The sequence below is a fragment of the Ciconia boyciana genome, chromosome 3 (assembly GCF_034638445.1).
Source record: "Ciconia boyciana chromosome 3, ASM3463844v1, whole genome shotgun sequence".
Lineage (NCBI taxonomy): Eukaryota > Metazoa > Chordata > Aves > Ciconiiformes > Ciconiidae > Ciconia > Ciconia boyciana.
In genome coordinates this window covers 97,527,713-97,671,891 of record NC_132936.1, presented here as the reverse complement: position 1 = coordinate 97,671,891, position 144,179 = coordinate 97,527,713, and the positions used below count along the sequence as shown (strand labels likewise).

The window sequence follows — 144,179 nt, the reverse complement described above, 5'->3', positions numbered from 1 at the left end:
ACTAATCTTACAAAACTGCTCTGAATAGTGGAAAAATATTTGTTTTACCATAATCATCCTTTATTGGAGGATGTTTGGGGGGAAAAAACCTCAGGATAAAAATTAAATACTTAAGTCTTGAAGCAAAAATGGAAGAATTATAAATGGCAGAATGCAAAAACCTCTTCAGTAAGTTAATTTAAGTTGAGCTGAGAACGTCAGACTCTGCTGCAGGGTAGCTTGACTGAATGGCTCAAAATTCATATGCCACTTTTGTTTTCAACCCCACATTACTGAGATTGCTGTGCTGTGCTAAAGACAAAGCAAGTCTGGAAAAGGATTTCCTAGCTAGGATCTGCTTTGAGGCTGTAAGTTAGCAGAGAAGACAGGCCCTCCGCATGATGAGTGACTTAGAATATACATGTATCATGAGCAATATTAAGGATCTGAACTGGGGCTTGTTTTCTGCCTGGCCACAGGTTTACATAGGCTGTATTCAACAGTCCTCTGTAGGTGCCCTGAACAGCCTTCTAAGCTTCACTGAAGAGGTAAAAACCCTGTCCAAGAGGCGAAGAGCTTTGTTGCTGGGTACCTATCACACTAGACATAGGATAGGGAACAGGAGACTCTCTCAAGCACAGAGACTCAGGACAAAAGTACTGCCCAAGAGGATACAGAGAAGACAACTTTTGAGCAGTGGAGTTAAGAGCAGCTCTGTTTGTTGGCAAGATGAAGTTGTCACAAGAATGACTGTGGACCAGAAAAGTTCAGAATTGCTGGAGTTCAAACAATTAAGCCCACCTGCTCTATATTTTGAACAGAAAAATAAGAATGAGAAAGGAGCAGCAGAGGCTGTGCTTTTCACAGAAAAACACTCAAGAGTTGAATATGCAGGTTTATTTTAGGATTGCTTGCATCCCCAAAGGGGAGACTGGTGGTAAGAACTGAAGAAGTAGGACAAGTATGCAAAAATGTGGACCTTTGACTACACCACTCAAATCTCTACCTGGGGGGAATAAAAAACTTCTTCTTGTCCATGAAAATTGTGAAAACACAAAAGCAAAATATTCTGAGGAACATATTTTAAAGCTCAGGTGAAGTAGACAATACAGGTCATGTATTATCTACAGAATAGTGATCCCTAGAGCCTTCACCCACTTACACTCTGAAAGTGAGCCACAGCTTGTGTTTCTCTGATATGTACGTATATACATAAATGCTTACCTTGTCTTTAAAACATAAGGTGCTGGGATTTCTTCCTGGTGTTCTTAAGTGAGTATGTTGCTAGCGTTTTCCCTGTCAAATCTACAAAAGTAGGAAGAAAGTATGCAGAAGCACTTAGTAGTGAGATACTAGCTTTTTGTTTACAGAGAGATAGATAGATACTCTCCCTCTGCCTTTTCCTTTAGAACTGTGTGGGGGCTTCACTCAGTTGAGCTGGGCTTCTTGAAGAAAATCTCATACTGCATACCTACCTAGGTATTAGCATTGGCTGATTAAGCAGGTAAGTTGAGTTTCTTGTGCGGTTTATTCTCTGAAGGCATAATGTAACCTCTCATTTCAATTTGTCTTTATATTAATTAAAAGTTAGTCAAAGACTGATGAAAGCACAAACCAATATTGGAACCTAATTGTTTCATCAGTGAAATAATTAAAAATGGAGGAGAGTGGATTCTTATGAAAATTATTGAAATAGCTAATCAATCCAGAGCTATGGACACGTTTACAGGCTAAGAGAAGCCTCTTGTCTGGAAAGGCTCGAGAGTGTTCCCCAGAAGTATACTAGGTCAGCAGTGAAATTTTGCCCTTTGGCATGATTGGCAAGGTAGGGTCTGCCTCTTCCCTTTGAGGAAACAAAGTGCAACTGAAGTGGAGGATACCATTTGTATGACTCCTTTCATCCTACTGTGCTAACAGTGAATGGATATAACTATCAGCATTTTTGGTAAAAACATCCTACTTTGGATAGGTTCAGAAGAGAAGGCTGGGTGAGGGCTGAAGAAAGAAACAACACACATACATTTGAATATTGGATGCATTTTCCCCATGCTTCCGATATAAAGTGTAATTGCATCAAGATGTTCTCTGAAAACTGCCAGTTTGCTTAAGCCTATTCAGCAAATTACCTCAATAGCTGCTTGCCACAGGCAGATTGCAAGGAGGTACTTTTCTCTCAGATGCAGATGAGGAATAAGGTCTTGGGATTGATATAGATGCTTCCAATCTGCTTCAGTAGCAAACGACTGCTGTTTTTTTTTAACTGCTAACATGGCAGGCAAACTTATCTTTAGATATAGGCAGCCAAGAAAGTAAGGACCATGGATATGAAACCTTCCCCTCCCAACTATTTTCCCCAATTTCACTGTTTTTGTAGTGAAGATTACTCTTTAATAAGAGCAAAACAGCAAAGCATTTTATACCTCTCTTCAGTAGCCAAAGATAATTTATCAGAACCTTGGCAATAAAACCCATCCTCAAGTGTAGTTTATGCCAGATAAATGATGAATCTACAGCACAGCAATTTGGGCCATTCTGTGAGGGACTTCCAGCTTGGATCACGTGGAGATTTCTTCAGGGTATGTGGAGATGTGTCTCTCTAGCTAATGCTTCCTTAGGGAAGGGTAGAACATGGGCAAATTCAAGGGAAAGAAAAAGCTGCCAGAAGTAAAGGAGATTTTTTGTAGCATTTTTTCCAAAGCCCAGTAAAGAACCACAAAAGGATTTTAAAAGGTTTTAGTGGAAGCCACTGCCTGCAGAAACACCCACAGCATCAATCCAGTTATGATGCTATAATGTAAGGGTGGAAGAGGATGGAAGAGTTAGCGGAGGGGCATAACTTCCCTGCATGTTTAGCCTGGGCATCACAGCCCATTTAAAAAATGAAGAAAACTTGTCCTACTGGTAGAATAACAAATAAAACAGGGAGAATTGCTGAAAGTGCTCATTTGCCCTTGCTTTCAGATGATCTTGCAAACTGGCCTGTTAATCTGGGTGGTAGGTATGGCTTCCTTATAGTGAAAGTCAACAGAAGACAATCCTCTAATACTTTTTATCTTGGCAGCCTTTTAAAATGTAATATATATATAAATAAATGCCAATATTAATTCCATGGAAAAATGCCTAGCATTCTGAGTTGAAACTGCAAATCAATTATGCAGTCTGCATTAATTCTACCATCCTAAAAAAAGGAAAAAATTCTACTGACATATTACACTGTTTTGTGAATCAATTCCAAATTATTGGAAATTTTCACACATCCTAATCCATTAAGCAGCTTTGTTTTTTAAGCATATTCAAGGCCTTTTGAATCAATGTAAAGACTACACTTACCATAGAGCTTTAGCATAGACCTTGAATTATGATCTTCCTATTCTGTGTGAATGATTTGGCAGCAAAGGACTCTGTATTTCCACTTTGGACACAGGGAGCTTCAAAGCTCTCTTTCAAAGGCTTAAAGTTTAGTTAAAATTAGAAAAACAGAAAAAGAGAAGATTTTCTGATTTTTGAAGTTTTTGAAGTTTTCTGTTTTTTTGAAATTTTTAAAATTTAAAATATTAAATAAAAATATTTGAAAAAAAAGGTGTTTATAGTACTCAGGCTTCAACACCTTAGAAATAGAGGGAACTGAGAAACCCCCCAGTGTTCCTGGGGTTGCTAATCGTCTGGTGCCCCACAATTAATAACAGATTGGGAGGAGGGGGAAGACCCGAACCTCTTTTTTTTGCCTTTTTTTCCAATAGCAGTGTATTGTAGCTGTGTGAAAAAAACTTTAAATTTAGTTTTTTAAAAAATAGCTCTCACTCCAGAAACAGACAATTCTTCCACAATCCTACCAACATAGAAAGCTACCAGAAATTCCTTCCCTCAGGGGCCATTAGTTGCATTTTCCTGACTGCCAAAAAGCACATGCCTTTTAAGAAGGTGCCACAGGACAGGGATGTATTACTGTAAGGATACAGTAGGCAACTAATCTGAATCCAGAGCTTGTCAGACCTGGAAGGAAGGAAGAATACCTGTCTGACCTCTGTAAGGTTGCCTTGTCATGAAAGGAACCAGCCAGCACCAAAAGATGACTACCTAAATGACTAAGGGAGGGATGCTGAATGGAGAGCTAGTATTATTTGCTGATCAAGGTGTCAGTTACTACTGATAAAAGTACTGGTTTACTAACAGGGAAGTTTAACTTCTGAGCAAGTACATGCCTACCCAAAGGTCTTATCTGCCAGATGAGGATTATGCAATTGGAACAATCTAAATACTCTATTCCAGCTGTGGGGGCCACTAGAAATGTATCAACAACCTCAACTACCACCCTTGCCATTTGAGAACAAACTGCAGAAGCAAACCAGGGGCTCCAGCCCTAGGGTCTCGGTATTATTCAGAGAATAGTGTTGGCCTTTTGTCTTGCACCAATTAGATGTTTGCATCAAATTTATTTTGGTTTCCTCCCACACTATTCTCCTAATTTTATATTCTTTCATCCTTTCTTTTCCCTGTCCCCTTTCTTTCTCTTCTTTCCAGTTCAGTTCCTCCTAAAAAAAAAAAACCAAACAGGCCAACCTGCAGTGTGCTGTCGTTACATGACACTACACAATATCCTGTTTGTACAGCAAGATCTTAGAGCAGGAACTAACTGCTACTCTGCATACATGAAGTACCCAGTAAAATGCAGACCCATTCTTCAGTAGCCTACTGAAACTCTGAATAATGTTATAGTTAGTAAGAATTACTGTATCATACTGGCCAACCAGAGTTTTGCAGGGAATATGCCTCATCTTTAGGCTACTACTGTTAAAGTAATCTTTACCAAATCTTTCACATCTTTTGAAAATCTCATCTTAAGGTATTCCATTGGGACTAGATCTTTGTGCAATTTCTTGAACAGTATCTCAGGACTCTCAAGTTTAAGACACTGAAATAAATTCCTTCTCCATAGTTCATATTAAAAAAAAGCCATAGGAAGTATTTTTCTAAGGAGCAGCTAGAAAGGAGTAAGCAATTTCAAATAAACCTGCCATTTACATCATCTGAAGATGACACTATGACATCAGACTTGCACTTATGGAAAACTGGAAAATTAAGGTCCCCATCCCCACTCCCAATATTTTCTTCTGATTTTTTCTTTCCAAGCTTCCTGTAAGTCCTTAAAAATCCATTTTTTTAGTGCATACACAGCTATCAAAGACTCAATTTTTCAAAAGCAGAGTAAATAGATAACCTGACAAACTGACTATTCTTGTAGGAGAGCAAGAACATTTTTCAAAACCAGCAATTGGAGTAGATGCAGTACGGTTGTTCTCACTCCAGTCACAAATTTGTGCTAATGATAAAGGTAGGTATAACTAGAAAAAAAAAGCTGAGGAGATACTATGATATGAAAATACACCTACTCTAACAAACTCTCCATCATCTCTCTCTCTCTCTGTCCTGATGATTCTATCTCCTTTTCAAAGTTCTGTTAAGCATGGATTTATTATGCAGTACCCAAGTTTTCAGCTTCATCCCTTCTGGCTGAAGATGACAGATTTTTTTTTTTTATACTTAGACTGCACATCCCAGTGTATTCATATACATTGTCATCTCAAATACCTACTATTCTCACTTGGAAAAAAGATTGCTTTTCAAGATTCAGTTTTACAGACATTCTTTGCCAAACTGAACATTTTAAACTGAAAAGTATCATTTGACAGACTAACTGAATTAGAATTAAACTTAAGGCCTTAAGTATCCATTACAACATGAAGACTTAAATGGAAAAGCCATTTATAAATGCAGTATTTCAAGAATTTTTAAAGTCTCTCTAGTATTTCCCACCCCTCCCACTGGAAACAGCCAATGATGATTCATCCCGAACTACAGAAACTCCCCTTACTTACACAACAAACTGTTAGTAAACCAGTTTAACACAGCTTTTCTCTTAATTGGACTGAGTTACTGTCCAAAAACATGGCATAGTCATACAATAGAAGTGATATATGTAAATATAAGAAAGCAGTTATTTTGCTACTCATTTTGTCCAGGTTGTTATCCAACAATTCCTGAAAGGGACCACTCTGATGCAGCAGATTTAGCTACCTTACTGCTGCAGAGTTGTCTTTAGAGACCAATGCCCCATTTGAAAGACTGAATACCCAGTCTGCGTTACCTCCAGTGGGTCCATCAGCTGCACTCCTGCATTATACACTCATCTACCTTCTGAGCTATAGTCTCCCTCAAATAATTAGACTGATCTTATTAGCAGGCTCCTAATCCTGTCTCCTTTACCCATTAGCTGTCCCTAATTTATTAGCTGTATCTTAACAGGCTGCAAGCTTACCAGCTATTATTCCTCATATATTCCCCCACCAAAAATCCACAGCTATAAGTCTGTATTTATTTTCAAGGAGGTATTTATTTTCAGGACAGCTCACAGCCTTGAAGTACATAGTGTCCTAGCATCTTCTACAGCCCTGCTTGGTGGCTCCTAACACCACTAGAATGAGTTAGAGACATAGTCTAAAATTTATCAGGCTGTAGCAAGCAATTGCGTTGTCTTCCTTCACTGGGAAAGACCACCATATGAAGATAGGGTTGCACACCATAGTAAGCCTACAAAGCAGCAGGGGCACTTTCACTTCACAGAATCATTTAGACTGGAAGGGACCTCTTGAGATCACCTAGTCCAACTCCCTGCTCACGCAGGGTCAGCTAGAGCCACTTGCCCAGCACCGTGTCAGCTGCGTTTTGAATCTGCACGGACTTCACAACCTCTGTTTGACCACCTGCACAGTAAAAAAAGTGTTTCTCCTGTTCAGACAGAATTTAATCTTTTTAAATTTGTGCCCACTGTCTCTTGTCCTGCCAGCGGATGCTACAGAGATGAATCTGGCTCTGTCTTCATTCCCTCCCACCAGGTTTTTATACACATTGACAGGATCTCGCCCCCTAAGCCTATACATCAAGGGAACAGCAGTCTTTAGGCATAAGATCTCTCACCTTGGCCCCCAGTTTAAAATAAAACAGCACCACCAGGTGCTTTACTGCAGTGTTGTACCATACAAGTTCTTGTTCTTGCTATTATAGTATAGAATGTTAAGAAACTCCACCATATTTAACAGATGAGATGAAGGATTGTATCTTAGCAAGCTACCAGAACATGAATTTGAGATTTCAGAGTATTCCTATGTACACATCCAGAAATCTGCCTAGTGACCTAAGGACTACCTGTTTCACAATAGCAAAAGCACCTGCAAATGCACCTCAGCCAAAAGGTTCTGCTTCCACCACACTCCTCTGCTGACTGTACTTCAGAAGACATTCTTCCATTAGCAGAAAGTACCAAGAAGCATTACCCCCATTAACTGCAGTTAAAGTATGATGTAAACAGGGCTACAAGACTTCAATATTGACCTAGAAATCAGGCATTTCATTTAGGCAACAGCAACATGGACACTTACACTAAACAATACCAGTAGCTTTGATTCCTGTGACTAAACACTCCGAACAGGGAGCAGCTAGAATGACAGTAAATAAAGGTGGCCTTATCACACATTCTTCACCCATTCATTTTATGAAAGGCAATTATCTTGGCCAAGGCAGTCTTTCATAGAGAGAGGACCCTCTCCTTTTTACCTTCGCCAGTCAGATGCTTCCAAATGCAGGCCAAGTTGTAGAAGACTGTGGGTCAAAGTGTGATTCCCAGCCTACTGAAAGTCAAGACACCAGATTGGCAAATACCACTTCCTATCAGATCCTTGTTTGCATGACTTACCTCTAGAAGTGACACTTTCAATACTGCAATTCAGAATCTCAAGCTGTTTTTCTGATGGTTCTGTGAAATTCTCCTCAACCTGTGGCAGTTTAAGCACCTATGTCTCATCCCCAGGCTCCTACGCCACAGGATGAAGACTGGATAGGAAGGTGTTTGGTCACTTGCTTTGTAGAAGGGAAAACCCTAACTGTTAGACTACTTAGACTGCATAAGCTTCCCGAATCAGATTGCCAGTGCACAAGCAACAATTCTAAGGAATTCTGATGCTGGCCATTTAAACACTTTTGACAAGCCTCCCTTGGAAAACCAATAGAGATCCTTATAGTCCTTAGGGAGCAGGGCTTTAAGATCAGTGACCATAAACTTTTGATCAAGTGTTTCTGAAATCAGGTTGATCAGCTGTCCTAATTTTACATTTTCATTGTAATCATAAATACCTCCAAGATTATTAAAGCAGTTTTACAACATTAGGTAATTGCTCTGCTGGGACCAGTGAGGGTAACCAGATGCAGAGGCCAATGCTTTGTTTAAAGGCAACCAGAATCCCCAAACAAGATAACCACATAGCATATGTAAGATCAGTCGGGATCTTACATTCTTGTCGGGAGAGTACAGAGGTGAGGGGCACAAACAGCCTCTGGCATTCTTTTGAGATCTTGGATTTGTCCTTGGTCAAAACCAGGTTTGTTTTCTGCTTTAAAAAAAATTTAAGCCTTGACAAAGAACTAGTGCTAGAAGCACAGTCATGCTCATTAGCAGATGAGTAAGAGAATGTTTTCCTTCTGTACTTTGAGCTGACTGCATCCTGAATGGCAATTCAGACATGGCAGTTTCAGAAGAGTCCAGGTGTGAGACTAGGTTACCCCGATGTAGCAGCTGACAGGGAATAAACTCCAAAATAATTAAAAGAAAGCAAACAGGTTTAGTTGTCTGAACAAGGCATTTTAATTTTAGGTCAACTATTGAACTAGGTCAACATCCAGTTCACAATGTCTACAGATAGTGGGCATAGCCAGTCACTACGTTAAGTTTATTGAAGCACCAAGCTCCACACAAGACTGTAAAATACATTTTAAACTACTAGTAAGAAAGCTTCTTCAAGTCAACAATACTATTAAGGGCCAGAGTTTAAGGACTAAGTTTTCACCTTCCAAGCTATTTTAAGACAGCCAATCCATTGCATAAGCAAACCAAACTGCTACATACTGAAACACATAGAGCAGCAACTGTATTGAACAATTCCTGTAAATAATTCAAGGATACATTGAAACAGTATGGGTAAATTGTAATTTTTTTATTGGAAAACAAATATACAACTTGGAATGGATTTGAGGCAAATCGTGCCATAAGCAGATATTTTTGAAAATAAGTGGCTAAACAAAGTTTAAAAAGCATAGTAACAAGAGGAGAAAATGTTTTCTGGTACAGGACCAGCAGTACAAAAAAAACCTTGTGTACGAGTACCTGGATAAATCACCCGTTTTGCATTAGTGCAACTTAAGTTTCATATTGTTGACTGTCAATCGTCCACAACGTTAAGACTCCACATTTCAACAACATGTTACAGGTATGACCACAAACAAGTTACTGTGAAGTAAGCTAGGAGAATGATTTTTACAGTGCATTAGCCACATGTATATATACTATTCACATGGTTTTATCCTGCAGTTAGCTGCAAGAGTCCTTATCCTCCATCACAGAACACAGAATAAACTCCTTTATGTACTGGAGAACTAGAGCCAGCATGTCGCTTTAACTAAGGAATTGCTAATGCATGGTAAACCCTAGCTTACTTTATGTAACTTGTTACACTAGTCATACCTACATCTCCTAAAGAAAGCTACTTTTTTTGAACAGACAACCCAGATGTTCCCTCAGTTAACCAACTCCATCTAACTTTAGATGTGCAGAAGGGCTTAAATATCCAGAGTAAGCCACATGCAACATTTGTTACTTAGATCAATTTTCCAAAAATCAGAACAGTGACAGTAAGATAAAGGAGAAAAACATGGAGGAATGGCCTTCTAATTACTATACATGCATATTCTTTTGACAGTAAGGGAAAAACCTTTTACAGATAAGTTACAAACAGAGAAAAGGCAAATAAACAATTTTGTACAAGAAATTTAACACATTCTGTACAACGTCTTCACTTCGCTGTCATCATTTGTACAAACTCTGTAAAAGGAAAGAGTTGCATAAGAGTTACTCAGAGAAAAATCTGAATTGCATGATCTGAGAAATGACCTGTCTTACTAGTGCTGAATACTGTTTCAAAACTATGTTTCCAGTTACATTCAAAAAAGCAACTTCAAGACAGTCCCCTTTTCCACCAATCACACCTAAAAACCTTTTATTTTTAATGGCAAAAGGCCCCTACTTTTATCCAAAAAGTTGGTCCCTCAGTGAATTGGGGAACAGCCTTACTTCCAAAATAAAACATTACAGGGTCCTCATGCCCACTGACTTACAGATAGGAAGATATCCAAGAATGACCAAGAGATCAGTAGAAATTGTGCTGAAGTGGCAATCACAGTTAAGTTGGTGTACAAGCAAGACATAAGGTTGGTCTGAACTTTTTTCAAAGCAGAATAGCTCAAGTCTTACTGTTTTGTCTGACCAGCTTTAAGCAACTAAATCATTGCTTATTCACAGCACATTGGAAGTTAGATCGCACAAACTAGGATTCTTCCCTTATCTTGCTGAACCATAGTTTCAGGTACAATAACAAAAAGAAACCAGGAACCTAAAAGGAGTTAACTGGTTGCTCAAGTTTCAAAAGAGCAACTGGAAACAAGAAGGATGCCTACCCTCTCTAGTGCCAGTCTCTAAACAGTCTATTTGTAAGTACAGTTACAGAGCAGCAGCCTTGTTCATAAAAACGCCTTTTCACTCAGATGAGTGCTCATCCTGAGGCCACAACCAAGGTGGCCTGAAAGGGAAGCCACACCTACACCTCAGAAACAGTAAGGGTATTATCTGAAAATACCCTAGCTCTTTTCATAAGATGTTCAGAAAGTTAAAATGAAAACAAGCTTAGTGCTTCTGAGCTGCAAGCAATTGTCTAACAGAACTCCTCCTGCTTGCATGACTTCATTTAAGTTTCAACGCCAGGAAGAAAGAAGGAAAAAAGCTACTGCTGCACCTGATTTGTGTGAAATTATTTAAGAGGTCTTGTAAAGGTCTTGAAATTTCTGAGTGTTTTAGAGGCTTTCCCCCTTTAATTAGTAATTTTAAGAGCATTAATAAAAAAATGAGTGACTTGCTACAGTCAGATCAACATTCATTAGTGAAAAGAACAGTATGAACAGTATGTGAACATCTCTGCTAGCTTCCTTATTCTAATGGTCATTAGACAACATTAGAAAGTTACTTCTTACACTGCACATTTGAATAGTCATTTTTTTGCCTTTGGCACAAAGGTAGCAATAACCCACTCAAACCTATTCAGGGGTACATGATGTACATACTAAAAGACATTAGCTTAAAGGAACACTAACAGTTGAGAAGACCTCATCTGAACATTGCCCTGTTTAAACTTGGTGTGGCTATCAGTATCTATACAGTCACCAGCAGGAAAAGTGCTACACAAGAAGAATCAGTTAACAACTCCTTACCTTCATAGTTTACTTGACCATCACCATCAATGTCTGCTTCCCTAATCATTTCATCAACTTCTTCATCTGTTAGCTTCTCCCCAAGATTTGTCATCACATGACGGAGTTCTGCAGCACTAATGTAACCGTTACCATCCTGGGAGGGGAAAAAAGGAAGACTGGAATAGACTTGTCTAAGGCCTAGTGACTTAACTGTAACTTATGAATATCACAGAGCAAGTTGAACATGAAGAAGTTAGCATAGCTTTAACCACTAGCATTTGTGTAAGGCACATGAGAGCTGTAAGCATATCTTCAGTATTGTTCAGGATCTTAGTCTTAAAAAGATATTTTAAAAACAATTTATCCAATACAGTCTACTTTGATTAAAAAATGTCTTGGGACAGGACAGCCACTGACAAAGCAACCAGCACCTTTTGCAACCTTTTTAGGTGACAGATGCCTATTCAATCATGTGACTGTCTGGTTCAAGTGTCTATTTCTTCGACCAGAAGCTACTTATCTCATTCACCCATTTCGTGGGAGTCCAGCACAAAGCCACAAGGCCTTCAGAGAACGCTTTTACATATTCCGTCCTAGTTGGGACACTGGATATCAAAGTACTAGTGTATACAAACTCTGGACTGACTTTTTCCTCCCCACACCAAGGTACTTATCATATATTTTCTGTTTAAAAGTGCATCTTGCTTAAGAAGCTGAGTAACTTTAGACTCATTCAGCAGTTTACTTAGTAAAGACTAAGTGAAAGATTTAAAAGATCACCATGTTAAATATTTAAGCAATTTCCCTGCCAGCCTTGTACAAGTATTTTAGTATCACAGCAAGTGGTAGCTTAATAGTATCACCCACTACCATCACGATGACTCATCTGACTTTCAGGTACAGCACCACAGTAGACTGAACTTTAGGGTGACTAGTTAACCTAGAAATTCTAGATGACAGGACTGCAGATACCCCTCCATTCAGTGAGGAAGCTCTTTACAAGTCAGACTGAGTTTTCATAACAGAAATATTTAAGATAAACATTTTAGTACCTTGTCAAACACACGGAACGCTTCTCTAATTTCCTCTTCACTATCTGTATCTTTCATTTTTCTTGCCATCATTGTCAGAAACTCTGGAAAGTCAATTGTGCCATTGCCTGCAAGACAGTTACTTTGTTAGAAAAAACCAAAACAAAAACATTTTAGGCACTTTATTAAATTACTTATTAGTAAAATCTTACCATCAGCATCTACTTCATTGATCATATCCTGTAGCTCTGCTTCTGTGGGGTTTTGACCAAGCGATCTCATCACTGTCCCCAACTCCTTTGTAGTTATAGTACCATCACCATCCTTGTCAAATAGTGAAAAAGCTTCTTTGAATTCTGTACAACAACGAAAAAGGAGTTAATCCCTTCAGCTTTGAAATGTTGAGTTTACTTAATCATATAAGAATCCACTGCTGCTTATTGTTGTAAATTACAAAACTTGATTTCATTCTCTCAAGAAAATTTCAGTATACTGCTCAGTCTGCTATAATTGTAATGGCAATACAGAAGCACCAGCATCTGGAAAACAAGCCACCAGTCTACCAGTCAGCCACATTCCAACCTAAATAAGATGGAAGGTCATCCATTTCAGAAATACTCGGATGTCTGTTACTCTATCTTGAGCTATCTATCTACTCCTAATACAGAGCTGAAAGGAATAGCTATCTGCAACTAAAATGATCCACATCCTCGGTAGAAACTGTTTCTTTCATGAGAAAATAATATGAAATTACTTAGAGAAAACTGAAAATTGGTACTCCAAATACAAATGCTACAGCTTAATAGCATTTCTATTACTAATAGAGGAGACAAGTCAATGGAAAAAGGTATAATCAGACCAAACTAAAAATAAGTTTCTCATTATAACTCACTTCCACTGGACATGCAAGTCTGAACAGTATATGCTACATGAAGCTGCAGTACCTAGCACCATAGGTCTTAACATTTGGCCATACCTAGCTATAAAAAGGAACTTCTCCCAGCTCTCTTCCCACTGGACTTCTGCAGTTCTTCAGTCTATGTATATACACAACTCCAGTCAGTTGTTCAAGGAGGAAAGTCACTGGAGTCTTAATTTCTGAAAAGCTGCTTAGAAAATTGCTTCAGCCCTACTGTATCCTGAAACAGCCTTCACAGAACTCAAAACCAGCTGTAAGACTGCTTAACTGCGTTTCAATGCTACCTCTTAACCCCCTACAATGGCTGTATTGTAGCCAGCAATATTAATACAAGCACAACATGTTTAATTGTCCAGTACAAAAATGGAGTTGGTTTTAATCCATGCCATCTGTTTGTCTTTGGCCACAGACCTCAAACTAGCTCACTGGACTGTAGTAGCTCATATACAAATTACAGTTAAACATGAAAAACTATCTATTCCCTTGTATAGCGCAGATCCTTTTACAGCTTTCAAGGCACCCAAGATCATGCCTTTGGAGAACTCGTTAAGCTCAAGGGTACTCCTACATCAGAAATACTTCCAAGAATTAATTTTTCAACATTTCCAAGCAGACAGCTTTCCAGATGGTGGGTTTCCCAGACCAGAATTAGTCACAGTAAAAGTTGTGTTTTCACATGAACTGCATAAAGTCTTACTTCATCCATTTCATACTCTGAAACACTTGAGGTGAGTACAAGCTGGCAAGTGTTAAAAACACAACTACAAAAAGAGGCTTTTTATAGTTCATGAATGCAGCTATAATACCAGAGCCACAGTTGAGTCCCATCCAGGAAAAAAACACTCTTCTACATCTAACAGTTTGAAGTGTTCCAAAAGCCAACTCCCTGTGCTGTTTAGCACATAAGAATCAGAGCAAGGCTACCACAGGACCAGACAAAACAGTTTCAAGCTAGTACTGTATAATCACAAAGCAGAAACAGGCCTACCCAGGCAGGCAGCTATAACCTGTACCTACAGTAGCTTCCAAACAGTCTTTGGGGCTAGTTTCAGTTAGCTTGGAGGCAACAACTAGGTTTACTAGGAATAAAGTTTTACACCAGGGAAGAAAAGGCTTTTGGGTCAAGCCTAGTAAAGAACTTCATAGTCTATCATGGAAGGACCTCAAAAGGAAAACATTGAGTCTTCATCAAGAGTCAGGTACTCAAGTGTTATTCAGAATGTTTAGCTGTTAAGCACTTCATCCTTAGCTTGAAGGTCAACTGTCACTAACCCCAACCTGAAGCAGACTTCACAGTACTGCAATGACCCTGCTTAGAAAAAAGTAATAATTTAAGCAAAATTTAAAGACTTGCTTTCTACAACATGGGCCATTCAGTGGTATATTCTGAACACTTGAAATTAACCTCTCAAAGGACAACTCTTTACCTTTCTTTTACTCAAAGATGCTGTAGGCTAGGAAACAACCAGCTCTAAATCATAACCATAAAGAAAGTAAAGTGAGTCAAAGATCAGCAGCATGTTCCTGTTTGAAATGCTGAATCAAGTTAGGAACACTATTAAAATACCTCTTTAACCACCTCTAGGAACCACCTCCAGTAATTAGAACAAAGGAATAACAACCTGTGCAGATACATTTGGACTAGAACAACCTAGCATAGCTTTGGAGGATTTGCAGCATTGGCCAAAGGCAGCTATGAAATACTGAAGTTCAGCGAGCAACTCAATTCTGGCTTCCTGCAACATAAGATTACAACACACACCTCCCACACATAAGAAACACTTTGACTCCATGTAGGATGTAAAGCAAATCCTCCCTCTATTCAATACTCCTCCCTATCAAACTGCAAATGAAAACTCTCTTGTATCCTAGATAAGGCTAATCTGTCAGAAATCTGACGACAGTGCCAGCAGAACCACTCATCTACAAGGTTTCAGCCATTCCTCCCTTCTGGAAAGCACACTGCATCAAGAGAAAAGACTAACTCCAGACCCCACGAAAGAAAGGCTAGTCCAACAGAATGTGAACTCTAAGACCCTAGCTCAAAATGTTCTATTTAACAATAGCTTCTGAGGCACCTCTGCACCACATCACCTTTCCAGATGAAGTGGCAGTCTTCAGTGACCTAATACGTTCAGTGAACCAGAACTACCATTCCCACTCTCACACAGTTTAGCCAGCTATGTCTGGAACTTTTATAGGAGAATGTCAATTGTTCTCTTCACAGCTACCAGGAGCTCAACACTTAAACATTATTTCTACGATGAAATAAATTCTAAATAACTCTTGTGGTCAGATCCCCAACAGAGAACCACAGCACACTAAAGGAACAAGGCATAACAAACACCATACACAGGCCTACTTGTTCAGAGAGCCCATTTAGACCTCTTTGAGGTCTAGTGGAAGGAAGTATAGCTCACTAGACCAGTTGCTTTGGGACAAAAGCATCTTTAGATTCCCCACCACCACTACCCACATCAAACGGTCCTGACCTATATACCTTTTTTAATACAACGCTTAACCAAAGAGATACCCATTTGACCCCGCAACTTCAATTTTTACTGAATGAAGCTGCAACTAGCATTCACATTCTGGACCTACTCAGCTTTCAAAAACCTCAGTCTTTCATACGGACAAAACCTGGGAAGTCTTTCACCCCTACCTACAATGACAAAAAGCTTCAGTCCTATATGACCAATGAGTTCCATAGGAAATAATAGCATCTGGAATCTTTAACAACTGTATTCTGGTGCTTCACAGCAGAGGTGGAAGATTTAAGCCCAGAGGTGGCTGCTTTAACTACTCTGGCCTTCTATTTAAGAAAGGGAATGTTTTGTCTCTACCTTGTAGTACCATTTTCTTAAGCCTGCCTTCAAATCAAAAGCTAGGTATCTTCAGATAAGCTGAAATGGAATTGTAGGGGGCTCAAGCCTTTAAAACCACACAGTCTCTGTAAAACATGCAAACTGTACCTGTAACAGTTTTCCCATGCAAGACAGTGGCTTTCAAAAGCAAAACTAAGCAGACTGCTTAGTCAGCTGCAACCCTTCCTAAGCAGTACTAGGGATGGTTCCCTAACAGACCAGCAGTGGGCTTATGCCTTCACATCAGAGGTTTACAGTTTACTTGCAAAACACATTTGCTTCACGAAATACCATAGCTGAACTGAAAGTGAAGGCCATTTTACACTGGATACTAAGTTACACTTTTATTCTTTCCACACAGATGAAAACTCTCTATTCCAGTATGACAAGCTTATTAATACTCACGTTTGGCTCTGAGAACTATACTATCATTACTGAATAGCTAACATTTGCACTAATCCTGAGGTAGTGCTAATAAGCTTCCTGCTTACATTCCATAATCAGCTACATCAACTAATAAAGCTTCTACAGTTAAGAGCTGGAACAATGAACCACTATGAAAAGACAGCAGTGACAACTGATAAAGCCTGCTCCAACTAAACTGATCACAAAGCCCTTAAGATATGTAGGCCACTTCCAGAAAAAAAAAAATCTTGAGTTGAACTAGATTTGGCTCCTGTTTACTCATAAGACAGTACCATGGCAACAAGTAAATAGACTAAGGACTTTCCACAAAACCATAATTAGTCTCCTATGAGTTAAAGCAAGCTTCTGAAGTCTAAAAGCTACAGAAGAATGTTCTTACACTTCAAATTTGGCAATTATGGTAAAAACAAACTCGCTCATTATGACACTTCTGTTTAATACAGTGTCTTCAAGAGCTACACAATAGTTAAATAGCAATACCTCTTAGAGGCTGTTATTTGTATGCTTGACCTGGCACTATTAGATTAGCAGAACCCTAATACCCTCTAAAATCATTTCACATGACAGTTATGCACACTGAGACATTCTAGTATTAACACTACGCACTTGTCAGATCAAAAGCCCTGAAGTTTTTGAATGTCCATGGCAAGGCTGAATTCTGCATTACCAGCTTTAAGTCACATCAATTATTGAAGTTGAAATCAGTCTTCAGAGAAGAGTGACAGATACTAGTTTGTGCAGCCTGCATGAGTAGGAGACATGATAACCAGAAGTTTTAGCCACTAGCAGACGGTTGTCAGTGCATAGAAACCATTGTTAGGGGGCCAATATTAAGATGTAAAAGATGCATATTTATTTGAGAGCAAGCACCAGACTATTGGAACAGTGCACAGAACACTTGCGTCCAACTACACAATGCAGTTCCAAATATGGAATATCAAGAGTTGTCATCAGGAAGCCAGTCTTTGCTGTCATCAAAAACAGCCACTCTGAAACACTGCTGACAGGAGACAAAGTATTTTTTTGCCTTCTGTTAGAAGAGCACTCCAGATTCCAAGTCTTCACCAGAGATTTGCCCCCCCCCCGCCGCCTTTCAGTTTGCACTTGGGACAATTCTGTAGTCATGAGAGGGAAAAAAAAAAAGACAGAGTCCCAAGTCTACTAGCTAGTAAAGCTGTGAGGATTGTCTACCTATTCTAGAGGACAAAAATTCAGATTCATTGTACCCATGGTGCTTTTACAGTAGATAAGCTTTTAAAACTTAGGTGACAAATTAAAACATTCCACAATACTGCTTTAGTATCTAAGAAAGCTAAATATCTTGTGTAACACAGACTGTCACTGGATTAAGAGATGTGCCAGGTCAAGTAGGAGTAGCAACGCAGCATTTAAAAACCTCACCTGCAATCTGCTCTTCTGTCAGTTGATCAGCCTGCAATAAAAGAAAATATCATTATAGTTGTAGCAAAAGTTCAAGGCAAAATAAGACAGACTTGTACAAACCTCTCAGTATGGTAGCTGCTCTTCAGAACTTATCTGTAGCATCTGAGATAGTTCCAACTAACAGAGTTCAAAAGTCATCAGGACTGCTTGCTAAGAACTGGCAGCCTGTCCTCATTTCCTGACCCTGCAATATCTGGTACACCCAAATAATGGATTACCATGTGTATCCGTCAATTACCCAAGCAACACAGGTCCCTCTGGACTGGTTTTAAAAACCTCATTAATACAGCAGACTACTGGTAGTAATACTTTGGTAAACTTAGCCTCAGCTTTAACACTAAACACTTCAGGTCTAAGTAATGCAGCAGTAACCCCCAAATTTAAGGCAGACTAATAACTTCTGCTAAGTTACAATGCTATAATTAGAAAAATACACTCTTCTCTACAATTAAATCATCCCTTGATTAACATGAAGCTTCATGTCCAAGACCTGGCTGTAAAAAACAGAGCCCACATAATCAGCACTAGCAGCTTCAGCCCAAACTGGTAATTTCAAGGTATTTGTCATATGGCTGTCTAGACTTTTTTCAGACCATTGTCTACAGACTCAAGTAGCAAAACTTAGTTTACAGGGACACTAGAGAAAGGTTCAGTGGTGCAAGACAATCTCTCTTATCAGTTGGGTAAGCCCATTTATACCTCATTTTGCTCTGTCACTGAGCAGTTGAATCAACTGGATTTGACAGCAATAAAAAAACACCTCAGCCTTTGAGGCCAAACACAAAACAGACTTCACTCTTGAAAGAACACAAGGACTGTTTGAGGACTGTATAAATACCTTCCCTAGGTTTTCAAGTCAGCTGATTCTTCAAACAAATTCTGGATAGCTTCAGTTGAGTTGCAGTAACAAGGCCATACATTTCATTCAAGGAAGCTCCTTGAGCTCTTTACCCCATAAGTACTCCACCAGAGTCAAAACACCCCACTTTAAAATACAGAAAAGACAGACTCACTGTCTAAGTTCAACACTGCTTTTTTAGTTTTGTTCCTATTGTGACCATTTCAGCAACAACCTTTTTATAATTGCTGCAACATTGACAGTTAGAAACATTTTCAGTCATTAGCTGTGCCCACAAAGGTATCTAACACATTAGCCATCTGACAATGAAATACTTAGAAAAAGGTATATACACCACCTGTCAATTTCTACTTTACTAATTTCAATTTGAATTACATTTCTACATTGCATACAAAGTTAGAAGTTACCAGCTTCTGGTTATTCTTCCCGTAACAGAAGCGAAGCTAGCTGCTCAAAGAATCATACAAGAGCTAAACTGCCTACAAAAAATATGCATACAGTACAGCAACAGCCCAAGATAAAGGCCACAATCAGCGATTTCTCAGACTGCCTGTGGCTCACCTACTCTAAGAATCAAGACCACATTACTGAGCAACTTCTAAGAGAGCAGCCAATGAGCATTTGCAGCTATAAACTCCACTTGTTCCAATTTCAGCAGCTGTAGAAAGTATTGCCATGCAGGTTCAACTTTTTGGTTTTTTTTTTTTTTAAAAAAAAGATAGTCCGGGGTGGCAGCAACACTGCCAAGAACATCACCAATTCAACATGAGGCTTTGAGATTGAAACATTCTGCAGTCACTTAACAGAAGCCTAACAGATTTTTTGCTTGTCTGGAGTGTATCATTAACACAGACAGATTCATACCTTCGCATGCTATTTACATTTTTATTGCTTGAGTGAAGAGAATGATGTGCTACATTTCTGTAGGATATTTATATCCACAGAAAGCTGTAGATCAGATTTAAGTAGCAAGAACCTAGTTTATTTAGGTCAATACTTATGGGTTACCAAGTTGAGTCACATACTGTTTTATATAAACAGTTTATATAAAAGACGTGACATTAAGCAGTGTTTAAGTTGTTAAGTGTTCCCAAACTCTTCCTCTCTAACTCTTCCAGCAACTTAAAACAACCTATAGCCACTAACCATAAATTTGAATAAGCTTTGTGAGTACCTGCAAGAGGTACAGTGTTTGAGAAGAGCACAAGGCTTATTAGAAGCCACAGGTATACGGCAGTTGAAAGATAAGCTAGGAGATGGGGCAAGGTTGAACAAATACCATCTGTACCCTGCAGTGCTAGGCTCTGCAGGGCGTGCTGCGCAACAGCAGTAAAAGGCGGAGCCAGCAAGTCTGCCAGATCACTCCCTCCATGCCACTCAGGTGGAGGGCTATCAGCCCGGATCCATGCGTGCCAGCTACAGGCCCTCCTGGAAGGGCCTTCGGGGCTTCTTTGTCCTGAATTCAAGCTAGATACTCATGCACCATACATGTGACAGTATGCACACCTTCAGTAACGTAACCCAACTTCAGAAACAAACAGTTAAATTACAACTGTAACATGCCTATGCTGAAGTTTTGACATGCCCCTTCCTATGGCCGAGATCCACCTGAAAACCTCCTTCGATGAAGTCAGGGAACCCATGGCAGCTTTGACACGGCATTCTGATCCATGCTGCAGCACTTTCATTTTCACAGCAATAGCTCCCATCCCCCTGCCCCCAGATTACATTGAGGGCCTGACAAAATCTAAGCCTCCTAGGAAAGAAGGGGAGCTGTTGTGTGGGCAGCAGTTTCAGTGGCACATGCAGCCTCTAGAGGTAGTGTTTCATTACAGTCGTAGCTGCTATGCAGTAATCAGTTTGGAAGATCCTCAACAGAGCTAACTGCCTGATAGAGAGCTATCAGCAAATCACAGAACAGATGACACTGTTCCTCTCCAAAACCTGGCATTTTGGTATACTTCACAGGTGTCATATCTGGATGGACAGTTCTGTTCCAGCAAGATTAAGTGAAGAACAAGAACTAGACAGACTAGCATGTAAGGACTAAAATTACACTTGTAGTAGCTTATCTTATTTTGGGAGCAAAGCATCCTGCTTTAGCTAGCATGTGCAGTACTGGACAACATATATTCACGGGTTTAGCCAGTCTGGTCTGTCAGGATGAACTATAACCACATTCAAAGTGTCACTGTGCCTCCTGGACACACCCATTTTTATATAGACCTTGCTTGAAGATACTCCATTTTTGGTTCTGTACAGATGATGGCTAAAAGGAATAAGAGTCTTTTGCTGCTAGATTCACGGCTTTTTTCCTTTATAGATGGTTTGCTGTATAGGCTCACAATTCAAGCAAAAGAACAAATTCAGGCTTCTGTTCACCTAATTTCTTTGCCCAGAGACAGCACTTCAAAAAAACCTTAAGTACCCATCGTTCACATTAGACATGGCAAGTTGATAGCGATCTGATTCCTTAAAAGCACGTAATGAATGAAAAGGCAATTCCACTATACTGCATCTTCTCTTAATGCAGAGACAGTACTAAGTGGTCATTGGTGTTGCTTTTGCGACACAATTGTTCCTTTTTGTACGTGTTTCAGTATCCGCTTGTTTTAATTAAAAAAGCTAAACTCATATCCTTTAGACCGAATTTGAAACAATTCTCCAATTCCACAAAATGTGTTCTATTTCGACAGTTGATTAAAATCCTAAACAAACGTACTGCTAGGAAAAATAAATTATGCTTGACCAAGAAAATGCAGGACTGTCCACCGCAATGACCAAAACGGGAAGCCAAAACTGTTAAAAAGAAAAATCCCTTGTTCAATAGAGCCACCGACAGCAAGGCGTTATCATGAAATCGGCAGGGGAGAGCGGCTCCAACGTGACCTGACAACAGGTCTAGCAAGGAGGGAGATGGTGCAGTGAGGCAGCCTGCCCCTCATCATCATGCTGCTCAAAAGCTGCAGGGCTCCGCATTGCATTATTACCAGGCGCAACACACCTCGCTAGCGAGCCAGACATCTTAAGCGCTTGCAGCAGCCGTTGCCGCGCCGCTAGCTCCCCAACCCCATTCAGCCGCACACGCCGGCTTGCCGGGGGGGGGGGGGGGGGGGGAGGAAGCGATAAGAAAGTGGAGCTGGTGCCATCGTGGCAGGCTCCTTCCCCCCTCCCGGCACCCCCCACGCGGGTCTCCTCCCAGGAGGAACCGTTATCTGCCGCTCTCCCCCCCCACCCGACACACGCCCCGACAAAGCGTCATGGCGCTCGAACCGAGTGGCAGTTTGAATTTTGAATCCGCACCAACGCCCCAGGGCGGGAAAGGGACCCGGGCGGGATTCGTCCACCACCACTTCCTCCTACGCACACACGGCGCCTCCGAACGGGACCCTCCGCCCCAGCCTGCCGGCGCTGAGGCCACCGGCCACAGCAGCGGACGCCTCCACCCTACCCCCACCCTTCTGCAGGCGACCTCGCCCCGCACCAGCCAAACCACCTGCCCCTCTCCCTCCCGCCCACCACCCATCCGCACCCGACCGCAGGCACCCCCACCCCCCCCCCCCCGCCCCACACACCGAGCACCGGACCAGCAACCTGCAGAGCCCTGTCGCTACCCCATGCCCAGAGACTCACCATGGTGGCTCGGCCTGGGTGTGGTGGAAGCTAACGGCTGCACGGGGCACACGAGCAACCTGCCCGCTCTACGGCTCGCCTCACACTGAGCCCTGCCCGGCCGCCAGCAGTGCCTCATAAACCTCCTCACAGCCCGCCCGGATCGCTCCGCGCCGCTCCCTCCCCCCTCCCCTTTTCCCGTCAGGGAACGGAGCTGCAAAAGAAGTCCCGGCTCTTCGCGCTCTTCTCGGCAGCCCCCCCCCCGCACCCCGAGCGCGTCCCCTTTCTGCCCCCGGGCCCCCAAGCCCCAGCGCAGGAAGGGGTGAGGTGCGGGAAAGAGGGGAGCTGCGCTTGTGAAACGGCGGGAGGGGGCGCCGGAGGGGGCAGCCTGAGGGACTATTTCTCTGGGCGGAAGAGGATTCTAGAAAAAATGCCGAGGAGTGCCGCGACTCCAGAAGGAGGGCGCTGATTGGTGGATTCGTACCTGCAATGCGTCACTTGGACATGCACAGTCTGGGCTGGGAAGCGGTTACCCCTCCCCCCGCCTGCAGTGCGCGAGGCCCGGCCCGGCGCGGCGCGGCCCAGTGCGGCGGGGCCCGACCCGGCCTGGCCTGGCCTGGCCCGGCCCGGCCCGGGAGGCGCCGCTGCCGCCGGCGGTGTCGGCCTGCCCCACTCCCTGCGCCTGCAGAAGGTGGGCGGCCGGCCTGGGGTCCGGCTGGCGCTGCGGCAGGGTGTGCCGGGCGGGCAGAGCCCCAGCGCCCTGCTGCCGCTGCGGGCACGCGCCTGAGCGGCGGCGGCCGCCGCAGAGGGCCCGGGGGAAGCGGGGCGGCGGGGCGGGCTCCGGAGCGGGCCCTCCGCGGCCAAGGCGGCTTCCTTCCGCCGACAAACCGTGCAGGCCGCGGCGGGCGGTGTCGCTCGGCCGCTGGGGGGACGGGGAGGGAGGCCCGGCTGGAGCAGACCCCGGGCCGCAGGCCTCGAAGCGGGGCCGTGGCCCAGCTTGGGCTGCAGTCTCTGGTGGTGCGTTAGCCTGAGACTTAAGCAAAGTGCACCTGGGAAGCGTATCCCCGAGAGCGCGTTGCCAGAACATTTCAAGCCTTATCTCGCTGTGCTCCGGAAAGCCTCACCCACAGAGTTACTAAATGAGACTCCCTCTGCATCCAGCACAGTCCAGAAAAATTCCCACCTCGCTCTGCAAGCCAGAGATGCTTCATCGCTGGTAGCATTGTTTCAAAGAACAGATTCCCCTGTTGCAAACTGTGTGCACCCTGGTCCTGTGCCTGTGAAGGGCAGCTGGCCAGCAATTCCGAGCTAAAATCTCAAGTCTTACCAAGGATTTCTGTAAGATGCATTTGGGCAAATTACTTCAGACAAAATTCCCACACTTGCAAATATCTTTGCAAAGGCATATGGTGTACTTAAAACCACCTGATAATTCAACAAATAGCTGCAATGTTGGCTGAGTTCAGTGAAAGCAGGCCTACCTGTCATCTCTGAAAACCACAACGCTTATTTTGGGACCATAAATGTTATTAAAGTTTGGGGGCCCAAGTCCAAGTTTTCTGACCTAAGTTTGAGTACACATCACCAGCCACATTACAATCAAAATTACCTACTTCCATATCTATTGCAAGAATTACTTAGTATATATTTATACAGTACCTATAAATTAATAGTATTTTATACCTATCATTACTGTTACACAAACCAGAGCAATGGCTCTCACTTTAGACACTAAAGAGGTTTCACTCATCTCTGCTCTTCACAGTCATTTTGTTTTATAGGCCATACAAATAGGATGTACTTGGGAGGGGACTGGCGTGAACAAACTCTTAACAAAAATTCTGTGAGTTTTTCCCTCAGAATATTAATTTAAATTCTCAGGCTGGCTCTCTTTTCAGAGGTACTCGTATGTCTGCCAAATTCAGGAGCAAAGGGGAAAAACCAGAACAAGGCCTGGTTTCTTAAAATAGTCAGAGACCCCTTCATCAAGCCCAGTGCCTCTCGTCCTCTCTACCTCACTTTGTGACCACAGGGAATACGGAAAACGCCACCGTATACTTAAATTTGGCCTTCAGCCTTGAAATCTGAAGTTACTATTTTGTGATAAGTTAGCTTTTTAAGCCTCCTTTCCACTTAGATGTATTTATAGTCAACAAATCAAACACATCTAAACTATTGTCTCCTCAAACTCTGATAATGTTTTTTTCAATGGGTAATATATATCTAGATGAATAAAATACTTTTCAGGAAAGCAATAAAAGCCAAGGTTGGTGTTATGCACGCCTCCTCGTACCTCTGCGATATGAAATAGGAGCAAATCCCCACCTATGGTCAGGCTATGCTCGATGCAGATAGATAAGGCTTCAAGCAGTTTTACTCCTCCCCAGGCCCCCTTTGGTTAAGTTTTAAGGATTGCTGTGACGTTCCCAACTTCTTTACAGTCCCAGAGGCGTGAATCACTGCAGACAAGTTCTTGACCAAAAAAATTCATCACCCGCTCTAGATTTGGGATAAAAGTGGCATAGCACCGCTCAGGGTGCATGTGTGTCGCACCCTCAAATCTGGAGCAGAGCAGAGTGCTGGTGTGTCTGTGTGGAGCAAAACCATCTTCTGTGGAGACACTAGCTTGGGTCCTGGCAACAAAACGCCCACGTGTGCGTGGTGCTGGGCCTGATTTACCAAGCCCTTTCCTTGGTGTCTGTCCTTTATCCTCACAGTATCTCGGAGAGGCAAAACATCGTGACACCCAGCTTCACGGGCGGGTTACTCAGGTGCCAAGGCTCAAGGAATCGATTGAGATGAGGTATCTAAACATTTCTGTGAAGCAGGTCCTGAGAGATTTGATGAAAAGTATATGGAAGGGCTGTACTGAGACAGCGTGTTCTGCCCAAGTCCTGTTCCTGGAGTTTGCTACTGGCTGCCTCAGGAGCACGGAGGCTGTAGGAAACACAAGGCCCACAGCGTAAATAAAACATAGGCTCTTTAATTATGACCTAAGGGTCTGCCATGGAGCAGGGATTTGCATGCAAGAATTTCAGGTCCCAGAGAACGTGACCACCATACCGTTTATTTCTGTATATGCCCATTAAAGTGTTGGGTATCTGTAATTTATTAAATTCTTCGTACTCTTTTTAGTTACGTTCAGTATTCTCTAAAGGTAGAAGAGGTGGTCACTCAGAGCATCCTCTCTCTACCGTATGTTTCCTCTGCCCCCTGGTTCCTTGATCTCTTTCTCTCCCCTTTCTCTGTTCTTATGTGTCTCCTTTTTTCCATCTGCATTTTCCTCCAGCAGCACCCATTTCCTGTGGGTTTCATCACCACCCCCACCCTGCTTCCATCTGTTGAAGAGATCAGCCACGAAGTTAACTTGCAATTACACTACCAGTGAAATTACACCAACAATTACAGTGGCATTACTAGGCATTAACGCGAACACCCCAGTGAAATTAATGGGAGAGGGGGGAAGTCACCCCTCTCACAAACAGGTTGTCAGCAATCTCAGGTAGGTAAAACAGCAGCTTCTCAGGTATGTTGAGGCCAGGGTCCTCTCTCGGTAGCCTAGAGAGGCAGAATTGCTTTCCAGCAGCCTAGCTGACGCTCTCCGCAGCGTGCATGTGCCAGGCAGGGAAATACATCAAATGACCGGCCGCAGCTGCGGGCTACGACTCTGACACCTCTGACAGAGCAATAATGGGAATTGACTGTAATTTCTCTGTCGCAGTGGTCCAGTATAGCTCTACCGACTCGGACTTTTTAACATGCTTATTTCTCTCTCTGGTATGTAATTTAATAGATTTGTCAATGTTTGTGCGCTGTGCTTTTTTTTTTTCTCCCCACACAGAAATATAGTCTTACAAAAGTCCAGTTTCAGGATTGGGGCAACAAATTAGAAAAGCAATTTGAGTTACAAAGTTAGATGAGCTGTATATGCCAGCAATTTTCACAGTTACTTTATGTGGTATATTTAATATGGTGTAAATTTAATTTATTCTATAATTTTAATAATAATTTAATGGATCATATGGACTGATGTATAGAGAGCGCTGTGCAATGGTATAAAATGCTATAGCTGCCTCCTCAAGTTTTGCTATGTAATTTCTGTGTAGATTATAGTAATAATTTGAACAACCTAATTAGAAATTAATTGTGAATTTTATAAGTGAATTTCTCAGGTAAGAAGAAAAAAGTTCTCTACTTACAGAGAGTACTAAAACTTAGCATTTAACTAACTGCTACATATAGAAGGAAAATAGCTTGTGGCTGATTTTGCATAACGGGTCTAATTTTTTCCAGCTTTGTCTGTACTAAAGAACCTGCCACCATGAAGAAGGCCTTTGTCTCCAGTGCCCACTTTAAATCATGCAGCCAATGCCATGGGGATAAAACTAAGGTGTAAATCAGTATTTTGCCACCCAGATGTACTTGGAAGGCCCATTCAGCCCTCAGCAAGGAAAAAACTTTGCTGTGTGCAAAATCCTAAGGTGCTGAATGAGATGTCCCTATTTCTGATATCCTGAGAGCACCTATTGATCAAACAACCCAGAACGCTGAGAACTGGGGCAATCGCTCATCCAGCTACCCTCACCTCACCTGGATGGCAGCAGCAGTTAGGAAAAAAGAAAGGTTTGTTGACTGTATTGGATGGAAGACACCACCTCTAATATAAACACGGTTGTGGGAATAGCTGCGCTCTTTCCTTACGTGTTTGGAAAGCCTTGCCCTGTCCTTTGTGCCTGATCCTTGAAGCAGTCGCACCCGGACTGCATAGCGCCTGCGAGCCACTGGGATGGCACTCCTTCCCGCTTAGGTTTCGCTGTGTCAATGCTGAAGGTGATGCAGGCATTTCCAAATTAGCATTTCAGTAACGCTGGTATGGCTGGCAAGGCAGCTCTAGCAGTGTGGTGCTTAACCTGAACTGTCGGGCCCACTCAAGAAGCCATTCAGGTTTGCAGTTAGTGGATACAGAGCTCTATTGTGGGGATTTCGGGGCTCCCCGACTCAAGGCTAGATGTTGTAAAGCTGAGTCTTTAACTATATTGTGACCGTTCACTAAAATGAAACATGACGGGAGAGTCCAAAAAAGTAGATAGGTGAATGCACATAAAACTGAGAGAGGCTGGAGGAAGATGCGAGATCTAATCATAGGCTCTAGACTAGGATTAAGAGTAGAAAGCCACAATCTTTTCTTTGGTTTGTTGTTTGTTTTTTTTTTAAGAGATAAACAACTCCTTCCATTTTATGAGGATTTCTGATGGAACATTGTCCATAAACCTGCAGTATTTTCTGGACTCCTATGAGGAAAACATAGCTCTAGGTTTTCGTCTCACCAGCGCATCGTTCTGGAAGATAAGAATGCTGCCTGGGCAGAGGCAGTAGGAGATCCCCTTTTTAAACCATGTTCTTGGAGTACAAGAATAGATGGCCCTCCACACTAATTATGAGCAAGATCTTGCTTTTGCTGTGTTTCATTTTCTAAAATACCTTAATAGGAAGGAAAGCATAAAAACCATATTTGCTCCGAGATAACAGAAATCCCACAGCCATCATCTGTAGTACAGTCCTGTTTTCCAGGGACGGTAAATAATAACATAACACTTACAAGAGGTAGCATAAAGTCCAGGAAATTGCACAACGTATTCCAATGTCTTCAGATTTGGCAAAGGCTTCTTTTTCTTTCCTTTGACAAGCTGTAAGAGAAAGAGAAAGTCTTCATGAGTCACCCGCACTTCCACCATGGGCCAGAAGCCTTCGTCTATGAGAACTACCACATGATTATTATCGTCACAGCGCTTACAGCTGCACTGCGTGAGTCGCAAGCCGTTTGAATTGCGTGCTGCATGTCTGCGGACGTGGTAGCGAACCTCAGTCTCGAATGGAGACTCTTCGGTTTGACGAACACGACTGAGAAAGTACTTGCAAATGCGCAGCGGCTAGGATTTTGCCATTTTCAGTGGGAAAACACATATAAAATATGCTTATTCACCAACCAGACTATGCCATTGTTACGGGTTGGTTTCAGTTTGCCCGAAGCTGAGCCCACAAAATAAGGAGTGAAGAAGGAGTATAATGGAATTAATAAACTTGACAAAATGCATCCAAGCAACTGTTTAAACTTCCCCTCGGAGATCTAGGAAGACAGTGGTCAAGGAAGAACTTGGTAATTCTCCATTTTGATGGGAAGAGATGGTTAGAGGAAAAATATGCTTTTCCAGATCTGAAGACAGTTAGTTTTGGTGACTTTCTGCATGGGAGGTTCTCATCCTAACATTTTTTCTTTATTAGCAAACAAAAATAACAGAATAATAGCTAACTCCTATTAAAAAATTACCGGGGGAGGCAAAGCAGTGCTTATAATAGAGTTATTGCTGCAACCTTGCTTAGGGCATAGATGCTAAATACCTCTGTGATGAAAAAGAAATCAGTGTAATGATGCTTTCCCCGTTACCTTTTTATGGGGGAATGAAATGTCACAAAATAGTTTGCACACTTCCTATTGGGGACCAGGACATACAAGACTGATTTACAGCAGAAGGCAAAAGGATTTTGTTTAAAGTCAATGCAGGTAGACAGACAGCTGCTGGAACTGAAGGTTAAAATATGTTTTAATTTTCTAATTACAGCAAAGGATGAAGCACTTATCGACTATAAAATTTCAGATATAGTATAGACTCTGACTAGACTAAATATAGTATATCTACTTCCCTTTTTTACCCAAATAGACATTGTTTCACCTAAACTGAAACTGCTCTGGAAATTCAAACCATGTCATTTAGTCTTGTGCTCTAAGGTCCTGCACTTTTAAAGTGATTTTTGTCCACATACTGACAGTTGAAGAACCCCACCTCTGTTGAAGTCGGTAGGCGTTTCACAGGCTTTCTTTCAGCAGGTCACATCCTGAGCATCTTATTCACTTGTTCCTCTATCTCTACTCAGGCATGCTTTCAGAGGAGTTTATCCACATAAGGGCTGACTAAATACTGAGCAAACAGTTCAGAATTTGGCTGTCTTTTATAAATAATGATTCAAAGGTTTGATTTAGCTACAGATGAGCCCGAGCCACAAAAATTGCATCTGGCTCCTAACTGTGTCAACTCCCATGGCAGAGATTTTTTTTCCCAGCCAAAGCTTGGCCTGAAAGTTCATGCAGAAAGACAAACTGTGAATCAGAAGCCCGTATCAGTGCTCCGGGAGAAGTGCGTACCAAGATAGCCTGCAGCCACATGCCAGCTTGCCATTGACCTTTTATCTGCATAAATAGTCGTGACCTTTGGGCTGCTCAAATTAGTGCTAGCTGCTCGAGCAGTCAAGTATCACAATCCTATTCTGCTCAGGCCGCATCTCTGCCTCTAACCGCTCGTGCCCTCTCCTTCGCTGGGCGATGGAGGTAGGCAAGGGCACGGGGCAGCTTGCTTACCTCTGTGGACATCCTCTGCCTCGGAGGAAATCCACCACTGGCTGGGTAAGACCATACTAAAGCCTCGCTACATCGACTGAGCGACACAGAGAAGACCGAGTGAAGGAGCTGACAATTCGCCTTTAGATTGACTCTTTCCTATAGGGCACAATAAACCTTCACCTTCGCTCTTGCTTTCATTTATCGTCCCCTCTCATTATCTTTCATTACATTTAAAATAAGTCCTAAAAGAGTTTTAAACTCAAAAGAAATAAATCATTACCAAAATATTACCAAAGTATTCTTTTGCTAAGCTTCAAAGTGAGTTGTTTTCCTCAAAAACTGTAGTAGATCACTAAACCACAGATATCTTTTTAAAACATAATCTACGTTTTATTCAGTGGACTGTATGCTGTAGAGGGTTTAATGCCCATTATTTTCTCAGTAGACCAGAGCTAGGATGCTCTCTCATGTAAATAAACATTTAGTCCTATTTCAAAATGCATCATTTGTGTCCCTGAAACCACAGCAGGTTTAGTTATTTTTGGAAATAGGTATTTGCACAGTTTTATAAGCACATTTTTTCCAATTGTTTAGAAGAGATCCTTTGGTTGCTTAAATGACAATATTGACTAGGCCTGGGGAAAAAAAAAGAGTGGGATACTTTTAAAGATATAAAGCAGGAAAAAAATACAAACATTTTTGAGGTTCTCCAAGACGACAACTGCACAGACACATTTCAAAGGGAGGTTACTATCCCTGAAATTCGCTCCAAAGCTCTTTTTTTCTGATTTCCTTTAACTAGAGCTTTTTTCTGTTTGGCTGTTTCAGTCATGGGATAGCAGATACCAAGTGTGTTTTTCAACCTGATGTACATTGTCTGCATGATGCTTTAAAAATTCAAGTGACTCCTATTATACATTCTGGAGACATTTTTAATCGCACCAAGGAAAACTGTCAGGCTAGTAGTGAGATAGCTAGTCACTAATGCCCATGTTTTTGAAACTAAATTTGAGGGAGCCACCCTGCAAGTAAGAGTGGGAGCTGCATGCTGAAGCACACGCCTGCCGCCTCGGGCAGACGTGTTGGAAGGGAACTAATCGTTCTGCTGCATCAGGTCCTTCAGCTCCACACCGATGCCAAGCCCACAGCGGTCGGGGTGAGCTTAATGTCACCCCACGTTTCGGGAATATCTTCTTGCTGGAAGGGCTGCAATGCCACCCATGTGGTCCTTGGTCAGCCACCCAAAAAGAAGTGTCCTGCCTCTCTCGCAGGAGGATGATTTGGACAAGGGCCACAAGCTCTGAGAACGAGTCGGGAGGGTGCAAGACCTGCAGACCTGTCTTCATGCTGTGCGGTTGGAGTGGGTGCAAGCGAGGATAAGGGTTTCGTGCTCCTATGTCTGCGAGCAGTGGCACAGAAACAAGACCCTATGACTCTCAAAGTCCATTTGCCAAATTACGGCATCTCCCTCTTTAGTTATACCTAAGAAAGGGTGTTTATGTTTCACCAGAGAAGCAAATGAAGGGAGGGCTGGTCTGCAGCCTTCTCCTCTGCTTCTCCACTGAGCCCCTTACGCACAAGCTGCATTACAGCTGCAGAGAGGAAAAAATGTGGGCTACTCTTGCTGAAACATTGGCAGCACATCACTGTTTACAACTGGAATTCTTGCTGCCTGCTTTTACCAATGACAACTTAGGACAGGAATAGGAAACTTCACATGATGATGAGGTCAACTTTTTTTCGCTTGTCCAGTGCCCCAGGCAAGCACAAAGCTGCTGGAGTTAAGATTTATGATTGCTTGCAAAAAATTGAGCTTGAGCCACGATTTTTAGCTGGCTCTTCTGTGTTATCTTTTATAGTACTTCCAACGGCACGCTCATTTGAAACTTTTAAAAGCAATTGGGTTTGCTTTCATTTGTTCCTCATTTCAGCTCTCCCGCCTTGATTATCTGTGGCCATACCAGGAGTAATTGTAACTTGACCCATTCTCGAGGAAATGAGAAGGCAACACATGTGTTTGAAAAGTGTGTTTAACTTGTGTCTTTCATCTGAGATTAATAGTAAATCTATTGAGCTACATAAATAATTAATTCACTTACAAACCTGTCAAACCGATAGTAGTTTCTTCCCCTCGGAGTTTACAGCTCTGAGGCATCCCTTCTAATGGTTTAATTTCCTTTTGTGTACCTGGAGATAAAACCAGTCAGCTAGAGAACTTCCACGTGTGGAAGAGGGAGGGCTGCTCAGCTGTTGTTCTCCTCTGCCCCCATCCCACTACACACAACGTACATAAATGTGCATAAAAATGTAGAGTGGAAATAAAAAAACCACTTTGCATGGTGGTTTGTGCATGTGAAACAGATTCCTGCTTGGCCTTCTGGTTTGGATAACAGCCCTGTAAAATCATTTCTACCAAGAGACTAGGGATCTGTTTCTGTTCTCATGCAAATGAAATTAGTGGAATTATGTAAGCATAAAATCAGGGGCAAATGAGAGGAAACTCGTTTGCTCTTTTGTGCTTTTATGGAGTTGGGCTCCTTAAACGCAAATAAGGCGATGTTCTCGTAGGAAACGGAAAGTGTGTCATCGGGCACCTGGGCTCGGGAGGACTAGCCACAGCACTTAAGACTTGCAAGCCGTGCGATGCATACAGATAGCTGGGTGTCAAAGGGTGGTTTGAAACCAAATAAACTCCCCAAACTGGGAAGCCCCTTAGAGCTAAGCAAAAGGAAACACTAAGCACAGGGGGTCTAGATGAAATCCCATCCTCTCTCTACCTTCTCCAGGTGCCTATATCAAAGCTGTAGGGAAGGATCTCCTTATAGCCAGGGATCCTTTCCTAAAAATAATTGTGTAGGACCACTCTTTGGAAGCAATGATGGGAGTGCTTTCCCTCAAAACCCACCCCAGCACCATTTCAGGCTGTGTGCTGTGCTGGTACTGGGCTAAAGCTCTTTATCCGTGGGAATTCTCCTCCCTCCACCATTAGCTGCATATGTAAAACCCTGCACAAGCCATTGTAGTCTCTGGGATCTGGGGGTGGAGAGAGGAATGGAAGAAATCTTGTAGCAGAGTATATTTAGCTTCCATCTCTTCCAGGATGCTCCTTCACACCTCTCAGTTGAGTGCATCCAGCCCTGTACCGAGCCGTGGAAATGCAGCAGAACCAGCAGAGCTTTCTGCCTTGATGAAGGGGCCTGGATTTATACTTTAATCAAGCAGCCTCAGTACTGAAAACATAAAAAGGACCCCCCAAGATATTTGACAAAAGACATTTTAAACACCGTCCATGGGCGAGAAGCTAAGTTACTTCCTAATACTATTCAGCTATACTGAAAGTAAAATTTTATGGCTGTGCAGAAATCAAAAATGGGATCAAGATTATTGGCTAAAAGGGCAGAAATCACATTTACTAAGCTGCCTTTTGTCTGCGATGTTTGGTCTTTACTGTTTTTCACTTAACAAGACTGCAGAACTTATTACGTGTCCTTAAGGAGTGCTACTGTACGGAGGGAGTAACCAGCTCGTGGTTATCTGCTGTGACCAAAATGCTGACATTTTGAAATGGACGTTATTCATTGCAACCGCTTTGACTGAGGCCATTTCATATGGAAACAATTAAGAGGCAGAAAGCATATCATAACAAAGGAATGAGAAGAAAGATCAGGAAATACAAGCAGATCGGATCACTCTCTAAAAATGGATACAGTATTTACTGTTAGCGATTATAATAAATCTAAGACTTGAATTACCACAGGAGAGCAGACATGACTCTGAATTGTAGATTTTCTTGTGCAATCTAAGAGGAGACAGTTCAGGTTAATGATGAATGTAAAATTTAGGTCCAAGGTAGAACAAAATGTAACTTATTTCATATGTGTGCAGAATGGAGGGAGTCTGAAAATAATGCGTTTAAAAAGTGGTCACAACGTGAAATTACAGAGAAATAAGAAGCAAACAGGAAATAAAAAAAATACAGTCCGCGTGCATTTCCTTAAAAGCAAGGGGAAAATGTAAACGTATGTTGAAGAGCACTCTCAGAGATTTGCACATCTTCTTGAGACCAATCTAAATGCAACTGGAAACAACAAAAGCTAAAGAACAAAATCCATTTCTAAGAGCTGTGTACTCTTACAGGCAGGAAATACCTGGGGGGAGGGTTTTTTCCCCCACTACTATCAGAGAATGAGCGAGGTAATTACTGGAAAGCATGTATCATAATAAAGAATTCTGAAACACCATTTAATACTTCTGTCTGGTTGAGTAATTAAATGAACAGAATATCAGCGCTAAGCAATATGAGATAGACAAGGGACTGTCAGTCACACACAGCTGGGAGCCAGGATGTCCATGTCCCTCAGTTCCTAAACTAGTCATCTGTATTTGCAGGGAAGTTTGGAAATCACTTTCAGTAGCTGCCAACACTCGGTCTCCTAGTGCCATGACTGCCATGCCTCAGTGCTGTATGCACACTCACACACAGAATTTCAGTATGTCCCAAAACTTGAGTGAATTTAACTTAAACTTGGACCATTAGGTGACAGCAAACTGCCGTCTAACTCCTCCCTCTTGACCACTGTCTCGGAGACTAATTTCTATTGCCACTGAAATCAATTTGAGTTTTATGACTGACCTCACTGGAGCCAGGATTTGGCTTAATGTCTTGATGTAAGCAGCTAATGGTTCTTCTGACAATAGCTCGGAGCTGGCATAAGTCAGAACAGAAATATTTCATGCCTTGCAACTGGGTGAACATCCCATTCATGCTATCAGCTTACCTGGCAAAGGGGATATCAGGTGTTGATGCCTTCATTCCTGTTCAAACACCCTGCTTCCCCCCTTAAATAACAGTAATGCCTAAGTGAAGGCATCTCACTTCTTCAGGAAGCTGAGAACTGTGCAAATGCCCACTAAAACTGGCCAGCGTACATCGAGCAGAGGGATGGCTGAGGGTGCACCTGAACCTCTGAACGGGGCACTACAGACCCAGCATAGTGCCTGTGCTGTCACCCTCCATCATCCTGCCCTCCCTCCGCTCCCCCCACACCTCCACGACCCTCACAACATGCGATATTCCGCGCTCGCACTTGTCTGAAGCTAGCAGAGCTTCAGAAAGCTGTGTTGCCGGGGTGGGTGGTATTTGCTGACAGCACTCTCCCTCCGGCTGCTTCTCCCTTTCTGGAGCATCGCTCGGAGGCAGGCAGCACGCCTCCCGCACCTCCCGCCGCTCATGCCCGGGCCACTGGCTTTAATCACTCAGGCCAACCGCTAAGGTTGCCAGCTGGAAACCCGTGCGATTTCCATTCCTTTCCCAACTTTGGGAAATGCTTTTGCCTAAGCAGTAGTGAAGCGGAGCAAGGTAGGAGGCGGGTGGCTGGGAGAAGGGGTAGCCCCGCGCGGGGTGTGAGCTTCATCCATCTACCGGCTGGCCGCAGAAAGCAGCGGTTGCAGAACGAGTAATCCTGGGTGCCGCTGGCATTTTAGAAAGCGCTACATATTTGACATAGTTTCTCCAGAAGATCCCTTTAAATAGTAAAACTTTCGCACATTTGTATTCAGAGCTCTTACAGTTTTATTTTTAAAGGGAATGTAGGTGTTCATGAACAGTGGGTGTGAGACTGACAGCACTAGACCAGAGCTCTCCATTTGCAGAATAACTGCTGCATTGACTACTATACTGCAAACTCCTGTAATGAAAATACCAAGGATTGAGAGGGTCTTCCCATCCCTGTGCTTATTTTGCCTTTGTCCTTGCAGCTGAAGCTGCCCCAAAGGGAACCAGCAGCTAAGATGGCCCATGCATGAGTGTGTGCATGCACATGTGTGTTCAAACACTTGCTAGAACAGACACAAGATTCTCAAGCCTTCCAGACAGTAATTACTTTTAAGCTTTAGCAATGCATTTGGATTTTGCACTCCATTGCCACAGAAGTAGCTTTTCGCATGACGTCACGAGTTCTCTGACACATCCTTAAGCAACATGTTCGGGTCTATTTTTTCTTTATTTGCTGACTTTTTGTTCTTAAAAATAAACAGCTTAGACTCAGATACTTGTACCCAACTTTGGAAATATCAAAGGTTCTTACCAGGTTTCCAAGGACTGGGGAGACACCCAAAACACGCATGCTGATCTCTTAAAGAAAACACCCTGAAGTACACTATTTTCCATAGCTGGGGTAGTTTATGCCTCTAAGCATCATTTAATAGATGACTCTGCAAACGAGAATGATCATGCTGGGCTTCCAACTTTTTCTCCCACTCCAGCCCACTCAGAAACACCTTCTGAAGAAAACTCATGGCAGAATCCCTCTGAACATTTAAAAAACCTCTTTTTATTCCTTACCTGTTCCTTGAGCCATCTATTCTGCACATGATAAGGTCAGGAGTGGTGCCAATGCAGTGCAGAAACTTTCCCTTTCTTGAGGCATGCCGGGTTTATTACTAAATTAAGTGAGTTCCTACATTTTCCTCCAAGACTATAGGCATGCAATTTCCTTCCAGCTATTTCTCTGAATCTTCCAGTCCTCATATGTTAATGTGCTTTGGCTTTTGGTTCAAGTTATTAGGAAGAATTCTTCTTTAGCCTCTATTTTATTTCTTTGCTTCCATTGAATAATTTAGGGTCAAGTTATAATTCTCTCTTACTGGCTCTAGTCTTGTGCAGAGAAGAGCAAAATTCTTCTCATTTTTGTCATTTCCCCCCAGCTAATTGGAGTGGTTTTGTTAATGTGCTATGCTTGTATGCTCAGCCCTCTGCTAACCGTCTTAAGAGCTGTTTTTTCCTTGCACATTCAATAGGCAAAATCAGAGGTGGATCAAAGCATCGTGCCAGTGCTGGATGCTAGAGAAAACATAGGCGGGAGCTGCCTGACAGAGTCCCTCTGAAGGTGGCATCTGCCTGCCAGATTACAGGGGCCTGTGGTCAGGCAACAACAACTGGAAGAGACCGGTGCCTTGGACCTGCCTTTTCACGCTCCACCTGGGAAATCTGATTTCTGAAGTTTGTCTGCTTTCATAGTGCTAGAAATTTCTGTTATACAGACAGAAATTCTGCTATAAGAGGAATATAAATGCTGTTATGCAAACGGGTCAGGCCTGAGGCTCTGAACTAACTGTGAGCCCAAAGACTAGATTCGGGATGATCCGAGGTCTGCCCCTGCAGAGAAACCGGACGCAAAACAGCAACACAGCCTCTTGCTGCGAGGTCATCTACGGCTCCTTGTGTGTTCTCCTGATTTTATGGTGGGATCTTTTGTGATGGGTTTCAGCCCTGCCTTCCTTCTGTTCATTTTTTTAAAGTACTTTCGCAGTAGTCGGTTCTCTGAAGCACCATTTTCTTTCCTTTGAATTGACTGAGAATCTGGGTTAAAGTGACTGACTGATGTGACAACAAAGGAGCGATTGTCTTCAGGCCCAAAGGATTTGATATGCTGTTGGTTATAAAATGTACTCGGACAGCCCAAGTTCTGTGCCAGATTAATATTTGATGTCATTGGACTTGACTGGCTGTAACCGGAAGAGCTGGGGCCATTGTTGGGAAAATGGCCATCTCCCTTTCAGGGGGAAGTTAGCACTCATAGAAGCTGACAGCCTGACAGCCCAATCTTCCATTTACCCATAAGCACCAGTCAGTGTGAGCAATGACAGTGCAATAATCACAGATAGGTCAAATTCTCTTTGCAACCCCTAGATATTGTGTGTACTTTCTATTATCAGCAACAACTGCTTCTTCCAACAGTTTGGAGGGTACCAGTGCATGGCTCCTCTCGACCGTAGCTACTCCCTCTCTCTCCCTCCTCCCTCCCCAGCCATCCCCACCTCTCCTAGTGCCTGTGGCGGCAGCAATAGCCCACTTTCTCTAGGCGAGACAACGGCACCTGTACCGATCTGTCTCAGGCTCCTCTGCTCGTTCAGTAGCGGCAGGCACTATTTAATTGTGGTCACAGTCAGTGACAGTGACCCATACACCAGGCAGAGGGAAGCTGGAAGGGCGCATGTCTAGTTGGTGAAACGGCCCCAAACCAAGCTCTATGGAGAGGACCCCACACCAGGATCCACTCCCAGCATCAGCCTTTCAACACTGGGAGGATTCTGGCTTGATGCCTTGCAGTACTGTGCTGGGCACCACATAGGGCTAGGGGAGGGCAGGGAGCATCACACTGCAGGACAGAATTTTTCCCAAGTAACATTCATGCATTTGCTACCCTTATTTGTTAAGAATCATTAAACAACACCTAGGATCCAGGCATTTAACTCTGACCCTAACTACGTATCTGTAAGACCCCCCCCTCCATAGTCCATACAGCTATATAGTAGTCCAATATGCTCAGAAATCCTAAACTCTCTCACATAAGGAGAAAACAACTTTGGGCTGCCTCATCAACACTGTCCTAAATGGCCCTGTTTTGTTTGCCTGCTGATCCTTTGTCTTAACTTATCCAAAACATCTCTAGCCTAATGAGGACCACGTGCCAGTGACACTTCATTTTAAAAGGAAAAAAAAAGGAAGTTGGTGTTGTGGCACATAGATATTAAAAAAATAAATCAAATAAAACTTGGCATTGTAAATGGAAATCAGTGACTGCAAAATTGTATTTTTTCTAGCTGGCTAGAGTACTTGCCGAGTTCCAAGCTGTTTGTCCCTTTCCGAGGAGAGATGGAGTCTGCTCCATTTGTACTGTAATTGCAAGGCTGTTGTGAAATGAGACTTGGACCTTTCCACCTTCAAAACCGTTTATGCATACAAGAAAAAATTAATCTCACGACATCCCAGGAGACACAAATCCTAGCCCTCGTTTACAGAGAGAATGAAGGGAGAGTGGATATTTTGTCCAAAGCCATGAAGCAAGTCTCTGTTAGAGGTGAAATGTTTGGCTCCTGGTCTTATACTGAGAAATTCTGACTATGTCCCTCTTAAAATTCTTTCAGTATCTACAAACTGCAGGCATAGTATCTGAATAATAATAATTAATGATAAAGCACTGTAGTGGATAGCAGGTATACAGTTGCCCTGTAATTCCATGTGACACCTGGCTAGCTGTAACTTTCAGCTCAGGATGCGTGAAGGTGTCACAGGGGATAGTGTTGCTTCTCATCTGCACTACACTCAACTCCGCTGCTTTTCTGCAAATCTGATTCTTGATCTCTTTATAAATCTTAAGAAAACGATATATGACCTAAAACTCTGCTCAACTGAAATATTTACATATGACCATGTGGAACACATAAAAACATTCCTGTTATGAACAGCTCATTATCACCAACATATCTACAATATGTGCTTTTTTCTTCTTCCCTATTCTGTAATGTTGATGATGATTATTCGTATTACACATAGAAACAAATAGCATTTCTTACACGTTCTGATTGACTCTCAGTGCATATAATTACCATACATAAGCTAGATTGTTCTAAGGATTTTTATCACACTGAACTGCATTGGCCAAAAGCCCTCCAAAACTCTTTTCCCAGGATTTTCACATGTACAGTCCTGAGAACTGAAGTTTTCATTTCATTTCCCAAAGACTGTGGGGTTTTAAATTCATCACCTTGAGGATGAGAATCCAATCAAATGTACCTTGCAAGGCTGAAGAAGGTTGTTTTCAGGCTGGAGAAGGTACCACTGGACAGGAAGACTGGGAACCAGAATAAGACCTGCCAGCTCTGACAACAGGGTAAAGTGAAAGCTAAAAAGAGGAGACAGGTAGAATGAGCACATCTCATTCTTTGAAGTCCGAACAGGTGATGCTTGAGGTTAGAACAAAGCAGTAAAAGATTATTAGGACAAAATACAAAGAACCTGGAATTTGTGACTTTTAGCTCTGTGGCCTTCCAGCGCTCTCTCTGCAGGAGGAGACTGTTCCAGCCACCAGGACTGTCCTACCAAAGAGTTGTGTCTTCTAAAACCATTCTCCAAAAATTTTAACCGTATGGAGTATGCTATGCAAAGCAGTTATCAAAAAATAGATACTAGCTCTGTCCTTGGTATTAAATAGGATCATTTGGATTACTGCAATCAAATATTGAAAAAAGCATTCATTACGAATGTGAATTTACATCCCCTCAATTGTAGAACTGATCAGAAGAATATCTCATTTAAAATTAGCATTCTTTAAGTAAGGCTTAAAAATTGAATTGATTGGAGAATAATAGCCTATCCAACTCTTTGCTGCCTTCAACTCTTGCATGTATTTATTACCAAAGTCTTTAAAATAAGAACTTTTTCTTAAGAAATATATAGACCATTATTATTCTCAGCCCATATCAGTTACATAGCCCCGATCAGTTTGGGGCGAGAGTTATTTTAGGTTGGTTCCACTGGGATGAGAATGCTGATGGAGTCGGGTAATTCCTCACATCAGTGCTCTTGATTAACACCAAATGCACGAAGCCCTTTGTCCTTGAACTTTTAAAACAAAGGCCAAACAACAAGTGAGGAGTTTTGTTTGCAATTTTAAGTGTCTTGTGCTTGAAAGCACTGTGCCCAAAATCCCTCTCTCGGCTTTTGTTGGGGGTCACACTGCTGGGGGCTCCTCCAGCTACACCTGAGCCTTCTTGGCTCTCTGTCCTGCTTCTGCCTCTCTTCTACCCCCCAAGGAAATTGCTGCCTTCAAGTTGATCTCTACCTTAATGGGTAGATTAGCCCCTAGCCAAACCATCCTGCTGCTCAGTTCAGGTTCCTGAAAAGCCTTCTGGGGAGCCTGCCCAGCTCCAATTGTTTCAGCTACCCGTAAGTGAAAGAATGGTTAATTGTTCTGTTCTCACCTGAATGGTTGGCATCCATCAGGAACATCAGCCCAAGCCCGCAGGATATACTAAATCCTTTCTGAAACACCCTAAACTCAATCATCATTGTTGTAAATGCTGTCCCACCACTACTGCCGCTTCAGGAGATGGTAGCCAGAGAGCTGAGGCTCCAGTATCATCCAGCCCAGCACCAGGGACTCCCCACACTTTGTACACCCCGCTGTCATTTCCAGACACTGCTTTTCAGAACAAGAGGTATTAGGCCACGGGGAACTATTTGGGGCTTGACTTTACTGTTCCTGCTATTATCCTGACTTTGAACTAGTACCTTCTGTGATGGCTTTTTGTTTGTCTACATCTTCCTGACACGCATAGCTAGACACTGCAGTGGAAATGCTGTTAAACAGGAACCTACCCAAGACGCCTGGGTTCCATCATGCCCGAATGCCATCTGCCATGAACCTGGGCACTCCTCAACACTGCCACCCTTGCACCGTGCTGTCCAGGCTGGAGACAAGCTTTCAACTGCCCTATGGACAAAAAAGGAATTTCTTTTCTTCTTCAGAGGCTACATAGAGGGAAATATGGGTTATTATGGTAAAGGAAAAGGCTATCTGCAATGAATGGACAAACTCTGGCTGTCAGCGTAAAACGTTCATACAGTGTACGCTGAAGGAAAGGCAGATTATTTTGTGGGGATCATAGTCCTTCTTTATGTCCTTTTTGGTTCAGTGGTTTCTTACTCTGTTTCTTGTCTGTTGGCAAACTAATTTCCCGTATATTTCAGAGGAAATGTGCTGAATGGCAGATCACAGCCCAGTTACTCAGCTGATGCCAACTGACATCTGTACGTTAAGCTAAACCAAGTGATCTTTGGCCCTAATAGAAGCAAAAGTCAACCGTATGTACACAATACATACACACACAGAGAGCAGCAAAAAAAACCCAACCAACCAACAACCCCCAAACCTAGGCCACACCACTCCAAAGATTATAAGTAACTAAGCAGAACAAAGGTCTATCCCTAAATGCTAAAGATCAGCATAAGTTTTTTTTTAATGGCTGATAACATACCATGCCCCACTGTTAAGATGAGGACTTTTTATAGCCAAACAAAACCTAACAATCAGCTCTTATGTAGCACGTCTCAAAAAGAATGAGAAAGCGCTCTACCAAGAAGGTCAATATTGTTATCTCTGTTTCTCAGAAAGGAAAGCTGAGCAGCAGAGAGTGGAGGTAAGGTGCCTAAGGCGCCTTACCCAGAGGGGTGTAGGAGCGGAGAAGAAGACTTCCCCAGTCCGGAAGTCAGAAACAAGTATAAAAAGGCCAACCTTGCTTTACTCGGGCGGTTACGCACACAGCGCTGTTTATAGTAGGAATGTTTCCTAACCACTGCAAATACTAACTCAGCTCCACCGACTGCGCTGAGGGTGCCTGCGGCGGCCAGGACCGTGTCTACGCGAGGGGACGGGCAGATGAACAAGTTCCTGCACCGTCAGCTGGAGTATGAAATTACAGCACTTCAGCTGCTTTGCAGGAGCGGCCACGCGCACGCCCGGACGCCGCCGCAAAGGCGAGGCCGCTCACCCTTCAATGAAGTGATGTAAACCACACCGGCCCTAAGGAAAGGAGCTGAGGAAAGGACAGGTTAGGAAGAAAGCCAGGAGGGGGGATTTACTGAATCTATCGCTGTTCAGCTATCCCAGCTGGTGCATCCGTACCACACTTCTCAAACTCCAGTGTCCAGCTGGGAGCTGGTGCACTGCAGCCACCAGTGCCTAAGGCAGACCCGGACGGTGCTTGCAGCTATACAGGGCCAGTCCCTCTGCAGAGCAGCCTGCAGGAAAGAGCCAGTCTTCTGACCCCGCAGGAATGCTCATCGACCCGAGGTCCTGTTCCTAACTGCCCCGGGAAGCAAGTAAACGACACGACGACATTTATTGTTTGATTTAATGTGAAACTTACAGAGCAATTAAATTCGGTGCAATAAACACTGGGGACTACAAAAGGGGAGATAACCATACACGCACACACGCGGTGAAGTGGCAGGTTCTTTTTCTTGGTCCTAGTCTGATCCTTTGCCTGTGAGGAATGGATCATCCATCTGGGAAAAGCCTTGGCTGCATGTGCCACTGGCCTGGCCCACTGACCCTGGTTTCCTACACGCTGCCAGGGAGCGGAGAGTGAACTTGCCACGGAGTTCAGATTTCTCCACCAGGGAGAGGGTACAAGATCGCTCTTCCTTTCCTTCTACACGTGCAGGAATAAAAACCTTTCAGGATAACTCATTAACCCAAATTACCTTCCGTTCTTATCTCACTCTGCTGGTAAGTCGCACTAATGGCCTTTCCGGAAGACTTTGAGGACCCTGCAAAGGTCCTCCGCCTGACTTTTCAGGCTTGTTGGAGACCTGCCAGCACCCATTCCTTTACTTGACCAAGCAGCCTCAGCAAGGGAAGCTGTAGTGCAAGGCTCACCTCTTAGTAAGGCTGCTCCATTTGCCTCCAGTTTACCCTGTATGAATAATGACCTGCGGTTTCCTCTTTTAAATCCCAGCAACATCCCCTGCAGCCAGCTACCCTGTTGGTCGGTCTGCCTTTCAGCTCGATGTGGGAAAAATCTAGGAGCAGTTCGTCTCCCGATAACGATGTATATAGCAGACTGTGCATCTATATGTTGTCATGGAGATGACATGGGAGACATCTGAAGGTTTTGCTGGTTGGGTTCCTTCTGCATCACACGTTTGTACAGAAATCAGGTTTTGACGAAAATATAGTATCCAGAGTTTTCCAGAGCATAAGTGGAACATAGATCTGTGTCAGAGCAGATCAGGTCACCTTATTCATGATAACTTGCATGGGCCTTAATTTTTTATTTTCCACTTAAATTGCTCCTGATTTCATATCCGCATAACATCAACAAGTTCAGAGAAGTAAAACTAGTCAAAAATAATTGAGGGGGAAAAGAAGCAGGCCATATGTTTTAAAAGCAACGATTAAAAAATACAAGATGACACAATATAATAGACTTCTGCAAATACAGTGGGAATGAAATAACCGGTCGGGGAATTGCCCTTAACAGTTAACCTGAGACATCTGACACCTCCATCATTTTGCACCTTTACCTGATGTTTTTAAGGTAAGCAATTTTACTGCTTGTGTCCATCTTATTATTTTTTTTTCTATTAATATTCTCACAAATTTAATACAAGGTATTTTCAGTTAAACAGGGATATTTTTTTCTCCATCTTTTAAAAGGAGAAAGAATTAATCATTTTCTAAATTGCACCTTGTCCATAAAAGACAAATCATGTGGCCAATGGCAATCATATTCCAAATAGTAGAGTAAATGCCTGCAATCAAACAGGCCAAGGACCTATCAGCTAATTATGTAATCAGAAGCAAACTTGAGAAGCCACTGCCAGCTCACAACCTGCAGACCATCTTCAATCTGAGCATTTTTTCAAAAAATATCATCTTAGTCTTTCTACATAACATCCTTACAGCATAGCCTTTTCTATCTATCCACACAGTTAAACCTCTTACCTATCCAAGCTCTCGTCTAATTGCGCTAGATTAATTTTTTAATTGTACTTGGAAGTGACAGTCAGCTGTTGGCCTCCTTCTGAAGTTATTCAGATTTGAGATTACTCTAGAGAACCTGCTGCATTTTCATACCACCGCTAGTGCAGATCCTCTGACTGAGAAAAGCTCCCTTGTGTCTGTTGACATGAATAATCCCCAGCGTTTTTAATATAGGCTGCCTTTGCCAGTTGGCTGACACTTGTGCTATGCCATGAATAAAAGCTATTTGATGACAGTTGAGAAATGGACGTGAGACACTTGCTGCTATATTTCCTCTGCTGGATGGGAGCTAGTCCCTATTGTTTGTCATGTGCAGGCATGTAAGGATGTTAAAGGCAACTTGAACGCAGCCAGTGATGACGTGGTAGTGCAAGGCAATAGAGCGAAGCGAGACCCAAAACCTCTTCTAATAGCCTGCTTCTTATTTATGTTCCTCGAATGGCTTTGCTGCCTATAGGAAGTTTAAGTCACTGTAAGTTTAAATAACATGCATTTTTATGCATTTACCTAGCTAGAGCGTCCAAAGTGTGCCTTCACATCAACATAGAAAAGATTCCTCTTATTACCCAGCTAGAGAAAGTTTAGAGTTTTCTGTGTATCATATAAGCAACAGGATTAATAATGAATGGTTACTTACCAGCGGCTGCTGCTCTTCAAAAGCCCCTTGTGTGTTTGTATCTGTGGGGCGTGCACTGTAGGAGAACCACAAATTCCTGGTGTGAAGAACATGCACTCCAGGAAAACCACATGGGACAACGGCACAGGTGACTCTGCGCAAGTGCATGTGGGGTGTTATCACTAGCAAGGAGGAAAAAGATAGGGATTTAAGGGAGAGTTGACAGAAGGAGAGGAAATAGAAAATGGCTAATAGAAAATGGGAGATGGATTGAGGTGTCAGGAGCGTGGAGGAAAAAAGCAAGATTGAACCATCCATGAACAAGATAAAATGAGCAGAAAGGAGGGATGACTGGGAGAATACAGGCAGGAGGAGTGGGAAGAACAAGATCAAAGGCAAAGTAACATTATAGAGGGCCTTGAAGGGGAAGACAGGGAGATTTAATTGGAGCCTGAGAGAGACATGAAATCAGTGGGATTTGAGAGAGATTGGCTGGTGTGTTACAGCTGTGGGATTTGTAGCAGGAGACTTCTGAGCAAACTGGGGAAAAGAAAGAAAGGGAGAGGAGAGGGAGAAGGAGAGGGAGAGGGAGAGGGAGAGGGAGAGGAGGACAGAACAGAAGGACAGACTGCTGCAGCATAGACATCTACTGCATGGATAATATATGACATAATATAATATACATGATTTAATACATCCTAATACTTTAGGAGACAAAACTTACAGATAACCCATTAAAGCCCTTTTATTACCAAAACCCCCCAACAAACATGATGAAGTTTAAAGGACTAGCAGGAAGAGCCAGCACGTGGTATACTCAGCAGGCAAAAGTCCTTAAAAATATATCCAGTGGCCTGCAAAAAAATCAACAAGAAAAGGGCTGTTATCCTCAAACAGAGCATTCGTTTGATTCCAGACCAAGCTGATCCTTGCCCTGGGTTTTGCACTTACTGATAAGTAATAATAAGCAGATTTAGAGGTTAGTCAAAGTTTTCTCTCCCACTTAAGTCCTTACCAGAGTTTTCTCTGTAAACCTGACCCAGCTGAGAGAGGCGCTGCCCTCTCCCCTGTTTTCAGATCAGAGCTGGAGCTGACAAAATGCACCTGCCATAACAACTCACCAGTAACGACCCTGCACCTTCAATATAAAGTTTCAAGCACCTGATATTAGCGTGACGCAGGCGAGCTCTGCCGTCTCTGCCTACAGGCCTGGAGTTTTGCAGAGTGTTGAGCTGTTACGGGGCACCTCGGACCTTCGCAGCGGTGGGGCTGCCTGGGGCTTCGCACGAGGAGAGATGAGATGGTGATGCTTCGTAGCTGTCTCTGGGAAAGTAAGGCGTGTGCTCTCCAGCACATGGCTGAGACAAGAATCTGCACGAAACCAGCTGAAGCAGCATGAGAAAAATCAGAAGACAGAGAGAATTATTTTCCCCCAAGAAGAGGGGAAAAAATGGTGTGTGTACATAGACAGTGTCCTGGTGGTTACAAGGCAAGACGTGGTGACACAATGATGGCATAATTTCCAGACGATATGTCAAGCAGAAGAGGCTTTAGAAAGCCCTGTTAGCCAGATCAGCTTTTGGGATGCATGACTAACAGCAATGGGCCATAATAATTATTTCTTAAATGTCACTTCAAGCACAGTTTTCTCCTGATTATCACTAGAGCACATTTCTGGCACAAAGTGCCTCTGTACAGCATATCTTGGTAGTATCTGAAGCTAGCACTCAGCTCTAGGCAAAGATGTTAAAAACAGTATATCATTTTGCTCTTGCAAGGGAGAATCTCCCAATTAGGCCATCTGCTACCTTCCACACCAGCAACAGCTCGTCCTCGTATTTGCTGATAGAACCGGGGCTGGCAATTAAATAGCAGCCCTTCCTCCCCACCCTCCTCCCAGCCTCAACAGTTCTAGCCCTGCCCGCTGTGCCACAGCTCCTCTCGTGCAGCACCCAGCAGAGATTTCCTTCTTCACCCAAAAATGGACAAGCTGCTGCGCTGCCCTGCCGTGCACCTCCCTGCGGGCGGTCTCTGCCCCTCTTCTTTTGCCCTGGCTTTGGCTCCCTTGAGCCATCGTCACCGCCCGAGCTGGGGAGGGCTGATGCTGTTGTTGCAGAGGATAGAGCTGCAGCTCCCTAATGGCGTGATGCTCATTCCCACATCATGCTAAGTGGTCACAGTCAGCAGAGAGCTGCCTCTGCACCTGGTGTGCCTGCTTTCACGTAGCTTGAGCCTCCTTGGGACAAATCTTCTGTTTCAAAGTAGACTGAGAGAACGACCGATAGGCCACACTGATTTCAGCCTTCCTGCAGAGAGGACGAGAGTCCCATAATACTATGTCTCCACAACTGACTGCACGCTGGCATAGAGACACCCACCCTACCTCGCAATGCAGCGGTCAGCTGTGGTGCTGTGGAGCTCAGCACAGCTGGGCACCTTCGCACTTCCATCAAACCCAGCTTCTCCCAGAGCCTGAGCAGCCCAAATCCATATCCCTGCAGTACACCACAACCCCCTGGGCAGAGAGTCCAGCAGCTCCTTCTCCCGTGTGCTCCCTGCACAGCACTGGCACCGTGGCATGCCAACCACAGCTGCTCCGTGGTTGCATGTAGCTAGTCTTCCCCTTCCATTCCCAGCCTGTGCCCTCGCCCTTGCTGCACTCATCAGGCGTCCTCCTGTCCTCCAGCTCTCTGCAGAAGACAGCTCTCTTCAGTAGGCTGCTGGCGGGTGATATGCCTGACTCATAATGGTTTTCTTTCTTTTAAGAAAGATGGATATCTCTGAAGTTGGTAATTTTTATGTCTCTCAAATTCATAATCCTATGATCGCTGCGGTATTCAGCATCTGAGTTACTACAGCACAGTGGCTGGATGCAGCGGCGTGCTCGGAGGCTGAGTGCCAAGCTGGGAGCAGATAAACACGCTGCGCACGCTTTATAAGCCACAGAGACCTGGAGCGACTCTGTGCTCTCAGATACAACGCTTTGCCTTCTTTTGGCACATCAAACACATTAGCGTGTTTTCAGCAGGAACTGAAGACCCAGACGCAAGAAGGCAGACCTTGGGCTTAGCTTCACAATTACTTTTCCTCTGACAGTTTTGCAGAAAGCTAAATATTCATGCACTCTAATTAGCATGTGTTTCTTTAAGGGGGCTTGTTCTCTCAGTGCTAATCCGGGCTGAGTTGCCGAGCACAACGGCATTTTGCTTACGGTGCTGGATGAATTCACCAGTGGGGCAGCCGCTTAGTGCAAGGGTCCCTGCATCACCCAAACGATGAAACGAGGCTTGCTCGGCTCATTTTGGCGAGCCGCGTTTTCCCTTGCTGGGCTCTCCAGCTTGGGCAGACATTTGACACGGGAGGTGGTCTGGGTCGATGGAGATGATGTTTGTCATGGGGAAGAGGACGCGTTCGTGCTGCCAGGCAACCGGCTCTGCAGCGCCCGTGCCAATGGCTGCAAACACCTCTGCAGAGGCAGGTCTAGAGAAGGAGCGGCCAACCCAGGGCTGCTTGCTGCTGGGGGGCCCCCATCGCCCCACGGAGGCCGGGGGGTGGCACAGCTGCTCCCTCAGGGGCCCCACGGAGGCAAAGCAGGGAGATGGGGCTGTGCCCCCTCCCCTGCCCACCTGGGGCTCCCGACGGGGGGCCGGAGCAGCGAGGGGGCCTGGCAGGGCTCTCGGGGAGCCCAGTGCCCGCCGCACCGATGAAGACTTTCTGCCATGCTTACACCTCGGGTTTTGGTTGCTGCTGCTCAGTGCTCGCCGAGGAATATGCCCTTGCAGCGCAGGCTCAGGTGAGAGGCTGCCGTTTGCACGGCGGTGCTGCGGGGTCTGCAGGGGGGTTTGCAGAGCCCCCGCCCTGCCTCAGCACACGTCCCCAGGTGCACGGGGGCATTTCACCCCTTCTGCAGCAAGCTCGCCAGCCCTGCCCGCGCACCCCTCTCCATCCCGTGGCACGGCCTCACTGCAGGGCTGGCATGACCCAAGCACTCCTTCGCTCGCCTAATTTTCACCCTATATGTGCGCCCCGAAGAAACAAACCGCTTCTCACCACCCTCTCTGATGCATCTTCAGCCACTCCCAGCAGGGGTAAAAGGAGGGGAGAAAAGAGAGACCCCAGACCAGTGTTGGTACCAGCGTGGGGAAGAGGTACAATTGCTATTCCAGCTGATGGGCTCTGGAGGGAAGTCCTATACTCTACTCTTAGTCTGGGTCTTGAACTTCTTTCCCCAAGCCCTGCTGCAAGCTGCCACGCACAGCTTGTCAACTGAGGATACAATAGATTTTACTCCTGACAGATATGCACACACACACACATATATATATAGATACATGAAAAACTCATTCAGTAGGATTAGGCAAAATTACTGTAGGGTGTGCAAAACAGCAGTGCCATCCACTGCAAGCACACCCTTTGCTTACTTATTTTGATAAATGACTTTGATTTCTTCCAGTCTCTCACTCCAGGAATATTCTTGCAAAGACAACATGGAAGCCTTTGTATTAAGCGTTTCAAGAAGTTTTCATGCAGTGATAAGCCTCTACAATCTTATATATCCTGGGGAAATTTTTATTCAGATTTTCATTTAGTTTTTATTTTACAGTTTAGGGGCAGATACCTGGCATGCCAAGAAACACCTCTTATTCTGTCCCACTTTGTCCTTCGTGGGCAGGGTTTAGCCATAAGTCCAGTGGGAGAGACATAACTTATTCAGAGACATGCAGATGACATGTACTCTCACCACTTTGCACAGCTCAAACCCTAGAAATACCAACGTGAGATAAGAGCAGATGAAGAGAAAGGCAAGACTAGATAATTTAGTGCAGCTCCCCCCTATGGTAGTTACAGATAAATCTCCACAGATGAAATGTTTGCAGAAGAAGTTTGAAGCTGGGGGATAGGAATCACGTCCCTTCTGGGTCCCAGGAGCAATTTACTTGCGGCGCAGGGGCTAGATACCGGGTGCAGCAAGCAGAAGTGCAACAGCGTAATGAAGTGCAGTTCAGAAAGAGCATTTGTTCCTGAAGCTGCCTCCCATTTTCCCTGAATTTCATCACTTCTGCTTGTAGCGAGGCAAGCAGCACGGCTTCCCAACGCAGATGGCCGTAGGAGAGGGAGCACTGCCTCCTCCAGTGCCTGTGGGTGCAGGCGACCAAGCCTTTACTGGCCCGAACAGCCTGGACTGGGAAGCAGACTCTGTTACAGGCGTGCACAACGCTGCCTGATGATTCACTCCAACTAGCTTTTCATTCCCTTGGGAACACAGAAGGGAGGCAGGGAGCAGATCAGCACCCCGCACACCCAGTTTCCCCATACCTACGCTTACAATTTTAGTGAGCCTATGCCCCTACTTAAGGGGAGTATGGCAACCCTGTCAGAATAAACACCATTAAGGATTATTGGTAGGAGGTGTGAAGCAAGGATTTAGACTACTGCCTCACACTCTTGTCAGACCTAATAAGAGGTGAGGGGTGAGCTTGAGGGCTGCAACACAAACTGGGCAAGCCATGGCAATGCAGAGTGCTACCAGTAGGCCACTGGGCTGGCCTGGAAATAGCTTTTTTAGCAGAGTAAAAATACCTGACTTCGACAGCTAGCATGCTGGTTTGTGTATGCGTAATTTGCTGCGATCATGCTATAAATCAAGATGAGACTGCTAAAATTATGCATGACCTCATTTGATAGATTATCTAATAAGGAATTTGCTAATGCAGTTTATCACTTAAAAAGCCATACGACTGCTAAGGATGAGTACTTTGCTGCAGCACATTTAAACCTAATTGTCAGAGGAGAAAAGCAAGCGGATTTCAGAGGTGAGTTAGAAGAGCATCCTTATGAGGATGATGTCTTCACTAAATCAGTGGTGCAATGCAGCAAGCAGGGTGGAAAGGAGTCTCCTCTGGATAAAGGTACAGAAAGCTGCTAGACAAGGCTGCGCTGTGTGAGAATACTGCATGGACTCACTGACCAGGAGAGCCTTCATAAGTGTAAATAGTTGTATCCTAATAGGCATGCTTGATTTTATTGTTTGATCTAATGTTGTCTTTTTATTGTTATGACATTTCAGTTCTGTTTCACTGCCTTGCAAGCAGATCTAAAATCCTTGATACATGGGAAGAAACTACCAGCCTAGACCTCTAGCTCTAACTAGCTATTCTGGTTATCATGCTTGTCAGAATGAAAAGAGTAATTGTTTTGCTGCTATATGTTACCATCAAATATTTTTGCTCTTCCAGTCCTGTGACTCATTTAAAGACTGAACATCACTTCCACATACACAAGCAGAACTATAAAGCAGCTCAAGCCAATGAAACAAAGCTTGTTTTGCAGGTTTGTTAACCATGTATTCTGTTCCAATCCCAAATTTATGATTAATATAAGTGACATTTTATTTACTGATGATTTCGTAAAGCTCATTCCGGGGTCTGAATGCCCGTATACATTCCCTGGATGTATGACACTGTTCAAAGCCTCCGAGACAAACATTAAACCTTCTCACAACTCTGTGTGTGTGTGTGTGGGGAGGGGGAGGTGTTAGAGAAGTGATGATTTTGAACTCCATTTTAGGTTTGGGCAAAATGAGGTGGAAACATGAAAGAGCTTACAAAAGGCCACACAGAAAAATCGTTATCGGAGTCAAGGCTAAAGCTCTGACTTCCCCAATTCCTACCTTATCTCCCAACTCCCTAGAGCAAAGCTGGAAAACGTCCGCTTTCTACTCCCCTCACCTTGAGCACATCCTGCCTCAAAGGTGGAGTTTGTTGTTCTTCAGGGGAAATAACGCTTTATGGCAGAAATAGGGAAACTGGATATTGCTTTACAAAAAGCAGGATGTGATCATTGGCATAATAAGGCAGTAGGTAATTTTACTGAGCACTACTAAGTCAATACACTAGGTGAAACCTCCACATTGACTTAAGTGCGTAACTAACGATTTCAGATTGTACAGGAGCTACTGGTGCCACAAGAAAAGCAAAGATACCCCTTAAAGCATTGTAAATCCCAGGGACTGGGAGCTGATCAAGGAGCTGAAGAAGGATATTTTGGTAGAGTAATAAATTGGAGTCACGCAGGGGAACTCCCCATGACATTTGCATAGGAGGCCCGCCTCACTGTATTGATAATGTGGTCCCAGTTGAGTAGCTGGGACTGTTCCTGAGACAACTGGAGTCTGCCTTTCTGCGTGAACACACAAAACACAGCTGTGTGTATACATCTGACTGGAATGATTTATCTACAGAAGAGAAAAACGCAAAGTAACAGCAATATCATCTGCCTCATTAAATGGTCCAGCTCTAGATCGGAGAAGTCACCTGATGGGTAAGAGCGTAGTTCACCACATGCCACATCACCATTTGTGGTGTTCCCCACTGACATTAACAGACACAAACTGAGTTAGTGGATTTTACATTGAAGACACATCTCTACAACAAGCTGGACTCAGGGCACGTGCTCACTCACCCTAGGCTGTCAAATAACCCTCCGATGATAATTTTTGGTCACAGTTGACATGGCTTAGACAGAAGTTTCATCATAAAGCTTTCGTTAGTCATTCCTTGAGCCATCCTGTTTCATGAGCTCTTACCCCTGCCAAGATAAAATCTAGCTATCAGTAACACTTCTCAGAGACCTACCGGTGGTTGTGTGATGCAACCTGTAGCCGCCAGGCAGAATTTACTCCTCTGCATTTTATCTCCTGACTGTCATCAGCAAGGAAAAGTAAAAACAGCTGCTCTGAGCCCATATTATTGCAGTGGAATTCCAAGGGAGATGATGCCGAACCTCATTCAAAACCAAGGGAGAACCAAGAGAAGAAATAAAGGTCCTAAGCCTGTGCCTTTAAAATTGAATGTTTTTTTTTTTTTCCCCCAATACACATCTATTCAAAATACATGCTTCTCATTCCTACTGGGCAGTAAACCTTGCTATGTAGCTGCATGTCCTATGCTTGGCCATATGGTTAGTAATGCACCGTGAAGCTATACATATCAAAAATAGTACTGCTGGAATTATTCTTAAAACATCACTTATGGGCCAAAAATATCCTCTACAAGAAACAGACTGTGAAACTACATATTGAGGTTGCTACCTGGTACAAAGGCAAATTCTCCTGCTGTGCAAATCAAAAGGTGGATTGCTTTGAAAACATTCAGGTAAACATTCCTAGAAGAGCAGAACTGAAACGTGTGACGGGAACTACAGCGAGCATCCGCTGATCAGCAGTTAGAGATTGCCCAGAGAAGTCCAGGGGATGTGAAAGGAGAGCAAGGCTGCAGCTGAGGTCACACCTGAGGACCACGCTACACTCCTTCAAAGGATGGAAATCCCACCCCACCACGCATTCTCCTAGATCATATGGGAGATCTGCAGCTGAGTCACCGTAGAAAAGCAGTATAGAAATTTCCAAGGCTGTAAGCAGCAAAGTTTTACAGACATCCTATTATGTTCAGCTTACATAATCTGAGTACTTAGCTGCTCAGATAATATAGTGATAGAGCTTTATGGAATTAAAAAAGAAAAAGCTTCTCACAGATAATAATATAGCAAGAATGGAATTATAGTGCTCCGAAAAATCTGTAAAATAAGTCCTATTTTCTTTCTGGCTTTATCAGACATTTCCAAGAGGGACTTACTGCAACAAAGATGACACCTCAACCCCTATAGCCACGACATCATTTACACTGAAGTTTGACTTCTCAAAGCATTATTTTGCTTTTGGAAGCAGAAGCTTCTGGTGACTTAGAGCCACAAAAAGGCAAAGGTCAGGGTTCAAACAGTAGTCTTAAGAGGACTGCTTTGTTCCTGGTGAACTGCAAAATTTGTACTAACTTCAGTGTGAACTCTTACTCTTGTCTGTATGCAACACTTTTGCAAACATTTTGCAAAAGACAGGCAACTTATCTCCATGTACCGTAAAGATAAACACAAAAGTCTTGCACAAGTGGCTGCAGCAAGGGAATGCAACTAATGTGGAAGAGTAATGATGCAAGCATGTTATACCTAGAAATGTTTCTTCTCTGATCACAAATTTTGGGGTTTATCTATGTTACATAAAATACTGAGGAGTTAGATCCTCCACTGGCTTAAGTTGTAGCTCTGTCAAAGCACATGGAATTATGCTGGTTTGTATAAGATGATCACATATTTGAAAAACATATTTTGGCCTAGATGGCTGATAGACTCTCAGCAGGGCTCTCTAGAATAAGGAAGTAGAAGGAAGTAAGCCCTTTTAGAAAATAATACTCACATACTTGAGTCAGAAGTATGTCTTACCTAGTGAGAAATGTACCCTTTTCTCATGCATACAAGCCACATTATCACTAATAAAATAACAACAACTTGTGGTCCAGAAACAGGATGGACAGGTATATGAACACTACAAGGGGGTGCTTAGTCCAGAAGTGTTTCCCCTGCATTGCTTCTGGTACCTTTATCTGCTTGCTTTTCTGAAGTAGCACCTGTGGTGGTTCAGCTTCTGTGCAGGTTATCCAAGGACCCTTTTTCAGGTACCAGTATACTTGCAGGGATGCCATTTGTCTGAAAGGCAGACTATGCAAACAAACATACAATAAACTTTTGCTGTTCCACATTTTTTCCACTCCAAAGATTGTTCTTCCATCACCTGACCCTTTGGTGCAAAATGCATCAACAGCCTGGAAGCTGGTATGTAAACTTCACATGCCAAACAGAGGGAATGCTAAGGACATCCATAGCTGAACAGTTTCCATGATGGGAGAAGACTATATTCATGTGAGGGTGGAAAACTTGGTTTACCAACAGTTGGGCCATTTGCTGTGGAATAATGCAGTCACTATTGGCATTAGACCAATTACTACTTTACATGGTGCAACTGTCCTTTGGGAAGCATAGGCTTCCAGCTTCCACGACCAAACACAGGACTGAAAAGGGCAAGGAATGGTAACAAAGGAATTCAAGCTATCTACTACCAGAAAGCAGACCTGACTTCCAACCAAACACCTGCCATTAAAAACTGGCTCACAACAAAATCTGCATTTCCTTTGTGGAGTCTCATATCTAAGGCTAGCCAAGGATGAGATGTAAAACGCCAAACTATTTTGCTTATTAACAATAAAAGTCTGCCAGTTCTTTGCAGCAACAGTTAAAAAAAAAGGTAGGTAGCTACCCATGATGCTATTCCATCATTTTGAAGTTGTTGTTCAGGATATTGTATTACTTTTTGTCTTTATTTCCAAATGTTATTGCTTGGCAGGCAAAACTCTTGGACTGTGATGTGTACCAGTCCTTCCAGCATCTAGGTTTTCACAGTGATATTAATACTCAAGAATACTGGAACAGATCTAAGATAAATATCCCACTGTCCTCTTCACTGGGTCCTACGCATCAACTACTGCGCTAACATAAAGAAATGTTAGGTATTCCACAACTGGATGGAGAACAGACAAGGGAGAGCTCACAGTGAAATGCTGGGAGCTCGCTTGCTGTATACAAACAGAATGGAAGATAAATCAAAGCCGCTCTTTGATCCCGGCAGTCTGGGCCACGTCCTGTTTGACTCTGCACCAGCAGCCTCCAGCCCCTTCACTCCCGCACTCCCACAGGCATGAGGCATTGCCCAGCCTCCCCGTGCTGCAAAGCGGCTGCGTTGATGCAGCGTTAATTAGGCCGGGATGAACATGTGCAGGCCAAATAGGAGCAGAGCCATTGCTCCATCCCGAGGAACAGCACAGCAAACCTCTCATGTAGGAGCAGCCAGCTCTGCTGCTCAGTGCTTCCTGTGACCCAGGTGCCTCGACTTCAACACTCATCATGTTCCCCCTCTGCTGCTCCCAGAGGACTTAAAGGTGTTCCCTCAGATGCTATAAATTTAGCCCTTCCAGGCATCAGTCCTGTTCACCCATGTGAGGACAACAGAGTAGTTAAAGCTGAAACAGCCAAAGAATATATTCAAGAATCTATGATAAAAGCTACAATTTTATGCACCATGGAGCATCCATCAAGGAAATGCACAGAGCTAGTGCCACAAAATAATTACATGTGCAGAGTCCATTGTAAACACAGCTTTTATGTGCATCAGCACAGCTGGGGACAGTGTTTAAAAATATAATTATGTAATTCATTTTATGTAGTCCGTGAGCCATTCAAGCGATACCATCAGTTCAGCAAAATTGCATGCAGCAGTTCTGTATCTATTGGCCTGAGCAAAGAAACATTTTTCAAGAGCATTATTTTTTTTCCTGCCACGAAATAGATTTGTCTCCGATGCCTATGGGGGATTTGTGTCTCTGTCATTGGCCACTTTCTCTCCTACTTTCACCAATGAAGGAGAAAGAAATGGGGAGTTATTTTTGGCCTTGCAGCAGACTCCAGCATCTAAATCAGTTAGTTCTGAAACCACTTGGGGTGGTGCTGGTTCTGTTTTAATGGCTTTAGAGAGAAGGAATTTGTGATGTCTGACTGTTAGTGAAAGGAAACAAAGCAGCTGTTGTTGGGTAGAAGGGCAAAGCAAGGTTAAGACACTGTGTAACGAAGCAGGGTCCAGCCTTTAGTATTAGATGTGCAGCAAATGATGACTCGTGGCTAGGGCAACAGAAGAGGCTATTACTAAGCCACATACAGGCTTCAGTGTAGCAGGAGATCTCGATTAAAATGCACAAAGAAAACAGGCTTACAGCTATACTTATTGCTGACACCCTCCTGTCCCCTCCCCTCCCCCCATTTATTTTATCCTTGTAATGCTTATAGTATACAAGCTGCAGAAGACAGAGGAAGCTTTGCTTTCCTTCTTGTTTAATCTGCAGTTGCAGCTGAATTGAGGTGATGCAACAGTAAAATTTCTGAGACAGTGCTTAACAGTGCTGCTAAATGATAGCAGCAGCATGCGCAGATATTTATCTTAGACAAAAATAGAGGCTTATAGATACTACTTCATGGTCATTTTAAGACCCCACAGCTTTCACTACTTTGCAGGCAGTAATTTATATGTCTTGGCCAAATCCTACATGGAAAATTACATTTGACCTATCAAAATCTTTCTAGGAGACTCAGCAGATTGCTTTTTCATTTAAAGAGACCATTAAAGAAATCTGTACCTAGTTTCATAATACAAGATCCACAGGTGGGAGTAGCGAGTTAGCTTCTTCAGCTAGCCAGGAGCTGCTTGGCACAGAAGCAGGACTTGATGCTAATTTCTAAATATGGGATCTGATATCTGTAAAGAGATTTCCTTTTCTCTGTGAGATGCTGGGTCATGTGTAGCATATTGAAAAGGAGAGCAGGGACCAAAATCCAGGTGTCTGCATTCCTGCTTGCATGCTAGTATCATTGAGAAATGGAGACATAGCACCTCGCTTTCTCTCTTCCTCCCTATGAATATTGTATTTCTTTTTGCTTAGTGGAATGGCATCAGTCGGAAGACATCACAGCCAGAAGAGTCCATCACCAGCTGCAGCATGGCAGAGCCTAGCGAAGTGGGAGCTCTGCTTTTGGATCTCATCTGGAGGATCAGCAACGCTCAACAAAATAGTTGTTTGTCTGAAAGACGGGCACAGGCATCATCCAGCTACATTTTCAAAAGGAAGCAAATACAGCACCGTTTGAAAAATCTCAGAATTGCCATATATTTGATTCCAGAGCTACTAAGCTATTTAGATGCTTCCTTCCCTGTGGAAGTCTCTGTAAAATACATTTTGTAGATGAAGCTCTTTGTGCTCTCTGTGGTAGAGCCTGCATAGATTATCTAGACATAGACTTATATAGTGCACGCCACCTCAGATTTACAGAGAAAGCTAAGGCAATCAATGCATTGCCTCTACTGCACAGCCTACTGTCATACATGTGACTATTTCATGTCATATTACACAATGAAGATGGGGTTTTGCATTAACACTTTATGTAAATACACACACACATAGTGCATAGATACTGAGCAGAATCTTTATATATTATTAGGAAATAACGGTTTTGGGGAGGTCAAAGCAGTTAAATGGTTTCTGTAATTAAACTTGAGGAAAAGCAAACTTTTGCATTTTTTAAATCATTCAACGTGGTATTTTTAAAGTTACACTCAGTGGAATTTTTTGAGAGAAATTTTATCAACTGAAACAATTACTGCTTTGCAGCACAAGGTGTATGGTGTGGTCAGTCAAAATGAAACTGTTACCTCCTACCATGCAGACAAATGGAAGATATAAATAAACAGTACTTTTAAATTAACATGCTAAGCAGAATTGGTCAGTGGCCAGCTAAGAAATACTTCAGTGCATGGTATCAGCATCAAATGTGGAAGTTTTGCGGTAGGTTTTTTTCTGTAAGATGCAACATTTTATATTCTCATGGGAATTTGTAATTGTCAACTTGAATGTGCTCGATACTTTTGAACAAGACATGTTTAGCACAATGCCTGCACACAGTGAGCTGGACTTTCAAAACCACACTCTTGAGCAAATACCCTCATGAGGTTATATGTCCGTGGCTTGTTTATGTGGGAGATAATACCTTTGTAAGTCTGGTTCAGGATGTGTGATACCAACAGGTGAAGACCAAATTCTTCTTTATATGTCTTATCTAATCCAACTGGAATGGTACCAGTATAAAATGAGTTGAAAAATTTACAGTTTTGGACCCTAAAATGCTATATTTACTACCTTTCAAAGGAAACATGTTAAGTAGAGTACTTAACAGCAGATGAGACACAGGGAAGAAGCAGGAATGGACAAGCAATGCAACTTCCTCAGGATCACATAACAGATTCGTAGAGGAATTCACAGCAGAGCCTCTGACCTGTGTTCCACACATTGCTAACCACTTCTCAGGTCCAAACTGCTTGCAATATGCCTTTCTGTAGAAATATCACAACACTGCACTACCACAGGAGCAGCAGAGAACATGTTCATTGAGCATTTGTTAAACAGATCTGGTTTAAGGTTCGTAACACAAAAGTTACTTGAAAGGGTATGCACTTGGATAGAGCATTCAGCACAATTTTATGGCTTAAATGCTAATAGAAAAATTGATTAAGAAAAACACTTTCAAATGGAATCTATTTTATATGACCAGAGGGAACCTTCAAAACACAAAATTGAATAATTTATGTCAGTACCTTCTGGGTGAAGCCTGGCTGTGAATTCAGAGGTAGAAACGTGCAGGCAGCACATCATGTCCTACAAAGAGGAACAATGCCACTTCTACCTTTACCAGAGAATGGAGGATCCCAGCACTGACATTAGCATGGAAAAAAAAGATTACTTAAAAGCATAGGGAATCCTTCAGACTCTGTGCGCAGATATTTCTGAGTAGCTACAAAGAGGTTAGTGCTAAGTATATTTATTAGTTAGCAGAATTACCTAAGTGTAACTAAAACTCTGATTCCTTGAAGCCAATCAATCACTTAAAATATGGTACATATGTGAAACTGTTACCTCTTCCAAAACAGACAACTGCCTTGGCACAGCAGAGTAAGTAATACTGCAGGGTAAACAGTGGGATTTGGTCACAGGTTGGAAGGAGCATCATGAGGAGAACCATCAAACCCCGTGCCCTTAAATTCCTTCGATGCTCTTCCTTTAATCCCTCATACTAATGTTATTTATACAGTGTTTATTAAAAGTGGTTTCTAATTTCAGGTGCCTCACTTAAGTCACCCAACTGCTAGAGGTCTGCACAGCAAACTCCAACCGAAATAATGGAAGCAACGGGCAATACATACCTAATCCCATCTCCTTCCCTATGATCACAGTAATACATTCCCATTCTTCCAAACACCACTGCTCAGCACACATGGCTACTCAAGCTGTATTTCCTTAAAAAGGTGGAAGTTAGGGAAGCACTGGCTATTTGGGGAACCTGCAAGCAAAATATGTTTTTTAAGTAAGAAGATACTAGCAGATAGATTTCATGAAGGAAAAACATTGAGCAAAATGCCACAGCCAGTCGAAAGAGTTACAGCAAATAAGAAATGTGAAACTGAAACCTAACTTGTAACCATATCTTGGCAGCATGCAGTTGCAGGTAATAATTGTCTTCACAGAATTTGTCTTGCCAAATTCTCATGTACCTCCTTGCCCATGAAACAGAACGTTGAGAACATGATCGTCTTGACTGGCAGACAGAGCAGGTGGATGGCAGCTTTGAACTACTTGGAAACTACAGAAGAGACTCAGCCTTTGGAACACTAGGTGCTGGTCAGCCTCTTCCATGACGACCCTCCAAAACACCTGATCATCAGGATATTTCCTACTACTCACTAAGCATGACAGAAGAAGTGATGGTATGTCCTCTTCTCATCAACAAGGATGACAACAAAACAACTGTTTTAAGGACAAGGAGAAGGTGATAGCCAACTTCTACCTGCAGCATCGTCTAAGAACACTGCAAATGTTTCTTTCCCCCATGGAAAAGGTTGGTAGATGTGGGGAAAGGTCCACAGAAGTTCCTACCCTCCATCATATCCTCAGTTTTCTAGAATTCATGGCTGTTGGCTTAGACCTAGACCCAGTTTTGAGTATCCACTCATCTGGCACATGCAGGAGAGAAATTGGTCTGTTATAGATTCAGAGAGTTTAAGGCAAGAATGGACCATGACAATCACCCTTTCTAATCTCCAATGTATCACAACCCTTTTAATTTCAACTCAGTATAGAACCAAATAACCATCTATTTAAGTAAATATCTGGCTAAAATGTGTCTGCTGAAAAGTTACTCCGTCTTGTCTTAAAGAAGAGGATATGAACAATCACTCCTTAGGAGGTTTTCCTTTGCAATATACCACCCTTTCAAAGTATAAACCAAATTTCTAGTTTGAGCTTGCTTAGCCTCAGGTTCCAGATAGCCGAGACTTGCTTCACCAGTCTCCACACATTCTCTTGAGCCATTCAATCATTTTTGGTGACCAGTACAGTCTTACCATGAGGGTACTTTATACTAAGCAATCAACTCTTAACCTTCTTCCTGATAAAGCTAAATAGGTTCTCCGCTAAGGCTCTCCACTAAAGATCCCAGGCCTCAAATCTGTTTGTGGCTTTCTGCACAATCTTTAATCAATAGCTAGGCAACTAACATATCTGTCATTGCACGTCAAAAAAAAAAGATACTGAGACAGAAAAGGGACATAGGAGGAGAAAGTGTGCTCCCTAAACAGCAAGTCTACAACATTACAAAAGACAGTGTTCAGGTCTAGACTTCATCTGTTTTACTCTGTTTCCTTAAGTTCAAACCTTGCCTTTAGATCTCCTAGACATATAGGAACAAAAAATTAGGGAAATCATTGTATTTCCATGGCTGAAGAAAAATTTTAGACCCCCTGCATTATACACAGAACTGCTTAGCCACTGGGGAGGATGGATTCAGACAAAGGCTGTGACCAAAGAGGTGCGAAGAGTATAGCCAGGAGAGCGTGGACCTGCTGGGAGGCACTCCGGCAGGGCTGGCCGGAGGGGCACTTGCAGTGGCCGTCTGCAACCTGCTGCCAAGTGCAAACCGGGACTGCTTCCACTCAGCCCTTCTGTAGGTCATCTGTTTTGACCTGGAACAGAGCACTGATATTTGGGCTCCAGGCTGTGGCTATTCAAGGACTGAGTTCATATTTGCTAAGCTGTTAATTACTGTGTAGGACTTAGTTTAATACCAATGACACAGCAGGAAGTATCCCAAAGTCTCTACTTTGCCATTCTCCACCAGTACCAAGGGGACTGTATACCACTTCTTACTTCACATTATTATGTCTTTAAAAATTATCAGATCACAGTTTCAAGAAGGAGCCATCCTAGGAATAGTATATATTTAAAAGAAAGGCAATTTCCAATTACTACAGTCTGTAAAAGCCAGAGATCAGATTCAATTACACTGCACTTTGCAATTTACAATCTGTTGGTGCTCATTCCAGCAGAGGCTCGTTAAATCCTCTCTTGCTGCAGACCTTCAAAATGTGCTTACCTACTGAAAAAGAAGAGGCTCTCAGTCCAGAGCCTCACCATAACTTAAGCCATCAAAACCCAGGGCAGACTCCAGCCTCCACTCAGAAACTCCACTTAGGCAAGGATGGCACTTGGCTGGGTTTCGGCCCAGTAAAGGAACCTCATGGGCTACTAAGTGGTATTACTGTGAGCCCAAATTTAAAACGTGAATTCACCAGAATACACAAATGTGCTGTTCAGATTCCGACAGGCACACTGACCTATTACATACATGCTTCTAAATCCAGAATTTGAATATCCTCCTTCAATTTTCCTTTTTTGAGAATCAGGCCCTCCTAGTTTCACAGCTTGGTTGCTATTGCTGTGGCACATCAAATCTCCAGAGGTGACAACAGGCACGTGGTGAAGGTGCTTGCCCTAATGTTTCCTCATGCACATTCAGGCAGATTGTTAATGGGAATACTCACAACCAAGGCAGGTTGCAAAATCCAGAGGACCAAAGAGGCAGTGAGATTTGCAGGCAGGTGGCCTTTACAAGCCTCTTCTCATAAGCAGAATGCAGATTATCCCTTAGGTATGCTACTATAAAAATCAAGCAGCAGTGCTAAAGCCAACAGAATTGTATCAGTTCACACCAGATAAAAATTTGGCACTCTCTAGGAAACCATATAACAGTGGTATATGACGAATTGATTGCAGACACCAACGCAGGTTTCCAAAGAATCCATGGCTCGGGCAAAACGCAAAGTGACTTGTGACCTGTTACAACAAAGCAGATTCAAAATATACCATTAAGGGTGATAGCAAAAATTTTTGCAAAAATGGAAAGTGGTTACGTTTCTAAACTCGTCCCAGAACTGAGTTCAACCCACTCACAGATTTACTCCTTCCCCCTTTTCTGCACATCTACTTGTATGGACCTTGTCAAACACCAGAAAACATGAAACTAAAGCAGAGGAGAACACCAACAGAAATAACAGCATGCATCTCTTAGTATTTAAAGATGAGGCTCATTTTCCAACAATAAAATTACCAGAAACAATGAACTGATCATCTAACAAGGCAGATCAAAATGATCTAAAATTTGTTTAGGGGACTAGATACCAACAAGAGTAATTTCCATTAAATCTTGTGTATTAACAATGGCATAATGTGAAATTAGCACACTCCTGAATGGGCCATTCACCTTACATTGAGGTTATTTATCCTACGGTGTAAGGGTGAAGTGCACCATGAAAAAACACAGTTCTAAGTGGGCAGCTGCCATTGCAGATTTAGCTTTCATCCTGGGATGCATTTGTTTTGTGTGTTCGATTTACATTTCTTTTAAATATTCTGACCTCTTTGCTCCCCTTTTTACATTTCCTTTTTTAAGCTTGCCTTAGCAGGTGTTAGTAAGTTTTCATTTTTGTTTTGGTTTTGGATGTGGTGGAAGCCAAAGATACTTATCTGCTATTGTTCCCACTAATAATGAATTACATTACCAGTGACGTGGGCTAAAGGGGTTTTGTATAATCAGGGTAAATCAGAGTAATTTCAGAGAAAAGCATGGAGTCAAGCTCAGATTGCATAAATTACTCTGAAGTCACAGGAGGAACCAGGTCATATAGCAGACAGCAATCTAAAACCTAAATTTGAACAGGTGTCAGTTGACCCTCCTGCCACGAAGAACGATCAGAAAAAGCACTGGGGGAGGACGAACTGGAACGAGTCCTGAAGGAGCTGCAAGCACGAGAGCTCTGGTTCTCTCAGAAGTCCGACGCCTGCAGAAGCACACGGCAGCCTGCAGGGCTGCTTGCTCTTACCTTTCCAGCCCTCAGGAGAGTACAGCCAGAGCAGCACTTGGGCAGCATCCAAGAAGAGGTTTTGTCCCTAAACAGTGGGGCTAAGGAGGTTCCAAGGAAGAGGTGAAGTTGACTTTGGCAGCCTTGAGGAAAATCCCAAGGCAGTTTTTGAGGTGAAATGAGGGGAAAGCTAGGAGACAGGCAAACTTGGAAATGCAGCAGCTGCAATATCCATCAAAATGAAAGTCACATACAAGATTAAATATGAAGACATAACTTTCTGAGCTACGAGTATCATTGGGAAAAGGAGCCAGGCAATTCAGTACAAAGGAAGCTTCAAAGCTGCATGTTTTTAGCTAAACAAACTAAATGTTAACAGGAGACACTGACATGAAGTTGGCTTTTATAAGGAAAGAACTTTCCCTTCCTCCTCCCAGCAAGGCAGCAAGCCAAGCTGAAAGCCAATGATCAAAGGTCAGTCGCCGCTCCTGAATCTCACTAGTTATCAGGATCTCTGCTGGAAACAAATGCTTTCACACTACAGTCGAGCACGTTTATAGGGGCTGCTGAAAGCTACATTTCAATTAATGCAGAGGTAATACACTTCGTGTTCTGGGCAACATCAGTATGCGAGATATTTCAAGTGGCAGTGAGTCAATACTCTATTACTAGCAGCTCAGCAGGCAAAGCACCCGCTGGGAATAGGGACACAGCTATGCTCTCCCCTCCCGGGAGGGGGCCAGGGTGGGGAGGCATCCACTTCTGCTGCTTGCCCCGTAGTAGGTTTTTTGGGTAAGCCGAGAGCTTTAGTTTCCAGGATTATCAGCTCAGCACCACTATTAGAGCCCTACATTTACTGTAATAATACATTTCAAAACCTGCTTCAGAAAAAAACAAGCTTCTGCAGTTGAAAAGGCTGCTAACGTGAATTTTGAAAGCCAGCTTTTGTCTGCACCACTCAAGCGTCCCTCCTGTTGGTCTTAGAGGCCTGCCTACCTACGTTCCCCAGAAAGTTAGCATCTCGTCACTTCTGTTGGAAAGTACTATTTATATCGCTTCCAAGGGATCATGCAACTAGGGTCACAGAGATAATAATTTATACTTAGGGAAGGAAACACGCAGCATTTCACGTTTCCTGCACAAAAGACCCTCTGGTTTCTCTCAGTTTGGGTCTTGGCTACAAACTGCATTCCACTTTTTGACCTTGAGCTGTTGGGAAGTAGCTTCTGGACTAGACAATTAGGAAGAAACCGAAACAATATTTAAGTATTGGTGTGGGATTGTGTACTTTTGAGTAGAGTTTCCTTGGCCCATTGATGGCAGATAGCCCTCCAGGCCTACCTGGAATTTTCTGCCTCTCTCAGAATTGATCCTGGTATGAACAGACTTTCTTCTCTGCCTATAAAAGTTACTCAAGGAAAAATTTAGAAAAAATACTTAAAGATCTGTCTGAAAGACATCATACTGGTTAACAGAATGGCAGGGAATTGGGGTTTTTTGCCCATGAGACTGTGCCTGGCAACTCCATCCTGCTATGTTGCATGCATACACCACAGTGCTTGGTAGAAAAACAAGAACTTAACAAGGGAAATGGCAAAATCATGCATCTAGTACGGGTGGGCAAAAATGAAGCTGAAGAGGAAACAAAAGATGATATATCCACAAACACTGATTAAGTTGTGGGCGTTAATGAAAAACAAAACTTTTCTTCATTGAGCTAAACAGTAGTTGGGACTGAACATTACACAAACTTAATATGCAAATGGAGAAACAAAGCAGTATTTTTTTAATGAGTGAAATTCGCGTGGGAGATGGTTGGCACAAAGTCTAAGCAGAAATTAAGACCCAATTCTATCCATAGAATAGGACTTAAAGCCATAGACTCTTTTCACCAAGGCTCATTTCATCCTTCAACAGGCAGAGAAAGGAATGGAAGAGAGGAAACCAATGCAACAGCTTCAGGAAAAAAAAAGTTTAACTCAAGTTGGAAAACAGCAGCTCAGCATGCTTTGTGGGTTTTCTTCCCCCTTTGAAATTATTGTAGCATTTATTCCTCCACAGTGTATTCAAGTTCCTTGTATGTTCATCACTTCAGAAAGGAATTTGAGTGGAGTGGGAGTGCATAGCCAAGTATATGATTTGGATTACCTACGGCTTTCTCCAAAAATGCAGATTTATCTCTGTATCAGCTGATTTTGGAGATGTGCCAACTAAGTAGGTAACACAAGAAAAGCAGTAGTCCCATTCTTTTCTTCTTAGCAATTACCTCTTCAATTAAAGTTGGGAGCAATTTTTTTCAAGTCTTTGTCATGTTGTTGAAACACATTCAAATACAAAACTGCTTGTTGTGCAGCAAATAAGGATTATGTCATGCAGTATCTGAAACCCTACAGTGACAGAGATCTCTGCATAGGACACTTCCACACTTGTATAGAGCTTCCTGACTTCACTGTGGCTCTGGAAAGATGTGGAGCTTGCTGCACACAAGAGTCCACATCAGCAAAACACATCAATAAAACTTTGCATGCTACCAATAAAAAACAACAGATTTCTATGTATGTTCCTTGCCAAAGTAGTGCCACTGTGGAAAAACTGAAGTGAAGTTTGCTTTCCTGCTCTATATCAGAGCAAGGAAAAACTGCCTTTCACTTGCTGCTTTTCTCCTATGTCCACCTATTCCACCTGACCTTTGAGCAGGGCACAGATCATGGTGCAGAAAGCAGCATTGTAGTTCAACTTCCTTGAATCACCTGGTTTCCATGTGAAGTTTAACCTCATCATCAACTCTCACTGTCACACTCGAAAAAGGGCCCTTGAAATCCACAGGCTATAACTTAATCAGTGCTGCAACTCCCACAGAGCACTTAGTACTGAAACAAGGATGACTGAGTTTCTTTGGAAGTTTGTCACATTTTATTCTGCAGATTGAAAAATTAAGCCATCATACATACGAAATTCACCCACTTTAGGTATTTTGCATATAAGTCTTGATTTCACTAGTTGTTCTGTATGCTATATTCATTTTGTGCACAAAGATGAAAACCCCAGCCAGAGTCAGGTCCTGCTGAAAGCTCTGACTCATTCTCTTATTTCTCTGCTCTAGGGCCTATCTTTCTTCCTAACCTTTATATTCTTTCTCTGTAAGAAAGACTAAGAAAAAAAATCTTTCCCTCCCATTTACGGATGCTAGTGAGAGTAATGGCTTTTGTTCAGTCTTAATATAGCATCATCACCATTCTCCTCCAGGTTTTCTATGAAACAGCCTACTTCCTCTCATCAGTAGTCACCAAAGTCAGTTGAAATGTTTCTATGGATTCCAACGGGCACTGAAATAAGTCCTTACAAAAACCAACTTGTGCAGTTTTCTTAAAATCTACTTCATACTAGGTGATAATTTTTTTTTTAGGAAAGATTTTAATACTCCGGTCTATTACATAAGTTACAGAACAGCCCATAGGCCCACAGCTGCCAAAGTGAAAATAAATGGAAACATTCGTTGAAATCATGCCTGCAGCTCACACAAAAGCTCTGTATCTTCTAGTCTTCTACAACCAGGATGGGAAAGTACTTGTTGGGTTCAACAAATTAGTGACCAGCACCAAAAATGTTTAAGCATATTCAGTTAACCTGGTGGGCAGTCAGTCAGAAGGCGAAGGAGAAGACAGTCCTCTTACCAGTCTACTCTCTGTGGTGTTTGCTGTCTTAGAGTCTAATCCTTGCTAACCTCTGACAGATGCACCAATGGTCTTCTCCCGAGTTATGCGATGGTTTACCTTTGTTCTTCTTCACCCGTTAATCTGTTCTAAGGACAATTGCAGCATTTCAGCTACAACATGCAAGAAGTACGAGGCTCACATGATGAAGTTTGTGCCAGGTGAAAGCTCGTGGAAAAGGGGGTTTAGTTATCTCTTTTTCAATACCTATTGAATTTCATCCTGTGATCTCAGGCAACACTTCTCACTCACGGTGTGCCCGTGAGATGAGAACAGTAACGCTCACTGTCTGGCACAGCCCTTCTTGCCAGTGTTCTTCTGGTGCTGCTCTTCCTTCTCCCAGTTTTGAAAATCTAGTTGCGATTTGCAACACGCAAAACACCTCAGCAGAGGATCAGCATTTCAAGGTGGCTCACATTTTTCTAAATGCCGTTTCCTCACCACATCATAAAAGTACTTTTGTTCCCACTTAGCTTATCATAACTTTGTATATGTTATGTGGTGGGATTACTCACATGGCAGTGAGTGACTACAGTAAGCAAGGTGACTACATCTACTGGACTTAGTAAAACATAGCCTCCTACTACTACACAGATTACAGACAAGTTTTCTTCAAGCATTTCAGTTTAGCCATAGGCTCATTCGTATCAGATTCTGTCATCACAGGGTCATGACCCAGCTGACTACAACTTCCAGAACCAAAGTCCAACCAAGAGAAAAAAACCCCAGTCAGTCTTCAATTTCAAACTTCAATTTTCCTTCCTTCATCCCTTTTCCTCCTTCCTGGCAAGAAGACCAGCATCAGCTTCTTTGAATACAGCATTATGCAACCCCCACCCACAGCAGACCCCAGGAGCCATCGTTTCTAAAGCATCAGGCTCTGCATCTCCCAACTTCACACTATTCCCCAGTGTCTCTTCCCAGAACTTCTACCTATAAGCCCAGCCTAAGGCTTTTGGGCCCTTTTACAAAGGCCTTGCTTCATTAACAGAGCCCTCACTCAGATCTTCAGTCCTAATCCCTATGGATGCCCTGTATCTCCTAGCAAGCCCATTTCCCTTCTCATGTGAGTACATGTCTGCTCCCTTCATCTAGGGTAAATAAAACAGAATTAAGGTTGAGGCCCTGTTCCTCTGAAGGGTCCAGCTCACCACATGACAGGATGCTGAACGTAGATCCGCACATGGGGTGGTTTGTCCTGTCAGGATCAAAGTGCTCCTTTCACCCGAGCTTCTGGGACATTGGCTGCAGCTCAGCAAAGCAGATAGACATGTTTAAAGTTAAACACAAGAACAGCCCCTAGGAATCAAAGTAGTGACATTGCCTACTCACCTACCTAAATGCTTAACTGCATCAGAGCTGACGTGACCTAACTTTGGCTCTGGATTTACTTTACCCACTGGAGGCTGGGTTTTTTGCTTGCTGCTTTAAAGGAACATAGCAACCCTCCTTTTTCAGAGATATTAACTCCAGCAGGTTTAGCTAATGTCAAGGGAAATCATGAGTCCTTTGGCAATCTCTGAAATTTAGGCACATAATGTATAAAGGAAGATTGTACAAATGATGCAGCCAAATAAGTAAATTTTGGCAATAAAACAGTCATTTACTGGGGAAACAGCATACAGAGAAGAGGAATTAACTGGGAAGTACTCTTTTGTAAAATTATTTGCCCAATTTCTATGTAAGCTATCAGCAAATCTGGGAAATTACCTTGGAGATTTACAGTCACTGAAGCACTGTTGCCAGCTCTCTATTTCAATGCCACAGAGATAACAAAGACCCACTGAACACTCCTCCCCTGCTTCTGTGCTGCTTGTAGGCAACTTTTCCACTATTTTCGACACAGTGACTTCTTAAACAATAAGAAAATTCCACCTGGCATGGCACACCGTCCCTCTCCCTAGTTCTGAAGCACTGTGGGATCTGTGATTCACCATTGCTACATGCACAGAGCAAAGGGGCTGCAGACTGGCTCCAGAAAAAAAAACCCTAGACATATGAGTCCACTACTTCGAGACAAAAAGCCAACTCTACCAGCTCTGCACTGCCACTGCAGCACACAGTTCTTGGTGCAGAGTCATGAAGGCTTGAAGAGAGACCCTAGAAAGCTGCATTTCTGCCAGCCCTAAGATTCACTGGAGCAGGATCATAGAGTTAGGTCACTATTTATTTACACATTAACTCCACTGAACAGGAGTGGGCCAGGTACAAGCACTAAAACAAGAATAAGTGTAACTTTTAATCCAAACCCTGAGACTTGACACAAGCATGAAAATGTAATAGTAAATATCTTTTTTTAAAAGGTTCCATTTCCTTCGAATATATGAATGCACTTATCTCCAGGGTTGCAACTGCCAGACAAAATCTATCCATCTCCAAAGATAAATAGTTAGTGAGATTATGAGATCATATCCTCTGAAATTAATTCCCTGGTAGTCAGTTTGTCCAGCTTTGATTCATGAATTCTGCACAAAATGTTTCAGGGAGCACAGTGAATCTCAGCTAAAGATGACTTGTTAATAAACAAGATTATTTTATGAACACAGAAATTAGAGAAGGTCAATAAACAAACCTTATTTTAATAGCTTCTTTTGCATTTTTCCCCCCAAGAGAACCAGAACAGCAAGTGAATTTGTGTTTGTATGAAAACTCCAGCTCTACATACTCTGCTGCTGTTAATCAGTGCTCTTAATTGCTCTGGGGCAAGCCCGTTTGCATCAGCTGAGGATGAGGCCTCCCCTGGATTTGATTCACCATTGGCTATCAAAGATAACTATGCTAAAATGAGCAATAGTAATACTGATACCAAACAGAAATTACATGCTGGAGAACACGGCCCTCTCCAAGAAGTGCAGAGTGCATCTTAGGCAGACAGGTTTTGTGTGTTTTTAGAAGTAGGTCCTAATTAAATCATCACCCATCAGTGGGTGAATGGTCATTTTTTTGGCTGAGCAATAAGCAAGAGAGCTTAACAGTCTGTTAAAACATTTCATCCCCTGCATGGCCATTTTCAGGCTATGGCCTGTCTTTTGAGGTATCACCGTATTAAAAATGTTCTTCCCTGAAGGTATTTCCACACTGCAGCAGATGTCACTGACTTGGCACTGTTTGAAGGGTCTATTAAAAGTAATGCAATTAATTACTTGGGTTGTCATCACAGCACTGCTTTTGAGATATTTAAAAGGGTTTATTATTGATAGCCTAATCCTGGAAAGTGCTGAGCACCTTCACACTCAACCACAGACACTGAGACAAGGGCCAGTGCAGGCTCCCCAGTCACTGGGCATCCTCAGGTCTCCTCCTGACGCTACTGCTCTGAGTGGCACCCCGCACAGGATGTGGTGCCACCACTTCTAGGAGACCTGACCCAGCAGCAGGCGCTGTGGCCAGCCCTGGGCGTTTGGAATATTGAATCCTGTATTAGATGATTATTTGGGAAAGTGATATTCACTGCAGGCTGTGGAGGACCCACACCATAGCGGAGGAGCGTGACAAGAAAGGAGCAGCAGAGAGGAACTGCTAGGTACTGACTGTAAGCCTGCTCCCAGTTTCCTCGCTGAAGGGACTGATCGTATGTAACCTGTGGTGATAACAAGGGGGGAAGAGAGGAGTCGGGAGTGAAGGAGTAAAGTTGAGCCTGGAAAATGGGGACGGAAAGGTGTTTTCTCTAAGTGTTTTAGTGTTTGTCTTTTTGCTTTCCAATACCCAAATCAGTAATTAAATATATATTAATTGGCAATATATTAAGTTAATTTTCCTCAAGTCTAGCCTGTTTTGCCTGTGATGGTAACTGGTGAGTGTCTTCATCTCAACACATGGGCTTTCTCATTCCTGTTCTGCCTATTCTCTCTCCCCTTCCTGTTGAGGGGGGGAGTGAGCAAGCAGCTGGTGGGAATTTGGCTGCCAGCCATGGCCATCCCACCACACAGATACCAAACACCTCATATTCAACAAATGTTGAATCATGTGCAGGGAACTGGGAGCTACAGCTCTCATGGAAACCTCAACAGTGGCTCAGGTAGTGGCTCCTGGTGACCACTGAGCACTGAACTCAGCCAGAGCTAGAACACCACCTTTGCTAAACTGTCTGGCTGCATCTTATTTCTTCATGAGGAAGTGTCTCTTGGGTTCTGCTAAATTTCTGCCAACACATTTGACTTCCATCTTGGGACAGAAAACGCAATATAGCAAAGCATCCTTGAAAAATTGCTGAGCTCTGCTCTGTGGCAGCAATGACAGCATCTATTGCCAATAAAATGAAAAGGAACAAATTCTGGGAGGCAAAGAAAAAGTGTATAGGCATACAGAGGATAAGAGAAGTAAGAGTAATATACTGCCTGGGTCTCTAAAGCACAAATCTTTGGTTAATTTCAGTTGCTGATATTGCTGCTGTTTGTTTCATTTTAGACATACCACCAGCAAATGAAAAGGAAGCATCAGATACAGGGTTAGATTATAGAAGATAATTTACACACAGCTTCCTCTCAAAATTGATTCAAATCATCTCAGATATAAGCCAGGTCATGCAAACTAAGACATCCCTAAACACTGTAAACAGAGTAAGAATAAATATTAATTTGAAATACGAAAAGAGGGGGACATCTCCAGGCATCTTTCTCAGCATCCTCAGTGGTATGGAAGACAGTCATTGGCACATTAATGACAGTCATGTACAGTATTAAATGGGAACTTTCTCAAGTGCTACCAAGGGCCAAGAAATATTACAAGGGAAGTAATATAAGTGTGATTGAAGTAGAAAGAAAATACAACACAAGCAGATTTAGGACCTCACCTGAAGTGTACTGAATTCAGGGTAGAAAGCCCTTGACTCAGTGGTGCTTTAGATCTTTCTTGAGTGAGAAGAATTCAAACTAGCATTTTCTCTGCAGGAAGCAAAGCTGCAGATACTCCTCTAAGACCAGAGACAAATCTGAAAAGCAACAATAATGAAAGTGAACTAGAAGTGAAAGCAGGGAGCTAGCTAGGCATGACTATGTCATGCAGTTTGGCAGCTATGCAAGCTAATATATTTTCAGCTGCAAACACGCACATACATGATGTGGTGCTGTGCCAAGGGACCCAGGCTAGCTCTGAAAGAGGTAGTTGTGTTACCAAAACCTCTATGGCCATGTTTGCTTGGCACCCCATTTGATCTCAGAGGAGTAGGATGTTTTACCTCAGTAGCAGGCAGCGTCAGAGCAGCATGCGAGCACGGCCAGAACCGCATGCTGGCGAAAGCCAGGCTGACTGATTTTCAGCTGCGATGCAGGTCTCAAATCCATGGAAGTTTTCCCAGCTTTTGAAAGAAAAGCTGTGGGGAAAAAAAAAACCCCAACACCCAGGAATCATCTATACAGACCATCATGGTTGGCTGCACTCACTTGAAAAGCTGTGTTCCTTGTAGCCGCTAGAAGATCTGCCAGATGCTGTCTGCTGGCCACAGCAGTGTCCCCAATGAGGTGAACTTTCTCCTTTGGAATAGGAGAAGGCTGTACTTGATCCCAAAGTAGAGACTGTGGATGAACAGGCTAAACTTACCTCTCTTTGAACTCTGAAATTACATGAGAAGTTCACCATTTGAGTGTCATTCTATTCTGCACTGATTTCTTTTTTTTTCCCCCTCTTTCTGTGAGTTGAAAGAAATGGATTAACTGGAATTCAGTTGACCTTCTGTTGTTTAAGAACTGAGTCTTACTTGTTATGCTCATACAAGGTGGCAGAGAACTAAGCAGACATCTAACCTAGACAGGCAGGCTTTTATGTTATGTAAAGCATAAGCAGATTTCAAAGTAAAGCTACTATTAACCTCTGCCTAATTTCTTCTAAAAGGATTTTTTAAGAATTTGAAAGCGGGGCAAAGTGAAAGCTGTATGTCAGAGTAAGGCCTGTTAAGCAAAGGCCACTGAGATAATACATGACTCAAGCATACTGCAATGCTTCCTTCACCTGCCTTTCCATTTAGGTTGAATTTCTTACCATCATGTGGCCCCTCTTGCTCTATATACTGCACACCTTGGAACAATGAACCCTTGATCCCCGGTATGTCTATGTATTTATGTAATAGTAATAATCATAACTATTCTGAGATAGCAGAGGGTGTTACTCCAGGGAAGATTAGCTCATGGTGTAGGTCTTAAAAATTTGCTACTTAGTTTGGGAAACATCTGTTGAATATAAAGAAGCAATTGTACTGCTACTTTCTTCTTTCTTAATCATGTGCTAGAAGCTTCTTATGAAGGATATTCAAGTGACCCGTGTGACAAATTACTGCCTCAATGCTTTTCCTTATGCCACAATCATGCCGTCACAAACCCAGCTAGTAACATTACAGTCTGATCTCTGTAGGGATATTTCAGCACCCCGCCAGGAGCAGACCAGAGAATGAACTGGGGGACAGAGTTTTCTCCTTAGCAGTTTAGTCCCCAGACAATGATACAGAGCCAGCCAGATACAGAGCCCAAATTCCTCTTAATTTGTGCCCAATAGGAGGAACGGGGCAACACTGCTGCTTTTCCCCTTCCTATTTCATCACTTACCACTCTGAAGAGGGCTGACTATGGGTCCCAGACACTGGAAACCAGAAGACCTATCAGGTAATGTAGCACTTCTCTCCTTTTGTAATGATAATCTTATTTCCTCTAGGTTACTGTATTCTAAGCATATATAATGAAGCTAACACCATCATATTATCTGGTCCTCAACAGCTGAGCGCTCTACTGTTGTCAAGTTCTCTTCCTTGTGTTTGGATCAATCCTGTCTTTTTTGAACCCTCTTTGAATCTTTCCTCAAATTTCCGTATCAGTGACAGCTGATCAAAATTGAAAACTTCCATAATGTGGGAAGTCCAATGATGATGGAGTCCCAAGACCCACACTAGGATTTTTAACATTTCTAACAGTCCTCTGGTTCAGATTCAGCTACACATAGGCACATTAAAGCAGCCATCCATTAGTCTGACCAAGGTTAAAATAGACAGGCTGTGCAGCTTCAAGGTGAATATTTGTTTCTCTGTCTTAACTCCTGCAATCTAACTCCTCCACCCAACTATGTAGGGTGCTGACCTCAGATCTGCGTAAGACACTGACCAACCTCAGGCAGTACTGACTTTAAAACAGACTTTCCATCCTCTCTGAAAGACATCAAAACGTTCAAATTTGCTTTATAATTAAAAATACAAAAAATGGCAAAATAAAATACTGAAATTGCCTTTCAAAGTGCTTTGTACCAACTTACATTGTATGCAACATCTAAAATTATAATTGGAATGAGATGCTTTTGGCTTGTCAAATTACAAAAAGGTTCAAAAGCCTTCCTTGAAATTTTAAACAGAATGTGTCTGTGTATGTGAAATGCTTCCATTTTACTTAATCAGCAATTTCCAACACCAAACCTGTTTGCTTGAAAGTTTTCAACTGTTTTGCTTCAGTAATTTTGCTCTTGTCCTCTGAACAGCTGATTATTTTCACCATAAGCAGCACTTAAACATAAGCAAGGTACCACTGCACCATGACTTGATAGGAGTTACCTCACTGGTACCATGCAGCATATGCAGGGCTCCAAGTTAAATAAGAATAATACGGTTTAGCTTTTCCTCCAGAGTTTCAGTGATTCTAGTCTCCCCTAAAAAGACATGAACAGAGCCAGTACAAGTATTCACACCAAAAACCTACACTGAAAAAACAGCAAGCTCAAATTTAAACACAAAAGTTCCCTTTCATCAGCTATGCTTTTTGTCTTTGTAGTCCTAGTGCATTTTACATGATGCATCATTCAGTCTTCTGATGCCCCACAGAAGAAAACAGCCTTTTGACACCCATCTGCCCAAGAGGCTGGGCTGAGAACAGAGGTTCATTTCAAGCTGCATTTTTCATATTTCATGGTGAAACTGTGATAATATACCACACAACGCCTATTTAAGGATTTCTTAAAACTGCACAGGTCTGTTTTATGCCCTTTGCTGTTCCTTCAGGTGTAAGTATTGAAATTTGGACTTAAATATATTTTCAGTACACGTTTCTCTCTCCACATGGTTATATTTTAGGGGAACAATCATTAACTAACTTCCTATGTTACAATCATGTCACTGATTTTTTTGTGTGGTCAATTTTGAGGGCTTTTTTTTTTTAATAGTTTTGTAAAAACAGTCTTTATAGCTATGCATAGTGAAACCAGTTTCTAAAAAGAATATTGCAGGGATATTTAGCTTTGAAAGCATAGATAGCCTGGAGAGGTGTGTTCTCTCCACCCGGTACCTAGTGGACATTTCCTGTATCACACCATTCTGGGCACAACTCTGAGAAGCAGGCAGACTTTCAAGTATTCCCTGATCCCCTGCGGCGCAAGAGCGTTGCACAAAGGGGTCATCTGAACATAGAGCTGCAATAATGCAACGCTAGAGTTGTGACAGTGCTACAACATGACAAGCTGCAGACATTACCAAAGCAAAAGACTTTAATAACTCATTTCCCTGACTCCCCTCCTGCTGCTTATGCTACAAGACAGTTGTCTGCCCAAAATGGGACTTCACCTGGCATGGACTTAATCTGAGTAATAGGGAAAGAAGAGCACCAGAACAAGATATAGGGGATCTTTGGAAGTTGCAGCTTCCCCCATTATTTCTTGCATTTTTCCATCCCCAAATAGCTCTGAACAGCCATGCAGTGAGCAGCCTTTGTCCTTTACAGATGGGTCTGGTCTGGCCTCAGAAGCAAACCACTTTGTGAATCGCTCTGGTACGTGTGTCCTGGTTTCAACCTGTCCTTTACAAGCGTGCAGGCAAACAAAGGAAGAAAAAAGACAAAAAAGAAACCAGACTATCTAGTAATGTCTCAGTTTAACAAATATGAGTGACTGCAAGAGCTAAGAACTTCTACAGCCAGGCATAGTATCCCTATGCACAGTCTGTGTAATTTGTAGTATGTTTTATCTTTCAGTAAGTCCATCGGTACATATGCTATAGTTACCAGAGAAAAGTTAAAAATACATCCTAGGTGTAGCAATATGTAAGGCAGATCCTCACCAGTAAACGAGGAAATAAGTAAATCCCCCACTCTCCTGAACAACTCTTCACAATGACAACTCCCTCCTTCCCACACATGTACACTCTCACACGCCTGGAGAAGCCGGGGGCGGGGGGAAGCTGAGCTTTGCAATGTTGTCTGGAAGCTCATCAGACCTGGGCTACTTCCAATTAAAGGAGGGAGCAAGTTCAAAGCCTCTGCTTATCTCTGCTGTGAACTGGCATTATGCTCACAGACAACTGCGCTTGCTGCCGAGACACGAGTCCCCTGAGCCAGAGAAGAGGGTGTACGAGCATGTCATCCTTCAGGAAATAAAAACAGGATGGGAGGGAAACTCCAAACCTACTGAGATGGCTTGCAGCACTGGAACACTAACTTGAACTGACAGGAGGCAATGGCAACCAAACCCAAGTGAACTGCAGTGTCTCCCGAGCACTGGCAGAAGATGCTGAGGGTGAGCAAAGACCCAAGAGAGGAGATGCGCAGAGGGGAAGTAATCCTGGCACTGTTGACATCATGCTGTATGGATCTGAAAGGTTCCCAGCTGAAGCCACTTTACAGCATTGGCTTTTTCTTCCCTAAATGCATGCACTTTTAAAGTCTCTGGTTTTTAGACCCTAGATATTGTGCCGGGAAATTAAGAAACAGCCTTCCAGGAGAAGATTAAGATATTCAGCAACTAGCAGGAAAATATGCTTGAGGATAAGCTGTATAGTTTGTCACATCATTTCCCTTCTACCAACTGTTACAGGATTCTGAATTGAGATAAAAATTGCCCAGTTTCTGCCATTGGCTTGGGCCTGGATTCTTTGCAGCATACATCAAATCCAGAGAATCAGTTCACTGACTAGAAATGGATCTACAAACATAGACCTTGCATTCACTTTGACAAGTACAGTGACAACAGTTGTGGCAGCTCCCCTCTAAAAGCTTTATCTGGACCTTGAATATCACTATAGCAGGGAAGAGGAGTGAGCAAGTACATCACAACATGTACTTGCATGCTTGTGATACAAAACAACTTTACACAGAGGTAGGTTCCTACTGCCCTCTGCTGTACCATGTTTATAAAACTGAGAAGGAAGTACCAAGCAAGATAGCCTAATGTGCACACTAGGCATTACATTCAAATGATATTAAAGCTGTGAAAAGTGGAACAAGACAGCTAGAAACAATAGGCTTTGATTTCTTGCTGCTTCTTTTAATTCTTGAAGTGGATACACGCTTCTTGTACACACACAGAAAATCGACCACAGGCTGATCAGTTCTTGTTATAATTTTGCTTATGAGACTATGTAATTTGGATTTTGTGCCCATAGTGTGCAGTTCCAAAGGACAGACCATCACAGCCTTGACTGTACCATCTTCTGGTTTTCTTCTACTTTAGGACTTACCAGATATTGACCCAGACTATACCAAATTACTGGTAAGTCTCCCTAACAAAATGCCCCAGTGAAGCTGCCTGGAGCCTCTTTTGCACTGCACAATCACTGCAGCACTGAAAACGTACCAAACGTCCCTAGCAGCATAGCAGTTAGGTTGTCCTGACAAAACATCATACTAAGTAGTTTATACACATTTAAAACAACAACAAAAAACGTGGTCTAATTCATCATCTTAAAATAAGACAGCGATGTCACTTAGATTATAAATAAGGAAGGGTGCTGGTCACTATGTAATACTAATGTCTATTTGCAAGTTGACTCCTACATAGAGAATTCCTTTCAGCTTTTTTTTCCAGTAGTTCTTCATGTTCCTTTAAAGCTTTGTAACTTATGGAGACTTTTACAGAGCTGCAGGCTTATATAGCAAAACTTGAATAACATTTTCTTCCATTCATTTTCTTCTGTGTTCTTTCCCTTTACTACTCAAACACTAACAAGACTAAATTTACTGAAGCTGGCTAAGATATAGTGTTTTTTCTCTTGCCTCTACTGTTCATGCAAAGAAAATTACTTCCTATAGAAAAGGTATATTTAGGGGCAGTAAACAAGATGCAGCTATTCAGTTTGATCCCCCCCCCCCCCCCGAAATAAAACAGACATCACAATGATGGCAGCACTACCATAACATGGCAATTTTAGCTTGGCAACATGCATGTGTGAAAGACTGCATATATAAATCACACATATAGAGGCTACACGTAAATACAAATGAAGGCTGAGATTCTCAATGCCATTTGGATATATGAGTGCTTCCCATTAGAAGGAAGAGGAATTGGGCATTCAAATCACTCCAGTGGATCTGAAAGCCTCTTCTGTGAAGTTTTGGATGCCAGCATTTACTCTTGCTTGTAATTTAATTCTTAAAGTCTTTTCAATACCTCTATAAGCAGCTATATTTAAGGGGGAGCAGAATTCTAGGGCCAAGGCTGCAACACATGGACACTGCATGAGCAAGGTACTGACCCACAGATAAATCTACACCTGCACGTATCTCCATCCTCATATAAGGCTAACAAGATTCCTTGCCTTTCTACCACTCTCCCTGAACTTTGGGTCAAGTTTCCTGTATGAACTGCTATACTTTCAAACAAAGGAGGACACAACTACAGCTCTCAAATGGCCCAAGGCATTCACTTTTCTTTTTTTAAAGGTTGCATTCAACTTTCATGCAAAGGACAAACAGTAACTAATGAGGCATTTGAGTAATGGGAAATCCGGGAACAAACTGCAGAACAGAGCCTGCAGGCAACTGCACAAATGTTAGTGAGATCAATATTGTATAGAATATATTGGAAGGGGCTGGGGACACTCGCCTATAGGACACAAGCGTCATAAGCTTTGGAGAACGTCCGATTCCTGTTTGATGTTGAATGTTAACTAGCAGTACACAAGATGGAAGAGCATACCATCCCTCTGTCACACTATACACATGATCTTAAAATCAACAGCAAAACTTGGGGGATGACACAGTAGGTCAAAAGCCACATTCTGCTTCCAAGTGCAACCATACCATTTTGCTAAGGTCGAAGAACATTGGAAAAGAGCCAGTTATTTTATTTACTTTTTTAACAAGAAGAGATGGGTGGAATGTGTGACAAAACACTGCTTTGCTAAACCCTAAGGGACCAGGAAGTTTCTCAAGGAAGGATCAGACAGGTACAGGCTCAAGTTACTGACTGGAGAACGTATGCACAAACAGGATACAGATGTGAAACAGTTAAGGAAAGATTAGGACTGGCATTAATGTACTTTGCTGCCATGTCAAAGAGTCTCTGTTTATGATCCTGATCTGAATAAGTGCTTGAAGACTTCCATAAAGTTCAGTATGCAAATAGTCCTAATGATTGAAAGGGAACTACTTCTGTGCTTAAAATTAAGTACACACTTAGATGCTCCACTGAATCAGTGTTTAAAAGGATTAAGGACTGCTAATCTGTATAAAAGCTTCCTTATATACCTTATATACCTGAAGAACATGATGTGATAAATTGATCTGAAAGGCTAAGTTACAATACTGTTCTACACTACTTTTCAATAGCACAAAACTACCGAAAGATAATGCAAAACCAACTGAACGCTAACATGAGTAAGACCTATTGGCTTTAAAAGCAGTATTCAAATTACAGGCCAGTAGTACCACATGAAATGATACAATGTTTCTGGTTTCACTTTCATCTCCATTAATTCTCACATTTGCACAAAGCCTCCTCTTCTGTAACATCTATTTTACCCACTAGAAACAAATACATATACAGCAAAACATTTAAAATCTTAAATTATATACTATTCCTCTTGGCATACAAGTTATTTCATAGAGGTTGATTACCCAAGTGGACGGAAAGGCCTGTCCTCTTCCTCCCGCAAGCTAGTCTGATTGATTAAACAAGGTAGTCTTACAAACTGATAGCTGCTACTGTCTGCAGACTCTGCAAAAGCAAAGTCCACATGTAGAAAAGTCTGTAACTGTTGGTGAAGAAGTATTGTAAAGTCCCCAAATCATGATGGGTGAAAGGCAGATGAAGCAGATCTGCTATCAACTGGAAGCATCATAAGGAGGGAGGAAGCAGCATCAGCAGGAGAAAGTGTCTCCATGGGACAGCTCAGCAACTTGAAGGTAGTCAGGTTTATCTTAAGGCTTTTTCCTCTTCTTCAGAGAAGAGTCTCACAAGAGTGGCCAGTTGCCTGCTTGACTGAGAACTCAATTTCTTAAAGCTGCGCTGGGGCTAGGCCCAGATGGGCATAATCTTCCTCTTCCTCATACACCTTACACAGGTTCCAGCAACTAACACAGTCCCAGGGATGCAAGTAGCTTATTTCAGATGCCTCCAAGCCACTTTACTCAGGGGTAAGGAGGCAGAGACTGCTCTTCCCACATCAGCAGAGGGTTACAGAACATCCCATGCACTATCTCCAAGTGTAGTTCCTACTTCCACTAGGTCAGCTCTATTGCATGTCACCTGTCCAAAGCCACTTTCACTTCAAAGGAGACCCTTTCCTCCCAGGAGGCAGCTGGCTGCTCTCTTTAAGGCTGTTCTCTCTTCTTTAGTAAGTCTTGAGATAAACCTAGATGAAACTTCAGGTTGCTGAAGTTTCCAGGTCACCTTTTTTTCCCATAAATATAGGAATAGGCTTTGGGGCAAGTTTCCTAGAGTTCATCTTGTACAGCCATTACATGCAGAACAGGATGACTACAATGAGAGGAGCTGTTGGCAAGGGCTTGATTGAAGTTGCAGCTTAAGGGCAATTTATGACTAAACAGGTTGGATGGGTCCCATTATGCACCTTCCTTCCAGATGCATTTATTAGTCTTTCAGGACTCACAGCCATGTCCATATGAGTAAACTAGAGAGTGCCACAGAATGGGGCCAAGCACTATCATACAGCTGCTATACTATTTAATTCTTAGCACACACCGTGACACACTTTCACCCATGTTAAAAAGCCATTTACAGACAACATCTATATGTACCCTTTTCACACTACAGAAAAGAGATCTTGCAACGCACAAAAAATTATACTAAGAATGAGAGGGCAGAGGATTTTTGTTATCTGGACTTGCTACATCTTGCTACAGACATTATTTTGTAAATACTTGACAACATCGAAGACAATACAAATAGATTGAGGTAAGCACTTGATCTGAAGAGACCTATTATGTACTAGGGATACCTATTACAGGAACCAACTAGGTAAGGTTAGTTTCTTATTTGATGGTTACGTAGTAAGCGTCAGACGTTCTTCTCTCAGGCATGCCATCTCACCAAAATCAATGGGAGGTGAATATATGCAAGAGGACACTGATCTTTCCACTAGTAAGGTTATGCCTAACCTACTCCTGGCTTGCATCAGTGGAAACCTAGACAGGAAGGTGGTAAGAGCAAAGAGGTAGCTGCAGCACTAGGGGATGCAACAGTACCTGTGGTAGAAAAGCAGCTCAGAAAGGAAGATGCTGTTGCCAGCACAACGGAAGAGTACAAAGGTTCTGGGCATCATCTCCTGGACTTCCACAGAGAGTTGGGTTTTGTTCTGGCAGAGCCAGAAGGAGGACAGGTGACACACCACCATCTGCCCTCCCACAGGGTGGAACTCTTCCTCTGGGAAAGAGGGCTCAGCTGGCACAGGCAGTGCAACACAGATCCCAGCTGAAGCCAGCCAGACCTTGTTTCTCTTTAGCAGAAGTTCCAGCTGCTTTCAGAAATCCCGATGATAAAGTACAAGCCAAAGAAAGGAATCCAGATCCTATCTTTTAGTTTCATTCCACATTAGCAACTGTAGCCCTTTAAAATGTTGCTTTTTTGCCATCATCCATGAGAAAAAAAACACAGTTGTTTGTCATGCTTCAATGAATACATGACCTGACAGGCTTTTTGTTGGGATCCAATAAAAGACAGTTTGCAGATATTAATCATCAGACAAGCTTCAAATGAGACTTTTATGTTCAATAAAAGGTTGATCCCATGCAGTAGTAGATAAACCTTGAGCCCAAATAGAGGGCTTTTGTACAGTGTGAAAAGGAACCTCTGCCCTCCTGTTTTTTTGGATGCTACTTGTTAATGATCCATGCAGGATTCTGGCCAGAAAGCTGACTCACTAGGCTGGTCTGCCTCAAAATACAACCATCACAGCACTGAAAGCTTCACACTGGGAATGGTTAACATTGAAAATGAGCATTTTTCAGTGCCTGGGGCACTTTGTGCATTCATTTCTATTTAGCTACTTTTTCCAAGGCTTTCCCTGTCCCTTCAACAGTACACTTGCTGTGTGGTACGGATCAAGAAGCATTCACAACTTATCTTTACTGCCATTCCTTTTCATGGAAGTGAAACTGATTCCTCCTAACTGCAAGACTGCTGTGCCTGGGGCTTCTGAAATGCGCTGGACATATATGTTCCATCTGCTTAAAAAGTAGTTACAGGGATCAACATAAGCTCCTTGCTTTTTATGGAACAACATTTGCTCTTATTAGTGAAATAGCATTTCAAGAGAGTCAATAACTACAGAAATATATTGGTTGTGGATACAGCTATATTCTGTAAGTATGTGAAAGTTTTATGATTTTGAAATCAATGAACATTTAATATGCCTGACAAATTACAATTTTTTTCTCTGAAATATCTGCTATGACAGTAATAGTTTGAGTTAAAGTAGCATGTGATACAGGGAAATCTCCTCCTAATAAAAGATATCACTTGCTTAAAAAAAAAATCAATTCACTTATGCTTTGTCAACAAATAGTTAAATCTCTCTACCTATCATACATGGGATATTGACACAGGGTATATTCAGGAACATGCTTGTATGCCCAAGAGGCAACAACAGATGGTGTGTGACTGCAGCTAATGGTCTAGTCTATGACAGTTTGGAGTTCTTAAAAAAGAACAGTCTTGCATTACCCCACATCATAAATAGGGTGTGAACTGTTAAAATAGAAGCATGAGGTGTTAACATCTTAGAGTTCAACTCTTTGGAAGAGGAAGTCAAGGAGGTTTAGAAATGTGCTAGGTTCAGGATACATAGACTGAACTATTTAGGCGTTTAGGCTTGTGGCTTAATCCTTGCGGCTCAATAAGAACATCACCCCAGGAGGAAGAAAAGAGTGTTTGATATACAGATGACCTGCCACTGAAAACAGCCATGTTTTCTCTGTTTCCAGATGTTCTTATAGAAGTGACTGTTTCTGTAGGACACCAAATTCTTGGGAAATACTAATTGTTAGTAGAAGAGGTCAGCATTTTGCCAGATTAAGTCTTTCTTGGTGGAGAATGGAGAAAGAGACCTGATATAAATTCTGTCAATATTTTTGCTACAGATTACAAACTCTACTGAAGAATTCCTTTTAGGCAGCAACAGAAACTTTTATATGCTATTTTCCTAAATTATTACACCTCAAATTTAAGTGAGTAAAGGCATATCCCTTTAACTCCGTATGAAAGGCCACTTTGCATCTGCTCTTTTGGCCAGCAGCATCACAAATTTCAAAGATGTATTTGTTCTAGGAGTTGTTCACACCCAGTTGTACTGTTTATAAAACAACATTACCAATCATAACCACCTCCAGCTGAGTAACTTTAAAATAGGTAGCCTGGATACCAGTAAAACACTTGCTAAAGCAGCATAAAACATGCAAACACCTCAGCAGGGTAAGTTACCTTTACCTTACACTGCTGCAATTAAACTGCTTCTTTTAACTTTGTTTTTCATGAGCTTGGGTGTCTAGTGGGATTCAGGGGTGACTGACTCTCAAACTGGCCACCCCAATCTTCACTCCAAAGAAAGGAGTCAGAAGATATATTTGAAAATGTCTATATACACACATACACACCTACCTGTAAAAAGGGATGTCAGCAGAAGCCACAAACTAATAAACATGGAGCAGAGGTAATAGACATACAGGCAGATTTTCAGGCTGGAGAAAGTGGATACATAAAAATAAAAAAGACCACCATAAGTGGGTAAGGAACTACACAAGCAGCTTATTTCCCACTGGGCTTACAGTGCTTAATACTTCCAGAATGGAAATACTAAAGCTGGTTGAAGTCATATGTGGACAATTTTCTTGCAAAAAAAGTCAGCCTTACTGAAACAAGAGGTAAGTATCAACTACAGCACACCACTTTTGTTTTTCCTACAGGGAAATTTATAAAAACAATAGACTTAAGTGTTATTTCAGAGCGGAGTTTTGAATGGTTTTCAGTAAAAGCTAGCAGTAGGCTCAGATGCCTGTTTCAAAGAAGCATGTGTATCATTCCAGTGCTCTCCCCTTTGAAGTTCTTGTTTCTCTCATAAGTTGTACAGGGCAATCTGTGCTATCTTCTACATGGACAGATGTACAATGACTTAATATCACAGGGTAATGCCATGTAAATTCATTTATACATGCTGCTTTTCTAAGAAATGGGGACATATGCAAAACAAATGCAAAACTATGTTTTAGAGAATTACAGTCACTTGAAGTTTGTTAACAGGAACAGCAAGAAGCATCTCGTGAAGTTTCAGGAGTCCAACTCATACCTCATAGACAACATGTTGATATGGGATCTTCCACAGCTGCTAGCAGCCACAGGATACCAACAAATGGCTCCAAGAAGAATGCAGACAGATGCTTTCGTCCCCCATCTTTGTAGAAATCATCTCTCAAAGCCACATGCAAGATCACTGCAGCATACCAAACAGCCATCCCAGCAGAGCACAGGTCATCCTCTGGTATGTGCTAGTAATAAAGCTGAGCAAGGATCATGATTTTTTTCTTGTCTCACAATGGTACTGCTTCTTTCTCTGTTGAACTGATTCTAAGAAATGCAGGCATCAGTTCAAAGTACAAACAGAAGAGGTTAACAGCTAGCAGCAATCGGCGTAGGAAGATGAGCAGCCAACAATTGCACGCTAATCCTGCAGTAGGTCAGTGCTACTGTCAATATGACACCACCATTGTGAAGGAGGGATTGCAGTGTTTCCTTCAGCTCCTGCTTCAAAGTGTTATTTGTGGGTCAGCAAAACCACAAGAACAAAGCAGTGTCTCCGATATGAATGGAGAAAACGTTTTTTCTTATTGCTCATTATTTGAAAAGGTTAAAATGAAGGAAGAAATAAAAAAGCAATCAGGATAAAACAAGGACTGAGGAAGAACCAAAGTTTTGGAAGAGTTCCAAGCAAAAAAATAGCACCTTTTATTAGGAAATGGTGGCCAGCGCTGGCAGTATTGTACACAGGACACATTAATTACTGTCTTTAAGTAGGAATCTAACCCTGACTGCAGGCCTGCGTCAGGAGCTCTCGCATCTTCATTCTATTGTCAGAAAGTCCTTTGATATTTCTGTTTTCTACCATGATACTTATCGACCTTAAAAGATTGAGAGGCAGATTTATTGCTTGGATACTTGTGGATTACAGACTACTTTAACACGAAAGGGGGATAGGAATGCATTATATTTGCAGCGTAGAGCAAACATTTCTTGTTCATAAAGTTTTAACATTATAAACTTCAGTCACTCAAGTTTTCTTCAGTTTGAAGACTAGGACACTAAAACCAGCGACTGAGGAGATCAGCGACTTATAAGAAACCTACGTGCATAAATTGGTAACCCCACAAATACAGTTTGAGTAATTGTGTACAAAAATAAACGCATCCAATCACCCTAAAAAAAAATCACCTGACCAGAACTGCCTGCAGATAATTAGTTCTTGATTTCGATAAGTAACATAAAAATACTGCACTTCACCTATGTAACAAAGCCTACTTGGACAGACATGAGTGACTAAGCAAGCACTGAAAAAACGGTTCATAGTGAACCCATCTCCTTTAAGTGCCACTTTGATACGCAAATGCTTATTTGTGGTACACTGATGCCACCTCCTGGCCATTTTGATAATTCAGACACAACCTTCTGTATCTAGTACTGTTTGGTTTTTTTTTAAAGGGAGAGACAGCAGTTCATCTGAGTGCAAAAATACTTACTGCCATTAAAATTTCTCTATTACCAGCTAAAAAAAGAATATGCAGCACTGTATGGGAACCAACTCATGCCTGACAGGTACAAGTATGTGACTGTCAAGCTCTTGCATGATTCCCAGAGATGCCCAACAAGATAGGCTCAATCCTGTCTCCACAAGCTGGCCACAAGCTTCAGAGCTTCTCCATTTCCTCCCAGCCTGCTTCATAGCTTCAGGTCAACATCACAGAGCCCTGAGGGCATAAGCCATTATTTGTTCTCAACTGCCAGACACTACTATAAGAGCTGAACATATATTTTATAACCAAAACAGATACATGCTACTCATCCAATGTGGATGTTTGAACCAATAATTCAGCAGAAGGCTGAAGGCATCCATTTATTCTGAGCCCAGTCTTTGCTGAAGCACCCTTTTCAGAGTTATCAGACCCTTCCAGCTTTACATGGCTCAGTCTGTACCCTAGGAAACCACAAGTCAGGTAATTTGAGGTGGAAACCCCAAAATTTGAGTGGTCAGAACACTTGACCTGATTGAACTGGAATGGCTCAGCAAAGGTGTCCAAACAACTGTATTCCCTGATAAGTGGCCCATAATCCCTATGTGGATGAGCAGAGACAGGGCCCTGGGGGAGCCAGCCCAGTGGGGCCTAGAACTTCATGGATAGGAAAGAGATAGGAATGAGTGGGCCAAAACAAACTTCTCCTAGGGCTTCAACATGGCCCACTAGGGACTAATAACCCAAAAACTTATCAGTGTGACCTAACCAAAGGGGCAAGTATCACACCGCCAGTTCTGAGGAAGGCTAGAGGACCAGTAAGCACTCTATACAGTCTGCTTCCATGCCACATTACCTCATGCTCACCTACGTGAGTGGACAGTGTATCTGATGACCAGAGGTGTATGAAAGCTGCTAGAAGAATCAAGCTGACCTTCGCCTTCCTTTCTTCCTGCAATTGGCCCATACCAAAGAGCGTGATGTGGGAACTCTGGAAGGAAATCAAATGCCTCCTGAAGATATTGGTCTTCCCACCACCTTCCCAGAGTCTCCTGCTCCTGAGCTTTAATAAGTCTGGCAAGCAAGCTGCCCAAGAACTGCTGTCACACCTGCTACAAGTTCTAGGTAACTCCCACCATGGCTGTCTCCAAGCTCTTCCTTCTATAGTCCCTTCTCACTTTTGCCTTACACCACAGTTGTGATGAGCACAGCTTCCAGCATGGCCTCCCCTTAGTAACCAACCAGCTGACATTCTTGTGACACACAAGCTTGTCTGCCTCCCACTAGACTGCTATATATTTGGAACAAAATCATGCCAGGAAGCAGGACAACACATCCTTTTTCTCCTGCCACCCTGGGAGCACTTGGCTCACAATCAATCCACAACTGCACACTGCCTACTGAAATAGCAGCTCTGTACCTGACATCCAAGCCTCTGATCCTGAAGTGACCACACAGCAGTATGAGGCATCTCCTCTAGGGCAAACTTCATGCTGCTGCTCCCTGGGCCTGACTAAGGAAGGGCAGCCATGAAACCCTTCAGGCTTGCTGGAATGTGGAGGGGGAAAAAAACATTACTGCAGTGTCAGCAGGCAACTGCCTTTCATTCTAAGTAAACTGACACCTCAACCAATATTTGTCATGGCTACTGTTCACAGGGTTGTGTGTAGTGTCATTAGCTCATACCCTACAGCATTTATGAAGGCGAAGAGGCTATATTGCCTCTTGGAAGTTGAGGAAGGTTACACAAGCACATTATCCTTGTGTGCAGTTTGCTTAGTTCTGTGGACGTACCTCACATGGCAGGAAACCAGCACTTTGAGACAGAATTGTTTCATGGTAGATTTCTCCTACAGCTCACAGCCATATGGAATTGCTTTTAAAGGCCTAAACCAGCCCTCCTGCTCAGACTAGCAACTCACTGCCTCTCCACACACTTGGACCCATGCCCTAGTTCCACCTGAATCCTTGCATGCCTGTCCTCCCCCTCCACCCTAACAACATGGATAGGAAAGCAGTACATTCACCTGAGTTGAATCTCAGTTGCTACAAGCACAGGAGGCTGCATGCGCTTCCAAAGAGACCTCTTCAGTACCACTGTAGTAAGGACACATGCTATGACACCTCAAAATCTGGTTGTTGCCCTGGTCTTCAAGAAGACTTCTTCCAAGACTTCTTCTTGAACTGTACACCCCAATTGCTGGTCTTCTGGTAGTCAGTGACTATTGAGATACACAGCCTCCTTCTACTGGTACTAGGTTATCCAGCCACCAAGGATTTCAGCCCTCTCACAACAGATTGAAAAGGAGTATTTCCTTGCAGCATAAAGTGTCACCAGACTGGAACACCTGGGAAGCCAAAGAGACCTTGCCACCATTAGGTAGAGAAGCAGTCAGAAAAGAGAGACAGTAAAAAAAAAGTCAGAGTGACAGAAAGTACAACAAAGAATAGAAAGAATACTGAGGAAAGTGTTGGGTAGACTGTGGAACAATAGAACAACAGAATTCAGCGTGATTCTCGACAATATCCAAAGTGCAGATGCCAGTTTAACTTTACACAGCACGGGAAGCACTGCAGTGTCACATAAACTCTTCATGTTTTGATTACATTCTATCTATCAGTGCACCCAAGTGTCACCCACCTTTGCTGGGGGACTTCACAGTGGTACGGCCCATTCAGTAGTTTGGATCATTGACACTATGGGCATACACTAGGAACAAATTTCTTTTGCATGAAACCAAACCGAAAGATCTAATTTGCATACAACAGCATGAGCTCTGCAGTCCAAACCAGTACATGAGGACAATCAGGAGGATTCACTTCAAAAACACGACTGCTCCAAACTAACACTAGTGTAGATACAGCGATTCCCTCAAATGAGGTCTAAACTCTACAAACCTCTTTTCAACAGTATATGCCTGTGATACCAAGCCCACAGGTGGAGCAGAGAAAGAACTGCTTAATTAAAAGCAACACAAATTATGTAATATTTGGGTAAATAAGGTACTCAGATTTAATACCAGCCCTATTGTGACAGCATCCCCCAATTAGTTCTCCACACCTAAGCCACAACCAATTTTTTTTGTTTGTTTTTCTTTCTAGGTAGTTATATTGGTTTATACCAGACCTAAACATACTTTCTTACATATTTTCCACCAGTTCTCCTCCAATCACTGGAAATTTATACAAAGAATCCCACCTTACTTGGTTAGACTTGGGAACAGAAGAATCCAGAGTAGGGAAGAAACCTGGAAACCTTTGCCTAAGACAAAGCCTAACTTTTCTATGGCAGCTCTGATTTTTTTCTTTTCCTTCAGAACACTCAGATAATTTTCAGAGACCTCATGAAGTCTGCCAAATTTAAGGGAAATAAATTTGTACATCTAACTGAGGTAAGCCTAGTTTCAATGCAGCAAGTTCTGAGTTATTATGAAGCCATGCACTATGGATATATTTCAGTACTGATAAAGGGATACAGTTGCCACATCAGACTAACCATACTAGCAATAAAATGCCAGTTCTGCAGTAATAGCTTTTCATCCACTGGCCTTCCACCACCAGATGGCATCTGCATGCTAGACCAATTCTAACGTGAAGAAAACTATTATGTCAACCAGACTGGGTCTTTTTCATTAAGTAACTGTGTTATATTCTTGTATAGCATTAGTATAAACAAGACAGACCGAGGAAAAGAATGTGTCTTCTTACTCTAGGTGGTAAAGGCAAGGCAAAAGCCTCTAAGACAAGCATGTCAGTTTGCTGTTGGACCTTTAGGTAACAGCCTGGAGTAGGAAAGAATTAAGGTGTTTGTTCTCCATCATTGCTTCAAAAGAATGGGGCCTAAGTCTTACAGCTCATCCTCTTAACCCAGCCTCCTGGAAACTAGACAATTACAGTGCAGTTAAGATATCCATTAAAATGTAATTCTCATAACATGTTCCCTCTCCCTCCATTTCACAGAAATGATACATGTTCTAACTTTGTGGAAGGTGCAAGAAGCCACTCAGGAATAGCGACCTGAAATAGAAATGTAAAATGTTCTGGGGTAGCTAGTGGAAAATTACTAATTTATACATGCCCAGAAATTCAACAGGACAATGAAGGACTTATACAAGGAACCGTAGAAATACTGCTACGAAGTAGCCAGAAGGAACAATGTGAAATACTTGTAACTATTTTCACATTATGGCACATTTGTTGGGACTTCAAAGCAAAGCGATGGAGAAAAACATTACATTGGAATATATTTACTCGCCAAGGTTGTCCTCTGTATTCAATGTTGTACGCTCCTCTGCTTCATGTCATGAGCTGCACCAGTTTGTCCACAAGATGCCAGTTTTTTTCTGGCTAAGCCTTTTCAATAGTTATTTGGATCAATCTACAACATTCTCTCTTGCACCATGAAGATTCAAACCTTTAAAGCAACAGGAACACGCAGAACTCTCTACCAAGGGGAAAATCAGTAACTTAATTATTTTGCTCTCTGCAAATATAATTTACTATTTTTGAATATCAGCTATCTGTAAGAGAGTAGAAAAACTGTAATCCTGCCTATTTGCTTTACTTCCTCCATTTAACAGTAACTCAGGTTAAGTTAAAACACTGAAACCTAACATCTGGGCACGTCTATTATATTTCAAGAGGATTTTCAAGTGGTGCTTGTTTCTAGAGCTCTGCCTGGGAGCTTTCCTCATCTTTAACATAAAGCTTAAAACTCCACCTCAAGATACAGAATAGCTTTTGCTGGTCTTTGTTAGCAGCTGGACCTAGTTAGCAACTGCTTTCTGATATTGTTGCTTCTAAGACTGAGTCTGCAGTAGGCTAAACAGGAAGCTTGGGCTGCAGATTCTGTTAACTAAAGCAGCAGAACCCAGGAGAACGGGGCTGTGCTACGCCACATGCAGTGCATATACTCTGTTTAAAGTTCCACCTGTTCTGACTGCTTCAGGAAGCAGTAAGTTTTCCTTGGAAAAGATTACTATAGCCATGTATTGGCAAGGGCTTGTGGCAAATGGGTATTTTGAATTATGTTTTTAAATTCTCATTTCTTGGGACATACAGGTGCAGAGATTAATATGAGTTCAAACAGGACACTGGGAAACAATGAAATTTTGTCCTTATTACCAATTAACACGTTGACATCATTATTATTTATTTTAACAAGGCACACTAAGATACAGAACAAGTAACCAGACAGCTTTGCTGGTTTCCCAACAACTCAAGGGACTTGCAAGGAAGATGTTCAGGCACTACCAGTTCCAGAAATCCATGGAAGACAAGAACCTGGCAGACCTATAACACACAGTACCCAAACTTGTGTCTTATCTTAGTAATTTACTGTCCCAACACTGACTTACTGTCGCATGGTTTTCCAGTGTTCAGTCCAACATGGCCTGAGGTTCCTTCAGCTTTGATCATCTGATACATGCAGTGAGAACGCTTGGTTATAAGCCCATGAGTTGCAAGCAGCCACCTGGTTAGATGCTGTCATCAAAACCTTGATCAACCTTTGGAACAAAGCAAGCAAAATCAATGTATGATCCAGGAGGAAAAAAGTATACAGCTGCACTGAGAGCAAGCTTGAAAACTGCTACTGCTAATTAGCAGAAGCAAACAGATGACAGCAGAGAAAAAAATATCCAGGGCTATGCCTAAATATCCCAAGCCTGGCACTGATTCATTGAGTTCCTTTTTATTGACAAGAATGACTATGTGCTTAGTGTGCAATTCTTGTGACAGTCCACGGCTCTTCACATACACACGAAGAACTGGAATTTAAATATACACCAGAACATGAACTTCGTCGCAACCCTGTTTTGTATTAAAAACCACACTGCTCTCTAAAGCATATTATTAGCTCATGTGGACTCAGAGACACAGACATTTGACTGTGCTGTAGTCATCTCTGCTCCAGCTTAAGGAGACATTCTCTTGCCCTTACTTTTTCACCAGTTAATTTGAAGCCTAATATCCACATTTATCCTCATGTACATTACAAAGCAGACAGATGCCAATCATGAGTCAAGTTACAACTCAAGACGAGTTCAAAAGCAATACAATATTGACAGTATCACTTCACCTCTGCTCTTTGCTAAGCTGTAATGTTACCTGTCAGGTTTGTATACAGTGTCTTCATCTCCAAACCTGACAGCAAGGAAAGTTCCAGAAACACCAGCCATGGATACAATATTGACGGTTTGCCAGGAAGAAATTCAACACCTGGTTAAAGGCTAGGTTTTTACAGCTATTATCTACATAAGCCTCTACAAAGCAGGTACCCTTTTCTGTTAACCTTTGAGCTTTACAGCAAAAGCCACGCATGGGATATTTGTGTTTGTCATCTACATATTCTGCAAAGTCCAGCTATCCAAAACAGTTACTCTCAGGTCACCTTCAATTCAACCATATTTGCTAGCAGTAGTGCCTTTTATATTTCCATTACTACAGAGCAAAAAATGTGTTTGCCAACCTCAAACTAACCACATACAGCTCCAGTTACTTAATCTGACAGCTTCCACGGCATGATGGCAATATCCTCTTGGACTTATCAAAAGGTAAGCCACAGACAAGAACACTTCCTCATATAAAAGATACCTTGCTGCTCATCAGCTCCTACTTCTATCATCTTCTGGCAGAAACACAGCAGAGAGAATCTTTATCTTCAAACAACCTTAAAACAGGGATGGAGGCTATTAACAATAAAAGCATCTTCCTTCCACAGATCCGAAGAATTTCCACTGGAGTTTCTCAGGCAAGTAAGTGCACAATGCACTGCACTGGGATACTACGAGCTGTGTCATACGTACCTATTAGCTTCTCTCTGAACAGAGAATACAGTACAAATGCAAACTATCTTCGTAACAGGATCGTGAAGCTTGTTGACACCTAGCAGCAGTACACTTGCAGTTAATCACACTAAGTTAGAAGCAAAAAGACAAACTCAGACTTCAGTGGCCACAAGTACTTCTATGTGTCCAGACATAGCAAACTGAATACAATCCACTAGTATAAGACCCATTACAGTGTTTTCAGTGAATCTATTTCTACAGTATTTTTTGGAAATATATCAGATCAGTATGAACAAGTCTAAAGAGAAATAGTGGTCAAGGTATCAGAGCAGCACAATAACCACAACTGTATGAAACACTATTTTTTCCCTCCTTTAAAACAGCAAACAATTATGAATACTCCATGCATAGAAAACACTGATCACTATGAAGCATACAAAAAAAAGTGAGGTAAAACAAGAATCTTGTATCAGTCAACACAAAAGAAACCAAAGCAGCGCTCCTTGCAGCAATATTTTAAATTAGATTAAAGCAGGTATTTCTCTAGTGTTTAGGAATCACAAAATGCCTGTCAACCAAAAAGGAACAAGACAAGAGGTTATGTGCCATGTTGCACTCTATAATGAAATCAGGAATGGATATTACTGTCAGATAAAAGGGGGTGGGGGGGAGAACATGCAAAAATATCCCTCAAATGGTGTAATGTTTTATATGCTTCTTAACAGCTCATTTGAGAATCCTCCTGTTACTTCCCAGCACACTAACACTGTGCTATTTAGCAGCATTTTAGGCTTGTATGGACAAGATGTTTACATGGAAAAAACTTATTAGCAATTAGACCACTAGCAATTTCCATGGAAGAAAGTTAATTTTATCTGAGTATAATTACATTCAGGTTCTCTTTTCTACCTCTTCCACAACGGACAATAGTAAAAATACTAAAGATCTATATTAACATTGTAAACATAAGCTGAAGTGGTATGGCAAGTTCTGTTATGTATCTGATGCTCCTGACTTCCTTCTAGTATGGAATATCAATCATACCTGTAGGAGTAAAGTTATTAAATAATGTATTTTTTTGCCAATATAGGATGATGACTGATGTTAGCAGACATCCCAACTCCACAGAAGTCAAAACAGCACTCAAATCCTTTGCAAGTGATCGCTGCTATCTAAAGAGAGCAATTCTTCAGAACACCACCACCAGATCTGGCTTTCTAGTGCCATAAAATAAACTAAGAATTTCCTATTTCTTTAGGACACATAAGAAGGCCTGAAGACTTTATTTTCCTTTTGACATAGCATCTGTAATACAAGCGAGCATGTTAGGTACTCACATAACATACAGCTTTACACCTGGACATTTCATGATACAGAAGACATTGTTCCAGAAACTAAGGAAGAAAATGGGAAAGTGTTAATCCAGATGTTTGGTAACAGCATGCTTCTTGTAACAGGCTGGCACTTGGTAAACCCCAGCATTTTCAAAACTTGTAAAACTAAACCTCAAGTAAGGAATGACTTAGAGCAGGAAGTTACCCTGTCAAGGCTTACAGAATAGATTTCATCAATTACCTTGTCACAAACTGAAGTTACTCTCACTTATATGGCTCTCATCACTGACTTCCAATAACAAGTGTCTTGGAACAATATCAGAAGACATCTACATTTTATTCTATGTATTGAAATTCTGGTGCTTGCTTCAAGGTGGGGTAAATTAAACCATTGATCAAAACCACAGACCAATCCGATATAAAACAGATATATATATATACACACACACTGTAAGCATGTCTTTTTTTTAAAAACAAACAACGAACTCCACACTTCTTGAGTAACAGTAAGGTATGTTAAAATAACCAGTCAGACTTCATTCAAATGAATTAGACAACTTTTACTAAATGAAAAAACCTACATTTAAAATATGCATTTAAAACAAAATGGAATTAGAAAAGAGACTTAAATCCATTTTAAAGAACTTGCTCACTGTGTCAGAAATCAATATATCTCTTGCATTATATAATGTGCCAGTTCATAAAACCTAAGTTACCAGAATCCTCAATTTAACATTTTCAAAGACAATACTGAAGTCAAGAGTTTTACATCTACTGATGCACATTTAGAAGGGTATAAATCTGAAGCCTTCCCCCAAAGAATCTTACAATTTTGATAATATTCAGTAAAAGCTTTTGTAGTTATATCCAATAAGTATTGCATTCTAAAGCATCACAAATCTGTGCCTTTCATTTATCCTACTATAAATTTTGTATCTTCTCTGTATCTTGCCATTTGCCAATGTTAACTCTTAAGAAAGGACAGAACTGAAAAGAAATACTGCATAACTCTTGATCATGTACAGAAATTATTGCTACTATAGTACACTACAAAGCAGAAGTCTATACAATAGTATGAAATTTGATCATGAAAATCCAAAGGATATAATCTTTAGTGACATAAGCCTTATAATCACGTTGGACACTCATATAGCAGTTTCAGCTCACCACTCGTCAGCTAGCCTATTGTCCATTGATGAACATCCAACTGAAACACACCCCCTTATGAAAAAGAATGTCAGCTTTCAAAGGCTTAGCAAATAAGGATCTTCATGTTCTGTGGAACTATGTAAGATGAATTTTGATGCAGGTAGGGAGTTACCTGGAAGCTAAGCATGCCAAAGGTGTTTCATGCTAATAAAACTAAAGCCAAGGTACCACATAATCAAGTTACCAACTAATAGGCAATACCATTTTTGTCCTATCTAAGTTAAATGAAGTGCCATAGCACAGTGTAACGTCAATAATTTAAAATAGTGTAGTGCACAAATTCATTGTGTGGCAGTTTAAGTTAAAACGTCAAGACAGGTTTTTCTGTCTCAATTTGTCTTGGCTGTCAAGCTGTCCAGTCTGGGCATTTTGGACTTAGTTTGCCTTTTAATCACTACCATACTATAAACTTTGCATTATAATGGGGCACACATTTGGGCGGCATTATTATGAACAACAGGGGACTAGGGGGAGGATAAGAGATCAATGGCTGTTCTAAAAAGCCCCTTCCTTATTTCAATTTCAGAGAGAGAGCTGGGAAATAAGACTAGATACCATATTCGCATCATTCTAGCTACAAAATAACCAAAAGTAAAAGCAATCAAGCAACAATAAGACCACATTACACAAATGGAACATCATGCTCTCATCTGGTTTAACTATTACATCAAGTTTTAACTGGGATGTTGGTCAACTTTAAAAACCGTGGTAAATGTGAATATGTAGTTGCAATAGTTTCTTCCTAATACTTTTTTTACTCTATGCTGGATATTAGAACTTGGAGCTATACTTGTTACAATACAGTGTCGCACATCTTTCTACTAGAAAAAATTAATAAAGATCCTTTACCCGTCTCTTTAAGTTAAACGTGTGACATCATAAAGGGTGTCAAATGGCTGGATGGTTTTACAGTGCACACTTATTATATACTGTAATATGGAGTTTTGTCCTTGACAGATCTGATGGTGTTTCTACATTATTCCTTTCTTCACCTCTTCTTCGGTGGATTAGCTGTGCGAGGTGGAGTGACTGGACGCCCAGAATTCAGTCCACCATACTGGTACTTGGCTTTCTTTTCAGATGGTTTCAATATCTTAGAGAAAATAAAGAAGTTCTTTTGAGTCAGTGACAGCTACAAACATTTCAAATACTGTTAAGCCAACATGAAGCCTCATTCAGCAGGAACAAGAGGGGTGACGGGGTGTGTGTGTGTGTGGGAAAGAAATCACATCACAATCCTACAAATTTCTTAATCCTACATACAACAGTAATACTACTTCTAAATCCTTCTAGTTCTACCACTATGTTGGGGTGGAAAGGAGAAAGAAAAGGGGCTGAAAACTTATCCAAGCATGAGTAGGGATTAAAATCTGATCAGAGTAACCACATTAAAAGGGTCCCAACAGTTCATTAGTCTGCATAATTAGGTACTCCGATCACTAGGTATGACTAAAAAGAATCACCCAATTAAACTTTGTAATAAGCATCTGAATAGAGGGAATAACTTAATATGCAGGAGTTTGGAAAACAGCAAATCCCACACAGTTCTCTGGAGAGCAGGTGGTTTGCAGTTCTAATTGTCCACAGACACCAGAGTGGCTGTGCAGTCCTTTTTGTAGCTCAGGTCTATTACCCTAGACTAACCATAAGCATGTCAACAAGCAGACTAACTCAGTCCATACAGCCCAACACCCAAAGGAATACTTAATATACAAATATATCATACCTGAAAGGAACACATCAGAGTTTCATCCACGCTCATCATGCCCCCTGCATTGTCAAACTCTCCACAATAATTTGGAGCTGAGAATAGGGTGACCAACTGCCGTTTAGCAAAGAATTCATATCCATCTTCAACCACCTGTCAACACCAGAGAAATCAATACAGCTCACTTTTTTTTTTAAAAGAAAAAAGCCAGTCTTGAGGCAAATAGGACTTATATTAAAGAGATGACAAGAACTCTTCAAAAAGGTATTTTATGTCTTGGCTTTCAGACAGGACAGGTTCAGTCATTTTGTCTTATTTGGACACTGAATGCCAAATCAGGTAGCTCAACCTGTCTGACACTTCCAATGTTAAACATGCATCAGCTTGACTGTTCCATGTCTTCATACTTGAAGGCCGATTAGGCACTGCCAGTTTAAGGATTACCAGCATTTTATGGTTTATACACAGAATTCGGATGTTTGACCTATTAGTTCAGAGTACACAAGGTTTGAATACCATCTTAATTGCAACTGTAACCGTTAAGTTTCACTTACACTGGTGTTGATTGTACAAACCAAGTGTAGACTTTTTAATAATTTTGATGCTCTAAAAGCAAAGTGGTTCTGCCCTATTTTCTCCAAGAGCATAATTCACCTTTAAAATAGTGCAAGTAGTATGATGCATCAGGTAAGGATGCTCCCTCTTCCCCAAAACTTACAATGTAGTGAAACAAGTACACCAACTGCTCACTTTGGTCTAATCACCGTGGTCTTTTAAAAGATGTCACACTTCTTTTATAAAGAACTGAAGTTACTACATGAATACAGGAAATTGGTAGCTATCTTGATCAGCAGTTGAAATCTTAATATCCATTCCACACACTGGCTAATCTTCTCTAATGTTTTAGCAGTAAAATTGCAAGGAGAAATATTTAAGTGTTCTGGTAGTATACCCAAGCCTAACAGTGACACAGAATAAAAAGCCTATTTTTGTTTCACAGCAGGAGAGAGCTTTTAAAATTGACTAAATAATGAAACTGAAATGTTATACAGGAAACTGAAGCCTGATGTCCACCTAACTAGGACACTTGCTTAAAGTAACTTAATAAAAATTGCAAAAAAAAGTGTACTTAAAGATTGACGATGCCAAAAATAACCTTGCTTTCTGCACATTTCAGTAAGTCAAACAATCTATGCCAAAGTACTCTATAGATAGTTGAACCAAAATGAAGGCAACAGTGAAAGCTTTTATGTACAGACTTGTTTGTAGAAACATTCAAATTGCATTTAATACTTCCATGAAGCGAAGCGGAGATCATTTAAGCCACAACTACCAGAGAACTGACTACTACTGAAATACAAGAACTCTGAAACTTCATTGTAAATCTTGAATTCAAGTCACTTTGTCACTTTAAACCTGGACACTACTTCTAATGTTCATATACAACAGTCTAACAGTAAACACGCAATACAAAAGAAAGATCATGGGGAAATCTAGTGTTAGTATTTTACTTCACTGACATTAGACACTCAGTTCAATATGAGTCAACAGAAGGACACAGCCTTATAGTCCCTTTATTAGGAAGATCTTTTTTCTAAAAGTAACACAAGGCAAAGTAAGTTTCAAATATATCCTACTGATAAGCAGCACCAAAGGGGCAGAAAGTCTATGAGAGGTTTTAAGAAGCAACAGCAGCATAAATTCATACCTGGTGAGCTCGACAGATCAAATCCAGATCGTGACGATTCAGAAATTTACTGACCACATCAGCACCAAAAGTGAAAGAGACCCCACGATCATTTTCACCCCAGCCTTGCACATCTTTGTCTGGGTCAGACCACAGCAGGTCACACAGCAAGCCTTTGAAAGATAATACAAGTGAAGATGCTAGTCTTAGGAGGTATCATGCTATAATGTAAAATAGTTTCATCGTAATTACCAGAGCAGCTCTCCTAAAGAAAATAAGTCTTAGCAACAAATACAGCAATACTTAAGGTGCAATTCAGACCAAAGATACGGTCTGCGTAAGTCTGGAGATTTTTTTTCCCCACTCACCACTGAAAGTACCTTCAAATGAAACAAGTCACAGCCAAACAGTTCTCTGAAATAATGTTTAATTGTAATATTCAGCACATTTAGAATGAGCATTTGAGGAATTTAAAAATACTGCAGTGGGTGCATTTTAAAAGGCAACCATCAATTTCATAGCTCACCAAGAAAGCTTAGTTTGAAAGCTGCAGTAAATTTTAAAATCCTATGCAAGGCCAGTCATAAATATAGCAAATAAGCTTGTACCACAACCCTCTGAACATGGAACAGCTTTGATTCTTACCTTTCTTACCATACATGAAGAACCTTACGTGACTAAATCAAAATTTAACATGGCAAAATTCTGATATATTGTTTCAGGTAGCGCTTTCAGTTTGCTTGGACCACTGTTGACTTTTCAAAAACCCTCATGCCAACCAGTCTGGAATCTAAATTAGAACAATAAACCTCTCTGGCGTTTTAGCACTGGTCAAGATGTTTTTTCTGCTGCCAACAAAAGGTCAGCTAACTCTGGAGTTAAAACTGGGTACTAAAAAAAAATTCTCTAGATCAACTGCAATGCCTTTATACATAGAACTTTCAAAGCATTTTCACATGAGAAAGAACCAGGTCAATTCAACTACAACACAAAACGCATTCAAAATGTATTTCATAGTTTTCCATGAAATTGTACTTTCTTTACCTGTGATGACTAACCCTTAAGCATTTAAATACTTATGAGCCTTGTTTCACAGTCTGAAAGAGATGCCAGCAGGCTCCTTTATCTGGTACTCAGAAGTTTGATTTACAATTACACATGGTTTTTGCTAAACAAAATATTGAAGACAATATTTCTTAAGTAAGAGATCCTTCAAGTTGTAACCAAGCAAAACTAATGTCTGAAACCTATTGTGCAACTAGATCATTTTGTATTTACATACAGCTATCCAATGGTCTTTGCTGCCAGTCACAGTTCCTCTCTAGCAGAGGCTAAGATTTTATTTGCTTTTAGAAGACAAAGAATAGAGCAAGTACAACTGCATTTTAGATAAAATATTTATCTAGAAATAAACTACTGAATACAGACAGCATATGACAAACTTACTTTACTAAAATTTAGTTCTTTATTGAATAACATGTTTTTCCAAACAGAGTAGTTGCACTGCAATCCCTAATGGTTTCTTATAATGAAACTCCAACAAGTGACAGAAGCTGCTTGTCTCAGCTGCTTAGGAAGTGCTTCTCTTCTCTCCCCAAAATCAAATAATCTTTAGGGTTATACACAGCAATAAGCAAATCTGTTCTATAATCTTTAGCAGTGGTGTAACAGAACCCTGCAACAAGTTTGTCTAAACTAAACTATGCTGCCCAAGTAGGTTTATATTTTCATATGCAGCATCTACCATTGCAACAGCTTAGACTGAGCAGCAGCATACCATAACACAGATGATATGAAGCATTCAAGATTACACAAAAGAGGGAGTTAGTTTCCTAATAAGCAAATGGTTGGCAACACTGACCAAAACACATCATTTATACCTTGGCCTCACAAAATGCAAATACTTTAAACAGTTACCGAAGGCAAGTGATTTAAGTCGGAATACAGTCAGATTTGAGCAAACAGCTTCCAAACCCCATAAAAGTGCCACTAAAATAAGAGGTCTTTAAATTGCAGTTGAGGTTGAAACGGCTTTTTTTCATCAGGCTGGAAGAAACTATCATAATGATCTAATCTTCTCAGCACAAGCCACACAAACATCTACCAAGAATTTCTGTACCAACACATTCACCAAGTTGACATCCCTCCACAAAGGGACAGCTTTTAAGGACTTGTAATTTTCACAGAAGTGAGACCACTTCAGTTTATTTTTCATTTTTCCACAAGATTTACTTCCATTCTGTAATACTGGTTCCCTTAAGCAGGTCCAAAAGGCCAAGACCTATGTCACTGTACCACATGCACACATGCCTCTGATGGGACATTTTATTTTACCTCTGCTGCTAAACATCCGGCTATTGCTTCTGAAAGCAAAGTTAAGACTGCAAACCACTCTGTAGATCAAACGCCTTTTTAAAAAATCTCTATATTTATTTTTAGGAGGTACTAAGAATACATATGATTTCAGTGGAGTATCCATGGAAACCAGAACTACATTCTGCAAGGGCATTCCTGAAGTGGGGGTGGCTCAAGCAGTAGTATTAGCCTGTTGAATAGAACTACCTTTTCTGAGAGCTCTGATAAATGTAAAGATCGACTCATTTGTACTGACATATATTTGGTTATACATTCAGTGAATTATACGTAGCATAAAAGGAAGAACAATGTAGTAATGTATACTACAGAAACACTCATTTACCAGTCCAGTAATGCTTCTCAGTGTCAAGTGTATATATACCAGCTTGCACAGAAATGTTGTTTAAGGGACAGTAGATATATTAATATTGGTCGCTGAATTACTCCTATGCATCAGCACTGAGGAACATTACAGGAAGTAGAATTCTTCTATTCCAAGGTTTAACTGTAACTGTAATTTGTGTTTCAAGAAAAGGTTTAGATGTGATCTCTGAAAGTTAATTTCAGACCACTGTTGAAATCAACATTTCAAAAAATATCCTGTTGTACTGCTTGACAGTCTTTTCAATCCACTAGTAACAAAATTTGGAATAAATGGGACACTGAGGAAGACAATTAAACCATTCAAAAGAATATTGTACAGAAAGCACTGACAATTTGCATTCAACAACTATAAACAAAGTATTAATGCATTAGTAGAAGAAATTTCAAAATTAGCACATTGATATAAGCAATTGAAATCCCAACTGCAGTGAAGTAGGAGCTATACTTTACAAATGTAAAGAGGAAGGGGACATGGCCCCAAGTAGAGAGAAGCCCAAATACTTTAAATAATACTCAGCAAGCTTTAAACAGTTATGTTCTTTGATAGACTAAAAGGTTTGGATGCGCCTAACCAAGGCAAGAAAAAAGAACTAGCTGTTTAGTTTCATTTGATCTTTCATTAGATTTCTAAATTTGTTTTAAGGCAAACTTGTGGATAATGTATGCAAACTTGGATAATGTATCCTACTCTTATGACAAGCAATAACAACGTGGGCAATAGCCTCTAACATATCAGACAACTTAGCCATCATGAGTAACAAGACTCATGCCCCACACAGACATCAAGGAATACTGTACTGTGAACAGAGGTTGTGTTAAGTCACTGCATTGCCTGTACAGAAATTGATTAAACCTGTTTCATCATTAAGACCTATTTACAGTAAATTCCATGTCACTCACCTGTGTCAGGAACATCTGTAGGTCTCATAATTCTCCGGATCTGCTCCATTGACTGGAGATCTGGAGACAGTCCTGTAAGTACAAGAAAACAAGTGACTTAACTACGTATTTTACCTGTAAAAAGGGTTCCAGAAAACACACAATTAGAGGTTCAAAGTGATACAGCATCCATCGTTTCCACTGTAATATAAACAAAAGACAGTTTGCTATAAGACAATTAAGTTCCTGAACTGAGGGACAGAGAATAACACAAGTGAAATTAGCAAGGGGTTTTAATTGTTTTCCTACCATCCTTTTAGCCACACAGCACAGAACTCTACAGTTAAGTATGTTCTCTTTAACAGCTTATGTCCTGGTTTCAGCTGAGATAGAGTCAATTTTCTTTATAGCGGCTGGTATGGGGCTATGTTTTGGATTTGTGCTGAAAACAGTGTTGATAATACAGAGATGTTTTAGTTGTTGCTGCACTGGTCAAGGACTTTTCAGCTTCCTGTGCTCTGCCAGGTGCAGAAGAAGCTGGGAGGGGACACAGCCAGGAGAGTTGATCCAAACTGACCAAAGGGCTATTCCATACCACATGACATCATGCTCAGTATATAAAGCTGGGGAAGAAGAAGGAAGGGGGGGACATTTGGAGTGATGGCGTTTGTCTTCCCAAGTAACCATTACACATGATGAAGCCCTGCTTTTCTGGAGGTGGCTGAACACCTGCCTGCCAATGGGAAGTAGTGAATGAATTCCTTGCTTTGCTTGCATGCACGGCTTTTGCTTTACCTATTAAACTGTTTTTATCTCAACCCTCGAGTTTTCTTACTTTTGCTCTTCCAATTCTCTCCCCCATCCCACCAGGGAGGAGTGAGCGAGCGGCTGCGTGGTGCTTAGTTCCCGGCTGGGGCTAAACCATGACAGCTTACTAGAGAGAACCAGTGAAGGATAGCATTCCCATTATCTAACACAATTAAACTGGATGCAGATGACCTTCTTTACAACCACCCTTATAACAGCTAAAGGAAAATCCCCTACCCAGCTTTAAAAGACCACAAGCCAAAGCAGCCTGCAGGTATGACTGGAATCATAAGTCACATCACTGTATTTCAGTGTTTTTCCACACATCAGCTGAGCAGCAGTCACTGGATGACAAACAAATACTAGACTGTGCAACTGCAATAGATAAGGAGCACAGAGGTGGTCATCTACTACAGCTCAGCTGCTTGGTCATTTATAAGACCATAGTACCTTGATTACTCAAAAAATCATTTATCACAAAGACACAGCTCTTTTTGTATAGTTTTGCCATGTTAACATCTACTTACAGCCAAAGCATGGGATTCCAAAGCCACCCTCTAAGAACACAGTCTTAGAGCTTTTCTACTTGAGGCATACAGGCATGAAAGAGAGCCTACTAGATGCTCTGGCATCTTAACATGTCCTTAAATAAGGGTCCTAGTGACTTAAATGACTTAGGCCAAGATTACCCAATTAAGAAAGTTGCAAATTTGGAAATAGAGCACGAAGACCTAATTTGTTATGAAACATATTTCATATTAACAAGCCATATCTATTTGACTCAGTCCAGAACTATGAAAATGATAGAAGAAAGCCTGTCATTGGAAAGGAGTCATCGCATAAAATAATTTCAGCTGACACCAGGGTTTGCACAGTGGCAATGTATGTGTTACAGGAACAATGACTCCAATGCATTAAAGACTTAAGGAATTTTTCTTCAAGTTTTAAGATTTTAGATTAGTTTTGTTGAGGCAGTCTTATGATAAAAGCCTGTATCCTCAGCTTGTTAAAGCTGTCTTCACAAGATTACCTTGAGGTTGTGAAGGATGGCAGAAATCTTACATTAAATACCATATCAAAAGAGTTTTAGTCAATTCTACTTACACAACAATACAGGGACACTAATATAAATTCAAGTAGATAATCAGCTTTTAAACTTTGACCAACCTACCTCTTCCCCTTCCCCAGAACTCATCTATTTGTATGCAGATTACATCAGCACAAAGGCATGTGGATTCTACTCTGATTCTACTCAGCACCACACCCTGAGATAGTAATGGACAATCTCTAACGAAATAAGCACAACCAGTTTGTGACGTTCGATGAGGTTACAGCTCTCACCGTTTCAGGTTGCACCCAAAACATGAAGTTCTTTAAAAGAAAAGATGTCATTACAAACTATGTCTCAACTCTGTAGCTGTTAATTTTTGTGCTATTTTCCACCACCATAAAATGGCAAAACCCCACAAAACTGCCTGCATGTTTGTAAACCTCTTTGTAACCAGCCAAGAGGTCTTCTTTTCCCAAGTATCTTCCTAACTCCTCCTGCACAAAAAGAAATAGCTAATGTCTCAAATTCAGATCTACAGAGAAAAGTTTTACATGACCAGCATTAAATGATCGAAATAAGAATGCAAACACAGGCTACTAAAGCTCAGTCAAGCTGCTGCCACTACAGTGATTGCTGCAACCTACTGTGTACTGAAAGACAACTGAAAAGTACACAATTGAATTAAGTTGTCTTGTCACATAATGACAGCTAAGCACATAAAAAGTATCTTTCAGTATACTAGCTTCTTGAAGAGTAAGAGCACCTCTTCCCTAAGAGAAAACAGAAAACAAATTGTCATTACTCCTGGCAGTCTCATCAAATCCAGGCTCCAGATGTGAACCACTCCCTAATCAGGTGGAACAGGTAAAGTGAGAGTGATGGTTACTTATTTTTATAGCATAATCCAGGAAGCTCCTTGGGTCTCTTTGGATACCATGTAAGATTATCAAGTAGACTTCACCTTCAACATACATTTCATTGTCATTAATGTCACAAGAAAAACAGAATTTCAGAGCTTGAAAATATTACATAAATCCAGTATTGTACTAAACTAACATAACTCCCATCTCAGAGCTTAAATCCAATGTGATAAGACCAATGTGTTCCATCAACATGACACTACAACATGGACTTAATTTATGGAAACTTGAAAGTAATCACATAAGGTCTCTAAAGATTAGAACTAGAGAGCGGTGTCAGAGATAAGAGGACAATACTGTACAGAATACAAAGCAGAGCAAGAGGGAGAAGTTGGGAATGGTTATGGAATAGGCTTTAATGAAGTGAGACAAAGAGCAAAGGCAGAAGTAAGTTGAGAGGACTGCCTTAAGAAAAGGCCAAAATATGACTTGTGTGAGCAACGTGAAAAGACATGGAAGAAAGAGAGAGGTGATAGGAAGGATACAATGAAAGATCCTTTCAGCAGCATGAACATTTGGAGACAGGGATGGCAAGAGAGGTTTGATTTATATTGTGAGAGAGAACTCAAAACAGCAGATGCCCAGAAAAGTCTAGGCAAAAAAGCTGACTCAATTTTAAGCTACTGTAGATAGCCTACTGGGGTAAGTTAGGTGCCTTTTGTTTTACTATGTTATGCGGTTTTGCAAAGTTTTATTATATATCCCAGAGGACAATTTTTTTAAAATAAACTATGCAAAAATGCGCAATATAGTAAAAAAGGCACCTACCTTATATCTACATGCTAGCTTCAACCTCCAGCAGAGTTGAATGGTTTGTGTTGCTGTCTCAGTGTTTATTATAGTAGAAACATCATGAAAAGGCGTTGACAGTCCATGACTTCATGGGATCTGGAATGCAGTTTGGATAGGATTGGAGAAGAGAGGAAAAAGGGCAAAACTTATTTATGTGCTGAATGTCCACTTTCATTTATTCGGAGCACACAGCACATTTAGTAATCTATTCACTTTATTTCACAGCCGCAGATCAGTTGTGAGTGATAGTAATTTCAGTTACAGATGAAGCCTGTACAAGTTTAAGGGACAATTAGCATTCAATAAAGAAGTAAATATTGCTTTTCATAAGAGGATCCTTAAAGCATACTATGCACAAAATAAAAGTTTTCCTACTTGATTAAACAAGAGGTTAATCCCCCAATACATTTCTAATAAAGCTTTACTTTTTTTTCTTGAAAAATAGCTTTCTAGGCTTCTTGCTCATAACTGAGGTCTCAAGTGCATATACACACAAAACTATCAGTTTTGTCATAGAACACAGCATTCTACTCTACCTGCTAAGCTTCCTTGATTACCTTCTACCACCCACCTAAGCTTAATTGTTTGCCTGAAACACCACAGTATTTTGTCACCATTCATTCTGTACTGTCTCCCAAAAAACAAAATTCAAAAAAGTATAATGATAGTAAAAAAGTAATTCCTTCACCAGCTTTTTTGGAAACAAATTTATTACATGGTTTTAGCCACTGTTAATTGGCTACCTCGTGCAGAGGTGATTTTGTATCTCACATGCTTAAAATATGAGATCTAGCTCATAAGATAGATACCAGTTCTTAAAAAAGAAAAAGACACCACACTGACTGAGAATGAGATGAAAAGATGACCTGTGAGAAAACAAGTACTTTCTCTAACATGTCAATGCTACCTGGAGACTGGCAGACTCAACTGTCTATCACTGTATTAATTCTGTATTTAGAGACATGACAATAACTCGGAACATATTACGTATAAGACTCTGATAGCTTATACTAGCAGGCACTGAAGGCAGCAGCTTTCAATACAAGACACAAGAAGAGCCAGGATCATTTTTACAGCACATTCCATACAGACAGAGCTCTTGCAGAGATACCTGTAATTAATAAAGGCAGGATGGCAGCCACCAATACAACCTCACCAAGTCTGGAAGAATGTGCTCAGGAATTTTGGGTGCACGCTACTTCTAATTCCAAATGGAGCTGTTCAGTCAAACTAGAAGTTTCTGCAGTGCTCTCACTTCCACTAATCTCTATCTCACTGACAATGCAGGTGTGACACCTGCCAGACCATCTCTGGATCACTCAGTGCAAGGCATCAAGTTGCTTATTAATGGAGGTAATTGCAAAGACAGCTGCAAAAAGGCAGGATGGCTCTTCCTGCAAGTAATTTGAAATTGTTGTCTATTGTTTGACTCTGCAAGGTCCCCAAAAAACTGTAAGCATCATTGCCTGTAAAAACATGGGGAGTCCCCTTCTACAAAGAGTGCCCAAGTAAGTTCCAATATTCAGAGAACTCACAAGCCTCTGTCAGATCAACACCAAACACTTTTCTCTACAAGAAAAGGTCAGCACTGGGATAGGCGCCCATAGAATGTAGATTTTCCAATAGCAAAAGTTTTATGGAGTCAGAGCAAGCCACCTTTAGAGCTAACCTGCTCTGATGTTAACAAATGTCTTTCTTCAAGCAGCAGGCTTGACTAAATGACCTCAGAGGTCCCTTCCACCAACATCTTATGAAACCAGCTAAAGAGGCCAAGACTACAGAGTTGGGTTACTTGTTAAAGTTATTCTCTCACTTCACTGCTAGGGATGCCAATGTTAGCTAAGGCTGCACTGATAAATGGTAACAGCAACAAGTCGTGCCAAATTACGCAAGAATTCTAGCATTCAGTATCCTTCAGAGGGGGACATACCGATGGGAATACTTACAGATGCACTTGCCCCTCAGGCACAGAGGGCCATGTGTATGAGGTAAGAATGACATCTGTCTGCTACCAGGTGCACAGAAAAGGACAAGGCATAACAGTGACCTTTACAGACAATATAAGGTTAAACACCTCCAGCTAAATCCACACTCCATTTTGTATAGCATTAACACAAAGATCAGTTTAGACACAGCCTTTAAAAGCAGTCATCAGCTTACCTCCATGACAACAGAAGATCTTCTCATCCACAATGGCTGCAATAGGCAGACAGTTAAAACAGTCTGTGAAGGTCTTCCACAGCTTAATGTTAAATCTCCGCTTGCCTACAAGAACAGCGTGCGACATTAGGAAGAGAAGGTTGTTTTCTTAAAGCCAGCCTGCAATACATATCACAACCTGACCAAAAATGTTAGCAAACTGTCTTTACAGGGCTTTATTTCTGCTAGCATACTTACATTTTTATCTCCTGCAACATCATTTCAAGGACAGCAGAAGAGCAAATAATAATTCTCTAGAGTGACTTTAACCTTGGTTTGAAATGTACTTTTAGAAAGTTTCAAAGCAGGTTCACAGAATATTGAAATCCTTGCAGTACAAGAGTCACTACTAGAAGTGTCTCCAAAATACTGTATTAGTCTATAACAGTCTTTCAAAAGAAATAGGTTTTGCTTACATTCATCATAGAATCCATAGATCCGATTGATGCTAGCACACTCGTGATTTCCTCTTAAGAGAAAGAAGTTTTCCGGGTACTTGATTTTATATGCCAGTAATAGACAAATTGTTTCCAGAGACTGTTTGCCTCTGTCTACATAATCTCCAAGGAAAAGATAATTAGCTTCCGGTGGGAATCCTCCGTATTCAAATAATCGAAGCAAGTCTGTATACTGACCATGAATATCACCTGAATAAGAAAATGTTTACCAAGGATTAGTGCAACAACACAAAGAGTACACAAATCCAGAACTTAAGTCAGCTAATCACTTTTTATTAACTGATCTTAAAAAAAGCATTAATATTTCCTTTAAAAACAGACTGGAAATAGCTATCAGAAAGGTGAGAACTATGTTAATATTACAAACTGAAGTACTCACTAAATGTAAATAACCCACACTATCTGCAGAACTGCTATGTCAGTCAGAAAACCAAAAGCTAGAGAAGTCTTCACAATTAAGCTTAAGCTTTCTAACCAAGCTCTAGCTTGTTCAAATTAAAACAAGGTCAGAAAGACAACCTCTAATTGAACAGTTAACATGGCCAGGAAGCCAATGTATTAAGAAACAGTTAAGTCACATTATTTACTGCAAAAACAGATCAGTAAAGAATCTAGATAGACTGGAGAGAAACTGAACATTGTGCTGGCAGAGGGCACTTCAAAGCTCAACTGCTTGTCCTCCCATAACATTGCTGTACTAAGATTCCCATCTCCCAGCATTTAGGGTAACTCCTCCTTTGATGCAATTATTCATATAAAAACAGTACAGAGACTCAAAGACTGATATCCCTTACAAGATATTCAACCCTGCAGGTATATCTTAGGAAAAATAACTGCCATGTTACTCATCACACTGCCAGCTTCAAAATTAAGCAGGCTTTCCATGAAACAGCTCTGTGTGGCAATTACAACACCACAGTGTATCATATCAGACTAGCCAAAACTAACTATCTGTAAGCTGCCCCTAAGTTCACAGAAGATACCAAAGCTGCTCTACAGTAACTTGTAGAATACATGCAATGTATTCCACCTGACTGTAGAATTCATTACCAAAGTGACTGAATGCAAAAAAGCTATGCAAGAAGCCTTCAGTACAAGCTGCATGCTGTTTGAATTTAGTACCTCCTGGTCCCTTATGCTAAGCATTCCATAAATGTGTTTTCATTTTTGCTGCTTGTTCAGTGGCAAAATCCCGACTTGGTTAAGCACAGGTATTCTCCAGTAAAGCGCTAGCTACTACGGCCTTAAAAAAGAAAAAACCCAACACACACATCTCAAACTTTTTCCATAATCTTCTCCATAAAAAAGAAAAAAGCTTTCCAAGCCCGTATGCTCTCCAGTTCAATTCTTAAAGCATACAGCGGTAAGAAGAGTACATAGCTATATTCTTCTTTACTCTTTCCATGAGAAATGCAATACTTCCTCTTTTAGGCAGCCATTCTTCCGTAACTATTTCTCACTCAGGGAGAGGAATCACTTCCCAATTTTCTTCTAATAACAGGGAACATTAGCCACTACCCAGTTCCAGACACAATCTGAAGTTTCAAAATCATTTTCACATATGTTGCAACAAGAATGATTCCTATTCTACTTGATATTTAGAAAGCTCCAGGTCACAACCAGAAGAAAACATAGAAGACTCCTCAACAAGTCATTGCTGTGCTGAGTCTAGTACTCCAGAACTACACTATCAATACACTCCCCAGACTTCACCACCACCAGCATTACCTACCAAGTAAACATACTACAGAAAGAATATTATAATTGTGTTCATTGGCTAGAACTACCTTCAGTTACACACATGAGCCAGAGGGACCGAAGCACTTAAAGGGTAAAGGAACATTTTATAGAAACAATTTTGTAAAGGGACGAAAGCATTTACTATTCCATTCAAGGCACTTGGCATTTTAAAGTAAAGCTTCATATGGGCACAAGTTGAATTAAAGTCTACCAGATACAAAGCCTTACAGTAAAAACCGCACCTATTTTAAAATGGATGTTTACATAAGAATATCTTTCATCTTACATTAAAATACAGCCATTCAAGATGTAAAAGCTTATTTTGAACTGACTTGATTACAAGACAAGACAATCCCATAATGGTTCCTCAGGCATTGCCTGAACACACTAAAATAGTAGTTCAAAGCAGTACAGCTGCATATTTTGCTTTTGGTGAAAGCTATCATCTTTCTTCCCCTTTTATCTAAATGCATCTGACAATTGCTCTAATATTAAATTTAGATGCATCTGACACTTCCTGGTGCTATCACTGTGTTTGGAATCCGATTTAAAAATAACAAATGCTTTATTTAACTGTACATTTGCTACCCTATTATTGTGCACCTAACAGTCCTTTCAACTGTCTTGATTTAAGCAAATAAGAAACTAACTTTGAAGGAGGCTAATTATACTTTGCAGACCTTGACTTATGTACAGTCTAAATATTTAATTTGATTTTCATTTTTTTCTTTATCTAGGAATACGATGAGACTAGTGTAGTCTTTTCAGTGTAGTATAAACACAACATGGTACAGCTGGATTTTACCTTCAACTTTATGTCATTAGGCAAGCTGGTTCAGTTTTCCCTCCCCACCCTACCACGCAATTAGTCATTTAAAAATGACTTTGCCATTAGTGTTTTTTTGTTGTTTTTTTTTTTTTTAAACTGGTAATATCCTCTCTTAATGTAAGAAACATTGCTACATTAGGTCTGCCAGGAAGAAGCCTAGGAAGACGCTAATCTACCTTTGAGCATGTTAGTTAACAACAAATTCAAAGACTGCTTCAATTTTAATACTATGAAACTTTACGAAGCCTAATTCAAGAAATTTTATGCTTTCTAAGACTGCGTCTGCTGTTAATAACTTGAAGGATGATTACACGCCAGTATTTACAATACTTCTGTAACAGTTTTTAACAAGCTTGCATACCTATTAACAGCAGCATACTTTTGAATAAGTCTAGCATCTTGTAAAGGCTTAGAGAGGTAAAGAACACACACATTTTAGTTTTATCCATATTTGACAACAATAACCATGTTTGTTAAAACTTGCTATAAAGCTCAAGGAATTTATTACATGGTAACTAAGCCTAATTTAACAGTCTGCATCCAGTTTCATTTTTTCAATTGAAAGACTAACAAATGCTTTCTCCAACACTATTTTTGAAGTGTTCCACTTCACAACATGTAAAGATCTTGGTTTTGGTTACGCTTTGAAGAGAGCAACTACAACATTAAACATTTGCTTTTAAAGCAGCTAACTGCTTTTTGAAATAGTGATTGAAAGAGTAGCAGCTCTGTGCAAGCAGTCCCTAGGGAAGTACAATGGACAGGTTGTAAAATTTGCAGAAGATGAGGGCACAAGCATCTCTTATTGCCAACAGAACTTGCTCCTAAATAGTACTGGAAACATCAGCAATCTACCAATTGTTAGCTGCCTTTTCTTGACTTAATCCAACCTAAGTTGAAAATTACATTTAAGATTGTGAAGAACTCACTCTAATCCGTATCACGCAAGTCAAGGTCACTTGCCTAGCTCGGTATCCTTTCAACCCACCTAGCATAAAACTAGATTAAAATACCTACATAAACCACACACACATGAAGTTTACGTACCACAAATTTTCAGAGGTGCCTCTAGTTCCAGGAGAATAGGCTGGCTAAGAAATATTTCCCGTGATTTTATGCACAAGCCCCGAACTTCTGCTTCGGTCATCTGAACGATCTTCCCAGGACGACATCCTCGTACTGAAATGAGATGTTTAACAACTGAAGGTAACTATCACACAGATACACAGCAATAGGGAAGGGCAGGTGAGCTGTATTTGAAATCTATATTTGACAAAAAGCCAGCAGCACACTCCAACGTATCTACCAAGTATGTTGGAATTACATATTCCAAAGAATTCTAAAATTAATCTCTGATACTGTGGTAATCTGTGCTTAAAGGTCTGTATGCATTCCTCTTAAATTAGGTTCTCAGAAGAGAACAATTCAAGCCTTGCTTTCATCCACATTTGGATAAATAGCAACTTCAAAAAGTATTTAAATTAACAATCCCACTATGTTAGAATAATCCCAATAGGCAAAAAGACCCTGAGAATGGAAATCCTGAACACACTTTCACATTAGCACAAAATAAACTTATTTAGGACTGTTGAGTTCAGAGCTAGCTAAATACAAGGAAAAAACCACAGGCATGTTTACACTTTTGGCAGCTGAAACTGCCATATTAGGAACACCACACTAAAAACTACGAAAGTTTGATGAAACTTTCATTCATATATAATGACTCTTGAGTTATTGGAACCTTTAAGTCCAAACAATGACATTCTAATTGGAATAAAAATTAATTCCTAAACCAATAAGTCAGGTACTCAGACCTATATTTAGCACTAAGTTTTCAAAAGCATTCACATGTCATTGCGCTCCAACCAACATCCTCTGGCAAATTTAGCTGCAGCTGCTTCTTTCCACAAATATCTGTATGATTCCTGTCAGAGGCTTTAATGTGTCTTTAATGAGGCAGTAAAATAGAACAAATGCATCTGTGCTTTGGCTGATCCAGTTCAGTCTTGCATCTCAGCATAAACCAAACTTCAGAGCTCAAACTAATAAGCCAGAAAGTATCAGTGTCTGCAACAGGCGAACATCCTGTTCTGCTATCTGCTTTAGATGGAAGCAACATTCAGCATTAAACCATGGTAGTACCTACAAGAGAAGGTGGTATGAAACTTTAGCAGTTCAAATCCAGGTGCTTTCAAACTTAAAGACAATAAGACATTACTTCGTAAAAATTTTAGCTGCAACTTCAGGAAGTCTAGTAAGATAGATTCGCAAATAGAATAGCAAAAACTAGTTCTTCACACATAAAGTAAGTTCCTGGCTTGCCTGCTTCCCCTCTCCAAAACAGAAGATTAAGCTTGCAACTTTTTAAAAAAATTAATATAACCTCCCTTTTCCTTTTCTTTACACTTAGGTCCAGAAAACATACTTTCCAGAGGAGATCAGTATCACTATCTACATTGTGCAATGAGGAAAAAAGGATATGAGGGCCAACAGTTTGTCCTAGGTCACCTAGTACTACAGTCCAAAGTGTTAAGCTCAAAAAGCTCTGCTCTGGTTATCACTGCATACTTCTCCTAGTCTAACTGCACATGTGACCATTGCAAAACTGTGCTTTTAATTTCTATTTTTTATTTTTAATAAACACCAGACACACTTGTTAAACTGATGTTAGGAAGCAACCACAGGAACATGTGAAAAGGCAGAAATGAAGAATGGTTCTCTCAAGCAGGGAAGAGAAGATGCAAAACTAGATCCTGGGACAGCCACTTTGAGTGCCAAAATAGCAGGAGGGCTAGTCTGCCTACAGCGAGGATACACTGGAAATACTTCGCTCATTAGAATCCCACAAGAACAAGGCTGTGGCATACAGGACTTCTTTCAGTGAAACTCTGAATCAGTACCAGGTGATATTTACCATATGGTAAATCACATTCCTTTTGCTAATTAAGACTCCAGCTATACTTGAGAAAGCAAACAGCTTTTCAGTAACACTTTTTTGTTGTTATTCTTCATGCATTAAGATGTTGGCTTACATATTAAAAGAATACAAAGGCAGACATTAGACACAATCAAGGTGACCAGAAAACAATAAATGCCTACAGGCTTCCATTTCACCACATCTCAAACGTCTACTAAATGATGCACTTAGACACATCTTCAGCCCCATGGGGATTATTAGCAAAAAAAAAAAATCTCAGGCTTGACAGCTTTTCACAGGACTTGACTATCTAATTTGTGAGGTACCAAAATGCTCCAATCTCCACCTTTTCAAACACTTGCATTCCAGTAGCTTATAATGATCCCTTTCATAGACCAGGAACTCATTTTGATAGGCACAATAAACTGTCACTATACATAAGAAAGCTCCCACCTGAGAGCAGAGTCTTAACAACACAATGGCTATCATTTTATTGAAGCAGTTGTATTTTAAACCCATGGCTTATAACATCAAGGTCACTCCAAAGAGGCATGCAGCACAACTAGCTTTTCAGTCCCGTTTTCCCCTCTATAAACTGTGCATTCTTTTAACCTGTTTTGATAAGCAATGAAAATCTCCTCTGTATTTAACTACTTTCATAATATTTTGCAACCCCAGAATTAAGCCATTTCATGTAGATTAAAACCAAGAATGACTTAACTGCACACTTTTTAAATCCACTGTAGTTTCGGAACTCAAACCCAGGAAAGTCCACCATACACAACATTAAGGAGCACCAGACCAAGCAGAGTCCAAAATTGAGACAGCAGTTCAAGGAGGGCACTCATAATACTTAAAATAACTTTGATCCAATCAATATTTCTTAGAACACCAGTCTTTAGCTCCCTTTGAAAATCACACAGAGGTTTAAACTTGGAACGATTACTTTACAGGATTGAGGCTTTAAGTGCTGCTGGATTTTTGCACTAAAAGACACAGTGAACATGCAGTTCCCTAACTTCAAAATTAACTAACTGCCATAGGCAGTGCATCCAGTGTCTTGATGTTAGTTCTTTACTTTTTACAGTAGAGACTTAAATGTTGCAAATCCTTAACAAACAAACCAACCAACAAACACGGCAGTAACTTATTACCATGCTTCGGATTCTCCAGATAAGAGGAGTTTCTACAACTATGGCAAGTATGTCTCTCAGAGGTGGAGGCAACACACACCTAATGATTGCAGTTACTTCCAGACCGTGGGAAGGGTACAAATTAGGGCCACCACACCTTTGCAAAGGCACCCCCCCCGCCCCCATCTGAACAGTCAGCAGCTCGACTCAGCAAACATGTTAAGCTCAGGTACCTTTGAAGAAGTACAAAGCCTGGGGTTTCATGAAAAATAATCATCAATAATATAGTTAAGAGAAGAAGTTTTCTCCCACAATCCTCTGATCATCAATAGGAGTACTACATATTGAAAAATGAGAAGCTACTGTGACCCTGGAAGCTTCAGCCCTTTACTGGATTCACAAAGGCACTGAAAGGTTTGCCAAGTAGTGATCCAAAACAGCTGTGCCACAGCTGTGGTACAAGTACACAGGCAAGACTAAGCACAACTCTCACCAGCTTACACTACAACTAGAATTTTGTTCAAGTTTCCTTGACTCAGCTGAGCACTGTATGGATTGTTAACAAGAGCATCTCTCACCATATTTAAGTTTTTCAAAACCCAAATCCCCAAGAGCAGATTTAAGAGGGGGTTATGAGAATGAGATCAAGAGTGCAAGTCATGTTTTTTAGACTCGTTTACAAATTACTATAGCTAACCATTCTTAAAACATGCAAGTCATAGCCACATGCGTTGTAAAATTTGTAGGTCACAAAAGGCCTTTAACAGCATTGGGAAAACCATCATTTTTAATGGTTGTCATTTACCCAGAGCAGAAACAGAAACTCAACATTAGACAAATTAATTCTCTTTAATCTAAGATGCAGATGCTGCAAACAAGCTTTGATTTACATAAGTCTTCAGTAGGGACAGCAATTCCTGTTGTAATACACAATCCCACATGCACAGTGCTATGCCAGAACAAGCCTTTGCTGCAAGCAGCTTAAAGCAGAGTAAGATAGCAGGGAATAAAGAGAATTAAAAGCAACTATATGCATTGTACTGTCAGGCTATTATTTTAGCACAATAGATCCTGTAGTAATCCAAAAGCTGCTATAATCAATATTAAAACGGTCTCTGCATCTATACAACCTTTGATAAGCAACCTTAGCAAGTCTACTAACAGCACTTAGTAATCTGAGACATGAGTTGCACAGTGGCAGGAAAGAAAAACTTCAGCAAAAATAATAATTGGTTTTTTTAATCCCTCCAAATTAATGCCAGAGAGTGCAGATTATGTAAGGCAATACTGGAGAGGAAGAAAACATATAATACTAAGGAAAGCGTGTCAAGAACTGGCTGTTGGAAGTTCTATGAGCATCACTTTTTGCCATACTCTTTCATGAACTGGAGAAAATACGTTTAACCTATTCTGTCACACTGTTTCTGGTGTGCCTCTAAGTAACTAAGCTGCTCATTTTGTGGCATCGCTAATAGAAGTTTCTTCAAGTACAAAATCGGCTGAGGTATGCACAGCTGTCCTAAGCATTTACACTATGTTTTCCAATACCACGTGTCCTGTTTACTGGACAAAACACTCATGGTTTTAGGAGAACATAAAAACCCAGACAGACTTCTCCTAAGTCTCAAAAAATTGGGCCAGCATTCTTGCTAAGCAGCTGCCTCCTTTCCCTACACTCTGCTTTTTTTGCAGGCATATGCATTTGTATGGCCACACAGTAAACTTCATCAGTGAACTGATCTTTTCTTTCTAGTACAAAGACACAACAAAACAAAAACGTAATCTAGATAGTTCCCCAAGCTGGAGAATACATCCACTGTGAACTTGGGCTAGGACTAGTGAAGGAATAAGAAGCTGCTTCTGCTTCTTTTCACAGTAGCTCCAGCCAAGCTTATTTCAGAAATTATGGCTTGAGAGATCTATTTTGCCAGAGTATATCTAAAAAAAACCCCAAAACTACAACACAAGACTGCAAGCATGCAATTTCACAAATTGCACACAAGCAATTCCCCACAAACTTATACTCCCCCTCTCCCCCCCCCGACATTCTGTGGAATGTTTCATGATTGGTGATTAACAACTACAACATTTAACTATTAGTTTCTTGTACTTCAAAGTAGTTTATTTGATGAGTCCTGAACAGCCTCTCAATAGTAGGAGCAGAATGGATTTGGAAGCCAAAGGTGGCATTACCTATGACTTGTAAAAAACCAAACAGTTCTTACACTGATTTTGGAAACTTGTTCTGAAGTTATCTGCTCTCAGCATTTTAAAAATCCAAGTTACATATTTTCATGATTTTAAGTAAGGAATCCTACATTGGATTTTAAAAGTGTCTTTCATTTTGGAAACCAAAGCTTCTACTCACTCAAAATATTTTCTGTTATTTAAATTGTTCAGCTGTCATCCAGAAGCAGAAACTCCCTGTCTTGCAGCAAAACACAGAGTTAAGCCAGCAACACACGTTTTCAAAGTTTCAGAATTGCTGTAACAGAACTAACCTTAGAACAGCTTTCATTCATGTGTTACACTGGCGGACAACAATAATATAAATGAAGCCCTGCCAGTGCTTTGCTCAATTCAGTAAGAGGCATATTGCTGAATATACAGCTACAAACATGTGTACGCAGCAAATATACAGGTATGAACATGGTGTATGCAGCAAAGCTATGTACCTTTCCTAGAGTACATCATCCAAACTCCCCAATAGAAGAATCAGTCTTCTAGGGAGTTTTTTTCTGAAGAACTGTGCTTTTATATCCAAGTACTCTTAATATCTTAATAAATTTGCCTTCACTGGATGCCCTTGATATTAAGTATTTTGCTGAAGAACACAATGATTGCTTGTGAACTCATTTTAGTAGAACTTATTTAACATCAAACACAAATTCACTGCAGAGTAAGAGACTGACCAAGCCTTTAATTTCTAACTATGAAAATAACCAAACAATGAAGTGTTTTTCTACCCAAACTTGAATTTACATTCCTAAAATACATACTACCCAGCGGAATTAATTCTTATGGAGAAGGAGCTTCATTAGAAACCAGTATCTAAAGTTGCTTCAGGGGATACCCAAATAAGCCCATGAAAACACGCAAGTGTCCCTACAGCAACCTCTGCCCATTATATTTGCTTTTCATGGACCACCTGCTTCCTTACACAGAGATTCCATTAACTTAACTGACAGTCTCAATCACTCTGTATCATGCACAGTTTCAAGAATTGCCAAATTCAAGGTTTAAGGACAAGATCACATTAGTTACTCCATTCTGTAAGCAAAATGCATAGCCCTAATGCTTGTTATTGGTCTGTATTTACTGTTTGCTTAATTACCCTTGAGCCTAAAACTCACGCAACTAGCAAAGCGAAAGGTAAAAGCCTCTCCCTATGCCGTATTATACAAAGTGGTGGCAATTCCTGTTCTAGTCCACTTGGAAGGCCAACCTAGCATAAAAATCTCATGAAACAAAGAATTTCAGCTTCTTTCTCAAAGTCTGACCTACTTTTCCAATAAGCAGTACTAATGAATTCCTAAAATTTGAGGAAAGCAAAGGCAAATTACCAAGTTACTTCATAACTCCTGAGAAGTACCAAGGAGAGAAGTTATAATACAAAAAGCTAGGGTTTAACATGACTTTTGCACCTCTTCAATTTCTCAGATATTTAACTCATATGGTTATGTGGGATATACACACAAAAGCTTTGCATCAAGCTTGATATTAAACCCCCCCCCACAAAACACACTGAAGATGGTGCTGTGAAACTAAGATGACCTAGCCTATGTACTAAGACAAATCATGCAACAGTAAGAGAAGTCATTAAACAGGTTCATTTATATATTCAAATTATGAACTAGATACATATCGCATTAGAGGCACCTCAGGTTGTAGTTAAGAGTAGATGCCCCTATACACACACCCTCTTCACTGAGTACAGCATCTGACCTTACTGAGTAATAGCCAAATATAGTATGCTTGACCTCACAGTGCTAATCCATATACTGTGTTTCGTTTCGGTGTCCCTCCCCTTTCTAAAAGTTACATACCTACATTTGTAGCGGTCACTAATGAGCATTTAATTGCAACTATCAAGTATTAAAAATCCTCTTATCAACATTAAATAAAAACAGTGATTTTTTTTTCCTTTTATACTATGATTTAGCTGTACTCTGAGCAAGACACGGAATGAGTCAAGTAAAAACTGTGCTACAGAATATCTAAATGAAACAGTTACTGAATCATGTAGGCTTCAAGTAGCAAAATAACCAGCCAGAATAAAGGAATATCAGCACACATTGCCTGACACTGGGCTCTTGGTCTTCAGCGCAATTCTTCAAGCCAACCATCCCATTCATCATGCGCTTATAAAGCTAAAGATGAACTGGCCGATATCTGCACTGCTGTACAAACCCAGAAACAAACATCATTCTTCTTCCTATCCCTTCTCCCTGTTTAATACAACACCTACCCTCCTCAAAACACATAAAACCTGCCTATTTTCTTTCTCTAAAGACTAAGAATATTTCAAAAATACATCCTTTGCAAGAAACTCCTTATTAAGTTTTCCTTGCTTATTTTTCTAATAGCAGATTATCCAGTGATTTCACATCAAAACAGGTAATAACCCCATTTATTCAAGGTTCACCTCCATGGTTTGTTTATACTATTCTGGAACAGATCATTAAGGTCTATTTTTCTTCTCTACAACTGCCTCTCTTTTTCATTATCAGTTACAGAGCCTGTGGAACTGCAAACACTACTGCTGTATCATACCACACCATCAGGCTGGCTAGATACGTTAATTAGTTAAGACGCTAACCAAACAAGAAAGACATTAGTGACCATAATATGTTAGCCCAGTAGCTCTATAGCATTCACAACTAGTAAGGAAAATCTCAATTATTTCGTAAGTATTTAAAATCCAACTTCAATCTGAAAAATTAAATAATATTCAAATTTATCACAACCTGCAAGACCTCTGAAATCAGAAGAAACTGAAGGTTGCAGCTTTCTTAGAAGACATCACAACATGGTAAGAACACTGCACAACCAGCTTTTAAGGCAATCATAAAAATCACACTGAGCTGAACACTGAAGCAATAACCATTCTCCACATTTACTGAAACTCTGACAACTTTCTTCTTGAATAAATATTTCCCAGCTTTCTTGGTGGATCAGTACTATCAGAACTAGTAGCCCTCCTAGCCTCACCAAAAATAATTTTGTTTTAGAGCAGATTCACATTACATTCCATCAAATGAATTTAAGTTGTTAATTTGAAATAGGTTAGCTAGATTTAGGCAAGCAAGGGGTCTTGCATAGACAAGGTAGATTTGTTTGAACAGCTATATAAATAAATCTTCTTCACAGAAAGCCAGCTTGTATTTAAGGCTACTATATGTCTGGGTTTCCCCAAGTACATCCTCTCGTCCATAGGGTAAACTCCTTAGTGTTTACCAAGACAGACACCTATATATTTGAAAGTGCAGAAAGTCCAGTCCAGCTGGGCTGCCTTATCCAGAAATTGTAAGAGACATTTACAGTACAGAAACAGGAAGCCCAACACCCGGACAGAAATATGGCAGTCTTACTTAGCACCATCCACAGTACTCTCTACAAATAAGGTCACACCTATTCCAGCATCCTTGCTTTGATATAGAGGGAACTTTTCCACACATCACCAAAGTTTAAATTGGCTTAGAGCCTGGCTTAAATGTAAGCCTGGTGTATCAGTTTAGCTCAGCATTTTTGCAAATTTCAGGGCATTTCCCACAGAGGGGTACATAGTGTGCCTAGATGCGGCAAAACACAACATATTCCACGTCTGCTGTACTCATGACAGTCTCCTGTGTGTGCATACTCCTGTGCTGTCCACAGCTAGAATGGACTGGGAAAATCTATCCACCAGATGGCATAGCTGGGAAGGTAGGAAGAAAAAACAAACAAAAACAACAAAAAAAAGTCAGAATACTGAAGCAAAAATGAGGTGATCACCTTTTTGTGCACCACAGCGCAACTAAGCCTGTCCCATGACTAGAATTCTGAATACCAGTGGAAGAAGCGAACAGTCTTAAGACTAATTTGGCTTACTCACTTTCATGGACACATATCAGTCCAAAAGTGTTTTAGCAAAGTTATAGAATTTTGTGCTTACATGACCTATAAATATTTTCAGATTCACTTATGAGTGATTCCTTTATCAAAAGAAATCTTATAAATAAAGCTCAAAGTATCTCCAAGATCAGTCAGGCACACATCTAAGAGAGAGCACTAGCATCTCCCTCACTCTTCTAGTAAAGAAAAAGGAATGGGAGTTTAAGTCTGGAGGTAGAAGAAATAAGAAAAAGCATGGCTACATTCAGACTTTATAATACAGTATACACTTTAGTTTTACTTTCCTCCAAATAGAAGTTATTTATAAGGTATCACTAACTAGTAACGAAGTACTAGACCCATTGCAAGAGAAAGTAAATTCAAAACAAGCTCTTACCATTCCTAAATTCACCACTTAACCAATGAATAAAGAGGATAAGAATTTGGTATATGCAAAAGAACACGGAAATTAAAAGCTAATATCCTAGAAGACTATCACCACGCATTACACTATGGTTCAGCTGAGTCTTTCTGAAAACTATGCCCAATTTAACTCAAGAGTTAATCAATCTGGCTTTCAGCACTTAGAAGATCTCTAAAATAAGTACACATTCACAATAAGCATGCATGCACACGTGTTGAGGGTTGGGAAGATGTTCTTGATTAATTCTTTCAAGCAGCCTGGCTATAGGCCACCTCATATTGATAGCTCAGAAAAAAGAAAAAGCCATACAACACATGGAGGGTAAGATGATCTAAGTAAGCAATTCCAATCAAAAGGCAAGTTAATGTGTCATATAACCCAAAAGATACAGTCTTGAGCAACAAGGGTAAAAACAGTTAGAGTAACCTAATTAAATTAAGAGCAAGAACTCATAACAGCCAATATCCCAGTCTAGAAACAGGTGTCACCAACCAGCAACCCAATGACAGCAGGGAAGTTTCCTGTTGCTATGGCTTTTGATATGTATTTGCTACCCTTTAAAATTTATGTGCAGCAGCCACAGAGACAATTGTAGACTGTTATTCAAACATAAAGCCATCCATTTCACTTAAAGTAAGCAAAAGGACTAAATATGTATTGCATGACAACATTTCATGAAAGTGTCTTTTTATTATTTCAGTGTACGTTTTTACAGCTCAAAAGCTGCACTTCCTTACCCTTTAAGTCAAAGTTGGTGTGAGTAATGGAGCCAAAAAACTTGCTTTAAACTAATTAATTGCTCCAGAGGTAAAAGTCAATAGAAATTTTTCTGCACAAGCAGCATGGAGAGGGATTCATATTCACTTTACCAGAACAGGTCAGCTAAGCAACAGCATGAGCTCCAGAATGTGAGCTGCCAATTGTACAAAAAAAAAAGCTTCATTGTGAAACACTACTATTCGAACCACAGCTTAAAATATTATATGCTAGCGGTACAACAAATAAAAGATGTTAAATGGAAGCAAAAATAATTCAGACACAATGCATTTTTTTAATAGGTTGTGGGGTTTTTTTTCTTCCAAAAAACCCTGCAAGAATCTATTCACTTTCAGGTACAACATGTTGTACAAGGCACTCCTACTACTGTTAGTAGGTGACAAACAAAGAAAAACCACCCCACTTCCCTTAAGAATCTTCCTAATCTCTGCTCAGAGGGACAAACAGACTGAGAAACAGAGATGAAAAATTATAAGCAAAGCTTGGTTCAGAAGTTGCACATTCATATCCCTAAAGATTAAGGTACTATGGAATACAAAGTACAGCTTAGGTTGCTTGGACACAAGGCACTCAATCATAACCCAAAAAGCTAGGAAGTTGCAACACAAGTATTTATGGTGTATGTAAAAGGTATGGAACACGTATTTTAAAAGTCTTAGTTAGAAAAGGATAAGCAGTTAATATTTAAGATCAATCCAACAAGTTGCATACCAAAACACTGCAGAATCCCCTCCTCTTAAAGCAATCTATATTTAAGTAACTACATTGATGAGCAAAGAGGAAAAATACCTTTCAAGTATATTTTTAAAGTCTCTCTCAAAAAACCAACCACTGCACATGTACCTACATCTTGATGTCCCAAAAAATTCTGCACTGCGAAGCCAATGTTTACTAGGTTACTACTTGGTTTGTCTTAAAAACCTACCTACTAATCTGGGTTTCAACATCCAGAAAAAGGGATTTTTATCTATATTAGTGATCAGAGATAAACTTCGACTAATGATACTTGCAGGTTTCTTCATACTATACTACGTTGCATACCTTAAATCACAAACATAAGCACAATTGCCCAAAGCCCTTAAGCATTTTAAAACATTGATTTTGTTATTCGTGATTAAGTTTCACATCTAGAAAGAACAGATAGCAACTACTAAAAAAATCCTCAAAGCTCTAAAAACTCTACTTTGTAGTAACTCAGCTGAACAAAACTTTCAGACTTACAAAACTTGTTTCACTTCCAGAACTGTACATACTCCAGAAATTCCTTTCTGCAAAGGAAAAGCCTTCTGCAAAGTGATCCAACTACCCAAGGACTACAGCAACCAAGTAAGCGAACAGCGCATACCCATGCATGTACTCTCATCTCCAACATACCAGGTATTTGTTGAATGTGGAATGAAAGATTAATGGGAGAAGAGGCCTAAGACGACTAAACATTCAAGACATAACTTCGATAAAAAGAAAGCAGTAGGAATAATTTCTCGGCATCTCCAAGAGCAGGGAGTAAGTCAGTTTTCGCCTTAAAGGAAAGACCCGCTATTTAATACACACAAAACCCTTCATAGCTTTTATTAGCCATCCATGAGAGCCACTTTTGGACACTGCCCCGTAGGCAGGCAGAGGAATGTCAGCCCACTAAATCCCTCTGCTTCCACTGACACTCACGTACGTACAACTCCATGCCTAACGCAGCTTATACACATAATTTTAAACACGGAAGACTGCGACTAACCCAACCGGAGGAAGGAATAAGGCCGTCCATAGCTCAGCTAGCGAGGTTTCTCCAGCTCGCCCCTAAGCCAGGCAGCTGCAGCGGGGGGAAAGGGAAGAAGGAAAACGAGGCTTTTTTTCTTTTAAATCGGAAAGCAGCCGCTACACCTAGACAGGGAGGACGGAGCCCCGCGCACACCAGCGCCGACAGGACGCTTAAAAACGCCCCTCCTCCCTCCGAGGGGCTCAGCAGGGCCGGGCCCGGGACTCGGGGTACCGCCGAGGCGCGCCAAGCCCCCTCCCGGCCGCCACCCCAGGCCCAGCAGCGCGGGAGACACGCTGCCCCCGCTCCCCCGGCCGCAGCGCGGGACAAGCCCGCCCCGCCCGCTCCCCCCCCCACCCCGCCGCAGCCCCAGGGGGAGGCGACGGCGCCCTCTCGCCCTCCGAGGTGCGTGCGCGGGGCGGCAGGCAGGCGGGGCTGCCCGGCGCCTGGCTCACCTTCCAGCAGCCGGGTGATGAGGCTGTCCACGTTCAGCTCCCCATCCGCCATTTTGTGGCCACCAGACTCGGTCCCGGGCGGGGAGAGGGCGGGGTGGGGGGCGCTTCACGGAGGAGGAGGAGGAGCAGGGAGCGGTGGCCGCAGCTACAGTGGCTCCCCCCACCCCCCTCCGACAGTCCCCTGCGGCCGCCCGGCTTCTCCCGCACTAGCAGCCGAAAGCGCCGCGCCCGCTCCCTCACCGCTAAATGGGGGGAAGCGGCCACCCCTCCTCCCTGCACCTCCTCCCCGCCTCAAAAGCCGCCAGGGCGCATGCGCCCCGTCACCCCCCCCCGCCTCGCCCGCCGCCGCCGCGGCTCTGCCGCTCCGCGCTCCAGGCGCCGCGCAGGCGCCGAAGGTGCTGGCGGGCTCGGGGGCGCATGCGCAGAGCGCCACCGACCCTCCCTCCCTCATCCTCCCCGGGTTTCCCGGTAACCGCCTGGGTGCGCGGTGCTGTGGGCGTCGCTCGGCGGGCTGGGACGGGCACCCGGTCACCTGCCGGCCTGCGGGCCTCGGAGGAGCGAGCTGCCCACCCCCTGCGCCCCGAGCCAGGCTTCCCTGGCCTGCTTTCTGCCCGGCCCGGGCCTCGGAGCCGGGGGGCTAGCAAGCCAGGCCCCCGCGGGGCTTCCTCTGGGTCCGACTCTGGGTTAGCCCCTTCAGGCCTCCGCAGAGCGCAGGATGAAGAAGCCTTTCCTGTCACGACGCCTGCAGCCGCCAGCCCTGAGGGGCTGGGCAGCTCCGCCGGCTGTCCCTGTAACTCGGGGAGCAGCTCCGAGGGCTTCATCGTGGATGTGGGGATACTTGGCACTTCTTGTGGTGCCCCACCTCCTTATAACGTGTTACTGCAGGAGAGTAGTGGCTTTACCTTAAGAAGAGGTTACGTTGGCAGCCATCAATTATGGACAAAAGGCAAGAAAATGAGTCCTAGGAGGCTGCGTGTAACCTGTGTGTCACCCCTTCTGCTGCTGAAACTGCGCCTGTGAAAGCTCACAGTTTATTAAAAATTTGTCAGAACTGGAATGACAGGTTGTGCTCTTTTTAGCCCTCCTCTAACACAGTTGTCAGAAAAACCTCCTAACCAATGTGGTTTATGTTTCATTGCAGCTGGACCTGCTCAGGGTACTTTTTTCGTGATTTCTGTCTTAAGATGAGTGCTCTAAAGGCATGTTAGTTTACATACTTCAGTCAGCAGATGCTTGCCTTGGATGGACAGGAAAATGGTTTAAAATGTAGGTGGTGAAAACTTCTTGTGAACTGGGACAGGAGACAAATACATGTATGTTGACAAAATAACAAAGTGCAGATGTTCTAGAAAAAACAGGCCACTTATTTATATGCCTAAATATAGATGTTGATGTAGAAACTTATCTCTGTGAGCTCGAACTTGAATTTTTCCATTAGTCCGTACAAGCCAGCAAAATCCTGTCACCTTAAATAATTTCAAAACCCAGTTTTTTAGCTCTCGATTGGGAGAAAATGAGTATGAGCAAAACAAAAGCAATTAGGACAAGGCGGGGCAATGATTAGGTGTCAGGTGATGCTGGGTGCCCAAACAGTCAGGTAAAAGAACACTCTTTTGAAATACCTACGCAATGATAATAAAGTTTCACTTGATACACTGAAGGAAGAGGAAGAAACTCCAGAAAAGAAAATTGATTTTGTATTTCCATTTGTAGGCAGCATATATGGAAATATAATTCCAACTCATCTGCTGAAAGCATATACAGCTATCCTTTCTTATTTTTCAAGTTCTGCTAGTAGTGAAAAATCTAAATTAAAAAAATTTAAAATATTTTTCTTTCATTTTTTGTCAAACTAGGAAAAATAATTATTCAGCTTTTAAAAGGATCTTCCTTATCCCAACTACTTCATTGCTGCCAAAACTAATAGATCTGCAGCCCCTCTTGAGCTTTTAGGAATTGTCCCAGTTAGATTTCACACAACCGAACTGCCCTGAAGGTTATTTTAAGCCATTGCAACATCAGGTTCAGACATAATATTATTTTATCACAGAACATTCTGCACTGACAACAAAATGGGGGTAGGAAATTATCTTTCACTGTGGCATAAAGATACAATTAATTTGTCTTCCAAAACTCCAGAAGATACTAAACTTTCAGATACACTGAGCAAAACATAATTCCATAACAACTGTTTTTACTAGGCATGTCAACATCTTCCAGAAACAATTCAGCCGCATATCATAATAACAAAATAATTTAATAAGCAGAGATGCTATGGAACAGAATAAGCCGCAAAAAAAACCTTACTTCTTTTCTTGTAGACGCTGTGCCAGTGTCTTACTTTATTTTATCACATCACATCTGAACCCACATTGACCTGTGTAACTCATGCCATTGCATTATTGAGGATCTCTGGTAAATACATTAAGCTTGTTTTTTCCACTCCATTTCACTATTTCTTTGTTTTCTCAGTTTTCTTGAAGAGCTGATGGATAGCTGGGTTATAGGATGAGGAAAGCCCAGTGGTGCTGCCCTTGACGTCAGAAGTACGACACCTCACAGGATGCCTCTCGGTTCCCGTCACGGCTGCATCCCAGCTCGCATACCACAGTACGCCTTCCCTCCTTCTCCATTGGCCCATGCGGTGGGAACGTAGCTGGGTGACAGGGTCCCTCCCCAGCTGTACGTGGGTTGTCAAACGGGAGGATGGTCACCTCACTGCGCTGCATAACCCTGTAAAGTTTGCACCCCCCGCCACTTTGCTTCATAGCTTGAGCAGGGAAACGAGTACGTGAGTTTCTCCCTCAGTGGGTAAAACTTGAAAGGTCCCGTGGTTTACGTTGGCATAATCCCAGTACAGCAAATAGAATTAAAAGATCAGAGAATGAGGCCCATTGTCTTCTCTGACTCAGAAAGAAGTAGTTAACGTGGACTGAATGTGTTTTATTTGATCAGGGGGAAATGTTCAGTAATTTTTAGCATTATACCATACACAGATACAGACCAAAGACATCTAACTGGTGATTTAAGTAGCAGGAGGAGCTGAACGTTGCTGATGCATGTGGCAAATTCTCATTAATAATGCTCAACTTTCTAAACTTCCTTTCAGTTATTTTGAAATTTCCTCTTATGTCCACCAACATGGCTTTGCTTCTAACTTTCCCCTACTTGGTTTCAGTGTTATTTACCCTAAATACCCTGTGTGTCAACTTTCCTCTCCTTATCCACACGCCATCTGAAGGTGTCCTTTAATTTGCACTGCTCTTCTGCTGAGTTTAGAAGATTTGAAGGACAGACGTTTCCAAAGAAGGTGGCAAAAAATATGTTAGTAGGTGTCATTCCCTAAACTGTGGCACTCTAGACATGAGTTCTCACTTATGCTGCTGCTGCAAATTTGAGACCATTGCAACCCCAGCTACAGAGCCCTGTCTCAGCATCTCTGATGTTACCTACTCTTTCCTAGTAACCTCGTAGCCATAGTTGGTTCAGCCAGTACTTCTGCTACTCACTGCGCTTTAAAGTTAGTGCACTACATGCACTTTTATGTTATGTACTACGCCATTGTAACTGCTGCTTTCAAAAACCATGGCCCCAGCTACATTGCCTTCCTAGGTCTGTCATCAGTTACCTGCTAGACAGCACATGGCAGTATTTTATAGTGTTATCTTATCACTATAGCTTGTTTCTAATGTACTCTATCACCTTTACCGACTGTAACTCAGGGCTGACTGCAGCTGTTATGTAGATGGGAGGAGGAAGCCAGGAGGAGCCATGTGGTTAGTTTTCCAGTATGTAATTAGCAGCATATTCTCCCTGGGCGGCGATAGCTGAAGCACCACTGCCTCCTCAATGGCCTTCTTCAGTTTCGGACTTGAAACAGAAATTAGTGATCCAAATAAGCAGTGTATTATCTTAGGATGGTTTGTTTACAAAATATTCACAGGTCCTGTTTCTTTAGTCAGAAATGGCAAGAAACTGTATCGAGGTAATCTCAAAATATAAAAAGACAGCAGAAAAATTATCACTATTTTGTCCCAAAAGTTTAGATTCAGAGACAGGTGCAGAAAACCAAACAGATCTCACTCCATAACACTTTATGACCCTTTTTTGTTTCTCAGTATTTGTGCTAAAGCTGGGTAAATAGTAGGTTTCGTTATATCCTTTTCAGATTTAAAAACAAACCAAACCAAACCAAACCAAACCAATACTTTTCTACACTGAGGTAAAACCAAGGCTTTCTCAACTGTCTTGAGAAATTAGAGAGGGTTGAGGGCAGTCACAAAATAGCCAGTGATTTGGGTTCAGAGGCACGTACCTAGGATGTGAAAAACTCTTCTCTGAACTGCAGCACCCAAGGCAGGTCTCTTGGTATCACTATTTGGAACTGCAACACTTTGTATAAATAATTAAATGTCCACTGGGGCAGGGACTTGAGTCTGGATCTGTGTCAGGTGATTGCCCCAACCGTTCAGCGATAGAGCTGGTTCATCTCTCTTGATGTAACTATTATAGTTTGTAGAAAAAGTTAAATATTAATCCGACCGAAGAGGCAGGCTATTATTAAAGTAACACCGTAAATATTCTACATACGTTTTACACTTACTCTTTCCACTTCAAAGTGCTAATAGGTAAGCCAGACTCAGCCTTCCCAGATTCTTGTCATACATTTGCTCATCATTACCTGGGCAACTTTGGTGAGCTCTCAGTTTTAATTCCCACATTTATAAAGTGGGAATAATAACATATGTGAACCTTTCCAGGGAGTGAAGAGACATAACTGAAATTTTTGAAACACATGATGAGATCTTTGGCTGATACACAAATGTGTTTGCTATAATCATCAAAGCTTTAGTAATAGTATTTTTTGAAGAACAAGATTTTTTTGTAGATTAATACTGACCCTTGATTCCTGTGAGTGTAGTTATGCCCCCATTGCTTTTTATGCATACTTAAAAGGCAGGGCAGGTCTAGATGTTCCCTTATTTTCTCTGGAATTAAAACAAGAAAACAGATTGTTGATGTCAAGAGCCAGTGTTGAAACAGTTAAAAAAAAAAAAAAGAATAGAAATTTCAGTCCAGTACGTGTGACTTGAAAGTCTTATTTTGAAAAGAGCAGCTACCCCTGCCCTATCCAGGAAGCTCCAAGCTTGAGCTGGTTTAGAGAGCCTGGGCAAGATAAGCACTGCCTTGAAGGCATGAGAGAGCCTCCCAGGAGCCCCATGCAAAACAAGGACAAGGTGAGGCGTACCCAGTGGTACGTATCACAGATTACTTCATCTCGCGGAGCCAGAACTATTTAAAAGTGTCAGGAGGGGTTTTTTTTTATTATATTTATTAGCATATGACACAATCTCAGTTCCCCTGGCAGCCTGTCCTACTGCCCACAAACTATCAGAAATACACAACACCTGCTGTGGCGTTATTCCCCAAGCAAGGAAGGGGGAAGGACTTCTGAAGCAAAACAAGGCAAATAATTTGGGCCTGCAGGATCTGCAGTCTGGGGAATGTCAATCAAGCTTACTATTCCTCTGCTTTGGAGAGAAAAATGTTCTTCTCCTCCTGTTTCCCAGGAAGGAACAGCTGCGAGAACTGAAAGTGTCTGCATCCATTTTCCTAAGTAAACACGGGAATATTTAGTTTCAGCAAAACCAGATGGTTTATGCCCTGTGAATATGCTGGCATTTGACACTAGCAGCCAGAGTTGCACAAAATGTGCAGAGCATTAGAAAGAACTCCTTTAAACTCAGGGGCCCAACATAAGAAACGAAAGCTATGAAGGTGGTAATAATAGACTTACAAAACCCCCAACCTTTATCCAGGGATCTCCAAGTGCTCTCTAAATATTATTAATCAGACTACATAACAGTCCATGAAGTGATTAACTTTTGATACACATTTCTCACAGGGGGTTACCCTAAAGATGAGAAGGTAAATGAGTTCCTCTGGGTTATGCAGTGAGTCACGGTCTAGTCTCCTGCGTGCTCTGACCATCCACATGTCTCTTGCTAATGCCTCTCTAGTGTGCTGCGTCCTCAGCCATATTCCCAGGACACGATTTTTAAATGTGAAACCATTACTGTTAATAGCACAGGGACAGAATTGCAGTGTATGCAGCATGCATCGCCATAGCTGGGGCATCTGAGTGCTCTATGGGGAATTTATAATATGCTAAAGAGATTTGTGAACAGCCCTCAAACCTCTTGCTAATGGCAGTTGCAATGGGTGTTAAGTGTCTGAAGATGCTTAATTATTTGGTGATTTTTATTGATTTGTGTTGTTATTGCTTAACATAACTCTGTACTAACAAGGCATCTCTTTTCTACCAAACTGAAAGTGGTTTTCAACCACTTAATAATTAAACTATGTGATTCTGATAGGTACACCACTTTGTTGGACTACTGGGAGGCTGATGTGGTTTGCTCAAGATTACTCATAGCTTGGAGAACAAGGCTACGGGGGCTTCAGGCCTCGTGGTCACGGACAGCTGCAGCACGTGTTCCTGAACCAAATCCAACCCTGCTGACTCCCCATTCTGCTGCATGTAAAAATAGGCTTGGGAAGGATTTCTTTTTACTTTCAGTTTCAGAGTGAGCCTGCCTGCAAAAGCACATCAATTTTCTGGATCACTTAGTGCAGCGCATATTTATTGTGAATCACTAGGTACTGCTTCGAAGTCCTACAGCTGTGAACCCTAAAGTGTGTCCTGGTTGCAGGGCACAACAGAGATCTAAAATGTCTCCTTAGGTGTTGGTTTCCTTCCGTTTCCAGGAGAGAAGCTGTGTTGTGCTCTGGTTTATCCCATCGTCTGCCTGACAGAGGGTGTGCCACTGAGCACACCTGCCCTGCAGTTGAGGCAATGCTGTAATTTAATATACTTCATGATCAGCGTTTTAAGAGTTTGAATTTGCTATTTCTCCATTATATAATTACATAATAATAATAATAATAATTTAATTAACACAATGTATGTGGAGTTTTGCTGTTGCTTCTTATGTAAATCAGAGATATTTAGCAATATGTTACAAAATGGGTACATGTGTTTCAGAGTGAGATGTAAGAGGTTACTTTGATTCAGAAAAAATAAAAAGGAGCTGTTGGGAAAACCTATCTTATAAGGAAAGAACTATTTAGTTATAAATCTTCATCCTGTGGCTCATTCACTAACGTGGAAACTGCAGCGCTTCAAGGTGTTTAAATTAAAACAAACAAACCCCACAGAATTTTCTGCCTTTTTAGAGAAATTCAGATACTTAATTTAGATTCAAAAACTGAACTGATATACAAGTGAGGAATTTGAGGCTGAATTTAGATGAAGTAACATGAATCACTAACAAAACATTGAGGAAATAGCTAATCTTTAGGTACAAAAGAACATTTATTTTAGTTGTTAACCTGCTCATAAGAAGCAGATACTCTGTATTTACAGTACACTCCAGAAGAATTAAAAAGAATTTAAAGTCAAATTTAGATATCAAAACATGTCAGATACCTTGACTTCTACTAAATGGTAACACATGCTGCTCATTCCTATTAACTTATGTGGTATTTTTATTATCTATCATGTAATCTAATTTACCCTCGTTGTTCCAAAAATAGTTCACCTGCATACAGCATGGCTCAGAAGAGCAGGAGCTGGGAGAGACCACATCACTGTGACTAGTAGTGATGGGTCACACTGACAGATTTAAGCCTGGAGTCAGCAAAACCTAGACTTACTCTGAAAGCCTGGGTGAGCCTGGGTAAGAGGAGGCTGTTAGCTGTTGTAAGTGGGTTTTGGGGGGTGTACACTGTGGCCCCCCAAAACCATATCGTGGGTCTGTGGAAACACACGTGGCTGGGGCTGGATACACAGCACTTTCTTGGTGGTGGCAACGCTGGGTGAAGGTGGTTTCTCCAAGCTCCCGCTCTCCCCCCCGCTGTGATTTGCTGTCCCTGCAGTCGTGCTGGTGTAAGTGGTTGTGGGTTTGCACTCCAAGCCAGATGTCTGCCATGATCCAGACGAATAGCAACTCCCTCTGGCTCTCCGGAAAGCACTAGCTTTAACCCATGTTGCTTTGAGTGACCTGGTGTGTAGCACATCTCCCTAACACACGTGTCAGCCCAGCTGAGATGACAGAGGACCATGGCATGAGGATGAAACCGTGGAGGGGGACTGGCTGAGCAGCCTCCCAAAGCGATGGTGTGGCATAACTGTACCCAGCAGCCGGTTAGCGGTTAGTGGGGAGGCTGCAGCCCCGAGCTGCCGCTCTCGCATCCTACTGAGTCATCACATGGCTTCAGATAAGCCATGTGCTTTATCGTGCCTCAGCCTGCCATCTGCAAATCAGTGATAACAAAATTTAAATAATTCAGAAGAATGTAGCAAGGCTTAATTGGGGTTTGTAATATGTTTTGGACTGCTTATGTGCTACAGTAGTGCAGCGTTTAAGGTATCGTTGTTACGGAGCGTGTTGCTAGTAGTGCCGTCTTCCTTTAATATTCTCTGCAAACTCGCTCTCTTCCTACTTTCATTATCAGCGCTCGGCTTCGGTGTCATTGTGTTGCTTGGACACCTTCTAATTTAAATTTCATATTTTGATTCCTGGGTGATAACTTCAAACACCAATTTTCTTCTGCTACGCTATACAGCCTTTTTCTCATTTTAATGAAACCTAGCAACCATAATGTAAATTGGAAATAACTACAGCCCATTAGACTATTGAAATCCCTGAAGATTTGAATTATTCACTATTAACAGAACTTGTATAATTATAGGTTAAGATATCACTTAGGCATTTAGCATACATCAGCTCCACTGTTAATTTTTAGCTCTTGATCTGTATTAGTAACCTCAGCTTGCTAAATTAAAGGATATGCCTCCAATTAGCCTAAATTTAACATTCAAGAACACATCTCTGGTGGGATGATGCTTATAAGTTTAGAACATCCAGGCAATTTCAGCTGAGCTACTGAGGCTCTATCACAAGTGGAACAGAAAACATTTTCTTATAAACACTTCCATGACTTTCACAGGGGCAGAAGTAAAAGGACAAAGCTGCATTTTGCGTAAGGCCCAAAGCCAAAATGGTCACAGGTGCTGCGGTGCTCTGCCCCTGTAGGGACCCCAAAAAAAGCCTATACCCAGGGCAGAGGCAATTGGGTCATTGAATGAGACCTCCAGAAACCAAAATACTGAGTCTGGAGCTGTCTGACTCAGGCAACAAGGAAATATTGAGATAGACATGGAAAGAGAGAGAGAGCGCTGATATAGTTAACAAAAAATACCCACCACAAAACCACCACCACCAAAATCTTACTTTCCCCAAGAACCTTGCCTGTGTTTAACGTAGCAGGCCTGGGTAGGACACTTGTGTTTGTACGCAGGACGCGTTAGGCACGTACTACCGTGCAGAAAATCAGGGCACCTGTGCGACGCATGGTCCTTTCAGAGTTTTGTGACTTATAAACAACGTTCTTCACAAGATAGGTTATGGAGTTAAGCAGTGTAAATCCCTCATTTGAAGCTAAGCTCCTTTTTGGGGCTGTCCCCAGGAATTTAAAAAATTAATTACTTTCTTGAGCATCTTCTTTCTAATGAAATGACCAGAAGAGTTAGTGTGACAGCCAGTTAAAATTTCATATACTCATCCATTAAAATATGAGCGCTTTCTAATCAGAATAAACTCTAATTGGCCAGTTAGTGATCTTACAACAGGCTTTCAGCAACCACTGGGCAGTTTTAACTCTTTCCTGAGGGTCACAAATACTGCTGCAGTACTTTTGATAAAGACTCAGCGTTTGTCTTTTTCTTCTGAGAGCAGCAAGCTGACTTTCTGTTTCCTAAAGTATAAATTATCTCTTCTGTTTTCTCTCCTATTCCACTAGGAAGAAAGGATTCCCAGGAATCATCTGGATATTTTTTATACTGTTTGATACCTGATGATTAGCTCGCTCTGCATAATCCTAGGTAATCCCACTTCCACTTGTGGCAAGCCCTTTTAAAATATGTAGCTAGGAAATGGTTTAGGCTTTTGTGCAGATGATTATGAGTCCGTTCCCACATGCTGGTCAGAAGTTGGACTGTAAACTTAAAGCTTTTTGGGCTTGGCCAACACTGAGAAAAGATACAGCTTTTGACAGTGTCCTCATATATGCATAAATTCAATAGAATACATTTCAGTAAACATCAGTGAGCTTGTTAATGAAGAGAAATGCAGTACACTTGGTAGCTGTAGAAATGTGTCATAAGTATAATTCAAAAAACAGTTGCTAATATTGCTGAGTGTCTCCATAGGAAAGCTTTGGGCGGTAAGAAATCCTCTTGCTGGGAAATCTGCTTATAAACTTATAATGGCAACCATCACAGAGAAGGGAGAAAGCGCTTAACTGGAAAATGCTATTAAAAATTGTAGTAGAATCCAAATTATTGAAAGCTTAGTCATGACTCTCATACAGCAAAGCTTGTTGCGAAGTATGGACTTCATTGGAAACAATGGGAATCTAAAGATTACATGAATAATACCTGACTTTGTTGTACTCAGAACAAATAAAAGAAAAAGGAACATTTTCAGTTCACATCGCACTGAGGATTTTTCCAGTTTTCTTTCATCTAGGAGATTGAACCCTATCATATACAGCCTTTTGTCATGTAAAACAGCCACTGTAGTGTGTATATCTTTATAGTTAGACCTCCAAAAATACGTAGGTGCCTCAGTCTTAAACAGTTCCTTTTTGTGATGCCAAATTCCAAAACCATGATGCCCATAGTCGCCCTATCAGCCTCCGAGTGAAGGCTTTGGTTAGTAAATCTTAGATTTGTTACATCCTCCATATGCTTGCAGTCCTGTTCCCAAGCATGTCCAGAGATGTTTCAGCACAGGCAGTAATGATACCTCAACGTCTCCATTTCATGAGGACCCATTAACTTATCGTTCCTTTGTCTGTATTGCTTGTGCCTGATGCCAGGATTATTTGTGTCCTATATAAAGAAGATGCTGTCTAATATAAAATCCATTAGCAGCTCTGAGAGTAAGGACCAAAGCTGAGGTGCCTTACTGCATGGCAGGTTGCCCTAACCTCTTTTCTAAGCCCCATGACTGCAGCCCAGCTGCCTACAGGCCAGCTTTTCTAGCAGGAGGAAACGTTCCCCTCTTTCTCAGGCTATGCCATAGGCTGGGGATTACAGCATGCCCTGGGCAATGTCATACGTCTGAATTCCAAATCCCATTTCCTGGGTGCACGCTTTAGCTGATATGTCATTCTGCAAAACTGGCCATCACCCCCCACAGCCTTGTTTTGAAGAGTAAATCCTCCTCCTGCTAAATATTTAGCTGAGGTGAGGAGCCTATAACCAGCATACAAAAGGAGTGAGACCCCCAGCCTCCTGAGCAGGACAAGAATTCAGCAAGATGCCAGGTACCTGATTTAAACTGGCCTTGTTTTGAGCTGCATAGATGGACCCAATGACCCCCAGATCCTGTCCAGCCTATATTGCTCTCTGTACACCTCTGCATAGTACTACCTACAGACTAATTCAAGGCAGCTCCCTGGTTAGCACGTGGGATTTTTCTGTCATTCTTCAGAGGATGCTTATTCTACTCCTTAGTTGTAGGGGATGTCTGTATGCCTGTCTCTGGTGCTTTGAATCACCCTACATGGGCAGGGACCTACTTCTCAGCCCTTGCAATGCCTCAGTAGAGCTGCATAAGCAGGAAATCTGGCTTCATCCTCTGTCTCTCCTTGTTTATCTCTGAACCCTTGCAGCTTTCTCTTTAAAGCTGTAAAATGTTTAAGGCGTTTGGATTTCTCTCCTCTACTCTGGACTTTTACCTTTAATTACTTAGAACAGAGACTTTTCCCACTCTAATTAAACACCTTTTGCCTCAAGTGTTGACTATCTGTGTCTTTGCATGATCATTTACTTTAAAGATTTTAAAAGCATTTTCCCTTGCATGCTCCAGATGACTTGCTAGTGACACCAGTCATGCATTTAGCTCTTTTCTCTCATTAAGCCTGTGGATTTCCAAAATATTAATGGAATGTGATATTACTGATTTCTCTTATTTTTTTCCTTGCCCTTTTCAACCCAAATACCAGAAAAAGTACAAGATAGGTGTTTCCATGTCTGACTTGCACTTTTTTGGGTGGGGGGAGAGTGGGAGGGGTAAATGTAGAGCTCATTAAAATAGCGATGGCAACAGTCAGAAATACAATAGGCAGGTACTGTGCAAGCTCTACTGCCCAGTTGCTGTAATCCTTTAAATTTGACCTTCTGCCCACAGTCTTCCTGCAGGCATAAGGTCCTTCCTATGCCTGCACTGTGAACGGGAAGAATGAGCCAAGCTATCAACAACCCAAGCTGGTAACGTGTCCTCACGCAACGTCACACAGATGCAGTCTAGCCATGCCAGCCTGGCCTCAGATGAGAAAAAAGTTTCCTGTGGCTGGTTATGGCAGCCAGAGCCGGCAGCCGTATCGCGTGAAGGAGAACCTGCTCTGTGCAGGGCACAGCCTGCCTGGTGCCCAGTTAGCATCTCGTGCTGTTTTCTTAAATCCCTTTTGTCCCAGCTGCACCCATACACTGATTAATAAGGAGGTTAGAGCTGGCATGAGTTACACGGGGAAGTGTGAGAAGAAGTCGTATGAATGTGTAAGTAGAAGTAGGACAAGGACTAATTTTTTGTATTTTTTTTGTATTTCCCAGGGTGTTGCTTTTCTTGTTATACCACTCTCTGCTAGTGGGTGAATCGCATTGGTGCAGCCTTTCTCTAAAGGAGCAGGCCTGATTCTCCCTCTCCGACGGGCTGGTGTCCTGCTGCTGACTTCTGAACCGGGTGAGAGTCAGACCCGGTGTGTGGCTGGGGAAGGGGAGGTTTTGGAAAACAAATTATACTTTGTTAAGTGGTTAGAAGACATACTGACTTAAATAAGCACCTAGCTCCTGTTTACACTTGAAAGTTTTGTCATGCTGCTGGTGTTATGCCAGTAAACTCCTCCTACATAATTAGAGTGCTTTTTGCCTGTAAAATGCATTCTAGTTTGGCAAGTGATATAAGCCATAACATCAAACCCACTTTTTTTTTTTGCTGGTATAATTGTGTCTATGCTAGGGCTTTTGTTGAAGTAGTTATGTCATAAAAATCACCCTACACAATACAAAGCCTTCAAGTGTAAACCAAAGTCTTAAATCTGGTCTACCCAGCCAGATGTTACTGAGCTTCAATACAGTTATGGAAAATCAAGGTAGATTTGTTAGAATGTGCTGACCACAACTGAATACTCAGCAGAGACAAAGTTAAATCCTGTTTGGCATCATATTAACTAACCGTGTATCTGTTGTGGTATAATCTAATTTGATTTTTGCATAGCTGTGGTTGAACAGGGACCATTCAATCTGCCTTAAACTATATCATAGATTAATAGGGCCAGGGTGAAATTTGCTTTATTTCAGCTTATATTTCACTAGCTTTACCTACATATTTCTTCCGACATACATTACTTTGGTTTTCATCTTAGTTAAGTGTATTAAGAGTCATTTTTCCTTTTAGGATTTTCATATTAGTTTTCCATTTTTTGGTACCATGAACTGTAAACATATCTAAGATACCAATGAGAAAAAAATGTCTGCCCTTTGATGGATACTCCACTGGATCTTTAAATATAGACTCCCTAAATTTTTTTAAATCATTTAAATTAAAATATTTGCAAGCATTAACATAGATTATCAATACAAATGACGTTAATATATCTTCTTAGCTGAGTATCACTTTCTAAAGGATGTCATTAGCCACACTTAGATTAGTTTTCCCCAGTAGACCGTAATTCAGTCTTGCGTTTCTAATAGTCTACCGCATTTTAATTATTTTTCTTTCACATGAGTGTTGCTAGGTTTCCTCAAAAATGCAAATGCTGCCCTTCAGAAAACAATGACACAAGTTTTTAAAATTGGCAAGGCTAGGACCTGAAAAGTTACTTATTAGATCACATAGAAAAACAATGCTATCTTACACGTACAGCGTGAGTTTCACCTACTGCGAATCCAAAGTCCACCCGCTCATGAAGTCCTGGAACCAGATTTGCCCTGGAATCAGTCACAGTTTGTTATTTAATTCAGAGGAATTAGCTTTAGGCATATACTAAATAAAGGAGAAACCTCATTTCTCTCAGTTGCAACTAATTCTGCAGTGTGATGTGGACCTGTTCAATCAGGTCTGCTCATTTTACAGATTTTGAGAATGTCCATCATCACGCCTTCAGTACTACCTAAGAGTGTGATAGCCAAACAGTTTGTTAGCAACAGCCAAAGCAGTAAATGCAGAACACTACATCCTGGTGATACCACTGGCAAAGATGACTAAACAATGTAATTACCCAAACTGGAATTGAATTAGGGCATTGTATGTTTATTACAGAAAATACCAGGGGATTCCTACTTGCCACAGGTGGGGTTTGTGCCTTGTCCCAGGCAGGTACTGTCGCTCGTTATGTGTTTGCGCAGTGCCTGGCAAAGAGAGTCTGCGGTGTTACTGTGGCCTCTGTAGGACTTTACATGAAAATAATCCTCTGAGAGATCACCTCACCACCACTGAAGGCTACAAAAAGGACAAACGTATAGGCCAAACCAGGGACCCAATGTGCAGTGGAGCCTTGGAATGTGCTTTCGATCATGAGATACGCAGTAGGGGCAGTGGCCGAGGTTTTCAGAGAACCAGGAGAGGTCAGACACTTTGATATATTTTAGTATTGTTTTTTGACTGCAAGAAGAGTAAAGCACTAGTGGCTGCTATTCCACTTCAGGCCACAGAGCCTCATATTAAAATAATGAAATTCTTGCTTCACTACTCAAGCAAACACACCCAAGAGCATTTTTCTAAAAACAAACAAAAGTGATGCAAATGCAATTTTAATCCTGGCACTCAGCCTACATGTGTACTGCACCCATTGCTTTTGCTTTGGTGGCAGGCTGAACTCAGAATATATATAGGCCTACATAGCTGTTTAAGGTCAGTCCTGCCAGGCTAACAGTAGGGTTTTCTCCGACCATCTATCAGCGTCATCAGCATCACCACAGGAGAATATAATCTCCTTTTTGCTATAAGTGTTTGTTGTTATCCTCTGCAGCACCAATTGATTTCCCAGTAGAGATAATAATAAATAACACCCATAGCAGTGATATAATGCACCTGCAATTTTCCAAGAGAGGACATAAAGAATGATGCCTGTGAAAAGCAGAAACTTTCTTCTTCAAAGAATACTGTGTAATTTTGATAAATAGCCTTAAAAAGTATAATTTAGATGAAAAAGTGGGAACTAGGCAATTCAAAGGATTAATTAGTGGTTACATATCTTTTACCTCCAGGCTACTGCATGAGTCTAGACCAGGGTAGTAGTGACTGAAAGTTGTTACTACCTAGCAGCCAAGGGGAGAAGAGGTGGTGGTGCTTCCCACTCAGGTTTTTAATGAACTGCTGACCACGATACAAAGACCCAGGACTGAACAATGTACTCAGATTAATAATCTCTTTCAACTCCGATCTGGGAATAATCCCTTTTGATCAGGGTGGAGAAGCAATTGCCCTGCATGGGAAGCTAGCCTCACCGTTGCCCATTCTGTACCTATTGTGTGAAAAATGAGCACAGACAGACCTGCAGCCAGTCCAAATTGTCAGAGTTTGGGTCATTGATTTCAGAGTAATTACCATCACTTGTGCTGCAGAGGAGTCAGCCCAACAGGGTTTATATACATTGATGTCAGCCTGAAGATTTTTATGAGCACTACAGATATTTCTCAGATATGACTACTGTAGATTAATTGTCCCATCTTTTAAAGTTACAAAATACGCTTCTCAAATGAATTGCATTGGATTTTTTCCACTCTCTTACTATACCAGATTTCAAACTTCCACATTAATTTTACAGCACATAGGAGCAAAACCCATAGGTTTCGATTTTTTACAGTGCTTTATGGCATCTTTTGCTGGAAAGGTACTTTTAAAGTTGGGTTTTTTTTCTCTTTTTTCTGTGCATGCATTCATTAATCCAATCTTGAATTCTGATATTTTTGTCCTTCTCAACCTTTGGTAGATATGAACAGGATGTATTGCAGTATTCGCAGAATTCCCATTTCAGTGCAAACTGTAACCTGCCTCTATAAATCACATAAGCTGTTCTCTTGCTAGTGTAAGGTATGTTTCCCCAGGAAATGATATACCAGATATTAATTGTATTAAACTCTAAGACAAAAACCTAAGAAAAAGTACACCTGTCATTACGTATTACAAGACACGGATAGAACACCTTTTTAAACTATCTTGAAGAAAGAAGCATGGTTGCAGTCTCGTTGCATAACAGCCATTTCTACTGCTCCATGGCACATGAACAGCAACGAACAGACTTTGTGATTAATGAAATTAACTAATTAAAACCTTCTCCAACCTGATTTGAGTATTTAGTTAGTCAAAGCAGTTGTTTACTTCCCATATGACAAAGCAACAGGGGTTACTATAATTAATTAGAAGTAATAGTAAATAATTTGGAGGATATGGGCTTTACGAATGTTCCTTGAATGTTTGAACAATAAATTAAAAAACCCCTAAACTCCTCCAAATGTGACTAAAACGCTGTGTTTCCCTGCCCTCAGTTTCTGGATGTGAGCCGTAATGCCCCAGTGGTTCAGGTCTGCTCCAGTGTGGGTGAGAGGAGGGGATGCGAAACCCGCATGACCGGGGCTGCCGGCCAGACTCCCTGCTTGCGGCACACCTCTGAAGCATGCACGCTGGGAGAGGCGCGGGGGTGTTTTCAGCGCTGTAGGGCACCCAAAGACAAGCTGGGGGCAGAGCCTGGGCAAACAGAGGATTTGCATCTCCTCATGGAGAATGTGCAGTGACGACAGAGACCTGACGTGTCCCACGGCTCAAGGCTTGCTCATGGGCCGTGCTGTCATCGACCTGAACAGCACAAGTCAGCGTGGTAAACAGCACCACATCTGCCTTTTGGTATCCTTAATCAAGATGATCCGGTATCCCTTTTCCATCTCTGCAACTGCCATTACTATTTCATATTAATGTGGTGCCACACATCTTTTCATCTGCATAGAGCCTTTAACGCACAAAACGCATAAAATAAAAACCCAAACCATCTCATCCTAGCCACAGTGGTAAGCAGTTTCTCATCATTTACGTGGTATTTTTTCAGCAAAGAAATATTGCTTTGGGGGAGAGGCACAGGAACCTATTGATCTACTGACTTCAATGTCAAATAATCTGACTGATCACACTTAACCTCCCGAAAGTTTCTCTATTGCTGACTACCCTACTTTTCCAGTAGCTTAGCAGCCTGGACTCCTGATGGGGGATTTACTCAGGAAACGTGCAGCTTTTCCAAGTAGCATTTTCTCTTGCAAAGACCCATCTGGACGATGAGAAATCCCATGCTCATTAGCGACTCTGGCTTCACAGTGGACCAAATATATGCTTTGTGTACTTTGAGAAGATTTGGTGCTTTTGACTGGAGGTGCGAATAAAATTGGCTGAAACACAGAACTGACTTTGGCTTCAAGGAAGAAAGTTCACTCAAGTAAAAGTTTGATGATCATAACGCAGGGGAAAGTAAATTTTGCCCGGGTTGAATTTCAGCTTGGAAGAAAGGCAAACCAAAAGCATGCATAGGCTTGAAGAATAATTCCGTAAACTAAGAAAAGCTACTTTATCAGATAAGCATTTGCATTAATTTTTTATCCAGTCTCATTCAAAAGAAGTTAATTTCTTTGGTGCCAACAGATTGTGTTAAGATTAGTTCTGAACCCCTGGAGAAAGTTGTTGTGGTTGGCTGTCTGTTTCTGAGCCACGACCGAATCTGCAATGAGGAGGACAAAAGAGGGATTTAGCAGCACACAAGTGAAGAGCCTACAATTCTCCGAGGGGTCTGAGAGGGGGGCAGGTCCCAGGAGAAGCAAAGGCATCTCCAGGTGCCTGTCGGGGGGGTCAGGGGTGGAGGAAGAGCAGATCTTTCTTTCAAGGTCTGCTGTGAACAGAAGAGCCTTACAGCCAGCTGGCTGGCCAAATGCTTAGTGCAGGGAGCTTCTCTTCCAGAAAGAGGGTCCTAGCTGCAGCCTTACCATAAAAAATACATGAAAAAATAACAGGAATAGTGGGGAACGTACATTGGGATTAAGGAGGGAGAGCTATGATATAATTCTGATTAGCCTGTTGTTTTATTCTGCTTTTTCCTTTGCTCTTTCCCTGAAGTTCTCCACTGTTTTTCCTTCTCCCTCTCTCTCATTCATGTTGTGTTTGAGAAAGCATTCCTCTCCATGGACTTCAGTGGGCTTTGGATCAAACCCTGCAATACATTTATAGTTCATTAAATTTTTAAACATACTTGCTTCACAATCTTTGTGCCATATTTTGCTTGTTCAGATGAAACAAGGACAAAATTTGATCGTTTGGTCTAATTCCAAAGAAGGGCTAATACTCTGCCTTTGTCAGAACTAGCATGCCAGCTCAGCCTTTTAGTCCTTTAGAAAGCTGGGTTCCTCTAAGCAGAGGTTTTCACTGCTGTTATGGGACCAGATATACAGTACAATAGAGTGCTTGCTCCTAGAGAGAATTGTGATCACAGAAATACAGGGAATTCTTTACTTTCTCTGGAAGCTCTCTGAAAAAAACATTTTATAGAACCTGATGTGACTGATTTAGTGCTATTTTGTAGGAATATATAGATTCTGTATGGTGGCTCATTTCTAAGAATGTTTACTTTTTGAATAGTGATCACTGTATTACTATCACTATTAATCCAGGCAAAGGAAGCTTGTGGCTCATAGTCCCTTGGCCACATGAATCCTCACCCCCAGTACGCTGAAAGCATTAGCTGAGTTTCAATTTATGGCTCATCAAAGCCCATTCAACTTTCAGTGAGGAAAACGTTTTTCTCTCCTGATTTAACCTAGAAAGTAGCCATAAAGAAGCAAAGAAGGAGGAAGAATGACTCAGAGTAAGTTTCTCTGCAGCAAACACTCAAAGATTGATAAGAGACTATGCCAGGATTATTGGTCTGAAGATGAAGTTGGCATAAAGAAACAATATGCATTTCATTGTGGTTAACAGTAAAGTTAAAAATATGCATCAAAGAACTTTGCCCATATATATACAAGATGGTGGGCTAGTCTAGCCTCAAACCCATGAGTCTGAAAAAGATTTGAGGTTGAAGTGGATAACAAGTCCCTGAGCCGGTGCTTTGGACGAAGAGATTTAATTAACGATTAAATTGGAAAAATACATTTTTTTTTCCCAGATCAGTACTAAAATACTGTACACACCTTTAGAAACCAAAATTGCCTGAATCTCAGAGAAAGGAAGTGCCCACAACTGTAACATATTGGCTGTTT

The 144,179-nt window shown here is 41.6% G+C and overlaps 3 protein-coding genes and 2 long non-coding RNA genes across 10 annotated transcripts; 2 read left to right on the top strand and 3 right to left on the bottom strand.

The window, feature by feature from the left end:
* Positions 1 to 9,008: 9,008 nt before the first annotated feature.
* Positions 9,009 to 22,649, bottom strand: CALM2 (calmodulin 2). Its single transcript, XM_072856740.1, has 6 exons — positions 22,504 to 22,649; positions 17,970 to 18,000; positions 12,572 to 12,715; positions 12,381 to 12,487; positions 11,347 to 11,482; positions 9,009 to 9,907 (listed from the first exon to the last, which is right to left on the bottom strand). The coding sequence occupies exons 1-6, from the start codon at positions 22,504 to 22,506 to the stop codon at positions 9,879 to 9,881; spliced, it is 450 nt and encodes a 149-aa protein (XP_072712841.1). The 5' UTR covers positions 22,507 to 22,649; the 3' UTR covers positions 9,009 to 9,878.
* Positions 22,650 to 24,716: 2,067 nt separating this feature from the next.
* Positions 24,717 to 94,296, bottom strand: LOC140649477 (uncharacterized). Of its 5 annotated transcripts, XM_072856734.1 has the most exons (20): positions 94,250 to 94,296; positions 92,931 to 93,039; positions 92,719 to 92,794; positions 91,482 to 91,631; positions 88,152 to 88,472; positions 87,545 to 87,672; positions 86,992 to 87,115; positions 84,690 to 84,967; positions 84,005 to 84,084; positions 72,390 to 72,524; positions 72,006 to 72,143; positions 62,184 to 62,475; positions 59,511 to 59,647; positions 45,986 to 46,209; positions 44,846 to 45,678; positions 43,102 to 43,437; positions 41,040 to 41,154; positions 39,456 to 39,564; positions 28,082 to 28,169; positions 24,717 to 25,419 (listed from the first exon to the last, which is right to left on the bottom strand). In XM_072856734.1, exons 16-20 carry the CDS (start codon positions 43,184 to 43,186, stop codon positions 25,250 to 25,252), a joined length of 567 nt encoding a protein of 188 aa, XP_072712835.1. In that variant the 5' UTR covers positions 43,187 to 43,437; positions 44,846 to 45,678; positions 45,986 to 46,209; positions 59,511 to 59,647; positions 62,184 to 62,475; positions 72,006 to 72,143; positions 72,390 to 72,524; positions 84,005 to 84,084; positions 84,690 to 84,967; positions 86,992 to 87,115; positions 87,545 to 87,672; positions 88,152 to 88,472; positions 91,482 to 91,631; positions 92,719 to 92,794; positions 92,931 to 93,039; positions 94,250 to 94,296; the 3' UTR covers positions 24,717 to 25,249. The 5 variants fall into 5 exon arrangements, with proteins under 5 accessions (XP_072712835.1, XP_072712840.1, XP_072712838.1 ...); XM_072856739.1 differs by lacking the exon at positions 43,102 to 43,437; XM_072856737.1 differs by lacking the exons at positions 39,456 to 39,564; positions 43,102 to 43,437 and having other exon boundaries at positions 44,846 to 45,006; positions 45,549 to 45,678.
* A 489-nt stretch (positions 94,297 to 94,785) lies between these two features.
* Positions 94,786 to 125,113, bottom strand: PPP1CB (protein phosphatase 1 catalytic subunit beta). Of its 2 annotated transcripts, none has more exons than XM_072856732.1 (8): positions 124,817 to 125,113; positions 112,312 to 112,443; positions 108,654 to 108,884; positions 108,199 to 108,303; positions 102,490 to 102,561; positions 98,872 to 99,023; positions 97,182 to 97,316; positions 94,786 to 96,548 (listed from the first exon to the last, which is right to left on the bottom strand). In XM_072856732.1, exons 1-8 carry the CDS (start codon positions 124,866 to 124,868, stop codon positions 96,444 to 96,446), a joined length of 984 nt encoding a protein of 327 aa, XP_072712833.1. In that variant the 5' UTR covers positions 124,869 to 125,113; the 3' UTR covers positions 94,786 to 96,443. The 2 variants fall into 2 exon arrangements, with proteins under 2 accessions (XP_072712833.1, XP_072712834.1); XM_072856733.1 differs by lacking the exon at positions 124,817 to 125,113 and adding an exon at positions 124,341 to 124,562.
* Positions 125,114 to 125,307: 194 nt separating this feature from the next.
* LOC140649475 (uncharacterized) lies at positions 125,308 to 131,672 on the top strand. Its single transcript, XR_012041626.1, has 3 exons — positions 125,308 to 125,762; positions 127,289 to 127,426; positions 131,194 to 131,672. It is a non-coding gene; the product is annotated as an uncharacterized lncRNA (long non-coding RNA).
* A 1,517-nt stretch (positions 131,673 to 133,189) lies between these two features.
* On the top strand, positions 133,190 to 141,923 carry LOC140649474 (uncharacterized). Its single transcript, XR_012041625.1, has 3 exons — positions 133,190 to 133,245; positions 137,499 to 137,628; positions 141,435 to 141,923. It is a non-coding gene; the product is annotated as an uncharacterized lncRNA (long non-coding RNA).
* Positions 141,924 to 144,179: the final 2,256 nt, after the last annotated feature.

What these genes read in the sequence shown, in the direction of transcription:
- CALM2 (XM_072856740.1), bottom strand. An exon ending in CAATGAAGTAGATGCTGATG is followed by an intron (nt 12,488 to 12,571) that starts GTAAGATTTTAC and finishes ACTGTCTTGCAG; the next exon opens with GCAATGGCACAATTGACTTT. An exon ending in TGGTCAAGTAAACTATGAAG is followed by an intron (nt 9,908 to 11,346) that starts GTAAGGAGTTGT and finishes TTCCTTTTACAG; the next exon opens with AGTTTGTACAAATGATGACA.
- LOC140649477 (XM_072856734.1), bottom strand. Translation starts at nt 43,186, where the DNA reads ATGTTGCTGGGATTTAAAAGAGGAAACCGCAGGTCATTATTCATACAG. An exon ending in ACCTTCTTCAGCCTTGCAAG is followed by an intron (nt 28,170 to 39,455) that starts GTACATTTGATT and finishes TTTCTCTTACAG; the next exon opens with CTTGTCAAAGGAAAGAAAAA. An exon ending in TGGACTTTATGCTACCTCTT is followed by an intron (nt 25,420 to 28,081) that starts GTAAGTGTTATG and finishes TGTTTCCTACAG; the next exon opens with CCTCCGTGCTCCTGAGGCAG.
- PPP1CB (XM_072856732.1), bottom strand. Translation starts at nt 124,868, where the DNA reads ATGGCGGATGGGGAGCTGAACGTGGACAGCCTCATCACCCGGCTGCTG. An exon ending in TACAGATGTTCCTGACACAG is followed by an intron (nt 99,024 to 102,489) that starts GTGAGTGACATG and finishes TATCTTTCAAAG; the next exon opens with GCTTGCTGTGTGACCTGCTG. An exon ending in CTCTGATGTGTTCCTTTCAG is followed by an intron (nt 96,549 to 97,181) that starts GTATGATATATT and finishes ATTTTCTCTAAG; the next exon opens with ATATTGAAACCATCTGAAAA.